A 136,224-nucleotide genomic window follows, 5' to 3' on the forward strand; every position below is an offset into this window, starting at 1 on the left:
ATGGAACTAGAGACTCATCCGGAGTGAAGTAAGTCAGAAAGAGAAAGACAAATACCATATGATATCACTTATATCTGGAATCTAATACACAGTACAAATGTCATAGTGGCAAATGAAGAAACCTCAGGAGAAAGGAAAAAGCTTTGTCTCTTAGGACATTTAATTACTTTTTTCTTTCTTTTTTTTGCTTTTTGAACAAAGAGTTCTAAGTCTTCATTCTGCATGTGGCCCCAGATGATGTAGACAGCCTTGAGTAAGTGTGCCAGTCCTGCCAGGGAGCATCCTCACCATGAGAAAGGAAGATTCGAATGTGGAATGATGAAGGCAGAGCCCACTTTAAACGCCTGAGACCTAGGAAGTTGTTCCATGTTTAGAAGTCCCTTGCTTGGTTTAATGCTGTATCTTGAAATTCTGGTTAAGCTTTGAACAAAGAGTTCCACCTTTCATTTCGCACTGGACTCTGCCAATTATACAGACGATCCTGGGTTATGGTAAAGTAAGCCTCTGTGGGTTCCACTGGAGTCAGATATACCAATATGAACATCTGTTTCTAATAATACAACTATCTATACAGATATATGAGTTATTAGTTAATGTATAGTTTTACATATACAAATACGCAAACACATATATTTATCCTAGCTCTGGCCACTGAAAGAGCCTAGAAGCAAAGACACCTCAATAGCTCAAACACACCTCCATCCAGATCCAGGAACAAGGGCCAGCTGGACACCTGGCTGACCCCAGGGCTGAGATGGGGAAGACACAGGTGAGCATGGACTCTCTTACTGGATCAGGACGTAAGGAAATCCTCAAAGCAAAAGAAGGAGCCCATGAAAGGACACAGGAACCAGCTTAAAGACGTCCCCACTACCCAAAGCGAAGACCACTTGAGCACCACCGAATACAATAAGAATCCATGAGGCCACAAAATAATAGAAAAACAGCCAAATAAATGAGAAAGGATGGCTCTTCCCGACAGTAGACTTGTGGGAGGGGGGAGGAACTAGAAGATTATCCTTTTGTGGTCATCACAGCAAAGATTGGTTTGGGCAAGAATTATCAACCCAGGTTCACGTGAAGGGAGAGTCTGATGAGGAGCAGGATATTTTCAAAGCCTCAGTGTTTCCCACAGATTGTTTATTTGATTCAAGGGGGAAAACGGTAGGTATTCAGGGGAAAAGTGGAACAATACCTGGGGTAGGTGATCAAGATCATTACCAATGAATTCGCAATAGCCCAGACATGGAAACAACCTAAGCGTCTGCCGAGGACGTGGATAGGAATGGATAGAAGATGTGGTTCATACATACAATGGAATACTACTCAGCCGTTAAAGAGGAAATAATGCCATTCATAGCAGCATGGAGTGACCTAGAAATTATCATACTAAGTGAAGTAGGACAGCCAGAGAAAGACAAACACCATGTGATAGCGCTGACATGTGGAATCTAAAATATGGCACAAATGAACCTACCTACAAAACAGAAACAGACTCACAGACAGAGAACAGACTTTGGTTGCCAAGGGGGAGGAGTGGTGGGGGAGGGATAGATTTGGAGTTTGAGATTAGCGGATGCAAACTATTATATACAGGATGGATAAACAACAAAATCCTGCTGCAGAGCAGAGGGAAGCATGCTCCCTATCCTATGATGAACCATAATGGAAAAGAATATGAAAAAGAATATATATATATACACACATTATAAACTAAACACACATGTACATATGGAAATCATTATCAGTGAGAGGCAGATAGGCATCAGGTAACCTTACCTGTGACTCCTGTAAGAGACACATATTACTCAGGAACTATCCCAGCCAGGGACCTAAAACCCGAATCTACTCAGGAGGAAACCTGAGGCAAATCCAAATCAAGAAACAGTCGATACAACAACTGGGCTATCGTCTTCAAAACTGTCAACACCGTGAAAGACAAAGTTGGAGGAACTGTGCTAAGAAAACCAACGTCCAACGACAGGTAACTGCACATGTGTCCCTGACCTAGGTCCTGTCCTGGAAGGACGTTATTTGGACAAGTGGGCTAAATTGATGCAATCTACTCTCAGATGATTTAGAAAATTAGAAAAGACATGCAATTATAGAGAGAATGAGCAAGAAAAAAACGACAAAGAAAATATGACCAAATATTTGTCAAAAGGTCGAATCTGGGTATAAAGGGTACACGGGATTTCTCTGTACTATCTTCACAGCTTTTCTGTAAGTTTGAAATTTTTTCAAAATAAAAAGTGAAAAGAGCAGATACCCATGAATAAATATGCTAAAATACGGGTAATGCCTTCAACAGAATTACGAGCATCAAGAAACCCTAAATAGTGAAGGAATAAACCGGACTCACGAATTGAAAAACTTAATACTGCGAAGATGTCAGTTCTGCCCAAAGTAATCTATAGAATCAGTGCAATCTAAGCAAAAATCCCAGTGAAATATTAATGGCATTTGAAAAGCTTAATTGAGAATCCCATGGAAATGCAATGGACCAAGACCAGCCAAGACAACCTTGGAGAAGGACAATGGGAGACCATGTGCTCTATCGGATCAACTCTTTTTTATCTTTTTTTTTTTTTTTTTTTTAATGCCTGCACCCACGGCATATGGAGGTTCCCCGGCTAGGGGTCCAATCGGAGCTGTAGCCACCAGCCTACACCACAGCCACAGTCACTCGGGATCCGAGCCGCATCTGCGACCTACACCACTCATGGCAATGCTAGATCCTTAACCCACTGAGCGAGGCCAGGATTGAACCCCTGTCTTCATGGATCCTAGTTGGTTCATTTCTCCTGAGTCACAACGGGAACTCCCTCAACTTTCCTTTAAAGCTACACTAATTGAGGAGATATTGGTACAAGTTTCGACAAGTCAGTGGGACATAAGAGTCTAGAAACAGACCTTCTAGTTTTACGACAAAACAGCACCGGAGAAAGAGGGGAGGCACCATCTCCCAATAAGTGATTCCCGAGCAATTAGACGGCGGAGGAGGTGACGACAGACCCCCCCCCCCCAAATCTCTTACCATTCACGAACATCAATGCCAGATGGAGCGTAGGCAAATGTAAAGGGCAAAATAACCAAACTTCTAGAAGATGACTTGCGCTAGCTCTTAAGCGCTTGTCTCCGCCCCAAGCCCATCCTTCCGTTCTCCACTGAGTGATTCCGGGGCTGAGGTTCCAGGGTCTCCTTGGCCCCTGGCCTTCCCACGAGGCTCTGCAGTAGCGGCTGAGAGAGGAGACTGAGAGTGTCCAGGAACGGAGAAGAGGCTTCCTCCTTCCCGCCCTGCGCGCTGATCTGCAAGCATCTCTCCAGCGGCAGCCCTTCACCCGGACAGCGTTTGGTTCCAGGCACCAGCCTCCCTGAGCGCACCTGGAGCCCATCTCATCGCCCCGCCCACGAGCCATCAACGTCAAGATCATAGCATCCTCTCTTCAGCTGGGGGCTGAGCTCTAGGTTCTGAGAACCCCACTGCCGCCCCACTGGCCCCTGGCCTTCCAGGCAGGCGCTGTTTTCCAAAGCGATTATCTCTGTTCACCTAACGTTTCTTTTTGGAGTTCTGAAACCTCGGAACCCGGTTCTTCTTATTAAATTCCCTCTGTTAAACTACATAGTGTGAGTTCTTTTCTCCCAACGCAGCAGAGACATACAACAGACAGCATGTTCTTAAGACCTCAGGGTAGGGAGAGATTTCCTAAGCAGGACAGAACAGTGCTAACCAGAAAGGAAAAACCTGGGAGTTCCTGTCGTGGCTCAGTGGCTAACAAATCCGACTAGGAACCATGAGGTTGCAGGTTCGATCCCTGGCCTCGCTCAGTGGGTTAAGGAGCCAGCATTGCCGAGAGCTGTGGTGTAGGTTGCAGATGCGGCTCAGATCCCACGTTGCTGTGGCTGTGGTGTAGGCCAGCGGCTACAGGTGTGATCAGACCCCTAACCTGGGAACCTCCATATGCCACAGAGGAGGCCCTAGAAAAGACAAAAAGACAAAAACCAAAAAAAGGGAAAACTTGGTAAGTTAATTACTTTGAAGATATCCAAAGATCTCTTTTAAAGGATTAAAAGACAAGTGACAAACGAGGAAATGTCTGTGCTATGCATTTCACCTCCCCCAAAATAAGGCCTTGTATCTACATATAAAGACATAAAGAACGCCTACAAATCAAGGCAGAAAACCCAATGAACAAATTACTTTAAATATATACAATGTTTATTTGCTAATTATACCTCAATAAAACTGAAAAAAAATGAGCAGAGATTTCAAAATGTACTTCACAAAAGATGATATCCAAACGTCCAATAAATATATAAAAAGACACTAAACTTCATTTCTCACAAATGGAATGCAAGTTAAAATCAAGATATCACTACACAGCATTTAAAAAGCTGAAATTAAAAAAACTGACAGTGTTGGAGTTCCCTTGTGGCTCAGCAGTAATGAGGCCGACTAGTGTCCATGAGGATGCAGGTTCCATCCCTGGTCTGTCTCAGCGGGTTAAGGATCCAGCGTTGCTATGGCTGTGGTGTAGGCCGGCAGCTACAGCTCCAATTTGACCCCTAGCCTGGGCACTTCCATATGCCACAAGTGCCCCCCTAAAAAGCAAAAAATAAAAATTAATAAAAGTGAAAAGACTGACAATGGCAAGGGCTGGTAAGGATATACACCAAAAAGACCCTTGCATGCTGTGGGTAGGAGTGTGGCTTAGAACAAATCAGTTTGGAAAACTGTTTAGCATTAGCTACCAAAATTGAATGCATGCCTATCACCCAGCAATTTAACTCCTATTTACATAGCCAACTGAAATGCAGACTCTGTCACCGAAAGACGCATGCAAGAATGCTCACAGAAGCATTTTTCATAATAGCCAAAACTCAGAAATGAGTTTCCACTGTGGTGCAGTGGGTCAAAACACAAACGTCCAAAAGACTGGAAAATAAATTGTGGTTTATTCATATAATAAAATACTGCATAGAAAAGAGAATCAGCTACCACCAGTGCAACGATAAGGGTGAATCTTAAGAATTTAATCTTGAATCTTTAAGAAAAACATTCACCAAAGAGCGCATACAGTATGATTTTGTGTTTTAAAAAACAGGCAGGACCAAACTGTAGTGGGTAGGGATGCAGGCTTAGATGGTTAAACTATAAAGAAAAGCAGAAGTCATTATCATATACATCAGGAAAGTGGTGACTTCTGATGTGGGAAAGATGATACCGGAATCCAGGTTCTTGTTCATGCAGTTGGAAGAGTGAACTCCGAGAACACGCAGGCAGCAAGCGAGCAAAGTCTTTATTACAGGAAAGCAAATAGCTCCCAGGGTTGCTGGGAGCGGGGAGAAGAGCCCCCGATCTCTATTGTCCTATAGGGGTTTTTAATCCCTTAAAGATGGGGGGGTGGGTACCAGAAAGATGTGGTCTTCTCCCATTGGTCTTGCTCAGTTACCTATATCAGTCCTTATCCAATAGGGGTCTTAGGGCTGGAAATGTCCCGTAAATCTCATGGCTTCTTTGCCCTTTCCCTCCTGTAGACTGAGTCACAGGGGATTCGAGATTGATTAACGTCCATCTGGGCGTGGGTACACGCCCTACAGCAAACAAGGCCCGTGGGGATGTTACTCCCTGGAGCCCTTGAGCCGCAAATGCCAATCAATGGCCACATCAAAGACTGCAGGGAAGCGCAGGCTCCTACACTGGCTCCCCGAGTTATTCTTCTGCCTGACTTCTAGGAGGTAAAGGGTGTGACGAATAATGGGGATGAAGAGGTCTTTCGGGTGCTGGCAAGGTGCTACTTTTATCTCATTTATGTGTTTTTGATCAATTATAAAACCATACTTTATTTTATGTGCACTTTTCTTTATGTAGGTTGTACTCACAAAAAGACAAAAATGTAGATAAGGCACATTTCCTAGGATCATTGTAAGGCTGATGTGAACTAGGCTGTACAGAAGGCTTTGCAAAGTGCCTGGCATATAATAAGTATTTAGCAGATGCTGCTGTGTTATCTGGTGTAGTGCGATTGTGAGACAAAAGAAACTGTGAACCTGGGCTGGGAGAAAACGAAACCCCAACAAGAAGCTCCTAGAGCCTAAAATGGTTTCTAACATAGGCTAACGGCTGTAGGTAGAAGATAGGTAAGTTTTAAGTGTTTTGTTATTGTTGGTTTTTTTTGTTTGGTTTTTGTTTTTTTGCTTTTTAGGGCCTCACATGCAGCATGTGGAGGTTTCCAGGCTAAGGGTCAAATCGAAGCTACAGCTGCCAGCCTACCCCACAGCCACAGCAACACCAGATCCGAGCGGCATCTGTGACCTACACCACAGCTCATGGCAATGCCAGATCCTTAGCCCACTGAGCAAGGCCAGGGATCAAACCAGCATCCTCAGGAATCTTGGCCGGGTTCATTTGTTAAATGCTGAGCCACAAAGAAACTCCTTAAGTGTGTTTGCTACAAATAAATGCCAGGAATTGAGGGATGGTCCCTCCAACAGAGCCTGACTTATGAGTGTCTCCCAATAATTATTAGGAATATGGATGGATGGATGGATGGATGGATGGATGGATGGATGGATGGATAAGCAAGTGGATGGATGGATGGGTGAGGGGATGGATGTGTAAGCAGATAGATGCGTGGATGGATGGATGGGTGGGTCGGTGGATGGATGTTTGGATGGGCGGGTGGATGGATGTTTGGATGGGCAGATGGATGGATGAGCAAGTGGATGGACGGATGGGTGAGGGGATGGATGCGTGGATAGATGGATGGGTGGGTCGGTGGATGGATGGATGGATGGGTCGGTGGATGGATGCTTGGATGGGCAGATGGATGGATGAGCAAGTGGATGGACAGATGGGTGAGGGGATGGATGCGTAAGCAGATGGATGCGTGATGGATGGATGGTGAATGGAAGCACACGTGCATGGGTGGATGGGTGGATGGGTGGATGGATGGGTGGGTGGTTAAATTGAAGCAGGAGTTAAGATGATGCAAATCTGGCAGCTCCAGGAGTGTAAGGCTTCCTCCACACAGCTCTCTTTGCTCAGAGCTTAACGTACATCATATACAAGAAGGCTGCAGGCTTTGTGATAACAGGGAAGTGGGTGGCCATTTTTGCAGAACTTTTCATGGACCGTCCTGGCTATTTACCAGCCAGGGAAAGGCTTACATCAAGCAGGATCTATAACGCCTACCAGCAAGGAGGCAATTTATTTTACCCACAAATTAAGCATTCAGCCAGGGCTCTCAATCTAGGCGGAAGGCAGAGTATGAGAGTCATTTTTCCAGACAGTCACCCACACAGCGCAGAGGCTAAGCTCATGCATCTCCAATTCACTGGGCTAAGAATATGTTTTCCTAAGACAATCGAAAATGACAACAGGGCATCCGGAGTGGAGACCACTGAAGCCACAATTTCCAGACCACTCCTGTGTGTAATTGCAGTCTTCAAAGTTGTGTCCATCGCAGGGAAAAGAAACATCATTACATTCAGAAAGCAGGCACTAGGCTCCTGTCTGGGCCTCCGAACGGCAGACCAAGGCTGTCACCTCTGAGGCGTATGCGACGGTCCCAAGGCAGAGAGCTTGCACGATGCGTTCTTTCTTATTCCTGTTATGAAGCAGAATGTGCCTGCTCTAAACTCTGAACGTCTCCACACACACAGCCTCCTGCTCAACCCCATGGTGACACAATTCACAGCTGGATCTCTTGCCTTCCAGTCTTTTCTCCTTACACGCCCACACATTTTTTTAGTGTAAAACATGTTATCGAACTATGTGCATACGCTATAAGAACCAAAGTATTTGGTCTTTGTCCCAGGATCCTAGCACAGAGGTCCGAAAACCCTTGGAACTTGCTGAGTAAAAGGAGTATCTTTTTTACTCATAAAGAGCCCCCTTTGATCACACCTGAGTTTATGCTAATAAGGTGATACAGGTGGGACCCCAGAATAACCTCAGCTCAGGGCTAGTCACCAGAAAGACTGGTTACAGGGTTGAAACTTTCTGCTCCATCCACCAAGCTAGGGGAAAGGGGAAGGAGGCCTGGAGATTAAACTCCACAAACCTCTTGAACATTTTGATGAGTTCCTAGGAGGCCGACCACCTGGAAGGGCCGGGGGAGGGGTGCACACCTTCCCTCACGCCTCATCCCTGCATCTCTTCCATCTTACTCTTCTGAGTGGTACCCTTTACAGTAAACCTGTAACTGTGAATAACATGCTTGCCTCAGCTGTCTGAGCCATTCTAGCAAAGTCTAGAAACTGAAGGGAGGGGGCTGGGAATCCCTGATCTGCAGCCAGTCAGCCAGGGGACCAGTGGCAACCTGGGTCTGGCATCCGACGTGGGGGCAGCCCTGTGGAACTGAGCCCTTGAACTGGTGGCATCTGACAGTAACGCCAGGTGGGTGGTGTCAGAATCGCACTGAATGGTTGATACGCAGCTGATGTCGGGAAGCAGCCCAGAATACGTTGCTAGGCCACCAGCTCTCTGTTCTCAGTGCTGCACTCTGCTGCATTCTTTTGGGGGGTCACATAGGAAAGCAGACACTCTAACCAGACCCCCCCTGCTCCCTGTACCTCTCCAGCCTGTGCTCGCCCCAGCAGACACGTGCTTTTAACTACGGCACCTGCCCCTCTCTTCAGAGGTCCCTGGCTTCTGGAACAATGGTGCCTAAAAGCACAAGACCTAGGAGGGCCTGCAGGATTAAGAGAGCCCAATTCTCCCCTCCAGTGGGTACCATTTATACTCCAGAGCTCCCTCAAAGAGATCCAGCAAGTGCCGGGCCTTTGAGGAAATTGCTCCCTGACTCCGTGTATTGTTTTGTTTTGTTTGGTCTTTTGTCTTTTTAGGGCCATTCTCTCCCCGTATGGAGGTTCTCAGGCTGAGGGTAGAACTGGAGCTGTAGCTGCCAGCCTGCACCACAGCTCACAGCAATGCTGGATCCTTAACCACTGAGCGAGGCTAGGGATCGAACCCGCATCCTCATGGATCCTAGTCAGATTCGTTAACCACTAGCCATGATGGGAGCTCCCTGACTGCGTGTTTTTCCTTCCCTGGCTCGTGCCCCCACCCTCCTTTACAGGGTTGTCCTGGGAACATATCCCTAATAAATCCCACGTGGGCAAAGCCTTGTTGCAGGGTGTGTCTGGGGGAGATGAGTCACCACACATAGTATTCACCCTAGAGGATGCGCATGAATCCACCAAACCAGTCTCCTGTTCGGGGGTTTTTGCGCGATTTCTGATTTTTCCGGTCCCAGACCATACTGCTCACATATTTGCACACTAGTCCTACGCTAGAGTCTTTAATCACCACCCCCCACCACCACCCACCTAGCTACTCTTAGCCATTAGTCAAGTCAGTTGTCTGGCCTCCTGCCTGCCGTCAGAGGTTAAAAATAAGACTGCGAGGAACCCACTACCTCTGTTAGCTACAGAGAAGATAAATGACTCAGCAAGCTTGTTTATTTTTCCTGGAGTTAAGTTAGGATCAAAGAGCTCAACCCCCATGACTTCCCGAACGGCCCTGCTCTCAGATTCCTAAGAAATCAATGGTTATTATTACACATCCCCCCCCCCCAGAGGCTGGGTCCCGTATTTTCAGATCAATGACTCAGAAAGAGTCTTTTGTCTGAGAAATAACATGGACTCACATCCCAAAGTCTAGCCTCTTCCCTACTCCCTGGATGCTCCCCCATAAAAAAGAGAAGCTTTTGATGACAGAGTCTTCATTTATGGATGCTACTGTGAAATGCTCTAGGAATTTCTGCTAAGGGAAGCTTCCAAGTGGCTTGACTATTTCTTTTTTTTTTTTTTTTTTTTGTCTTTTTGCTATTTCTTTGGGCCGCTCCCGCGGCATATGGAGGTTCCCAGGCTAGGGGTCGAATCGGAGCCGCAGCCACTGGCCTACGCCAGAGCCACGGCAACGCGGGATCCGAGCCGCGTCTGCAACCTACACCACAGCTCACGGCAACGCCGGATCGTTAACCCACTGAGCAAGGGCAGGGGCCGAACCCGCAACCTCATGGTTCCTAGTCGGATTCGTTAACCACTGCGCCACGACGGGAACTCCGGCTTGACTATTTCTTTTTGCAGTGAGCAGCTAGGACACAAGGAATTCTATATGGACCCCTTTGGTCCAGGAAACCTCTAAAAATAAGCTAAACGGTCTTCCTCTCTGGGGAAACTGCCAGGGTAGAAACTTCCTCTACGCAGTTCTCTTGACACAGAACCTAAGGCAGAAAGCATTCGATGGCTTCTCTGTCCTCTCCTCGTGCCTGTGAGGTTGATCTATCCGTGGCTGAAGGGCCCCACGCATCCCTGGCTGTGGATTTCCGCTCACGGGACAGCTCCAAATGACATTTCAGGGTGACACATCTCCAACACGTTCAATACACCTGCTGGTAGCCCCACCCCATCCTCAAAGCTTCCAGGGCGATCAATAAAGCCAGTCCCCTTAAAACACACGCCCCGTGTAACAAAGAGGCGTGGTGCCTGCGAGCTCACAGACTCTGGGAGGACACTGAGGACACGATCACGTTGTCACAGGCTGGGTTCAGGCACAGCCGGCTCCTCGGTGTGTTTCCTTCACATCCCAGACACACCTTACCTGTGGTTTTTTTTTTTCATCCGGGATGACAAACTCAAAACAGGTTGACTCACCTGGACCTCTCACAGTCTCCTGCAGACCTGCCCTCTTCCCATGTGGAAAAAAACCCCCAAAACAAAAAACTCAATTCGTCCTTGAGATGCACGGCCTCTGATTGGAGGAATACCTATGGGGGCCAAACCATCCACGAACAGCAGAATGAAATCCTTTTCAGGAAAGCATCTCAGCCCTGATGCCTGGAGCCAAAGACAAACTCAGGGCTAAGGGCACAGGTGCTGAAATCTTGGAGGTGGGAGGGGCCAGACCGTGAAGGGGGTGAAATAACAGCGTTTCAGAGTTAAGGTGGTTTACCCCAAATGGACCCACTGGTGGCAAAGCCGGCGGTAGGAGCCAGCTCTCCTAACTCCTGGCCTGAGGTTCTCTGCACCAAAATGTGTTGCTAATGGTATTAGAAATAAGAACACAGGAGAGAACAGGAGGTCATGTCAAGGCCCCTATCACCTGCCCCTCACCCTTTAAATAATGATAGTTGCCATTATCATTATAGAATGTTGTCACTTTTCCCACTCGTGACGATAAAGGCCCTGCAGGAGGAGCAGCTGTACCACGTCCTCAGCAGCTCCAGCATCCTGGGTGCCTGCCCAGGCTCCCCCTCTGGGCCAAGAACATGGAGCACTGCCCCCAGATGATGTTCAGAACCCAGAGCCTTCCCCTCCTAAAACCCGCACATCCCAGCTGGCCCCTGGCAAAGCCTCTGCGTCCAACACCGTCTCTGTCCCGACCTGGTGGATTTCTGCGCACTCAATAAAACGACACCAGAAAAGGACTCTTTGAGTCTCAAGTTTCCACAGTGGGATAAGGGAGACACCTGTTGAGATGCTCTTATCCAGAAAAAATAGAGCTTACATTTTTGCAGTAAGACTGATGGGTCTTAGGAGTTCCCTTCATGGCTCAGCGGTTGATGAATCCATGCGGATTCGGATTTGATCCCTGGCCTCCCTCAGTGGACTAAGGATCCAGTATTGCCATGAGCTGTGGTGTAGGTCGCAGACATGGCTTGGATCCTGAGTTGCTGTGGCTGTGGTGTAGGCTGGCAGCTGTAGCTCTGATTCCACCCCTAGCAGGGGAACTTCCATGTGCTGCGGGTTCGGCCCTAAAATTAAAAAAAAAAAAAAAAAAAAAAAAAAAAAAAAGAAGAAGAAGAAGAAAAAAAGAAAAAAAATTGATTTTAAAAAAGAGGTTGATTGGAGTTTGTGCTGTGGTGCAGCTGTTTAAGGACCCAGCTTTGTCTCTGCAGGGGCTCTGGTCCCTGCCAAGGCATGGGTTCAATCCCCAGCCTGGTACAGTGGGTTAAGGATCTGGCATTGCCACCTGCGCAGCACATATCACAGGTGCAGCTTGAATTCCATCTCTGACCCAGGAACTTCGTTATGCCATGGGAGTAGGGGGGAAAGAAGAGGTTGATTAGATTTTATTTCATTTGCATGGGGGTGGGAAAGAAATAGAAATAGATGAAACCTCCATCTATAACGCTATTAATGGGGTCCAAACCACAGAAAGTGTCAGCTTAATGGAAAACAATCATTTTCAATCACTCTGTACTGGCTCCAAAAGCAAGAAGACACTAAAACTGACCTTTTATGCAACTGACATTGATGTGAGAAAAGGGCCAGATGACCCCAGAACAGGGAAACCTGCTCCTGGACGCTCAGCTTGGTCTCAGGCTATCTTTAGGAGCTGCTTTCCAGAGAGCCCAGAAGCGAAGGTACAGTCAAAGCACCAGCCCGGGCTCCGGGGCGCTGGATGCCTGGGCCACCCCACCGGGTACCCACGTGCTGCCCTGCCAGCCTGGGGCTTGGACGGGTTGACCCAGAGTCCCTCTCTCAGTGCCAGTCTTTCACTCCTAATAGGATGGAGCGTTGTGGGTTGATTGGCTTGAGTGGATAATCAGAAGGGAATAGAGAGGAAAAATGAATCACCTGGAAGTACGTGAATTAAAAGATACTCTTCCTCATCTCACAAGAAACACATCACATCTTAGGCTGCTCTCTCGTCTTGGAGATGCACCACCAGCCCTCCAGCTCCCCGGGGTCCCCAAGGCCAGGCTGTGGCAGCCTCTCCTCTCTTCTCCCCACCAGCCACCAGAGGACAAGAATGTTGGAACCAGGGACAGGGGAGCTTTTTCTGAGCCAATGACTCCTGTCACAGAACACAGCTCACCACTGGCTGTCGGGGGATGACCTGAGGTCACCTCCACTGGACCAAATCGGTCCGCGTTAGGGGACCACATCCTGCCACCCACAGCCACCCACTATCTAGCTGAGTGCCACCACACTGGGCGCCACCCACCCCAAAGCAATTGCCCAGTCACTTCAATTTCACGCTACCACTTTAGATTTCTGGAAGAGAGGGTGACTGGGTTTTTATCCTACCATAAGCAGCCAAGCCTTACGAGAAAGCACGTAGGAAGAAAACGGGAAGTCGAGTCTTTGAAAGATTTTACTATTTTTAATGACACATGTACTAGAAGCCCTTGCTCTCGTTGTAAAAGATGCAAATACAGAAGTTTACGGGGTAAAACGTAAATTCCCCCCTCAACGTTCCACCCACAGAAACGTCACGTCCCAAACTCACTGTGATCAGCAGCGGAATACATACCCTTCTAGTCTTTTTCTGCGCATTGGCCCCTAATAGACATCATTTGTATATTTTTATAAATTATATGTCTGTATATTATGTACAAATTATATTGTACAATTTATATATAATTTTATGTAATAATCATGTAGATTTATATGTAAATATTATATGTAATTTTTATGAGACATAAATGATACCATACTCGCAATAATAGATATTAGAGATATTCTAAATCTGTACATGTTTATCTAGTTAATTTTAATTATTGCAGTTTTCCATAGTGTGAGCATATTATAATTTTTAAACCAATTCCATATGGATGACTATTTGTCTCATATATTTTTATAATCATATATACATGCACATATATGAGTATATTATATAGATCATCTCTTAATATAAGACGTTACTGTCATAACCAAATATATTCTTATTATAAATAACATTCTATAAAGTTATTTATACATTATAAATACTTTATATGCATTAGGTCTCAGGACTTTATACAAATGTATTCTTATTATAAATAACTTTCTATAAAGTTATTTATACATTATAAATACTTTATATGCATTAGGTCTCAGGACAGATTTCTAGAAGCTGAATCAATGAATTGGAAGAGACTAATTTTTTTTTTTTTGTCTTTTTTTTTGCTATTTCTTTGGGCCGCTCCCGTGGCATATGGAGGTTCCCAGGCTAGGGGTCTAATCGGAGCTGCAGCTGCTGGCCTATGCCAGAGCCACAGCAACTCAGGATCCGAGCCGCATCTGCAACCTACACCACAGCTCATGGCAACACCAGATCCTTAACCCACTGAGCAAGGGCAGGGACCGAACCCGCAATCTCATGATTCCTAGTCAGATTCGTTAACCACTGCGCCACGATGGGAACTCCCGGAAGAGACTAAATTTTTTAAAACAAATGTCTTTGTGCTTAATTATTTAGCTACCAATCAGAAAATATACATTTCTGTTGATCACAGTCTATGCTCAAAAAAAAAAAAAAATCACCAAGGAACCAAGGAAATTTACAGAGGACATTCTGGAGTATCTGTTACCAACTATGCCAAGAGTTTGGGGATGAGTTTTCTGAAGCATCTCATTCAATCTCATGAAACAAAGTTGACTATAGGAGTCCCAAGAGCCAAAAGTAAATTCTTCAAATACACCAGGATAACAACTGAAGCCAAAGAGAATTATTTCTGTATTAGCCCCACAGCAGAGGCAGGAGCTTCCTGTGGCCACTTACACAAAAGACAGAGACCAAAGATTTAGGCTTTGGAGTTAGACACGGATTTGAACCTGTCTCTACAACTCGAAGCTTGTTGTCTCATGACACCTCAGCCTCTGTTCCCTTCTTACCGTTCCTATCTCATCTCCTGTCCTTGCTGCATCCTCCCGCTGCCCACATCCCGGCTCTCCCGAACGGCCATCGTCCTGCCTTTGCCACTAGACTAATTCTCCCAAAGTCCAGTTTTGTTTGTTTGTTTGTTTTGTCTTTTTAGGGCTGAACCCACGGCATATGGAGGTTCCCAGGCTAGGGGTCGAATCAGAGCTGTAGCTGCCGGTCTACACCACAGCCACAGCAACGTGGGATGAGCCGCCTCTGCGACCTTTACCACAGCTCACGGCAACCGGATCCCCAACCCACTGAGCAAGGCCAGGGATCGAACCCAAGTCCTCATGGATGCTAGTTGGGTTCATTAACCACTGAGCCACAAAGGGAACTCCCCAAATTCCAGTTTACCCCCCTCCCTTGGAAGCGCTTCCAGGGCCTGAAAGAATTCCTCTTCCAACTGCAACACACGCGCCCCCCACAGCCCTGGGAAAGGAGAAAAAGAGAAACAGCATAAACTAACAAAAACATGTGCTGTAAAACTATTGAGAACTGCGATTTCAAAAAAATGCCGAAAGGCGCTAAATTGTAGGGACAGCCCGGGGCTCTTCCCCGTGCTGGGAGGTGGCCTTTGTTCTGGAGGCGCTGGCTCAGTGGGGGAGGGAGTGGGGGGTATAGACGGAGGGCAGGTGATGGGTGAGCCCTGTACAGATGAACTGGGATCGAAGATATAAATCCAATAATTTCCTCCCACCCCAACCCCTGCCCCTGAACACGCGAGGTGTCCTCAGAGGTTTAGACTTATGCAATCCGAGAGCTGGAAAAAGTTAGCTTTGGTTATTCTAGTTCAAGGTCCTCAATCTTGGCTGCATGTCAGAATCACCGGGAAGCTTTTAAAAATACATCTCACTGGGGGGGTGGGCCGAGTAGGGCGATGGGACATGGGGACCCATTAAAACAGAGGCTCTGCAGGGCAGGCCCAGATCACAGCACCTTCTCAAGTCCGCAAGGAGCTTCTGAGATGCCATGTGGAAAAGAAGGGGTTCAATCCAACTCGCTTGTATCAGCACTTAGACGTGAGGTTAGATGTTCACATGTTAGACTCTTGCATCTCCTTCCACTTCTGGGGGTACGGGCCACTTCTCAGCACCGAGGTGCCCGTCCCCCCTCCCACAGAAACTGCTGTTCAGGTGGAAAGCAGGTATTCGGTAACTGTTCTCCGGGCGGTCCCATGAGATCAGGACGCCACATCAGGAACAAAAAGCATTTCTGAACAAGTGCAGGCTGAACACATCATCCACTACAGAGAGAGAAGGGCATCTCCAAGCCAGAAAAACTCCCATCTCAGAAGACGCCTCCCAGTTTCTTCTCCTTTTGGAAACTCACTGATGCTTCTCTGATCAAGATAGATCCAGAAAAAAAAAAAAAAAAAAACCAAAGACATTGGCTGCCTGGCCACCTGGTATCCATGGTTACCTGCTTGGATGTCCCCCTCCAGCCATGACAATCTCTATGATCCATGGAAAAGTATTTAACCTCTCAAGTTATTCAACTTCTGAGCCGAAGTTGCCTCATATACATTGTTGAAAGATAAACACGGGTACATTAAATTTCCTTTTTTTGGGGGGGGGGTCTTTTTTAGGGCCACACCCATGGCATACAGAGGTTCCCAGGCTAGGGGTTGAATCGTAGTTGTAGCTGCTGGCCTACACACACAGCCACAGCAACACAGGATCTGAGCCACATCTGCGACCTACACCACAGCTCATGGCAACGCCAGATCCTTAACCCACTGGGCAAGGCCAGGGATGGAACCTGTGTCCTCATGGATACGAGTTAGCTTCATTTCCCCTGAGCCAAGATGGGAACTCTCACATTAAATTTCTTAAGAGTCTACTTGAGAAAAATGGACTCAAACCAGGCAGCAGCAATCTAGCAGATAAAGAGGAGCTCCTGGGAGCTGTACAAAATGAAAACCTTCTACAGCCAGGAGGGCGCAGGAACAAGGAAGTTATCTAGGTGAAAGGAGACTTGGTTACTAACAAGGTTACTTCCTGTAGGGGAAGCAGGGGTCGACCAGGCAGACGGGGCCTCGTTCGTGCAAAGAAGTTGACTCCTGACTGCCTGGTGTGAGATTCCACTTCTGGGAGAGCCAAAACCTTAGGCAAGTCTGGGTTTGGTGATGAAGGGCTTAGCATAGGTGACTCCATTTTGGGCTTGTTGCCTTGTTTTTAACAATATGAGATGCAGGTGTGGAGAATCCTAAAATTAGCTCATAATGTTGTGGGGGGAATTCACTGCAATATTCCAAGTCTAAACATCTATAGCCCTTAGTGTGCATTCAAATATTACTTCTGGGAGTCCCTGGCGTGGCTCAGCAGTAACGAACCTGACTGGTATCCATGAGGATGTGTGTTCGATCCCTTCCCTCAGTCAGTGGGTTAAGGCCCTGGCACTGCCGTGAGTTGTGGTGTAGGTCACAGATGCGGCTGCAATCCTGCATGGCTGTGGCTGTGGTGTAGGCCAGCAGCCGCAGCTCTGATTCGACCCCTATCCTGGGAAGTTCCATATACCGTGGGTGCGGCCCTAAAATATATATATATATATATATATATATATATATAAATTATACACAACACTTCTGTTCCTTCTTCAGGACCACGTCTTCATAAATTCTCTGGTAAGAAAATCTAGTTAAACTCTTGCCTGGTCCTGATGCCCAGAACTTTCCAACATCAAAACTGGCCACCGAAGACCTGGGCAACTCTCCCATCAGAACTAAAAAGTGTTCGAGAGTTCCCGCTGTGGCTCAGCAGGTGAAGAACCCGACTAGTCTCCATGAGGATGCAGGTTTGATCCTCACTCAGTGGGTTAAAGAGCCGGCATTGCTGTGGCTGTGGTGTAGGCCAGCAGCTGCAGCTCTGATTCACCCCCTAACCTGGGACCTTCCATATGCCCGTAGTCCTAAGAATAAAAAAAGGGTTCAAGAGTTCCCTGGTGGCTCAGCAGGCTAAGGATCTGGCGTTGTCACTGCAGCAGCTTGGGCTGCAGCTGTGGTGCCAGCCTGATCCCTGGCTGGGAACGTCCATGCGCAGCAAGTGTGGTGCCTCCCCCCCCAAAAAAAAGACTGCAAAGGGTTCAGGGGTTCAGTAAGGACGGGTCTGGAAGGTAACACATCACAGCAGCGCAGGGAGAAGGGAGACGCTCTTTCTCCTCCTGGAGGGAGAGCTGAACTCTTGAACCAGCTGGATGGTTTTCCTGTGCTGGGCCTTCCCCTGGACCGGCCACGGCAGTGGGCGGATGGCTGTCCCGGGCTGTTTCCTGCGGGCTGTTTTCACAAACCTTCGTTTGACAGCGCTGATTGTTGAGTCCGCCTCCTCTTCCCCCACAGGAAGAGGGCTTTGTCCGGCGGGTCCATCGGCGGGTCCATCGGGTGAGAGGCAGAGCCTTCCCATGTTCACGCAAGGTTTGGCCCCTCCAAAGAAAACAGCTAGTGCCTCATTTCCACTTAGCGGGGGAGGTTTTCTCCCTGAGAGACAGGAAATTTCCCTCGACACAAAGACCAGCTCCACGGAGACACGCACAGATGTTGACACACCAAGAGGTAAGACCCCTCTTTGGACAGCTTGCGTCTTTTTTTTTTTTTTTTTGGTCTTTTTAGGGCCGCACCTGCCGCATATGGAGGTTCCCAGGCTAGGGGTCTAATTGGAGCTACAGCCGCCAGCCTACACCACAGCCATAGCCATGCAGGATCCGATTCGTGTCTGCAACCTACACCACAGCTCATGGCAACGCCGGATCCTTAACCCACTGAGCGAGGCCAGGGATCGAACCTGCAACCTCATGGTTCCCAGTCGGATTTGTTTCCACGGCGTCACGACGGGACCTCCATAGACAGCTTGTTTCTACTTCCAGCGAATGAACACGCAGGACGGTGGCCTTTGCTTCATCTGCACAGAGACCTCAGCCCCCAGCCTTCCTCTGTCTTGGGATGGATTGTGTTTCAGAACCTAGTTGTTCTCCCCCCACCCCACGCCGGGACCGGTGACCCTGCTCGTGGCTGGGTTCTGTGTCCTCCTTGGCATCTCCGCAGTTTCCTGCCCTGTTCTAGAGCCACAGAGAAGGGCTCAGTGTTCCTCTAATGCAACCGCACCGCGGGCTTTGAGATGAAAGGCTTGTGTCCCTGGCTTTAATCTGAATGGAAGCGCCTCCGGCCCTTTCTGCCGGCAGCACTGCCCGAGGCCTGTCCTGCAAGTCCTGTGGCAAATTCACCCTTTAAACCGGAGACTCTGAGGCTTGGGTCCAGCGGGGGTGACAGGCAGCACCAAAAAGCAACCCCAAGAGCACGGGGGCTGGGGGTGAGCAGGAGGCTGAGGGGCCCCTGCAGCCTGTTTGAGAAGGGCCAAGAGGCTTGGCCTCCAAGAGAGGAAGGATTGTCCTCTTAGCCGCTGGCACCAGTGGGTGGTAGCTGCATCTGGCAGCTTAGAGCAGTGTTTGCCTTGATGCCACACGGAGCTTCCGACACAGCCTGGGGCATTGTTTTCTCTCCCATCCTTTCCAGACAAGTAACTCTAACCGCAAAAGGAGCTGGATCAGGAGTCCGGTTGGTGTAGTCCCAGCCGCTGTCACCTCTGAAGTCACGTGCCCTCTCTGAGCCGCAGATGCCTTATTTGTAAAGTGTCAGAGTTGAATGAGAGGAGCTGGAAGACCCCAGCTCACCTCCCCCCCTCCCCCGCCAAGGCCTCTGAGACGCAAAAGCTCCTATTATGTTTATAGTTCTCTTTGATAGGAACTAAGGTGCTTCTCACCCACCTGCCATCAAATCTCCCCCCAGCATTTATCATGGGCTTGGACCATAAAAGGAACTTCGCCAACTGTGAGGGGATGAATGAAGGAGCCTGACGGAACCCAGCTCTTCTCACGCCTGCAGTAGCTCCGTCTCTGAGCGAGGAGGCCCCCCCATAATAGCACAGTGCACCTCTGTCCTTATCGGCCCCGGCCAGCGTCTCGAGCTCATCCTCGGTGTGCTGTGGATTTTAAAGACCAAGAATTACTTGTCTAAGACCACGTAATTCTATTGGCCATGCAGAACACACATCCAAAAAAAAAAAAAAAAAAAAAAAAAAAAGAAAGAAAAGAAAAGAAAAACCCTCAAGACATTTTTCTAAGATTAATGTGAGTTTGAGTCAAAATCAGAACAAAGCAGAAACAACAATGGTCAGCCCTTGTCCCTTTTCCTGCAGTCTGAGGCTAGAACAAAAAGGCTTGATTTGAATTTAAAAACGGCCACGAACGACGGAAATTTAGAGGATGACCTTCGCTTAGGCTTCCTACTGAATCAGTAAACAAATAAAACACAAAACACAGGCCATAAAGACAGAGTTAGAAAGTGGATACTGTTTCCAGTTGCCTAGTTTCTCAGAGTCATGCTTCCTGAGTTTTGTTTTCAGGGAAGGGCAGGCAGGATGAGAAACTCACCACATCGAAGGAGCCCAAGTCGCCAGCTTTTCTTTCATGCATGCTGGAGAAATAAAGCACAAGTCAAGAGAGGTCCCATCATTCAAGGGTCTATCGACCACCATGTAAAACAATTCCTGGGAGTTCCCTTCATGGCTCAGTGGTTAACGAATCCGACAAGGAACCACGAGGTTGCGGGTTCGAGCCCTGGCCTTGCTCAGTGGGTTAAGGATCTGGCATTGCCGTGAGCTGTGGTGTAGGTCGCAGACATGGCTTGGATCCTGTGTTGCTGTGGCTGTGGTATATAGGCCAGCGGCTACAGCTCCAATTAGACCCCTAGTCTGGGAACCTCCATATGCTGCAGGTGCAGCCCTAAAAAGACAAAAAGCCAAAAATAATAATAATAAAATAAAATGAAATGAAAAAACTTTAGTAGATGCAAACTATTTCATGTAAAGTGAATAAGCAGTGAGGTCCTGTTGTACAGCATAGGGAACTACAGCCAATCTCTTGTGATAGAACAGGATGGAAGACAGGATGAGAAAAAAATGTGTCTGTATATATATGACTGGGTCACTTTGCGGTACAACAGAAGCTGATGCAACATTGTAAATCAACTATTCCTTATTTTTAAAAAATAAATGTAGCATGTCTAAAAAAATAAATATAAAATGAAATAGGTATCTAGAGTTCCCGCTGTGGCACAGTGGAAACGAATCCGACTAGGAACCATGAGGTTGAGGGTTCAATCCCTGGCCTCACTCAGTGGGTTAGGGATCTGGCATTGCTGTGAGCTGTGGTGCAGGTCGAAGACGCGGCTCAGATCTGGCGTGGCTATGGCTGTGGTGTAGGCCAGCAGCTATAACTCCGACTCCACCCCTAGCCTAGGAACCGCCATATGCTGTGGGTGAGGCCCTAAAAAGACAAAAGACTAAAATAATAAAATAAAATGGAAGAGGTATCAAATCAGAGGGAAAAAAAACTTCTCCAAATGTAATCTGCTTGCCACAGAACTAACTTTTTTTTTTTTTTTTTATTGTCTTTTTGTCTGTGAGATATGGAGGTTCCCAGGCTAGGGGTGGACTCAGAGCTGCAGCCGCCAGCCTACACCACAGCCACAGTAAGGCCAGATCCGAGCCATGTCAGCAATCCACACCACAGCTCACAGCAACACTGATCCTTAACCCACTGAACAAGGCCAGGGATCAAACCTGAGTCCTCATGGATACCAGTCAGATTTGTGACCACTGAGCCACAACAGGAACTCCAAAACTAACTTACTCTTATGTCAGAAAGCCCAGAGTCTTGACGGGGCTGAGGCATCTCTGACCCAGAGTCCCTGCTGAGCACAGCTTTTTTGGGGTACGGCACCTACACTCTCAGACCTGGTCTGAACTGGAATGTGGTTAGAGTCTTTCTAACACACAGTGCGCAGAACAGATAAAGAAGTTGTGGTACATAAATACAGTGAAATACTACTCAGCCATAAAAAATGAAATAATGCCATTTACAGCAGCATACATGGACTTAAAGATGCTCATACTAAGAGAAGTTAAATCAGAGAAAGACAAATACCCAGTGATATCACTTATATGTGGAATCTTTGAAATGATGCAAACGAACTTATTTACAAAACAGAAACAACTCACAGACACAGAGAACAAACTTATGGTTACCGAAGTGAAAAGGGGGGAATAAATTAGGAATTTGGGACTGATAGATAGAAAATGAAGAACGAGGACATTGTACAGCACAAGGAACTCAACATTTCGTAATAACCCACATGGTAAAAGCATCTGAAAATGACTGTATATGCATATGTGTGTGTAGGTATAACTGAACCACTTTGTGTACACCTGAAATTAACACAACCTTGTGCATCAACTATACTTCACTTAGAAACAATAATAGGAGTTCCCGCTGTGATACGGTGGGTTAAAGCCCAGCTTGCCTCTGTGGCGATGCCCATTCAATCCCTGGCCCAGCGCAGTGGGTTTAGGATCTGGCACTGCCATGGCTGTGGTGGAGGTCCCTGCTGCTGCTTGAATTCAATCCCTGGCCCGGGAACTTCCATATCCGTGGGTACGGCCAAAATATATAATAATAATGATAATAATAAAAACACCCTGAGCAAGCAGATCTCTCCAGAAAGTCACTGCCTCTTGACCAGACTCGCAGAGGTCCAGCTTCCATGAAGAACTGAGGGTCTGACCGCCACTAAATGCCCTTGACTCTCACCCCCTGTGTGCGGGCTTTCTTATCCTGGGAAGTGCTGCGCTCTCATGCACTTCATTTGGCACCTGGGGCCCAGAAAGCCCCCAACAGCAGAGCTGAGGCCACGTGGTCCCCTCGATGGCTGAGGAAACAGAGCTAAGGCAGTTGACTCCAAAGCCCTGGAGTTAGAAAAGGACGGATCACAATTGCCTTACACCCCCTCTTCCACTCTGTCGGAGGAGGTGCAAAGTGAACTAGAATAAAAGAATGGGCCCGCTAAGAAAGTGTCCTGGGCCCCCAGGGAGAAGCCCAGGGGAATGTCTGCCCCTGCTATGGCTCAGATGAGGGATCAGAGCGACCGCAACCAGAGGCCAGCCTGAGCAGACAGCCATGTCCTTGTCCCTTTCAGGGGGAAGGGGGGCTTTTCTGAAGCTGTCACAGCGCCTTGACTTCTCCTTCCTTGTCTCTCTCCATACCTGTCATTCCTCCAACTTCACCCCCGAGACATGCAGGGATTTAATAACAAAGTAAAGAGTGGCGAGCAGGGTTCCTGCTCATCTCGGAGCTGGACCAAGGATGCTGAATGTGTGGTCCTGGGACCAGCTGCCGCTCCCTTTCCAACTGTGGCGATGCGGTTTGTAAAGGGATCTGTTTCCTTCTTTAATGGGGCAGTTTGAACCCCTTGCCTTCTCTACACGGGCACCTCGGCTGTCCTGGAACCCTCAGGACCTGGGCATCCCCGCAAATCGATTAGATCACTGGCTCAGAAATGGTGCTGCCAAGTCTTGAAACTTTTCTGCTTCTAATACTTGGAACAAGCACTTGCACGTAACACACCTTCCACAGACACTTGTCAGGATGGGGGTGGGATAAGCCCCTTCCAAGCGCACAGAAAAGCCTCAGGTTCTAGTGAATGGATCCTCTAGACTGCACAGTAACTGAATCTGCTGTTAAAAAATTTTTTTCAAGAGGGAAGGTTAAGTTGGGAGTCTGGAATTAACAGACACACTACTGTATATCAAATAGAGAAACAGCAGGGACCTACTATAGAGCACAGGGAACTATAGTCAATATCTTGTAATAACCTGTAATGGAAAAGAACCTGAAACCTCATATATATATATGAGTATATATGTGTGTGTGTATTTTTCAGATTTATATATATGTATGCAGAACTGTACATTTTGCTGTACACCTGAAACTAACACAACACTGTAAATCAACTATTTTTCAATTGAAAAAAAGGGGGGGGACTGTTTTCCGGGCATTAGAGTGAGACTGTTTTCATCCTGCAGGCTCCACGCACACACTCCAGAGAGATCTTCCACAGCAGTTAAGGCACAGCCGGAACCCCTGAGTGGGGATGCTGCTGACCTGGCCACTGAGGTGACCAATCCGCCCCAGGTGGGCATGTCAAGGGCTACACAGTCTAGGTCGTGGAAGGCAGGTCATTCACAGACATCAAAGAACCCGAGGCAGGTAAGAAACGTCAGGACTCCTCTGCGAAGGAGCATCCGTGACTCCACCGTGATGTCAATAAACGATTGAATAAGGAAACGAAAGGGGAGAAGTGAGTCCCCTTACGGAAGAATTACAAACAGTAATTGTCAAAGGAAGGAGAGGTACAGAAAATTACCCTTAGACCCCACAGTAATAACACCCGCAAGGAAGATGCACATGAATGCTAACGCCCAAAGCTGAAACTTCCAGAAGAAACAGCATGTTTGTATAGCCTCAAAGTATCTCCCCCGAAATCTGGATCAATGACTGAGCTAGTTTTAAGACTCATCCGCAGATTCTTTAACACACGCCTCCCTTCTGAGAGGGAACCAATGGGCTTCCCCTGAATGTGAGCTGGACCGTGATTCATTTCCAAAAAAATCAGACACAGAAAGGGAAAAATACCAACTTGACGGTGTGAAAAAAATTAAATTAAATTAAATTAAAAAGATAAAACAGAAACAAAATAAAAACAAGTAGCTCCGTTCCATCCCCTAACCGTCAAATTCAGATTTTCCCTGGATATAGTTAATGAAAGAGAAAAGTTAACATGGCTAAAATTTAATCTGTCTGGCAGCTGGCACATCATTTTAATTTTTTTTTCTTTTTAGGGCCACAGGTGCAGCGCATGGAAATTCCCAAGCTAGGAGTTGAATTGGAGCTGCTGTTGCCGGCCTATGCCACAGCTCACAGCAACGCCAGATCCTTAACCCACTGAGCGAGACCAGGGATTGAACCTGCACCCTCATGGATACTACTGGTGGGGTTCATTTCTGCTGAGCCACAATGGGAACTCCTACAAATAATATTTTTTTTAAGTTGTGTTTTTAAAAGATAACGCAGAAACAAAATAAAAACGAGAAGTAGCTCCATTCTATGACCTAACCATCAAATTCAGGTTGTCCCTAGATATAGTCAGTGAAAGAGAAAAGCTGACATGGCTAAAAGCTAATCTGGATGTTACATAATCGTGTGTGTGGGTAAAAAAATCAATCCAAAAAGTAAGATCAGCGAAATGGATTTTTATGTAACAAAGTGCTGATATGGTTTCAGATTGGGCACTGCAACGAAACTTCAAGAAGCTGCATTGTGTCCATTAGAATCAAAGAAGAACACAGCAATTACCTGAAAAAGCTATTAACATGCCGCCTCCCATTTTCAACGACATTGCTTTTTTCTTTTTCTTTTTTTTTTTTTTGGCTTTTGTCCTTTTCCAGGGCTGCAGTCGCAGCATACGGAGGTTCCCAGGCCAGGCATCTAATCGGAGCTGTAGCCGTCAGCCTACACCACAGCCACAGCAACTCAGGATCCAAGCTACATCCCCTTCAACCTACACCACAGCTCACGGCAACGCTGGATCCTTAACCCACTGAGCAAGGCCAGGGATTGAACCCGCCACCTCATGGTTCCTAGTTGGATTCGTTAACCACTGAGCCACGACGGGAACTCCATTCAACTACATTTTTGTGTGAAGCTGGATTTTCTTTACAGATATCAATCCAAGAGACACATCACTATAGGCTGCATACAGAATCAGATATGAGAATCTGCCATTAAAGATTTAGAAAAAAATATAAATGCCATTTTCTCCCCACATAGTTTCTATTTTGGAAATTATTTTGCATAAAATAGGTTATTTATAACATGTAAAGAGCTTATTGTTATTTTTAAATAAGTTATTGAAACATGGGTTTTTTAATTTTGCAGTTTCCATTTCAACTACATTAAACATGGACAGATATAACCCACTTAAACAAGGGCTCTCTGGTGTCTTTAATAATTTCTAAGCGTGTAAAGGAGTCTTACAACTGCACAGTTGGAGACCTGTTGCAGGACCATATTGCATTACCTGTTCTAAATTCACAACATTCCAACAATAGCTGAGTTCCAGGCTTAACAGAAAGATAAGCGTGGGAAGGAAACTCCTGGGGGTGTGTATGCAGCGCCTGGGTTGATCATTAAAAGAGGCTTCCCTTTCTTGGGTGCCCGGGTGGCGTTTCCACTCTGGGGGCAGTCGCTGCAGTGATTGCTTTTGGGGTGGGGGAGGCTTTGTTTGCAAAGCCAGGAAAAGACGCTTGCAAATGTGAGCTAACGTCTCAGGCTACTTTAGAAAAGGCGCAGGTGGAAGCTGAGGCTCTGGAAATCTGTTTGCCTAAAACTGTCTGCGCCAGTGAACTCCTGAGAAAGCTCTCATGGACTCCAGGAATGGGGTACCCCAAAAGACAGGCTCAAGGCCCTGGGCTTTTTTGTTGTTGTTGTTTTGTCTTTTTGGTGGGGGCCGCACCTGTGGCATATGGAAGTTCCCAGGCTAGGGGTTGAATCAGAGCTGCAGCTGCCGGCCTACACCACAGCTCTTGGCAACATCGGATCCTTAACCCACTGAGTGGGCCAGGGTTTGAACCCGCATCCTCCCGGATATTAGTCGGGTTCATTTCCACTGCGCCACAAGGGAAACTCCAAGGCCCTGTTTGAAGATGTGTGAAGGGAAAAGGCAGTCTCTTAAGGACAGGACGTTGGGTCTCAGAGGTTCTGTGAGCATCCCAAAGCACGACCCCTTAAAGAAATCTTATTTTCTGAACGCATTTTTGGATGCAGACAGACTTCTCCACAACCCTGGGGACACAAAAGCTAATTAGCACATAACTCAGTCCCCTTCCTGTGGTCGGCTGTACCTCCAGCAGGGCCCGGCTCAGCTGTGCGGCTTTTAGGCTGTGTGATTTGGCAGCCCGCCGCCTGGGGCTGACCCCCCCCCCTTGATGGCTGAGCGAATCAGGCAGGCTCCTGAAGCTCCCCCAGCTCAGACCCACACCTGTAAAGCGGTGCTGACAGCATCAACGCTGCATTTCAAGACCCAGCACAGGTTATTAGATTAATAACTACCACTTCCAAGCTTACTGTGTACCGAGAACAGTCAAGCACGCTTCATTTATGAGTTAATTCTCACAAAAAGCCTGAAAGTCACTGCGGTATTGCTCCAGCTGAAGTTGATAATTCACCTGCTAGGACCCAACTCCACCCAACGACCGGTGCCGCGTCTTTAGTCTTTAAAGGGTTGCAATGTTTTGCGGTAAAGATTCAATAAAAGCCTTTGTCCAGGGACCTAGCAGAGGACCCGCGTCTCACCTCCCGCTCTGGATGAGTTTCCAGTTTATGTTCTAGGATAATTTGGGCACCAGGCAAATTTGTTGCAAATATCCCTTAGCCTGTTGCTTTTCTTTGGCTCATGGTCAAGGTTTTCAATGACCTTGAACATAAAAGATGTCCATTGTGGAATCTCAGTATTGCCTTTGTAGTTTCTTTCATGGCTTTTAAGCCTGGTCTGTGTCCCACCACAAACTAGAGATTCACCAACATTTTCTTCTCCTTTGTTAATAGCTTGATTTTTCGTTAAACACTTCGATGGTGTAATGCTTGATCTGATTAGCGTTTTCATCCCCAGCAGCTGGCCACTTCTCCCAGCACAGCTGATTAAGTCATTGCACGTTAAGAAAGTCTCAACCGTGCTGGTGGAAAAGTGGAAAGTGAGACAAGGGCAGCGCAAGATGAGAATCAGTCTGGCTGAAGGCTCCTCTGGCCGCCTGGGGCCGGCAGGTGGGAGCCCCTGGCGTGAAGCATGCAGCACAGCTCTGCCCTCAAGCCACCAGCTCTGTGGACTCAGAAGTCACTTTGCTGCAGCAAATCCTACCTCGGCACCTGTGCCCACGCCCCGCCCCCACTCGCCACCCTCTCTCGCCGACACAGTGCTGGCTGCTGCCTCTTCAAAGTGCACATCTTGAGAGGAAGATAGCCATCGTGGATTCTGGATATTACCCGGGGTGGGGGGGTGGTTCCAGAATCCGGGCCAGGGCTCCTACCTTCCCCCGATGGGCCGCTGTGAACTTCCCTGGCCTTCTGACCACCAACTGGCCACACAGGGAGCAAGGCAGGGGTGGGGGCTTGCGACGTGCCCTAGCAGGCGAGCAGCTTCGCAGGAAAAGGTTTTTGACAGTTAAAACCAAGGACCTAGAGTCCCAGGCACTTGGATTTGAATCTCTGCAATTCACCTGCCAGGTTCCTTACCTCTGGTGAGTCTCCAGTTTTCTGTGGTTGACGGTAACAGACGCGACCTCAGGGGCCTCGGAGGATCTCTAAGAGCCAAGCCGAGGGCCTCAGCACTGCAGCCAGGCTCTTGATAGAATGCCTTTATCTGCTTCAGGTGAATTCCTGACCTGGTTCTCCGGGTACAAAGAGCCACAGGGTCTGGCCCACACCTGGGACCTCGGTAAGGACATCCTTCTGGCACTCGCCTGCAAGCCCTCTGCCCCCTTCACCCCCTCCCCGCTGTGTTCACCTGGTGACTCATTCCCTAATATTTATTCAGGAACAGTGGCCCCTGACCACCCCACTGTCACACAGGTGAATCTCAGCTTTTGCCCCAAAGCCACAGCACTGTCATGGAGTCCCCTCTCCCAGCAGGCCCAGGACTTCAAAGTAGGTACCATCCTGTTAGGGCCAGCCTTGCGATTTCCTTGGTAGATTAATCCGAAGACTGGCCCCAAGGTGGGGACAAGGACCCATGTCGTCTGTGAAGGCCACCCCTCTAAGCCCTGCCTGCCCCTGATGCATACTGAGCGCTCTGCCCCCTTCCTCGGATGACAGGTGACAACTGCGAAAGTCACGTCACAGTGAAAGTGCCAAACAGCAGAGTCCTGCTCTCTTCACAAGGTAGGGCTGGAAAGCCTGAGGGAGGAGAAAGACTAGTTTGGGAGTGAGAGCTGTTTCTGGAGTGGAGCTGTGGGGCTGTGGTCACAAAGCCGGCAAGAGCCCGCAGGTGACAAAGGCCACGGTTGGTGGGGATGCCCATCCCTGCCTCGTAACCACACTCGGCCCTCACCCTGCCCTGTGCCCACCTGAGGACATGCCCTCATCGCAGAGATGAAGATGCTGAAGCCAAACAACGAGCTCAAGTCGGGGAGGACTGGTCCTAGAAGCTGCACTGAGTTTCTTCCCAGCAGGACCTCGGAGGGGCTGGGAGGGTGCGGGCAGCAAGGTGGGAACCCGAAAGGGACACGAGAATCTAAGGGGAAACGCCGGCCTGTGCGTCTGCCAGGGCCCTGACACCACCTGCAGCTGAAGGGGTTGCAAGACGGTCCTGAGGGAATACAGCTTGATGGGATTCTGAATACCCATCAGGATGCATTTGTCAAAACCTACAGAACCACAAGAGTGAGCCCCAGGGGAAACCGCAGGCTCGAGGCCATGATAATGCGTCCATATTGGCTCCTCAATTGCAACACTTGCACCATAAATGCAAGATGTGGGAGTCCCCGTCGTGGCTCAGCAGGTTAAGAACCTGACTAATATCCACGAGGTTATGGGTTTGCTCCCTGGCCTATGTGGGTTAAGGATCCAGTGTTGCTGTGAGCTGTGGTGTCAAGTCGCAGACACAGCTCGGATCCTGCGTGCCTGTGGCTGTGGTGTAGGCCAGCAGCTGCAATTCCAATTCAACCCCTGGCCTGGGAACTTCCATATGCCACAGGTGTGGCCCTAAAAACAAAAAAATGAGGTAAAAAATAAAATAAATGCAAGACAATAATAGGAGAGACAGGCTTCTAAACCTAAGACTGCTCGAAAACAGTCTATTCCTTTGGAGTTCCCACTGTGGCTCAACGGGTTAAGAACCCAACATAGTGTTTGTGAGGATTCGGGTTCAATTCCCCGGCCTCGCTCAATGGGTTTAGGATCCAGTGTTGCCGTGAGCTGTGGTGTAGGTTGTAGACTGAGCTCGGATCTGGTCTTGCTGTGGCTGTGGTGTAGGCCGGCAGCTGCAGCTCTGATTGCACCCCTAGCCTGGGAACCTCCATATGCCATAGATGCGGCCATGGGGTGGGGGGGCAGAGTCTTCCTGCTTTGCAAATACAGCCACTGGGCAATTTAAAGCATGTTTGTTTAAAGGAAGACGATTGGTAGAAAGTTGGTGCATTGACCCAAGTGAAATTAAACTCCCCCCCCCGCCGACTCAAAAAAAGAGCCCAAGATGCATTCATCTGTATTTCAACCAGGAATTTTATTGTTCTGGCAACTGCAAAATATACAAATTTCCAATAGGCATCCCCTGTTTGAAAGCTGGCACAGCTTCATCCCAGGTAATTAATTCAGACAAATTTATACAGAACACACAGAGTCGGAAGTCACATGTAAAAGGCCCCCAAGCCAACCCACAACGAAACCCCATCTATACAGCTTTCCGTTTTCAGGATCCCTTATACATATTAAATAAATAAATAGCATATCTGCTATCAAAATAATAAAAAAATAAACTTCAAGTATTAGAAATGAAAACGTCCTTGGCGTGGTTCAGTCTTTCTTTTCCCCCGAAAGGAAGGTCTTGGCGCGCAGTCTCAGGACAGAGGAAGGAAGGCGGTGAGCCCGCCCAAAACAAACAGGCAAAGGTAACATCGGTCCCAGCATTTGACGAGGGTCACGGGAGTGAGAGTCAATGGCCAGCACAGCAGAGGCCCCACGACCGACCGCGGCTCAGACACCCCCCGCCGGTCTACACCGCCCTCCTCCCAAGCCCCGTCCTGGCTCCAGTCTGCAGCCTTCTGCTCTCTCCGCGTCTCCCCTCCCCATCGAGGTCCCTGCCAACCAAACCAGGGTCAGACCAGGCCTCCTCCGTGTGGGCACGGATGCGGGCCGTCAGAGGCGAGGGTGAACCCACCTTCATTCGGCCCCCACTTGGATCAGCCTCAAGAGCCAAAGTTCAGAGTCGGTGCCAATGGCCAGAGGAGGAGCCAGAAAGTGGGACAAATGACGAGAATATGACAAGAGCTCTCCTCAAGAGCTGCGGGCCCCTCCGTCTGAAAATACATCCAACACACACATAGACACACACACACACGCAGTGCCTAACCAGACAGCGGGAAAGGGGGAGAGTGACCCGAGTCTTGCCCAGGGATGGACAGACAGGTGTCACCTGGGCAGATGGCCAATGAAGGATGAAGAGAAGCGGGGATTTGAGCGGTTTGGTGGGAAACCCAGAAGCCTGGTTACAGGACGTATGCCTCGCACCCGCGTTTCCCCCTGAATCCCAAACACAGACACGTGCGTTTCCTAAAAGCTCCTTTCAAACAAAACAAAAACAAAAACGGCTCCTCTCCGCCCCCAGCTCCAGCTGTCTAAACGTCCCCCTCCACCCCCAAGGACTGTTCACAAGCTAAGAGGCGGAGGGACGTGGGGCCCCAAAGGAGAAGGCAGGAAGAAGAGGTGACCTTTGGCACCGCTTTTAGAGATCCTGAAAAAGGGTCACTTGGACAACGTCTGCTGCTGAGTCCAAATCGTTTCTCCTGGGCCAACAGGGGAAAACCAGCAGGAAGAAACTACAGGTGTTTAGAACCACAAGTCCACAAGCTCTGCTTGAACCCCTCTTCCCCAAACGCCACAGGGGCCACAAAGGCAAGCAAGCACATTCTCTTCTCTAGAGTCCTCCAAGGAGCCCAGCCCCACGCAGGACATACAGCAGGTGCCCGTCGCAGATGGAGAGACCAGAGGACAGTCTCTTGGAGGAAGTGGCCGTCAGCAAGGCCTGGCTCCAGCCACTGTCACTGGGAGGTGATGCAGGGACGCCCTGAAGCAGGAGACCAGAGCCTCGAGACCCCACGCCACCGGCCGGGTCAGCCTTGCAATGACTCTAACACGTGCTCTCTGGGCGTTGTAGGAGGGGGTCTCTCTGAGGTCCCCAACGACTCCCACATCCTTCCAGGGCACCAGCCCCAAGGGCACAGACCCAAACATCTAAGTTCCGGAAGCAGGTGTGACTCTGCGGCGGCGGGCTCTGCCCTAAGAAAGTGCGGGGCGGAGCCGTGTGCCAGGAGACCGAGATCCAGGCGGGGGCCTCCCCTGGGAGGGAGGGCCTGTGCCATTTCCGCAAAGCATTTCCTCCCGCCTCCACAGCCAGAATGTCCCACATCTTCCGCGTCAGGACACGGACCTGGAAAGGTGGGTGACACCGGCTGCTCGACTGACCGCAGGTCCAGCTCCCAGCTCCTCTCTCCAACTCGGGGACCAGCTTCTTCCGGAACCCGGGCAACCTCCAGGCTGAGATGCACCAAAAGCCTCTTGAAAGCTTTCATCGTCCCTCAACCTTCTGCAGCTGGGATCTAGGCCCCCTGCAAGGTTAGGACTCGGGGGCCACTTCCACCTCCCCAGCGGGGAACGAACAGAAACGAGATGAACAAGCCAGCACCCAGCACCGAAGCGCCCACAATCCGCCTCCGCCGCGCATCGTCCGTCCGAGGGGCGGGGACACAGCCGGAAGCGCGGGGAGCACAGCGGGGGCGGGCGGTGCCCGACGCTGCCTGGCGGGTGCGGGCGCAGCAGCGCCTCCTCCGCGCTGCCCGGGGAGAAGTCTTCGGGATCGAAGTCTTCGGGATCGCTGGCCTCGGGCAGGCGCAAGGGCTCGAGCAAAGCTGCAGGAGTGGAAGGCACAGCGGCGGGGCTGCGTCAGTGCGTCCTGGAGGCGTCCGCGCTGCTGGGGGAGCCTTTCACGTTCTGCTTTCGGGAGAGAAGAGGGGGAAGCCGGTTACCACTCCTGCGGACTGGGCTTCCAAAGCAAAGAGAAAGCCATGCAATCGAGACGCGTCCCACCCCCAACAACAACCATCATCACCAAATACAGAGGCCCAGGAACGTGCTGGAGGGCTAAGCCCTGCTCACACAGGAGGAGGGCCTGGAGGGGCCCTGCCATTGGCCTGTGGGGGGTGGGGAGGGGAAGGTGGGCAGCTCCTGTGGGTCAGAGCTGTTCTGACCCTCTGGCTCATGGCCCTCTAGAGCCCAGGCTGCCCCCCCCCCCCCCACCGCCAGGCTGCTCCCCTAACTCTCACTGGCCCCGCAGGCAGAGGACTCGTGGCCAGGTAGCCGCTGGAGAAGCGTCAGAATTCTCCTCCCAGCCTCATCCACACACAGCTGAACCACTCCCCTGTGGACCGGGATTCTAGGAACACAGCTCTGATGCCTAACTCAGGTGGGCAGGCTGGACATGGCAGAGAGGGCAGGCGTCAGTAACAGGCCCACCCGGGTCTAACAAGAGCCGTCCTACCCTAGGAGCTTGCTGGTATCCGAAGCCCCTTTAACAAAGGGTTTCTCAGTCAGTCGGGGACAGAGGACGGCTGCAGCCGAGGTCTCCTTACCTACCCTCTTTAATCCACCCGGCTGCAAAGGGAAGGACAATTTTTAAAAGTGTCCTCTTGCATCTTGAGTGTCTCCACCAAGACTGTCTCAAAGGGGCAGCAGAGAGAAGGAAGCGCAGCCATCACCGCCAGCCAGTCCCTCCTGCACAGACTGGAGCGGAACTGCGGGGCTGGCTGCAGTGAAACCGCTGCCCAATCTAGGCCTGCTCTCCGCGGGCCTTGAGAGCCCAAGGGACTGAGCCTCTGACCACCACGCGTCAGACAACCCCTGGGAGCAGGCGTCTCCTGGGGAGGGTGCCCAGCCTGCTCGCCAGCAAGGACCCTGTCACCCTTTGGGATCAAGAGACAGAGGGGCTGGCCTGTCCCTGCACAGCTGCTGGCTCCCACCCACCCTGGGTCATCTCACACCAAGGCTGGCCGCGCGCCCACAAATGATGACAATGCAATGATGACACGGGGGACCACAGGCACAGGCCACGTCAGACCCTTCACTCAGGGTGCCCCGTGCGCAGGACACATGGAGACAGTGGTGCTGCTCTAATAAAACACACAGCTGCCGGGGCACGAGGTGTATGAAGCACAGACTTCACAATGGCCAGTCTTCACGAGGCCCGGGACGCCAGGACCCGGACAGACGTGGAGGGGACTGGGGGGGTGGGGTGGAGTGGGGCATGCACAGAGAGCCATTTACCTTTCCAAGGTTAGTAGGGAGAAAACTTTGAGAAAATATGACAGACAGTTCGTCTTTCAAGCATAGTGGGGGAGGGGAGGAAGAAACATGTTGGGAAAGAAAAACAGAAGACAGCATCTTTAGTAGTAGTCTCTTTTTAGCATGCACTGGAAATCTAAAAAATCAAGGCGGCCTCGTGAGTGTCAGATGGTCCGCCGGCCCCGAGCCTAGTGCAGTCCCCTGGGGCGTGGCCGGCAAGGCGGGCGCTGCATCCATCCCACCTGTTTGACCCGAGACCTGGACCACCAGCATGCTTGGGCTGCAATCCTAAGAGCCCAGGGGCACCCCACGCCCCAGTCAGTCCCTTGGCCTAGACCCAAGAGCCAGATGTGGCCGCCAAGGCACAGGGCACCCTGTCTCCCAGGGGAACTGCTATCGTCCACTCGACGCTGACCACGTGCCAGGTGTTCTGCCAAGTGCTATGTGTATATTGTCATCATCAAAACACCTCAACGCTGGGTCCAGAGTGCAGTGCAGGTGTGATGGGTCCAGAGAAGACATTTTTGCAGACCTGGAGGAATTCTGGCCAAAGGTACTATTGCAGCCATAGAGATGGGCAGGTTCAACCTTGGAAGGTGGGGGATGTGCCCAAGCCCCCCCCACCGGCCCTGGCAGAAAGTTTGCTTTCCTGGCAACATGGGCGGTGGCTCAAAAGGAACACGCACAGATGCAGAACCGGAAGCTTCCAAACCCAAAGGCTAGTGCACGGAAGGGGAACTCGATCCTGGGTCGTCCCGCAGGAAACGCCTCGCTTGCAGGGCGTGGGGTGGGGGTAAAAGACGTGGGTCTGCTACTCTTAAAGACTGAGCGTGACAGGCAGGTGGCCATTAAAATAAACACACCGCAGCCACAGGAAGCAGCTGCAGGGGAGGCTGCGGCAACAAGAAGGGGACTCAGACGTTTTCAGAGGCGGCAAATGTCAGGTACCAGGGACAGGGAGGCGAACGGGCCCCTGGTTGTTCTGGAAACAGCCCAGGGAAAGCAGCTGACCCTCGGGACGGGGAGAGCCGCTCAAGGGCTGGTTGTGCCTTGGAGCAGCTGGGCGACCATGGGCGAGAGTCGCCTTCAACTGGGAAACGGACACAGGAAGTGCCCTGAGACCTCCTGGGGTTAGTCTAAGGACCAAAGACTTGGGACACATATAGGCACGTTCTCCATGAGCTGTCAAGTGACGAAATGCATTTTTCGACACGTGGTCCAAGCACGATGCCCAACTACTCCAATTTGCCACGAGTCTGCGGGCATCGATCCAGGCAATCCGACCAGCCAAAGGGCAGACAGTGGGGGGCGGGGGGGTGACAAGGGGTTGGGGGTGACAGTTCACAGTGGCTGTTACTAAAACTCTGTGATATAAAGGCCTTGGCTGCTTCTGCGGCCAGAGACCAGGGAGCAGAGGCAAGGCCAAGTCATCTGGCAGCTGCTAACCCTGAACCAGGAACGTCCTGCAGAGCAAAAGCCGCGCCCAACCTTGAACATGACCGTGAAGGCCAAGCAGGTTCCGAGGCAAGACAGTGGTTCCCAAGTACCTTGAGGGGGGTCCCGGCCAGGACAGGAGGGCTCAGACCCTCCACCACACTATGGGCAAACTTCCCTTTTAAAATAAAAGGGCACAGACCTTAACCCTGAGCCAAAATCTGACCTTACGTGGGAAAAGGTTGACCCCCAGACGTCCAGCCACTGACCACAGCAAATACTAACAGTAACCCCGGGCCCCACGAGGGAGCGAGGACAAGGGAGCACAGCCTCAAGGCAGGAGGACACCCCCCAAACCCCCTCGACTGCCTGCATCCTTTCCTGAAAGCTCAAGAATCCCAGGTCCCTCCTCCAGCTTTCACAGCAACTGTCAAGCATCCTCAACACTCTCAACGGCCAAGAAGCCAGAGTGGCCGGCGACGGCAGAGGCACCCAGAGCACAAGGGTCCCGAGAAATACTTACAAGCAGGCCTTCCCTAGCAAAGGCTGCAGAGAGAAAAGGCAGGAGAGAGTCAGTCCAGGGACGGGGTGAGGCCCCGGGCATCCGCAAGCAGGCAGCCTCCACCGGGCGAAGCCCTGGGCCCTCCCAGCCCCGCCAGCCAGCGGCTTCCAGCCGCGCCCAGGAGCCGGGTCTGGAACCCTGGGTCTGGAACCCTGGCCGGCCAGCATCCCGTGTCCCCGTCCCCTGAGGGCAGCACGGCCCCGCACACCACCCAAGCCCAGCCCCGGCCGGTCCCCAGGGCAAAGGTGAGCTACATGTCCAACTGTGACCCCGCCATTTACACCCGCACAGACTGTCCCCTGAAGCCACGCTTCAGTTCTCAGTGTTCATGAAACACAGCTCTGACTTTAGACCTGAAAGGCGCGTCAATGAGACAGCGCCCAGTCTACCTCCCTTGTTGTATTTATTTTTTAAATTTTTACGGCCACACCTGCGGCACGTGGAAGTTGCCAGGCTAGGATTCGAAGCGGAGCTGCGGCTGCTGGCCCACATCACAGCCACAGCAACACTGGATCCCTACCTTGCTGAGCAAGGCCAGGGACCAAACCCACATCCTCACGGATACCAGTCAGGGTCCTAACCCGCTAAGCCACAACAGGAACTCCTACCCCCCTCATTTTAAAAACTTAGGAGACTGAAGGCCAGGGAGGTGACCGAGCCTGACAGGAAGGTCCCACAGCCGGCGCTGGGGTGGACACCGTTGCATCAGAGGCTCCTAGCAATAGGCGCTGCTCCCCCATTCCACAGCTGAGAAAACTGAGGCCTGGAGAGGGCTGCGTGGCACTCCCTGCCCCCACCCCCAGCACACTTCCAGACAACACGAGGTTTAAATGAGTTTCAGGGGAAATGCTGGAAGGCTCTGTGGCTTTGAGCGCTCAGCTCATTAACAAACCCAACGGGAACTTTAGCCCGTGATTTCTGTGCGTGAGGCCAGACGTGATGGGTGGAGGTGGGGGAGACCCCTGGGTGGACCCCAAATTGGTGCCCAGAGATTTCTACAGTTCCTCATGCTGGCAAAGATTTTCAGGAGTTGTTGAGGAAAATAGTGGTTTTCCGAAAGCCCATCTTAGTACCCAACAGCCAGTATCCTTCAGCCTTCCATCATCTCAGCAAACGAAATAATCTAAGAATGAAATCTAAGTGGTTTTTCACTTGGGGGGTTTTACTACGTTATAGAAGTGAGTGGCTAATTCCAGGTCCTCTGGCCCGGATTCGAGCCCAGCCACGTGGGCTCCAGACACGCTCCAAGGGCCCCAACCGACAAGGGCACCTGACGACAGCGTTTCTCTGATGGAGAGTGAGGGCGAGGGAGGAATTAAAGACAAATACTCAGCAAGGGGACAGAAGAGGCGTCCCCAGGCCACAGAGAAGCCAGCAGCCCAGAGCTGAACGGAGACTCCTGAACTAGGGGTGTCCTTGAACTTAGGAGAAACTACTCACGCATTGTGACTGGGTCAGAGCCACTTGAATGATTCCCCACTCGGCCTGGGTGTGACCAGAGAAAGCCACCGCCTCAGAAGGGGCGTGTGCACACACAGCCATGGTCTCAAGGACGGATCCAGGGGTCCCACACTGAGAGGTGTCCGTGTCCTCTACCCCAACACCGCTGCCCCTCGAGGCACACCCTCCCCACCCTGATACGAGTCTCAGGAAGGAAAAGGGGGTGACGCACTTGTCCGGGCAGCTGCGTGGGCGCCTCCGGGGGTAGGCAGTTGGGCAGGGCAGCGGAGGTAGAAGCCACATGCTCCTCAAAGCTGTTGATGCGAGGCTTTTTGGTGGGCTCGGGGCTGGCTAGTGGGGTGACACTATTGCGTCGCATGAGCGGGTTAGGTCCCTTCTTTGCATCCTAAGCGAGACAAAGACAAAAGAGAGAAGGCGACAGTTACAAGGAGGGGAAGTAAATAAGCCAAAAAAAAAAAAAAAAAAAATCCAAAACCAAATGAATCCCGTTTCTCTGCTTCTGGATCTTGCTGAGACCGCAAGAGCAACCACGGTGAACGGCCCCGGGGCTGCTGGCTCGTCGTGGGTCTCCCAGTCGGCAAGAACGAGGGATGCGCTCTCCTCCCAAGCCCCCTTCCCGATCATTCCAAGACACCCACTCGGACAAACGCAACATCTGCAAAGCAGGCAGGGGAAGGAGGGCAGGACGGTGCTGCCCAGACAGTGATGCAGTCACAGCAGAGAAGACGTTGCAGGAAAGACCCTTGCAGCCAGCCTCCGAGATTGCAGGGCGGGGGGGCGGGGACAACTGGATGGGAGGCTCAGGCACCTCCTGGGGGTGGCAGGAGGGGTCGGGGAGAAGGTGTCGGTGCTGGACGCCCTCCCGCTGACCAGAGCTCCCGCTCCAAGTGACTACGACCAGAACAGGACAGGAAACGAAGCCTCAACAGGAGCCAGCAGACAGAAGACGCGGGAAACCACCAGCCAGAGCCAAACACTAGCCTTCAGATCAAGGGGCAACTCCACTGGAGTGGGGACCCCTGCAGTCCCCGGGGCCTGTCACTCTGTAGATTGGGGCCCAGGAACCCAAGTTGGGGGTCTGTCTCCATGAAGCCCCCGCCCTGCTCTGCACCGTGAAGTGTTCAGGGGCCCTCACAGCCCAGTTTGGGCCCAAACCCAACTACCGCGGTGCTGGGGGGTCCGGCGGGGAGGCTGTGGTTCCTGGAGGGAAAGCAATGCACACCCCGCTGCCCCGTGCAGAAGGGCGCCGTGAGAGCCAAGGGGAGCCGGCTGCCTGTGTTTCAGTCACCCGGCCAGGGAGGCTGGGGTTTTCATGCCAAAACCCGCTGGGGACAGGGATGCCACACTTGTAAAAGAAACGGTCAGACTAACGCGGGCAAAGCACTGGAGTTGACAGTCGGTACAAATACAAACTTTCTTTCCCAACATACGCCTGAGCAGAAATCTGTGCTGCCCGTGGGAGATGCGGCCAGGCAGGCCACCGAGTCCCAGACCGCCCGGGCGGGCTCAGATGCAGCCAGGGACCGGGGTCTCCGGAAAAAACGGTCCATCTGCCACCACCCCCATCTCTGATTCCCAACCCGCAGCCCCGCTCCCTTCTCCACTTCTAGCACCTCCGTGGTGACTCGGGTCCTAAGTGCAGGCAGATGACGGCGGATTTGTGGGTTCCGTGCCACCCGTGACTCTGGAACTTGAAATTGTTTAGCTGCCACCGAGAAAAAGGCAGCGATGACTGTGCTACAGTTACGTTTAAAAGAGCAGAATGTCTCCCCACTCAATGCTCACTTCTCAAGTCAAGTGGAAACGGGGGAAGGAGTGTGGGAAGGAAGAAAAGGAAGACGATGCCAGGAAGCCGCCAAACAGGCACACAGATGGCGAGGAAGGGAGGGACAGTCACGAGGGCCACAATTCCAAACGAGTTGGTGACAATCCGCCGACAGACACAGTCAGCCCTTACAAGCAACACGGCTGAGGGGGCCTCCCAAGTGTTGGTGCCCCCTGGTGCCACCACTCAGCGGCAACCCCCAGATGCAGGCAGCGAGCTCACACTCACCTCTGACCTCTCCCGGTGTGTGCTCACCGACTCCACATTCAGGTAGATGGATTCTACGCGGCAACCTGGTGGGGCAGGGGAGGGGGAAGAGGGTGGCATCATATCAGAGGGGACCCGCACTCGCAGCCCCACCCCCACCCCAGCCAGGGTACAGGTCTCAGAGGGCTGTGTCCCCACACTCACCATATGCGACGGGCGTCAGCTTCAGGACGGCGTGAAGGGGGCACTTCAGGTATGGCATCTCTTCTGAAAAGGAGAGAAGGGCCCACAATGAGAGGAGAGCCTTGAGGACAGACCTTGCCAGGCCCCAGTGAGAGCTCCTGCCATGTGGGGCCCTGCAGAGACCTGTCTGGGCAGGGTGTTAACTCCCGTATGCCTGGCACAGGTCCTCCGGCTCGAGGCAGGTGGCCCTACCAAAGACACCTAAAGAGCAGCATCGAAGCAAACCCAAACCCTCCCATAATGCACTGGAGTCAAAATTCATTTCCCACACAATTTAGGTGTGTTGGGATCCAGCTGAACCTCGAGCAGACCACACACTTAAGTTCTAAAAGTACGGACAGAGTTTTCTGGGCTGAGAAGGTGTGCTGCCCCCCCCACCCCCCAAGGCCCCTGAGAGGTGGGGGTACAAGGCCTCAAGAGGCTGGTTCTTGAGACTGTTAAATCTACCCAGTGTCAAACTGCCCTTGAGCAGGGCGGGGGAGGCCCTGCAGCCTTTGGAACGCTTGGCAGGCAGTGTGGATCCTCCAAGTCCAAGGCCAGTTTCCCTCCCTGCTTTCGGGGGCGGTGACGGGCTCCCGACAACCCCCCTCCCCCTCCCGCACCTGCGCTCTTGTCCAGGAAGTAGGCCAGGAGGCAGCGCAGCACAGCCTGGTGGCAGATAACCAGCACGTTCTCCTGCCGCTCCAGCTCCATGATCACCGGCTCCAAGCGCTGGACCAGGTCCTGGTAGGACTGTAAGGCAGAGGGAAGGGGCGCCATGCTGCTGCAGAAACTGGGCATCCAGGGCCACCACCCCCATCCCAAACCCCATCAGAAACCCCGACTGATCCGCTATGAACCCTGGTCGGTGTGTGGATGCCACACCCCTTCTGGGCCCTGGGAGAAGCCACCGCAACTGCCCTCTCACTGCTCCTTTCCGATCCTCGACCGTCACCAGGGAAGCAGGCAACGGAGCCCTGATCAAGATACACAGAGTGAAAGGCCCCGGGGTGTGTGATTCCACTGACGTGAAAGGTCCAGAACAGGTGTAGTGGGGGTGGGGAAGGGGAAGGGCCCCCCCAGGACAAAGAGAAGGCAACGTGCAGCCGCAGCACCTGTCCGCGCATGCGCAATTCTGCAACACTGGTCCGCGCAGGCGCAGTTCTATAACAATGCAACAACCTGAATCCAGGGGTCAACCGCATCTAGAACTGTCCACTCAGAAATTACAGAATGGATGTTACCTTCTGAGGGGTCCAAAGGGGCCAAAGTGTAAAAGAAAAAAATAACGGAGAGTATGTGAGACAGCGCCCCTGCTGCGTTCGGGGCTCAGCCTTTGGATATGAATCTGCTGATGAGCCGGTGCCAGCAGGAATAAATGCTGCTTCCTGGCAAAAAGGCCTCAGGGTTCTGCCTCCCTGTACCAGCACCTGTGCAACTCCAGAGACTGAAGGTAGACTCGAGGTTGCGGGGGGAGAGGGGAACGGGACACTGGAAGTGACCGCTAAACGGTCTTTCTTGTAGAGCCCTGGAGTATTTTAGAATTAGTGGTGAAGGCTGAAGAATACTGTGGATGTACCAAGAGCCACTGAGCTGCGTCGTTTAAACTGGCTACAATGATGACTCACTTGATGAGAATTTTATCTCAATAAAAGGAAACTGGAAAAGAAAGGGAAAGCCTCTGGCTTTTATGACAGGACCCTCTGTCACTAACCAGGTCCCAGGGGTGGCAGAGACCAGGGACAGCATGCTGGGCTTTGAGGAACTGACGTGTGACAAACCGCAGGCCTGTGAGTGCCGCAGACAGAAAGGACCCCCTCTAGGTGTCCCCAGGCCAACCTTGGCCCCCAGAGCACCGCGTGCACCTGGACTCCATCCAAGGCCCAGGCAGCTGCTCCCGCAGCCCTAGCAGGGCGCGCGGGGCGGGGTGGGGGGACTTTCTGGCCCAGGGTGCCCTCCACCACCATCGGGGCCTCAGTACCAGTGACCTGCTGACGTGTCTGCCAGGTTGCCTGGAGTCAAGGGAGCCCACATGCAGAGTGAATCACCACCTAAGACTGTTTTTCTTTCCCCAGTCGTTACATACGTCATTAGCCAAACACAGCTCTGCCTGCCTGCCTCTCGTAGGAAAATACACCGTGTGTCCCCTGAGCTGTTTACAGGGATTAACTCGGGAAGACCGGATTCAAAGGCAGGAGTGCCAGGACGAGCATCGGGACAGAGGTGGAGGGTAGACGCAGGGGCCCTTCCCCGCTGGAGTCCCCAGGGCCCCAGCAGCCCCCGTGCCCCAGCCGGACACGGGGTTTCGGGTCCACCCCGGCCCCTCCCCCATAGCACGCCTGCTGGCCCGCTGGAGTGCGCACGCGCGCGGGGCCCGAGGGGCGGGCACGCACCTCCCCGGTGGGATAGCGGTAGTAGTACTTGTCCTGCTCCCGCAGCGCGTACTCCTCGGGGTACGTGTCTCTGATCTCCTCGTAGGTCATCTCCTCACAGACGCCCTGCCAGGAACACCCAGCGTCACTTGGGTGATGGCGCGGGCCGCGGGTGGAGGGCTCCCGGGCGTCCGGCAGATCCCGGCAGAGGCCCCCTTGCCCTCCGGGCCCCGCCGCCCCGGCGCCAGACCCCGACCTACCGCGTCGATCTCGTTGAGCGCCTTCCACTGCTCGTAGGGCAGCTGCAGGGCCTCGGCCGTCTGGATGGTGCTCTTCAGCTGGCTGGTCCACACCTTGAGGTCCTTCAGGTTCTGCTCCTCCACGAACTTGCTCAGGGCGCTGGCAAACTGGGAGGGGGCGGGCCGAGGGGCACACGCGGGAGTCAGGCTCTGCCCCCCGAACTGGGCCCCGCGCGCTCTGCCAGCCGCCTGTGCTGCCGGTGCACACGCACCCTCCCTGAGCCTGCGCTCACACACACGCACACATTCATACACACACATACCTACATGCACAGAGGGACACACAGACTCAGACGCACACACAGACATACATACACACACACACATATATACACATACACCGAGGGACACACGCAAGGACACACAGCCCCACCCCTCGGCTCCCCGCCCGACCCCGCTCCCCTCCTACCTTCCTGCCCCTGCTGGACAGGCCCGAGTCCCCTCCGATCTTGCCCTGGAGGTTGTGCTCGCTCTCGCCGTGCCGGCACAGGTAGATGGTGCGCGGCTGCACGTGGATGTTCATCAGGTAGTACACGATGCGGCTCTGGATGTGGTCCTGCACCCTGTTCACCAGGAACCGCCGGCCCACGTCGATCACCTTGATCAGGGACAGGTCCCTGCACGGGAAGGCGACCAGCCTGTCAGAGCCCCGCCGACCGCACGCACTGACCGCCCCACCCCGCCGCGGAGACACAGCCCCCCCGCTGACCCGCGGCATCAGCGCGCAGGGGCTCTGAGGGTGCACGACCCAGGCGGAAGGAGTGCTGGAGAGGCGGGCTGGCCTCTCGGCGACGGGAGAGAAACAAGAGAAGGAAACGAAAAGAAAGGAGACCTCAGAGGGCAGCAGCAGGATGGGGCTCAGATATCCACCTTCCACACCTGTACACCGTGTCTCGAGTAGTTACAACACACCCGAATCAAGCATTTTCTTAAAAAAAAGGTACTTTAAAAGAGGGTTTATAAAGGCATCAGGAGCTTAATGGTTCATGAGAACATCAAGAAAACATGCAAAGCCCTTCAGTAGGTGGTTGAGACAGTGACCTCCTAGGAATTAATTACCTGTCACATTTGTCAGGGTCGAGGGGCTGGTAGCTGGCTTCGTAGCAATTAATTCTCTTCATGAAATCGTCCATAGCTTCTGCTGAGTTGCAGTCTTTGTAATCCGGGCTGGAGAGCTTCACTTCCTGTAACACCACAAAGAGGCAGCTGATGAATCACGCTGGAAGGCTTTCTGCTTAGCATGAAGCAGGATTTGGGGCTTTTGCAAACGAGGAAAAGCAGGGACAGGAGCAGGATGCCAATGACCCTACCCAGCATCGCAGGAGGAAAAAGAGCGAGAGAAGCCTGGGCGTGGAGTCAGGACCCCCACAATTCCCCACGAGGGCACCCACAGTGGACAGGCTCACTGATGGGGACGAGGATTCTAATGACCCCTCTGATGGGCCCTGACTCCGGATCCATCCAGTAGCCAGATCACCAGCGGACAACCAGCCCTCCGTTCAACTGAGTTGCCCGTGAGCATCCGCAGCGCTGCCCCCACCAAGAGGACGTTGCCGGGAAGCAAAGGAGCCCCTAGAGGTGCCCTGGGCGCCTGGCAGAATTCCTCCTCTAATGCCCACAGTCGGGGGCGGCACACGCTTGTAACTGGTCCCCGAATGATGCTTCCCAGCCTGGACCACATGCCCAGTCCTGTCCAAGGCTTGCTCTCTGGGGACGGAGGACAGGTGCCCCTGGCCTGCCATCCCCTCACCTATATAATAGGCCTAAGCCACCTGGCAGGTTTCAGGGAAACCCAGAATTTTTGAATGCATGGACTCTTTGGGCCCTCAGCAGTGACCAGGGCCATGAAAGAGAGGCAGGCGCTCTGCAAAACTCCCAAGTCCAGTGGGGAGGAAGTTTTTCACAGATGCATGGCTTCAGCTGGGGAAGTTGCGAGAGTCCTGGGTCCAGGAGGCTGGGAGGGATGGCCGCATGGCAAAGGGAATTTGCTGAGTCCCGCGGAATTCAACGCTCCCAAATGGTCAGAATGGTTGACCATGGATATTTTAGCACGATTTGAAACAAACTCTGAGTTCACGGGGCCCTTTCTCCAGCACGGCCTGCCCCATAAAAAGCACAACAGAAAGGCGTAATAATGACAAAGATGCCTTGGGGCTTCATCGGAGTAAGATTTCTGAACACGGAGGGCTGAGGCAAAGGGCTCCGTGAGGTCACAGAGAAGGACACAAGTCGTGAGCTCCTGGCCAAGCGAGTGTCAACCGCTCATCGGGGGAGAACTATTCTGCAGCTGCGCTTTGCTTCACGCCCAAGTGGACATGGTAGAACCAAACCAAAGAAACAGAGCAAACGCTTTGTGGAGAGCACGGCAAGGGCCGTCTCCTCATCCTTTGAGCCTCTTGCTTTGGAGCCGCCGAAACCAATCTGGACTGATTTTCTACCATTTCAATAGCCCTTCCTGAAACATGAACTCATTTCTGAGAAATGCCTGCAAAGAGTCCCACTTCCTTGGAGAAAAGGCCTAATCCCAGAAGCTAATGAACCCCTCTGCACGCCTGCAGTGGCCAAGCTCTAGCGTTCCCTGTAAAGTGTCAGATCTGACTTTTTTCTTTTTCTTTTTTTAAGGCTGCACGTGTGGCATATGGAAGTTCCCAGGCTAGGGGTCTACGCCACAGCCACAGCCACTCCAGATCCAAGCCTCATCTGTGACCCACACCACAGCTCATGGCAACATTGGATGCTTAACCCACGGAGCGAAGCCAGGGATCGAACCCACATCCTCATGGATGCTAGTCAGGTTCTTAACCCACTGAGCCGTGACGGGAACTCCCAGACCTGATTTTCTTTATAAGTAACATCTTACCCTGATGTATTTAAGTTGCGAAGAAAATTATCTACAATATGAGAAGGTGACTTGTGGTAAAGTCTTCACAATAACCATTTGTCTATGATCTATTGCCAGCAAGTGAAATTTAAGAATTAATTGAGGAGTTCCCATCGTGGTGCAGTGGCAACGAATCCGACGAGGAGCAGTGAGGTTGCGGGTTCGATCCCTGGCCTCACTCAGTGGGTTGAGGATCCGGTGTTGCCAAGAGCTATAGTGTAGGTCACAGACGCAGCTTGGATCCCGTGTTGCTGTGGCTGTGGTGTAGATCAGCAGCAATAGCTCTGATTAGACCCCTAGCCTGGGAACCTCCATATGCCACAGGTGCGGCCCTAAAAGGACAAAAGACCAAAAAAAAAAAAAAAAAAGAATTAATCGAATTAAGCTGCCGGTTACCCCCAATTTACCTGGGCAGCCTCTCCCTGACGGGGGCGAGTGGAACAGGAAGATGGCGCTACCGCCCCCCACACTTCCCAATCCTGGGAATTCTGCCTTCTGTCTGCTGAGTCCCAGGGGCTTTTGTCATTCTGCAACCATTCTCATCTACCAGGGACCTTAACAGCAAGAGATGGCCTCCTGCCTCCTTTCCCGTCGGGACCGGCGAGCTGCCTTCTGCCCCAAGCAGCCCCCCACCCCCCAGCTGCCAAACTGCCATCCACAGAAACTGTCCAAGGTCCCCCAATTTCTCTCTCATATCCCCAAAAGACTGCTTTCAGCTGACTGTCTGAAAGGAGCTTGATAAAGGCAGTCCAGGTCAGAGGAGGTGCTTCGAAGTTAAACAGCACCCTGCACTTCTAACCTCCCGGAGTCCCTCTCAGACAAAGCCACCAAGCAGCTGGGAGGGCCAGCGTATTCTCAGGGTCCAGGCACTTCTCCGGGACGACCTGGTCCCTCACTTCTCTCAGGTTGCCACACCAGCGGGGGCTCTTACCATGATGTTTGAGGCCACGACTGTAGGGTCATCGCACACAGACTCAATGAAAAACACCTGGGAGGAGGCAAGTCAGAAACGTTAGGAAACACGAAATCCAGGCCAACGCAAAGGGCCAACCTTGGGATCACGTGATGTCACCACCATGGGGGAGCCGGAAGGACCCCACTTATCAATCCCCAAATACAGGTAGAAGAACAAGTCCCACTCAGTCCCAAGTCCTTGGCCCTCCCCAAAAGAGGGAACACCCCTGTCCCCAAGCACGGCGCACAGGGGCTCCAGATCCAGGCATCAGCCGACCCTGTGGGGTTCCCTTGCTGCTGAGTTGCTCCGGGCAGGACAAGAAGCCAGCTCACCTTGAAATCATTTTCTTTGGCAAAATGAAGGATCATGTGTCTCCTCTCTCTAGTAGTGTTGGTGGCATCAAAAACCTGGCAGGGAGAAAGAGGGGCAGTGAAGAGAGCCCAGTTTGACTTCACGGGTGTTTACCAAACCCCCAAAGGTCAGGCCTGTCACGTTCTGGGGCTCCACGAGAGACGGCACCCCCCAGCGTCCCCCACTGCCTCCCACACCCAGGGACCCAAGCGGGGTGGGAACGGTCCTTAAAGCAATTGAGAAGCAGCATATGCCAGGGAGGGGGCACGAGGAAGGGACACTGGTCCCCAGCCTGTCCCCGAGGGCGGTGCCCACCGCCTTCCTCCTGGGTCCCCAGGCTGCCCCTGCCACCTGCTTCCCTCGGCACTTGGGCCAGAGACACCTGCCCCCGTTTGAGGTGTCCCCACATGGCTGTGTCTACACTCCTGCTCTCCAGGGTACCATCGCACTATGGGGATCCCGACGGGGCGTCTTATTCCCCAGACTTACCGCAATTTGGCCCCCTTCCTTCGTGAGGTAACTTTTCACGTCTCTCAGGGCAGCCAGCGCACACTGCCTGCGACACAGAAAGAGCACGGGTGCCTCAGAGCCAGTCCATCCAAGGGGAAAGCCAGACACCCCCAGCTTGCCCCAGCAAGTGGGGTGACCAGGATCCCACTGCCAAACTGTGCAGGGGGCCAGGACCACCGGATCCGGGCTCCCAACCAGAGCCCTGCCCACGGCCACGGCCCTGGGGAGCTGGTCTCCTGGGGGCTGCACACTGAGCCCCCCACCCTGGGAGCTTTCAGAGCACGACGCCCAGGTCCCGTCCAGGCAGGGCTGGCATCGGGGTGGTGCCGAGCTCCCGCGGGATTCTAAAGTGCAGCCCCCACACATGGGGTCCCTTGGGCTTAAAAAAACTCCTTTTCAAACACAAACAGACGACTTTTCCAGCAAAACAATTTTGCTCGTTCTGAATGAGCTGTTACTGGTGGTCTGCATTGCATCAGCGGAATCAGACCATCTGGGAGCAGAGGAAGGCAGGGGGGCTCCAAGGCGCAGAGGCCAGGGCTGCTATATGGGGGGGTGGGTAGTGCCTCCCTCACAACCAGGGGCCACGGAGCAAAGCGACACAGCCCCCTGCCCACCCGCACCTCCCGCCCCGCAGCCCGGGCCTCACTTGCGGACTCTCATGGCCTCCTCGTTGTCTGGCCGGAAGAAATTGTAGGAGCTGTACTGCTTGACGGCCTCCCGCCGGTATTCCCCGACGTTGAACACTGGACGGAAAAGAAAGGGCCCTTAGCCTGCCATGCTGGCCACCAGGCGGGGGCCCCTCGCGGCCAGGAACACTCATTCCAAAAAAGGAAACCAAGCCAGCACAGGACTTGCACAAGATTCCAGGAAGCCCTGGAAACCAGACCGCTCCACGTCCAGAACCATCACCGGCCTGGAAGGCAGCCCTGCTCCCCCAGACCCAGCACTGCTCACAGCGGCCGGCTGCTCTGGGCCGCCTCCTAGGGCCCAGCCTGCAGACCAGGGAGAGCTGGAGGCTGAGCCCCAGAGCAGGTGGCAGCCATACGTCTAGGGAAAATCGGGGCGACGACTCCTGCCCACAGGGCTGGGAGCGAGTGACGCTCACACGCATGGCCGGGTCCACAGCAGCCACTCTGCCGTCCAGCGGCCCGAGCCGAGGGGGGGCGCTGGGTGCCAAGTGGGGGCTTCGTGTAAGAAGCACCGCACGAGCCCCAGCGGGACAGCAAGTGTGAAAAATCCATCACTAGGGGTCGGATCGGGAGGGTGCTCAGGGCTTCCTCCCCGTAGCTGGGGAGGCCGGACGAAGCTTCGCAGAAATGTCGCCCAGCACAGACTGTCATCTTGTGACAGTCAGCGAGGGAATTTCCCAGCCAAGGGCTGCTGCGGAAAATTAAAGGAAAAGATCCGCCCAGACTGCGGTGATCAGAGAAGGCTTCCTGGAGGAGGTGAGGGCTGTGGGGGGCAGGATGCGGGGCAGTGGGGATCAGAGCAGCGGGGGAGAAGACACTGGGTGCAAAGGGAAAGGGCAACCTTTTTTTGGGGGGGGGGGCTGTCTTGGCCACGGGATGGCAGCCTCAGGGGGCCAGTCCTGGCCTGGGGCCGCGGCTCACCTTTCGTGGGGACGCCGATCCAGTTGAGGTAGCGGGTCAGCTTCTTGGAGATGTAGGTCTTGCCGCGGGCAGGGAGGCCCACCATGACGATCACCGTGGGCGAGTTGGCGAGCTTCGGCCCACAGGCTGCGGAGAGCAACACAGACGGGGCGGGGATGAAGCACCAGCGGGGGGGCGTCCTTCGTTCCCACCTCGAAGCCCCCGAATTTTACAATCCCGCAGGTCGGGGCCCTGCTGGCCCAAACCCTCGCTCCCACAGCTCTGAGGTCCCAGCGGCAGGGACCTCCTATCCCCGCATTCCCAGCCTGACAGCCGAGGGCCCCAAGCCCAGCCGGGGACTGGCCAGGACGCCCAGAGTGGAAAGCACCCAGGGGAAGACGGAAGGGACCCCTGGCACCAGCAGGGGCGAGGCCATCCGTAGGAGAGGCCCTTTCCAAGTGCAACATAAGCTGTAACTCGAGGTGGCAGGTTGGAGCTGCCCGGGCACAGACAGAGGCCGACTGTCAATTTCTGAGCCTCCGCATAGGAGATCTGCGTGGCCTTCCTACAAAAAGTCATCTTTAAAAGGCAAGTTTAGGAGTTCCCGTCATGGCTCAGTGGTTAACGAATCCGACTAGGAACCATGAGGTGGCGGGTTCGATCCCTGGCCTTGCTCAGTGGGTGGAGGATCCAGCGTGGCTGTGGCTGTGGCTGTGGTGTAGGTTGCCAGCTACAGCTCCAATTAGACCCCTAGCCTGGGAACCTCCATATGCCACGGGAGTGGCCCTAGAAAAGGCAAAAATAAAAATAAAAAAAATAAAAAAGGCAAGTTCAACAAGAGTTTATCAAATGGAGCGGGTGCAGGGGCCTAGAAGGACGACCCCCATAAACCTAGACTCTCCCGCCCACCTCTGCCCCTTGGAAGTTCTGACTGATGCCAAGTCACAGGGGCCCCAGGCAGGGCCAGGGAAACCCACAGGACTGCCTGTGAAGCCCCTCCTGGCTTCGCTGCTGGACCACTGTCCCAAGTTCCTTGGCACCTCGACAAGATAAAACAGTGGGAAGGGAGGCTTGCACTGGATTTCAGGAAGGCAGCCCAAAGAACCCCATTCTGGACATTTCAGGGGCAGCGTCTCGCCCCTGAGACTCTCGGGCACCCTGGTGACAAGAGTGCTCAGGAGCCCGGGGCCACCACCTGCTTGCTCCCCACCAGCCCCGCAGCCCCCTCCCCCTGCTCTGGCCACAGTACAGGCAAAGCCCCTCAGCTGCACCTCAAAACCGAGGTTCTCCGTGTAAGTGGGAGAGGCCCGGACAGGAGGGAGGAGGAGTGGCCACCAGGCCGCTGACTGCACAGGCCCAAGGAGATGCCTCCTCTTAAGGTGGAAGCCCCAACACGGCCCCATGTTGGCCCTGATGACCAAACAGAGGTCACATGTCCAAACACCAGCCATGCAGTCACAGGGTCTGCCCCTGGACCCGCAGGCGGGGGCTGTGGAAGATGCAAACGTGCGGGGGCTGTTTCGTCTTCGGTGCTCCTGGACCATCTCCAGGCAGCCTGAGGACCAGGAGCAAGGCCATCGGAGGGCCAGGAAACACTGGGCTGGGACGGCTCAGCTGCTGTGGCCGGGAACAAACAAGTTCCTAGAGAAGAGAGGCCTTTTCCTGCCCACACGGGCACAACAGGGGACAAAGAAGCAGCGGGGAGCTTTCCTGAGTCCCCAGGGGGCAAGCAGAGAAGGCTGGCAGCCTCCACGTAAACCCGTGGGGACAGAAGACACACCCACAGTAAGCCATGTGGCAGCGGCAGGTGACACACGAGAAAGTGAAAGTGTCCTCCCTTGTGCCTGGAAACAGCACTCATTCTGCTACTGCGTCCCCAAGCCGCCAGCTCTCCCCTGGTCTCATGTGATGTCCTCACTAGGCCCCTGCTCCGGGAGCAGCCAGACCCGCACAGAGATGGACACACACACACACACTCTCAGCTGTGCACAGGCGCGGAATGCTTTGGTTGGCCTCGTGCCAAGGAAGTGGAGACAGAGGCTGACGGATTCATCAAATGGAGGATTATGTCCATGCCCACTAATCACAGGGGCACATCTCCTCTGGTAGTAGACAGTTGGAGAGGGAAAAAAAAAGCAAACCCATTAAGATACAGCAGGGCAAGCATCTTAAGCCAAAAACGCAAACTCCATCTCAAACGCAAATAAACCATCACGTCCTCGTCTGACAAAGAAGTCATCCCCCCTCTTCCTCGGGCTTCTTTTTTTTTTTTTTTTTTTTTGTCTTTTCTTGAGCCACTCCCAGGGCATATGGAGGTTCCCAAGCTACGGGTCGAATCAGAGCTGTAGCCGCCGGCCTACACCAGAGCCGCAGCAACACAGCATCCAAGCCCGAGTCTGCGACCTACACCACAGCTCACAGCAACGCCGGATCTTTTAACCCACTGAGCAAGGCCAGGGATCAAACCTACAACCTCATGGTTCCTAGTTGGACTCACTAACCACTGAGCCACGACGGGAACTCCTTCCTTGGGCTTCTTGCATGAGGTTCAAGGAGCTGCCAGAGGGACTGTCAAACGTGCCTGCCGGGGCCCCTCCGCCTGCGGTCCCCAAGGGAGCAAAGAAGCCACAAAACTTTGTAGTGAACCCCTCGGGTCTTACCCCCCCCCCCCGCCCCTTAAACTCACAGCCCATGGCAAGTACCTTCGTGGTCCTCCAGTCACCTGCTCCTGCCTGGGTTCCCCTCCGACCCTCAGCTTCCTCTTCTCTGCAGCCCCTCCGCCCCCTCTCATCTGTCACACCTTCCTCCCTGGAACTCTGCCTCTTCCTCCTCCTCCCCAGCAGCACAGGGATCAGAGAAGACAGGTACGGAGTTTACCGCAAGGTTTTCCAAAAAGTACTTGTGGGGCAGGGGACGCACAGAAGTCGGAGGGTGAGGAAGCCGACATCCGCGTGCAGCCCGGGGACAGAGGCTGCACGGGCGGTTCGCGGTCCAGCCCTGCTGCCTGACTGAGCTGCCAACCTCTCCGGCTGTTGGAACCCACTGCCTCAAGCAGGCAGCACAGACTCCCAGCCAGCGGTACTGAGGGACTCCAAACGCAGGCTCTGCAAGTAAAATAAACCCAAGGAAGACACTCTGCTGATGCTCCCTGATCTGCGCCCCCAAGCTTTGTACCCGCAGGCGCTCTGAAATGCTAACCTCAAAAAGATGCCACGTGACGCACACTCTTCTCTTCTGAGTAGCTAAGTTATGCTCCAGCGAGTTTGGGGTGGGGGTGGGGGCGGATGGAAAATAGTGCCGGTGTAACCGCGGGTGTGGGCGGGGTCGGTGCCCAAGACGGCCCTGCCGCGTCTGCAGTAACCATGGCGACCTGCCCCCCCCCCCCAGAAAGGGCAAACCACACGCGGCTCAGAAAGCCTTGCTGTGACTCTGCGGTGACAGCATCCGTGAAGGGCTCTCTGGGAAACAAGGTCCACGTGCTTGGCCCTGGGAGAATGGACGGCAGGAAGGGACAGCGGACGCTTGGCTGTGGCCCGCTGGACACAAAGCCTCCTCTCCTGGGATCACATCAGCCCAAGAGTCCGATCCATCCGCGATAAGAAGCCACATTCACACAAGCTCCTCGCGGTGGGGAGGGGTTGCTGGGGTCTGCGGGCGGGAGAACCCGGGCCCCGCAAAGCCTCTTTCAAAAGTGCTTCTGTTCTATGTGGTGCAGGCCACCTGCATCCACTACTTCCCAGCACGTTTTAACTCTGCCTAATCTCTACCCAGCGAACCGCCCTCTCAACACAGCCGCAGTCTCTGCCAGCCGCTGAAGGACCGGCGTTCAGCGCATCAGTTGGCAGTACAATAGCACGTGGCTGAGAGGGTCTAGAACCACAGAGTTCAAAGCCGGGCCCCAGTACTTCCTCCGGCCTTGGATGAGTTACCTGACCTCTGGCGTCTCCTTTGCCCCTTTCGGTGAAATGCAAGGATGCTTCATCATCATTCCTGGGCTCAGCCTCAGGGTAATATGCATGAGATGCCGGCCTTTGTGGCCTCCCACAGTAAGTCCCACTGCACAAGTGACAGTGGACAGGCCTGGGCCTCTCTAAGGTCCTTCACTCCCGAAATCCTCAAGCACTTCTTCCTCAGTTAGCAGTTCTCAACCTAAGGAGCTTCTGAAAAATTCTGCCCGGGCCCCACCTGCAGCGCCTCCAACTTGGTGTGGGTACCAGCCTGGCTTTTTCCCCAAAGTCTCCTCTAGATGACGCTACTGTGCAGCCGGGGCTGACAATCACTGCTGTAAATTATAGCAGCCACCCAAGGATGAGGTCGCCGTTTCTCTGGAACCCCCATCTTCCCTCTTAAGTCAGGGGAAAACCGTCCCGCAGGGGTGAGCCCCTGCTGAGACGAAACCTTTCTATCAGCAGACAGGACATAATACCTTCGCAGAAGAGGAAACTGGCTTGAGTGGAGAAGTGCTAAGTTGGGACCTGCACACAGATCTCTCAGCTTTCTGGGAGGATCAAGAGAAGGCATCGCCAGCTCCTGCCAGGCCGTAATTCACTTCCTTGTGCATTCAGCTGATTCACTCACCGGGGAAGCATCCTGTGTTACCGTCTGCACTTGAAAGAAGCCACCGGTTTTGGAAGCAGCATTTACCGCCACCAAGCCTTAGCAATGGGGCACCCAACTGATGTGCTTCAGAAGCAGAAATACCCCCAAACGAATCAAGCTGGGGCGCTCTGTGGCTGTTTTACTGTTCTTTGGAGAGAACACCCACGTTTTAGTTAACACATCCCCAAGCTGCCTGCTGCAGACCCCAACTAGGACACCACGGAGAAAGATGCTGCCAGGGTCAGCGGGGGAGGGGGGATCCATCCAGCATTTGCGATGCCATTAAAGGGGGGAGGGGCAGGGAATCAGGAAAGACGTCAAGAAGAAATACCTTCTTTTTTCGCTCTTGGATGAGACAAATGGGACTCTATAAACCGAGAAAGACAGCACTACTAAAAATAAGGGCGTGCAAGCAATAAATATCCAGGGTGCAGATATTTTTATAAGACAAAAGTGTAACCCCAGAACCACACACAGGGATTCCAAGAGTAGGCGGGGACAAGAACTTAATCCATCAGCTTTAGCAAACCCCCTCTCCCCAGCTCTGAATTGTTCTGACAGGGATTTTTAGGCAAATCTCTCATCTGCGTGTGAGACGTGCAGACTGATGGGAGCTAATGGATGGGTCTCTAAAGCCTGGAGGAAGTGTGGCTGCACGCTGGGGTCGCAGGATCACGCTCTGAGCCAAGGCAAGCCCGTCGCAGTGCCCTCCAGCCAGACCTCCCAGTCCCCACCCCACCACGAACCCCAGGGGACAGCTCAGGGGGTGTGTGCGCGTCTATACTCACATACGTATAAATACAGGCATTTAGTGAACCAACTTACATTCGCTTGACCCATTACGGTTTACAAAGCACTCCATAAATATCTTTTATTCAAAAGTCAGGGCTCTTTCTGCATCTTGCCGTCTCCCTCAAATTTAGGGTGCTCCGTTCCCCACCCCCAGTAGGTTTTATAGAAATGTGGTCAGCCCCAGACCATGGCTTAGCAAGCTATTTAAGAGCATAACTGAAAGGGCTGGAGAACAAGACACAGACCTGCAAGGCCCCCAGCCCTTAGCGACACTGCACTGAAGCCTCGTTCTCCTCCAGGCCCCTGCAGCCGGCTGGACCTGAGGGATCAAGCTGACTGAGGAGCAGCCCCCAGCCTGGGGAGCCCCTTGCCTTGTCCTCATCCCTGGGCCGATGGAGAAGCACCCCAGGGTCGCCTCTCCCCACCTGCTGGGCCAGGTCTGGGATGGGGAGGTGACTCACACCTGGGCAGAGCCTGGAGCAAGAGCTGTCACGGTAGCCTTGGTGACCAGCCCCTGAGAAATGTGGCAGCAGAGGAGGCCAGCAGGCCACCTAGCGCCCAGGGGCCGAAGATGCCTAGAAGCCACCGGGAGGGTTTGCACCTGAGATCCGATGTTTCCCTCTCCCGCAACCTGACCTGACCTCGAGCAAAACACTCACCACGGTCTCAGCCTGGTCTCAGCCCGTCCACCTGTTGGGCTCCTGGGCGGGGTCCCCGGAGGAGTGATGTGGCCATCAAACCACTGGAACCACCCTTTCAAGAGGTGGCTCTCTCCCTGGCTGGGGACGGGCCCCAAGGTAAACCTTCCCAAAGCATTTATGGGCCATGACAGGCAGGGTGGGGAGGTGAACCGCAGCAAAGCCTGAGTTCAGTGCGTGTCGGTGCCCTCGTGGGAAAGGCTGCCAACTGTGCAGTCGCCGATTGCAGACCCTCCCCAAAAACTGCACAAAGGCTTGGTTCCAGACAGCTCCCTTGCCGCCCCCAGGACAGGAGCTAGAGGCAGGAGCGGCGGGTAGAGAGAAAGAGAGAGAAGACAGAGGTGTAAAGGAACTAGAGAGAGGAGATGAGACAGGAAGAGAGAAAAACAGAAGATGGGAATATACAGAGAAACAGGAGGATGCAGTGAGGGGCGTGGAAATACAGAGCCGGGGAGAGGTTAGAGAACTATATAGGGAGGGGAGAGGCGACAGCGAAAGACGACGGATGGAGGGACCGGGAGAGAGGAGGGGAGGAGGCGATGGACAGAGAAAGGGGGTTGAGACCCGAGGAGGGGCGGCCCGGGCCGGGGGACCAGCCGGCACCCCTTCCCGCGCGTCCGCGAAGCCCAGGCTCTCCGCGGCGCCCCGGGCGCGCTCGCCGTTTCTGGGTCCCCCTGCGCTCCCGGCGCGAGCCGAGCCGAGCCGAGCCCCGCGGAGACGGCCGCAGGGCCACAGCGCCCCCGACGCCGGCCCGGGGAGGCGCAGCGCCCGCGGTCCCCGCCCCACGGCGAGGCCGGCGGGGAGGAGCGGGGGGCGCCCGGGCCGGCGCGGGGACGGCGTGGAGGGCGGCGCCCGGCGGGCCCGAGCGCGCCGGCGGAGGGGAGCCGGCACAAAAGCGCCCGGCCGGCGCCCGCCACACAATGGCCCGGCTCTCCCCGCGGCGCGCCCTCCCCGGCAGCGGGGCCCCGCGCGCGTCTGCACTCACATCTAGGCAGCGAGGGGCGGTGGTCGACCGGGATCCAGATCTTCTGCACCCGGCTCTGAGTCAGTTCCAAGGGCATCTTCCCAGCCGAGACTCGGCGGCCCTCCGCCCCTTCTGAAGAATTCAGACTTGGGGAGGAGAGCGGCCGGTCGACCCCCGAAACAAAGGGGGGAGAAGGTGCGTGCGCGAGAGCGCGGCTTTTTGGAAACGTGCTTTGTGCTAAATCACTAACGCTCGCCCGGGGCGTGAGGCTCCACCAGCGCTGCGAGAGGGGCGGGGGGCTGGGGCTGGACCCGCAACTCCCGCAGGGCCGGGCTCGTCCACTCGGGAAGCCCCGGGATGCTCGGAGCGCAGTGACAGCCGCGATCCCCGTGCGCTGACTCGAGTGCGCCGCAGTCCCCACCCGCACGCCTCCTCTCCGGCTCCTCTGAGATGCCTCGCGCTCCGCCCTGGCTTTTAAGAATTCGGGCCGGCAGCGACGCACACGTCAACCCCGGGGCGGGGACGCATTCCTCGGGTTCCAGCCCCCTTTCACGTGGGAGGAGGGTGGCCTAGCCTGGAGGCAGCCTGCTGGCGCCCCCTGCAGGCCGGTGACAGCGGTGCGCCGGGCCACGGAGGTCCCTCAGATAACGCCCCAAATCAGTCTCCTCCTATTATCCCCTAAAAACAACCTGCACGGCTTCCCAGAATAATCACTTGGGCTGTGCTGGGAGGAAAGAAAAAGCTCTGTCCAGGCCAGTGTGCGGGGCCCTGCAGCCGAATCCCCAGGGACGCGGGTTAAAATGCATCCTACTGACTCGGCCTCTCTGGGAAAGGGACCCCAATACTCTGCATTTTTAACACGCGGTCCATGTCAGGCACAGTCAAGGTGAAGGCCCGGGTTAAAGGCTGAAGAGAGGTTAGGAGGGCCTGGGGGGGGGGTGACTCTGCCACCCTAGAAGGAAGCCAGAGGGAGGATGTTGACAGCCTCTGTGGGGTCGGTCACTCCCTGGCGGAGCTGCTCCCTAATAATACCTGTGAGTCACATCCACCACGGAGATGGGGGCGGGAAAGATCCGGACCGAGCCCGGACCGAAATGGAACGCAGCACCTTGATTTTCACGGTCAACATGTGCAATATTTCCGATATACCTTTATTTCCCCGAGTAGAAGAGTAAATAAAATTAGATCCTATTGCGACCTGCAATTCATTACCTGCCCGCAAGCCCCGGAGTAATTATTGGGAGGCGGCGTCTTGATTGTGCAAGCCCCTAAAATTCGTGGCATTTAACCTGCACAGCCCCTATTGCACCTCCTCCGCGCCCGTTTGTGGTGTCTGTGTCCCTTCTGCCTCCCCGGTCCTCGCAGATTTGCATCAGTCAGCTCGCGACTTGTGACCGTCGTGTAGTCAGGCCAGTGGCCGCCCCGTGAAGACCTGGGGTGCCTTGTGCGGGGTCTGCAGCATTACAGGGATGTGACTCTGGCACGCGATGCCTCAGCCCGAGCGCGGCCCTGCCCCGCAGAGGTGCATCCCTCGCGCTGGGGCTGCGCTGTGATTGGAAGGAGGCGGCGCTCGCTGAAACCCACCCCGCCGCCGCGGAACAGTCTGCGCAGAGGCTACCACACGTCGCTCACGTACCGCATGGCTCGGCTGGGACGGCGCCCGCTCCCTGGCGGCGGGCAAGCTGCTCCCGCCCGCCCCGCCCCGCCGGGCCTCCCCCTTCCCCGCACCCCAGCCCGCCCGGAGGCGGGAGCGCCCGGCCGGTGGCCCGAAGCACCCCCAGCTCCAGTCCAGGCACCCCTCCTCCCCCAGCCCGCCCAGGGTCGCAGAGCGCCCAGCGCTGCCCACCGGGTGGGGACCCCTCCCCCCTCCCCCCTCCCCGAGCCGGGACCTCCACTCTGGGGACCCCACCCGGCCCAGTGGCCTCACTTTCCGCGCACCCCAGCCCACCCAGGGATTCAGAGAGCCCAGTGTCTCCCCCACCGGGACGGGACGCTTGACCCTCTGCCCCCGCGCCCCGATTCCCACGCCGGGCACCCTGCCCGCCCGAGCATCCCCCACTTTCGACGCACCCCAGGGCGAGGAGCGAGCGTCGCCCACCGAAAGGGTGCCCTTGACCCCCTCCCCCCGCCCCTCCCCCGCCCTAGGCCCACCCCCACCCCCGCCTCCCTCTCCCCGGAGTCCCAGCTCTCCCTCCCACAGCTTTGCTGACTGTCTGGTTTTGGCGCTCCGGCAGCTGTTCAGAAACCTGAGTGCATTGCATTTGGACTTGTTTTTCTGCAGCGGGAGCAAATGCCGGCGATGACATCCTATAACGCCCCAGGGAGTCCCACTCCACTCTTGAAATAAGAGTGGGCTGACCCAAAGGGGGAAAGAGCAGCGAGCCAGCGGTCGCCCTGCCTGCTGCCCCCAGCTCTCTGGGGTCGGGGAAGGGGCTGCTGCACCCCGCAAGCTCGAACACCTTGGCTCTCGGCGGAACCCAGTGTGCCCGCCTGCCTGCGACTTTCCTACTCATTCTTTTCTGCACCCTGAGTGGCAGGGCAAGAGGACAGGGTGGCATTCTTCCAACCCTCCAACCTCGCAAACAAGTGTGGGTTTCAGCTCGGGGGAGAGCAGTCCATACCGCGAAGGCACACCTTTCATCTCCTGATGGCACCTGACCAGGGCCCAGCTCTGAAGCAGTTGGCCGTCCTGGGGCTTCCAACTAAGCATTCGCACTCCACACCCAGCCCTGGCGCCTGCCCAGCCTGGGTGTCAATAACACCTCAGGGCTTCAGCCATCCCCTCTGCAGAGCAGAGGCCAAGTTCCCTGGACCTCCTCCTGCACCTGATGGGCCAGCAAACACGAGTTGCACCCCCTCCCCCCTCAGATATCCAAGTGCAAACAAACTGGGAGGGAGTGTGGGACAAGGATGAATTCACACTTTTAAAACAGAACTTCCCATTGTGGCACAGCAGAAACAAATCCGACTAGAATCCATGAGGATGCGAGTTCGATCCCTTGCCTCGCTCAGTGGGTTGAGGATCCGGGGTTGCCAGGAGCTGTGGTGTAAGTCACAGACTCAGCTGGGAGCTGGCGTTGCTATGGCTGTGGTATCGGCTGGCAGCTGCAGCTCTGATTTGACCCCTAGCCTGGGAACTTCCATATGCCACGGGTGTGGCCCTAAAAAAGCCTGGGGGCAGGGCAGCCAGAAGTGGTGCTGCCCTTGGGACCCTGAAGTGCATACGCTGGGGTTTCCTTGTAGAAGATAAAATTGCTTCACTGCAAAGTCCTTTACAAACAACCCAACTGCATCTGAACTCCAGGAGTGCACTGGTTCAGAGCTGACCCGTTTAGACACCCACTTCTTTCCCTAGTTCTGTTAACGACTCCATCGGGGTATCCAACTACCTCTGGGGCTTTGACCAGCTCCCCAATCTGGCGAGCAGGCACGCCGTCCTTCAGAAAAGGCAGCAGAGAATGTCAAAGTTCCTCTACCATAAGGATGAGAACAGCTCCAGGGACTAGAGGGGGGGGTCGATTCTATGACCCATGGTCCTGGGCATTATCAAGGCTGGAAGGGCTCTTCCAGAGGATCCAGTCATCCTCTAAATGGGTAAAGGGAAGTTTAGAGATTAGAGGGGTACGAACGAGGCCAAAGGTCAAGGAACACAACCAGTTAGGAACCTTTCCCCCTACTTGACACGGACAGCTGATGGCTCCCTGGGGACCTAGGATGGGCACAGCCAGACCCCGGCTGGGGTGCTGAGTGGAGTCCCGGGGAGGGAAGAGCCCCCTCTACTCAGACCGTCTCACCCAGAGCAGCTGAGCAGATGGCAGGAGCCGGCAGGGAAGCCTTCTCTCCCGGCAGTGCCTGGTGGAGGTGCCTAGCGGTCGAGGAGAATTCGCTGGCTAGGTTTAGACGCAGAAGGGGCCGTGGGAGCGGGTTTTCGACCCAGCCGCCCTCTTCGCAGTTCCCTCTGCGGGCCAAGGTCATGGAGCCCTGCTCTTCTGTACCTACAGCAAAAGGCAACCCCAATTCCATGGTCCCGAGCCAGTGAGGCCGATTTCAGCATCGGGACCAGGCTGCAACCGCCCCCTTCGCCCCAGAGAGAGGAGCCAGAACAAGCCACGGCAGGCTTCGGGCAATCAGAGTTGCTAATTAGACTCAAAGTGTCGTCACTCGCGCCGGTGAACCATCCCGTGTCTGAGTGAAGAGAGACACCAAAGAAAAGATGGAAAGAAGCCCTTAGCTCCCAAAGACAGGGGAGAGGGCGGCCTTTTCCTTCTTTTTAATGAAATGCTTGTCATGCAGCCACGAGGGGGAACAGAGACAGAGATGGCCGCACGGTGCCACACTGGCGGGTTGAAAACCCCGTTCGGAACCCGCACACGGAGGTTTATGGCAGCTGTATTCATAATCGCTAAGAGGTGGGAGCAGCCAAGACATCCTTCAGCAAGTGATGGATAAATAAACTGAGATGCCTGCAGACCATGGGATCTTATTCAGGGTTCAAAAGAAACGAGCCGTCCAGCCATGATAAAGACACAGGGGAACATTAACTAAGGTGACCAAGTGAAAGGTGCCAAGCCGAAGAGGCCCCAGAGTGTACGATTCCAACTCTGTGATGTTCTGGAAAAGACACAACTAGAGGGAAAAGATGAACGGTCCCCAGGGGTTAGGGAGCAAGGGGGGTGAACAGGTGGAGCAAAGAGGATGTTTGGGGCAGAGCTGCTCCGTACGACATTATAAGGATGGTTACGTGACCTCATGCACCTGTCCAAACCTGCTGAACATACGCCACCCACAGGGACTCCTAAATGACAGACAACCATGGACTCTGGGTGATGACGACGGGTCAGTGCAGGTTCATTCTCAGTAAAAAGGTACCATCTGGCGAGGGATGTGGATGATGGGGGCGGCTGTGCCAGGGGGGGCGGGGCGTATGAGCATGCTGTACCTTCTGCTCAATTTTGCTGTGAATCTACGAGTGCTCTAAAAAAAAATAAAAAATAAATTTTGGAAAATCACTATTTTTCTTCAAATACTATATACATTGTTCTCCAAATAAGGGGACTGACCCATCTCATTATGAGGGTTATAAGGACAGCTGTATGCAGCCCCATCCTGATAGTGGGGGAACCGTGGCAACTGAAGCCCTACTGAGCCTTCCCGCACGTTTCCATCTCCCTCTGCTCCGTCCTTGTCACTCCGCTTCCTGTCAGCCTTTCCTTTTTCAAGGGCACACCCCCGACCTCGGGACCACACTCTTAAATCCACCCCTTGGTTCTCACATCAGCATCCCACCTGCTCTGAGACTATTTTACACCCCCTGTCAACCTCACCAATATCAACACATAGGTTCCTTGTGTGTAAACGTATTATTTTAGGACCTCGAAATATTTGTGCTTTAAAAAAAAAAAAAATCAGATATCCTGTGGGCTAGTGAACAGGCGTGAACCCACAGCAGTTTCCTGGTTGTGATATTTGACGACAGTCATGTCAGATGTCACCACTAGAGGAAGCTGGGTGAAAGGTTCCTGGGACTCTGTATGCTATTTTGTAAGTTCTTGTATTTCAAAACGAAAAGTTTTTTTTCAAAAACTCCAAAAATTGAAAATCAGCGCTAGCTCCGTTTGCTTAAATTTGAGACGAAACACAAGGGAGAAAAAGGAAAGCACAGATGGGACAGATCCAGGCATTGAGGGAGAAGGGAACGGGGTAGAAAGGCAGCCAGGAACTCTTCAGTGATTTGCATGTGTTCCTAACACCTCTGCTTCTTGCAAATGATACACATATACAAACGGAATTTGCACGAATCCTGCACCTGTGGGCAAAGAGAATCAAGCTCAAGCTGTGTTTTACGCTGGGGGGCGGAGGATGCTATTTCTGGGCTTTGCGTAAATCTTCTTTAATGGGTGTGTAGTCTTGGTCACCAATTTGCATGCACGACGCAGAATGAAGAGGAGACACACGCAGAGTTCAGCAGAGGACGGCAGACAGCCACGCTGAGCCTGTGTTTCCTGGAGGGACAGGAGGCTCAGGGGTGAGCCGTTCACCATCCATCCTCTTCTGGTACATTTATTAGATGCTCACGGGCAGTCGCTTGCGCATCAGACGCTGCAGGGAACAGGTCGCACCTGGAATCCCAACAATCTGGAGTCCAGCCAAGGAGAGGAGCCGGTGATCACGCAGCTGTCATCCCGGTGCTCTGAGCTCCGGCTCACACTGAGTGTGAGAGAGAAAGCGCTCCCACAGACCAGAGGCGGACAGGGACCCACGTTAGAACAAACATATGGAACAAGAAGAGAGGTGTCAGGTCAGGTGCCATTAAGCGGGATGCAGGCTCAGGGCAAGTCCATGCTGGGACTGGAAGCAAAGTCGGCCTGTAATTGGGGCAGATCAACTAGGAATTTCACATCCATCTCATTGTTCTTTGTCTCTGCCAAGGCCAAGAGCACACAGGAAAGCAAAGCCAGCATCTCTCATCTCTTCCTACAACCAACAAGAAGTCACGGCAAGCCAGCTGTCCTGGGGCCCTAAAGTCAAGTGAGATGTGGTCCTTGTCAGAAGTATGAAATCATTTTTGAGTTTCGTCATGTCCCTACCACAAACACACACACACACACACACACACACACACAAACACACCCCTACGTTTTTCCCTTAGAGCTGATAAAGCCGAGGCTCGGAAATATGAAATTACTTCCCTGTGATCACATAGCTAATAAGCCAAGGAATACCCAACAAGACCCCCGACTAGGCTGGTCTTCTTTCTGGTGGCTCCCAATTCCATTACTTGGGCCCCCTTCCCAACAACAAGGCCAACAACCAAATTCTGGATCCACGTGGTTTTGACGACAAGGTCCAAATTACTTAGTATTTGGTGAGCAGGTGCACATAAGGGCCATCTTCGACTGCTACACAAATGAATAAACTAAAAACTTCCAAAGGAACCTACAAGGTAAAGTGCTACCTAGAGATGAAGATGGGGAGCCAGCCCCCCAAAGTCCCAGCCCTCCTGCTGCGGCTGTCACACCTGGACAGCCCTCCTTTCTGATGCAGAAAAGGCACGTGGTCGCTGCCACAGCAGAGCCAATGGAAGGAGAAATAACGGCTTTTATGATCTGTAACTGTATCAGCATTAAGGAAATGGAGGAGACCTTGGGCTTTCTGTGCACTTCTGAAAGGTTTTAAGATGCCCAAATTTATTAGTAAAAACATGTAGTAAAAAAAAAGTCCTCTGTCTCTGATACAGATCAAATTCTCTGATAGACCTCACATTTCTATGGTTAATAATACATCTTGGGAAGTTCCCATTGTGGTGCAGCAGAAGCAAATCCAACTAGTAACCATGAGGTTGTGGGTTCGATCCCTGGCCTCGCTCAGTGGGTTAAGGATCCGGCATTGCCATGAGCTGTGGTGTAGGTCGTAGACACGGCTCGGATCCCACGTTGCTGTGGCTGTGGTGTAGGCCAGCAGCTGCAGCTCCGATTAGACCCCTAGTCTGGGAACCTCCATATGCCATGGGTGTGGCCCTAAAAAGCAAACAAACAAACGAAAAAATGTCTTGGAGTTCCTGTTGTGGCTCAGTGGGTTAAGAACCCGACACAGCGTCCCTGAGGACTCAGGTTGGATCCCTGGCCTCACTCAGTGGGCTAAGGGCCCAGCAGTGCCACAAGCTTCGGTGTCGGTTGCAGACATGGCTCGGATCTGGTGTTGCTGTGGCTGTGGTATAGACATGCAGCTGCGGCTCTGATTCAAACCCTAGCCCGGGAACTTCTGAATGCGGCAGGTGCAGCCCTAAAAAAATAGTAATAAAAAAGTAATAATACATATTGACGGCCTCAGCCCCGTTGTGGACAGCACAACATCGCCGAGACTCCAGGACAGGGCTTCCCATAGAAGCTACAACCACGGCTTAATGTCTCCCAGTCATGACAAGAAGCGGGAGAAACTAACAGCAGGATCATGCTCTGGTTACCCCTCCGAGACCCCAAGTGCTCTGCCTCCGACACGCTGTGCTGTGACACGCTGTTGAGATGGCCTGCGTTCCGGTTTTTAGCCTACATCTTCAGTCGCCCTTCCAGGTATCTGGAGTAAGAGGCGACCAAGCCGAGGACACATGAGCGAAGGCGCTGGCGCCGGATGTGGGTTCAGGGAAGAGCCAGGCAGGGGGAGAGGGCTAGAGAATGGCGGGGCACTGGTCAGGCCACATCTCGTGGCTCCTGATCCCAGCAAGGCACCAAGAGGCACCCAGAAGGACGAGCAAGGGGCCGGGAGGGACCTTGGTGTTCACGGCTGTTTGTATCACAAGGGCCAGAAACAGCCCGGTGGGTGGCAGGTGTCCGGCCACACAGGTTGACAGAACGCACGTTTGTTTAAAGACCAGCCTCTGGTTACTGGATGAAGAACGGGTTATATAACCCGCAGACGACGGTCCTGGGACCCTGCAGTGACAGTGACATTCAGAATCTCTGGCTGAGGTTGCTAAGGCAGGGGCGGGGAGGAGAGCTCAAGAGACAGGCCCCTGCATGGCAGGAGTTTCAAAGGACTTGGCTCCCCTTTTCCCTTCCACTCTTCCCCCGAAGCGCATTCAGCCTGCAAAACCACAAGGGCAGTGCAAGCCAGAAACCTTTATTCTGGAAAATTCCTCTCCAAGGTTTGAAAACAAGAGGCATGGGTGGGGCAGAGCAAGAGCCAGGTGCTGGAATCCATCACTCTTCATTCTTTCATTGATTTATTTTGTCCTTTCAGGGCCGCACCCGCGGCACAGGGACGTTCCCGGGCCGGGGGGCGAATGGGAGCTGCAGCTCCCAGCTACACCACAGCCACAGCAACACGGGATCCGAGCCACATCTGCACCTACGCTGCAGCCTCGGCAACGCCGGATCCTTAAGCTGCTCAGCGAGGCCAGGGATCAAACCCACATCCTCACAGATGCTGTGTTGGGTCCTTAACCCTCTGAGCCACAACAGGAACTCTGAGGACCCCATTACTGGACATTGGGACCTGTAACCACAGTATACAAGGAGGTAAGGGACTGTCAGATCCTGGAATAAGGACCAATTAATGGGAAATTTGCTGAGAAACTCATGCATCAGTTTCTCTGCCCCACCAGGCACAGAATCCTTCCTTCACAGACAACGCGTCCCTGAGCAGATCTGAACGTTCTATTCCGACCAGCAGCTGATCTCCTAGAAACGTACCAGGAGGGCAGTCTAGTTTCAACACCATTCTCTTACTGGTCTGGTTTGGGACTTATTCTCCCTGGGCTGGACCATCTCTGACTGCACTGCTAAAATCCAGCTTCTCTCTCTCTGCTCTCTTTTAGGGCCTGCACCTCTGGCATATGGAAGTTCCCAGGCTAGGGGTCGAATCGGAGCTGCCAGCTATGCCACAGCCCCAGCAACTCGGGATCCAAGCCACGTCTACAACTTAACACCACAGCTCACGGCAACAGATCCTTAACCCACTGAGCGAGGCCCGGGATTGAACCCAAGTCCTCATGGATGCTAGTGAGGTTTGTAACCTGCTGAGCCACAACGGGAACGCCTAAAATACAACTTCTAAAGTAGGTGGAGGGTTTTCTGAGAACATCAGTAAATAACTGAGGCTAAGTTAGACAATTCTGGAATTCTTACGTTTGATAGCTGAGATTGTTTCTTCATCGCTAAGAAAGCTATTGCTCAGCCATTAGTCATGGGACAAAGAGGCCAGACGGATGCCAGGGACAGTGAGGACACCCTCTAAAGACCTGAGCAGCCCCTGGCCCTCACTGCCCCAGGGCAAGCTCATGACAGCACAGCTACCGGTTACGAGGCAGGAGGAGGGACGGCCAGCGCCGCCCTGGTACAGAAGGCTGGACCTTGAATCTGCACGCAGACACTCAGCACTGCTCTCTGGGGTCAATGGACACATCCCACCTGGCCTTCCTCTGCCACCCATCCCCCAAACACCAATAACCTCTTTTTTGGTTGTTGTTCTTTTTACAGCGGCACCTGTGGAATATGGACGTTCACAGGCTAGGGATCAAATCAGAGCTGCATCTGCGACCTACACCACAGCTCACAGCAACGCTGGATCCTTAACCCACTAAGCAAGGCCAGGGATTGAACCCGCATCCTCATAGACACTAGTTGGATTCCTAACCCACTGAGCCGCAATGCAAACCCCAGGAACCTCTTCATGTGAAAAGACAGCGGATATAGCAGAATTTTCCCAAGAGCCAAAAGCCCAAGCGCTCATCGACAGATGAAGGATAAACAAAATGAGGTAGAGCCGCACAGTGGAACGTTACTCAGCCATGAAAAGGGCGAGAGGTCCTGACACACACGGCGACGTGGATAAACCTGAAAACAGGGCCACTGTGCACTGAACTGTGTGACCCTGAAACCCCGCATTGAGGCCCTGACCCCAGGACCTCAGACTCTGGCTACATTTGGACACAGGGGCTTTAAAGGAGGAATTAGTTAAATGAGGCCATTAGAGTGACCCCCCCCCCAACACACACACACACAGAGCAAAGAGCCAAAGTCAAAACAACCCAGGTTCCCTGCCCAGGCCCCTGGCAGGACAGAAAGTGACAAGTGGCCCACCCTCTGCCACGCGCGGCGGGGGCGACGTGCCAGGAGCCACCACGGTGGAGAGAGTGGGGCACGGGCCGTGTTGCAAACCTGCCTGGCCCCGCGGTGCGATTGCCCCATCAGGGCTGGCATCCTTGCCCCGGCTCTGTTCCCCTTGTACTTCCTCCTTCTCTGGGTGGAAAACATTCTAAAAATAGATCAAGATCGGGGCCAGAAAGTTTAAAGGCAGGTTTTGGAAAACAACACTGACGACATGGTGGAGCGCCCCCCGCAGCCAGGCCGGGCTATGGCACAGGCTCCGTCCCCGGGCGCGGTGGTTCCTTGCTGGGTGGCGCCCTGGAAGGGATGGGAAGAGACTCGTGAGGTCAGCGACAGAGCTAGACGGGCAATAAGGAGCAAGAGGAGATAAAATGACAACCCCGGACAAACCCGGGGGAGCAGACTTGCATCGTGAGCAGAAACCAGATTGTGGCCGGAGGCAGGGGGCAGCTGCGGGACAGACTGGGGACGAGGGCCTGCCCCGGGGAGCCCCACCCATCTCACCGGGCAGGACCCGTCCCTGGTGTGGAATGACCCAGCCAGCTCAGGGGTCCTTTTTTGCTGGGAGGCCTTCGAGTCTAGAACTGGGACCCTCCGTGACCCCGGGTCCTGCTGCTGACGCAGCACCTCGTTCCCCGTTGAAGCCGCCTGGGGGTGGCCGAGAGGCTGGGAGCCGCAGACTGGGTGTGACACTCCTTGACCAGCCCCCTGGAATGCGACAGCCCCCGGGGCGACCCAGCTGACTGCTCCTTCTTTCAAGGCACGTGCTGGGGCCATGGGGGACCTCAGTGGTGGCCCTGCTCAGCCAGAGACTCTAGCTTGGAATCCAGAGGAAAACAGAGTAAGACACCGGCCCAGCACTGCCTCAGATTATCAAAACCTCAGGGGTCCCCAGGGGCGCTCACCCCCACTAGGAAATAGTTCTGTTTCAAACTTCTAATTTTTGAATCCGTGAATACGACTTTTACCTATCTTTCCTATGGCAACTTTAGAGGCTTCTGGCTCCGGTCTCCCTGTGAGAGAACTTGCTCCCTGGCTGTGAGGAGTGCAGGTAAAGGCATCTCCAGCAGCAGCATGCTGGGGTCCATGGTGGCCTCCAAGCCCAGGCCCTTTTCAGCAGCTCCTGGGCCATGGCTGCACCCAGCAGGGCACCAGAGCCTGGCTGGTTCTGCCCCCAATGGACCAGCTTTGCACCTGAGCTCCCCCCACCCCGGGGCCAGGGAGACCTCTGAGATGCCCTACATCTTCCCACGGCACCCCCACCCCCCACCCACCCAGCTTCCTTCCCACTCGGTCACCGCGTCAGGCCTGCAACCCGCTTCCTTTATCTTTCACGAGCAACGGGCCCCCAGTCAACCTCTTGCAGGTCCAGCTCCATCCTACTGGCCGCTTCTCAGAGGACCCAACCAACACACCTGCCTTTAAAAATAAAACAGCTTGAGGAGTTCCCGTGGTGGCACAGTGGGTTAAGAATCTGATGGCAGCAGCTCAGGTCGCTGCAGAGGCGCAGGTTCAATCCCCAGCCTGGGGCAGTGGGTGTCAAGGATCTGGGGTTGCTGCAGCTTCAGGCTGGGTTCAATCCCTGGCCCGGGAACTTCCATATGGCACGGGTGCAGCCATAAAAAAATAAATTAAATAAACGAGCTCAAGACCATGCGAGTGTTAGGGCAGAACTTAGGGTACAAAGCGAGAGGGCGCCTGACGCCTGGCTGGCTCAGCACTCAGATAAATGACCAGCAGGCGCTCTGAGGGGTTTGGCCAACTACAGCATTAGATGGATTTAGTCTCAGCTATTTAGCAGTTCATGGGTACCCGGTATTGATCACTGTGTAAGGGTGGGAACCACAAGAAACCGTGAGGCTGGCATGTGAGTGCATGAGAAAATATGTCCAAAAAGACACAGGGGAGTTCCTGTTGAAGCCCAGCAGTAACGAACCCAACTAGCATCCCTGAGGACGTGGGTTCGATCCCTCGCCTCACTCCGTAGGTTAAGGATCTGGCGTTGCTGTGGCTCTGGTGTAGACTGGCAGCTGCAGCTCCGATTCAACCCCTAGCCAGGAACTTCCATGTACTGAAAAAGAAAAGAAAAAAACACAAGTACACAGGGGCCTGCTTTAAGGGGTTCCCCTGGCCGGATCAGGTATGAATTGAGCAACAAAATTATAACCCAGAGGAAAATGAGAATCCCCGGACCCATTCACATGTAATAAAATGAATAAGTGAATGAGTGAATGAGTGCAAGAGATGAGAAAGCGTCTCCTTACTCAGAATTCCTACAAATAAAGAAGGAATGATGGAACCTCTAAGGCACATGAGAATCACCACAGTAGTAATTATTTCAGACCAGAGTCACTGGGTAGCTCTAAGTTTGACAAGAAACGGGATAGCTGCAAAGCCTCAGAGTATCTGTCCCCAAGTACTTATTAGTCCCAAAGGAGGAAGAGTAACCTCACCACAGAGGAAGCTGGCAGATGCCATCCCGCACAAGGGAGCAACACGGGAAGGGGACATGTGTGTGTCCAGATGTGATGCTTCAAGAATGCAGCCCTCCTCCCTGGGACACCTGCCCAAAAAGCAGAGCCCTGACCCAAACATCAAGAAGCAACAAACAAACCCAAGTGGAGGGTTAGTCTGAGAAAGCGACGGCCTGAGTCCCGAGGAGATCTTTGCACACCTGTGTTCAAAACAGCATCATTCATGGTAGCCAAGAGGTGGAAGCCACCCAAACATCCATCCTCAGGCTAGTGGATGAACAGAGTGTGTTCCGTCCACCCCGAGGAATATTATTCAGCCTTTAAAAAGGAAGGAAGGTGTTCCTGTTGGGGCTCAGTGGTAACAAACCCGGCCGGCATTCATGAGGATGCGGGTTCAATCCTTAGCCTCGCTCAGTGGGTTAAGGATCCAGCGTTGCCACGATCTGTGGTATAGGTTGCAGACATGCCAGGGATCTGGTGTGGCTGTGGCTGTGGCTGTGGTGTCGGCCGGCAGCTGTAGCTTTGATTCAACCCCTAGCCTGGGCACTTCCATATGCCACAGGCGCAGTCCTAAAAAGAAGAAAAATAAAATTAAAAAGGAAGTTCTGACACCTGCTACAATGGGGATCATAACGTGAGGACGTTATGTTGAGTGAAACAAGCCAGTTACCAAAAACAAACAAACAAAAATTCTGTATGATTCCATTTACGTGGTGTTCCTAGGGTGGGTAGGGTGGATGGATGGATGGATGGAGAGAGAGAGAGGGAGAGAGAGAGAGAGAAGCAGAGAAGGAGTGAGGGAAAGAGGGAAGGAAAAGAGAGAGAAAGAATCAGAAAGCTAATAGGGTAAATGTCAACATTTGCAAAATCCGGGGGGAAGGCTGAACGCTTTGCACTAAGTTTTTGCAACTTCCGTGTAAGTCTGAAATTATTTCAAAACAAAAAATTAAAACGCGAAAACATCTCAGTTCACGGATGTGCCCAAAATGGTAGGAGTTCTACCCATTCCGCTCAAGAGGCTCTTCCTCGGGGTTGGAAGTTGTAAACCTCTGATACAAATCAAGGCATCAGTACTATTTCGAAACCCAATGCCGAAAGAGAATGTAAAGGGGCAATTAAATGTAATTGACTGTTCATTTGCCGACAAGAAAACACCTGCCACATGGGAAACGGGGCAGGGGTGGAGAAGCAGCCTAGAAGGGTGGCCTAACTTCTCTCCTCACTTACTATATTTTAAATGGTGCAACATAAGCCATGTCATAGCCATCACCCTCTATGAAACAGTGTAATCTAAGCTTTGTTCTATGTATTACACGATTTAAACAGTACAAAGTTGGGGACACCAAGGAGTTCCCTGGTGGCTCAGCAGGGAAAGGGGGGTGCATGGATACTGGGGGAACGCTAGCAGTCTCTGCCGCCTCACCCTTTGCCAAACGCACAACTTTTCAACAAACACCCCTCGAGAGACAGAGCCTTTTATTATACAGAAAGTGGGAACAATACTAAGCTTTGCACTCAGACAAGACCAGTGATTCAATCTGCAACCCTCACCTGTAAAATGCCACTTTTTTTCTCTTTTTTTTCCCTCTCTCTTTTCTTAGAGCCGCCCCTGTGGCATATGGAGGTTCCCAGGCTAGAGGTCAAGTTGGAGCTGCAGCTGCCGGCCTGCACCACAGTCACAGCCACGCCAGACCCAAGTCACATCTGCGACCTCTGCTGCCGCGCACAGCAACGCTGGATCCTTAACCCCCTGAGCGAGGCCAGGGATCGAAGCTGCATCCTCATGGATGCTATGTTGGGTTCTTAACCTGCTGAGCCACAACAGGAACTCCTAAAAACACAGTTCTTGAACTCACCTGTCAAAAATTCATGTTCCTCTTCCAAAAACAAATCAAATGCCGTGTTAGCCATAAGCTGCAGAAAGCTGAAGACTTACTTCCACTGCCATGGCCGTTGTCTGCCTCCCAGCCCCTTCCATGTTTCTCCCCACTGACTGCACCTCCTGGGACAGGTGGGGGAGGCAGGAATCCCCAGTTGCAGGTAAGCTGCCGCCCATCCCATCTGCAGCCTAGTCTGCCCTTCTCACGGTCCCTGACCCTAAGTGAACACGGGGGCTGAAGGGACAGCACGTCAGGCACTCAGCAAAGGTGCCCCACTCGAGGTGGGGGGCCTGGGATTGGCTGCTTGTGATCTCTGGCTGCTCCCAGAGGCTGTCTTGTCCAGGGGGATCCATGAGCCCCTTCTCGTCTGCCTTCTGGAGCCGGGAGCAGGGGCAGGGGCAGGGTTCTCTTTCCTAAAACTTTGGTCTTTAGGAAACTGGCCCCAGCCACGGTGTCCTGGCCTGGGCTGCCCCAGATTGCTGCCTCCAGAGCTGGAAGGACACCCGGGGGGTGGGCGGGGAATAGAGGTGTGTGGGGAGAGCCCCGCCCGTGCCAAAGGAGGGGGGCAGAGCACCGGCTCCAAGGGTGTCCCTGGGGTGCACAAATCAAGCAGGAAGCACCCCCACAGCCACGCAGCCAATGCAGAGGACCCCACCTGATGACCCACCCCCACCGCAGGGCATCAGAAACTCAGCACCATGTCACAGATTCGGACGAAACTACAATTCAGAAAGTGACATGCACCCTATGTTCACTGCAGCATGAGTCACAAGAGCCAAGACATGGAAACAATCTAAATGTCCACCATAGACAAATGGATTAAGAACATGTGATACAAATACACAATGGAATACTACTCAGCCATAAAAAAGAACACAATAATGCCATTGGCAACAACATGGATGCAACCAGAGATTCTCACACTCAGTCAGAGAGAGAAGGACAAATACCGTATGGTATCACTTACATGTGGAATCTAAAATATGGCACAAATGAACCTATCTACAGAACAGAAACAGACTCAAGGGCATACAGAACGGACTTGTGGTTGACAAGGGGGAGGGGGAGGGAGAGGGATGGACTGGGGTTGGGGTTAGTAGATGCAAACTGTTCCATTTAGAAGGGATGGCCAGTGAGGTCCTGCTGTAGAGCACAGGTTCTTGGGATAGAACCTGCTGGAAGATACTATAAGAGAGGGAATATATGCCTATGTATGACGGGGTCCCTTTGCTGTACGGCAGAAAGCGGCACACATTGTGAATCAACTATACTTTAATAATAAAAAACGGGGGAAAAAGATAAAACAGAAGGAATTCATCACTGAGAAATAAGAAGGAAAAAGATAAAAACCACAGACACAGCAGTCACGGGACCCGGATGGTGTCACTGCCAAGGCGAGCGTGTTCTTTGACCAATGCCATGAGCCACGCATAAGGTGCACTGCTGATAGCAGAACACGGCAAAAAGGAAATTACATATAAAAGTAATGCTGATGGAACACGGGGAACAGACCTGGGGAAGGGGGTGTGGGAGGGGTCAGTTGGAAATTTGGGATTGGCAGGTGCAAACTTGCATCTACAGAATAAATAAGAAGATCCTACTGTAGAGCACAGAGAACTACCCTCAATATCCTGTGATAAACTACAATGAAAAGAATATGAAAAAGAATATATATATGTATGTATAACTGAATCACTGCTATACGGCAGAAATTAACACAACACTGTAAATCAACTATACTCGAACAAAAAAATTTTTTTAACTAATGCTGGTGTAGTTCCCGTCATGGCTCAGTGGTAACGAACCTTATGAGTGTCCACGAGGGTGTGGGTTTGATCCCTCGCCTCGCTCAGTGGGTTAAGGATCCGGCGTTGCCGTGAGCTGTGGTGTAGGTTGCAGACACAGCTCAGATCTGGGGTGGCTGTGGCTGTGGCTGTGGTGTAGGCTGGCAGCAACAGCTCTGATTTGACCCCTAGCCTGGAAACTTCCATGTGCCACACCTGCAGCCCTAAAAAAAAAAAAAAAAACAAACTAATGCTGGTGGAATCTCAATTCTCTAGAAAACATTAGGTGTTTCTATACATCAGAAATGATGGATCTCGGCGGTTGAATTATAGGTGATTTTCACTGTCACTTTGTGTGTAAGCCTTCCTACATTTTAAAAGATTGTCTAATAACCAGAACACAATACCATAAGAGCTATTCGATAATCAGAGTAGTAATCATTATTAAAACAGCTACCATTTATCCCAAGCCCTGAGTCTGGGCTAAGCCCTGGGCTCAAGCTTTACGTATATTTTCTCAACAACTCACTCAGGTAAGTAATGATGTCACTAGTTTTCAGAGAAGGAAAGCCACACAAGTGGGGCTTGAATCCAGCTGCCTGACGGCTAAGCTGGAAGTCCACGCCCTTAACCACTCTGCCCACGGGGCCCCGAAACGAAACCCTTTTGAAGGAAATAGACACATGTGTGTGGATCTGAACAGTGGGCCAAAAAAAGGGGGGCGGAGGGGACTGGACCGGGGTGGGGGTCTGCCAGGGAACCTCGGGCAGGAGGGGCAGCCAGAAGCCGCTGTGTCAACCAGAGGAAGAGGCCCTACCTAAGCTTCAGCTCCCTGGGGAGCTGCCTCCCTGGCCCCTTCTCCCTATTTGCTGGCCCTGAACTTCTGGAGAAAAATCTAAAGGCTCTCCTGTCTCCTCCGACCTCTGATGCAAATGTGGGTTATTAAGTCAGCAAAAACAACGGGAGGCAGCAGACAGCTGGCAAATTAGCAAGTATGTATGAGCTGTCTTCGGATTCTTTTTTTTTTTTTTTTTAGCCCACACTGAGGGCTGGAGAAAAGGAAGAAGAAGGAGAAGAAATCCCTTCGCAGTGGGTCAGCCGGGGACAGAGCAAGGTCACGTCTGCATAGGGTCGTCCCCATGCTCCCTGCAATGCGTCACACCTGCCAACACACCACATACACGGAAAGGCGCCTTCTTCCAAAGTTCTCCGTCAGGGAGAGGTCCCTGTGCCAGTTCAGCCCGTCCCACGTGAGACAGAGCACAGGACACTCAGCCCCGCATCACAGCGGGACACCGGGACCCTGAAGACATGGCCCAATTTGAACAACTTTGCCTACAACGAAGAGCTGACACGCAGCAGGCTGTAATCACTCATTCATGACTCGAAACTGGGTATCGCACGTGCATTTCGGAGTCATGCAAAGGCCACGGCCCCCGCAGCTGGGGCCCCTCCAACGGCATCCACATAGCACGCCCCTGCAGGAGCAGCCCAGCCTGCGATGCTCCGAGAGCTAAAGCCAGTCCTTTCCACAATTCTCCCAAAGCAGCAGGAGATCAAATGAGGATGGGGCCTCGTGGCGATGAGAGACGCAAGGCAACCCCAGCAGGAAGCCCGCCCCCCCGCCAGGCACGACCTGGTCACCTGAGGGTTTCACCCACGGGAGCCTGACATAAGGCAAGGCTTGGCCCCCTGGCTGTTTCAATCAGGTGTTTTTATGTCCTGAGTTTTGGGACAGAAATATCCAGGCTGATAGGCTGGATAATCGGGGGCGGGGGAAGAGTGAACTTGGGAAACTGATCACTTCACCTGAACCACGTTACTGATCCCTGGTTCTCTGCGTCAGGGACCCGCAAGAACATTCTCAAAACGTCGATGTGTAAACCTCACACTAGCCCCATTCGATCAGAACTGCTGCCTGGGGTTTCGGCTTTGCAGGTTTTTAAAAAGCCTCTCGAGTGAGCCCCGCATTAGCCAAATAAAGATGCTAACTTGCACCGCGGGGAGCTGCAGGCTGCCCCGAGGGGGTGGGATCTGAGTACAGGTTCTTCTACCGAGATCAGACGCGAAGAGTACGCGCTTGGGAAGCAAGGGGCACACAAAATCGCCGTGGGGTTTGTTGGTGTTTTGCAGATTCGAGAGCAAACCACGGGGAGAAAGTGAGCCTCTCAGAGCTGGCGTTTCTGCTGCTCCTGCAGCCTGTTTCTCGGGGCTTATGACCAGCCACTGAGCCGCCCTGAAACCCAGTCGGGTGTGTTTTGTTTGCTTTTGAGACCTGGGTTGACCTTCTGAAAGAAGGCGGGATAGAGTCTCAGGATACTAAACTACTGGGTAGTTCCCAGGAAAAAATCCCCTCCTGCCTGTCACCCCAGGCTGAAAAAGTCCCCCGAGAAGCCATTTATCCACACAGTCGGTTCTCCCAACAGAGAAGAGGCGACCCACTGGGATTCATGCCACCCCCACCCCCCACCCCGTGAGAGCAGCAGGTGTGGCTCAAGAATTTAAGCCTTAACCTAAGCAACTTAAGCTGAACTTAAGGACTAAGTCACCCAGGGATGGGCCTGGGTGCACGTGTGTGTGTGTGTGTGTGTGTGTGTGTGTGTGTTTACATGTGTACGTGTGTACACAGGGATCTGCTGCTGGACCCTGCAAGGCTTGGCCACATACACTTTCTGGGGTCACCAGGGTGGTGCCATGGGGACAGACAGACACCCCGGCTGACCTGCCGTGGAGCGAGGGGGGTCCCCAGGGCACGGCAATGGTGTTGCACTGCCTGGCGGAGACTCGGCCCCTCTGCCCTCCTGACTGCGGCCCCAGACCCTGGACAGACCATAAACTTCACCCACTTGGGCATCAGCCAGCTGAGACAGGGAGGGCCTGGGGCCAGCTCGCTGCCTCCTCCCCTGGCTCCCACTGCCCCTTGAACCCAGGCTCCACGTCTTCAGCCTGGCAGGAGCCAAGGGAAGGACAGGGATCTGGGGGTGCGGTCGGTGCGGCATCACCCATCCCAGCCACCAGGCAGAAGTGCGCTGCTCTGCCAGGCCCGCTGCCCTGGGGAGCCAAGCAGAGGGTGGAAGGCATGGGGCTTGTGACCAGGGAGGCTCTGCTTCCCCCCGAGGTGGTGTCAGGACTGAAGGGCACCCCACATGTGAGCTGGGCTCCTGTAGGGCTCCCTGTCCTTGCCCTCCCGCTGCAGGGATAGAGGTGCAGCCTCATGCTTCCCAGAGGCACAGGTGGGATAGAGCCGGAGCTGCAGGGAGCAGAGCCCCGAGGGCCGAAGCCAGGCTCCAAGGCTCAAACTCTTATCTTTTTCTTTGTTTCCTCCTGGTGAAATGGACATAACCTAAAACTGACCAACTGAACCACTTCTAAGCATGAGGCCAGGGGCCCTGAGCACATCCACAGGCTGGACAACCATCGCCATCCTCCTCCAGAAATTTCCCTCTTCCCAAATGAAGCTCTCACCCCCTCAACAGTAAGTACCCCCCCCCCCAGCCCCGGGTGACCCATTCTACTCCCTGACTCAGAATTCCAGATTCTATCAGTAGAATCATACATTTGCCCTTTTGTGGCTGCATTCTTTCCTGCGCATGTTGTCTTCAGGGTTCATGCATGTGTCAGAGGCCCTCCTTTTTCAAGGCTGCATAATATACCCCACTGCACGGATGTCTCCATTCATCCGCCGACGGGCACCTGGGCTGCTGACCCCTGGCGGCTGCTGTGAACAGCACTGCCACGAGCATGGCTGTACAAACACGTGTCAGGCCTCTGCTTTCACTTCTAAACTCTTCTTGAAAAGCGTCAGGATCAGCCTTCCTATGACACGATTAAGATACGTCTTAGTTTTAGGAACACATCCAACAAATTGCTATTTTCCAGAGAATGAATAGACCCAGTAGAACATCTCAATTTGTTTGTTTGTTTGTTTTTTACTCTTTAGGGCCGCACCCTCGGCATATGGAGGTTCCCAGGCTAGAGGGCGAATCGGAACTGTAGCTGCCGGCCTCACCACAGTAAGTTGGTGCAGCCCCTGTGGAAAACAGCAAGGAGGTGCCTCAGAAAACTGAACAATGAACTACCATAGGATCCAGCCATCCCACCCCGGGCCTCTATCCAGACACAACTGTAAGTCAAAAAAGGCAGAACCATGCACCCCTATGCTCACAGGAGCACTATTCACAATTGTCAAGACATGGAAACAACCTAAATGTCCATCCCCAGAGGAGGGGATCAAGAAGATGTGGGGCAGAGACACAATGGAATATCACTCAGCCATAAAAAGAACGAAATAATGCCATTCGCAGCAGCACGGCTGGACCGAGAGATTATCCTACCAGGTGAAGTAGGTAAGTCAGAGAAAGACAAATGCCATATGATACCACTTCAATGTGGAATCTGAAATAGGACACAGGTGAACTTATCTACGAAACGGAAACAGACTCACAGACATGGAGAACAGACTTGTGGTTGCCAAGGGGGCAGGGCTGGGGGCGGGGACCAGGAGTTGGCACAGGGAACTATACTCACCATCCTACGATAACCCATAAAGGGAAAGAGTATGAAAAAAGAAAGCATATTTTTCAAAAAGGAAGGCAGTCAAAATTCAAATTGTATACATACATGATCAACTCTTTTGGAAAAAATAAAATTCGACAGAAATTCTCGGAAGCGGTGACAGCAGCCACCTCTGGGGGGGGGGGGCGCCTTTCTTTCTTTGACCTTTCCTGCCCTTTCTACAGCAAAAGCCTGGACAACTGCTGCCCTCAGACAAAAACTGTGTCTATCCCTCGGCACACATGCCGGTGGACACGGAATCCACACCGACTTAGCGTATGCATCGTTGACTCATTCACTCCATCATTCAAAACGGCTAATTCCAGACATTTCTAAACGCCGGTTACTTTGAACGGCTGAGTGCCGAGAGTCCAATCATTTCCACGAGGTCGTATCTGTCACTTAGATGGGTGTCACTCTGCACCTGCTAATGGACGCTTCCGGTCTGGAGCAAGACGGGGTGTCCCTCAGGAGGGCTCAGCAGCCACCTCACACTCACCAAACGGGAAGGAGCACCAGGTTTCAGCCACTACCATGCCCCGGGCCGCCAGCAGCCTCGGCTGAGTCTGGCTCACATCTCTGTGCCAACCCCCCGCCCCATCCCTCCTGTATCCACCTTTGCCAGGCCCCCTAATGGCGATATCCCAGAGCAGAGAAGAAGGAGCAGGAAAATTCCTCCTGCTGGGGGGCCCCCTCCCCACACCCCATGCTTTCAGCACCAAAGGGAACAAACAGCTGATAAACGATCAGAAAGCTTCCAGCAAAGAGTGAGGGATTTCTCCAAACAGCTCAAACGCAACACAGCGCCCCACAAGTTCAAGCTTGCGCCTGTGCCACCTTCATCTGCTGCTCCTCCGTGAGGGGAACCAGGCTGCCTGGGTTCAGATTCACCACCTGCCAGCTCTGTGACCTTGGAGCAAGAACTTCACCTCTCTGCGCCCAGTTTCTTGGCTGGTAAAAGGGGAGAGAACAGAGCCCAGGGAGCATTAGCTACTTTTATTCTCAGCTCCCTTTTACTGAACATAACAAGGCATCGTGTTAAGCACATCACGGCAAGAACGTTAAAGACAAGATCGCTCATCTTTGGAACTACTCGACCAGGTAGGAACGATTCTATCCTGGAGATAAGCAGTCAGTCCCCGAGAGATTAAATAACTTGTCCTCAGACCGGAGTGGTGGGAAGCCCTTCACAGGGGCACCCGGGGGAGCAAGGAGGAAGCTGGAAAGAGAACATCCCCCATGCCAGTTTGTTTCAAAGGCGGTGCCAGTGACCCAATCCTGCCTTTGCAGAAGCAGAAGGGTGCCCCACTGGAGCCCCAGGGTGTGCGCTCCAACACTTCCCCACCTGCCCCGCAGGGCTGGAATTGCACCAAAAGCAATAAATCCCTTTATCTAGCAAACAAATTCAAGGCAAAGATGCCCACTCCCTGCCCCCAGGAGAAATAGCACTCGACTGCATTCCAGAGCACTCTGCAAAGGTCCCCAGGGAGGGAGATGCTCCCCCACTAACAGTTCCTGCCCACTCCCCCCACCCCCCAGTTCCTTGCCCTGAGAGGTCACCGCCTCCTGGCGAGGCCCCCCTTCTAAGATCTAGCACAGCTACCCTGGATGCTCCACGTCTCTCTTGCCTGTTTCATTTTCCCCCGAGCATGTACCCCCGTCTAGAGCGCTGTGTTTTATTAACCTGTTTACGGTCTCGCCGCCCCCACAAGGGCAGAGAGGTATCTTTGTGCCACTAGTGAATGGCCACTACCTAGAGCCAGGCCTGGCACAGAGTGGATGGCGGGCGATGGCTGTGCCAGTTGGCGTGTGCCCGGAGGTTCAGAGACCCAAGGCAAGGAGACCTAGCCACGGGGCTCTGCCTACCACCCAGCACCACTGATGTTAGACTCCCCACGTCCCCGGGATGAGCTACCAAGGCTGCATCCAAATCAGGTGCGAGCCTCACCTGCACCTCAGCCCCTCCCCATACCAGCATCTTCATGCCAGCCCCCACCTCACACGATCACCAAGTGCCCAAAGCCCTCTGCCCAGACTCCACCTCCCAGCAATTGTCCACATTTCCCAAACCATCCCCACCCTAACCCCGCACCCCACACGTCCCATTAACTGGGTTTTATTGAATTCTTTTGTGTGTAAGGGGGGGGGAGATAAATGTGATGCGAGGAATTCATACTAAGGTGTGAATGACTGCATTGGAGTCCCCAGGTCGTGTCTGAATTTCCATCCACTGGGAGATAGAGCAAAGGAGTCAAGCCCTCCCTACCAGAGCTGATTGTAGAGCTGGGACATCTGCCGGTAAGAAGCCACCACAGAACAAGGAAGTGCTAGAGTGGCTCTGTGCAGGCGGGGGTCACAGGCCCCCAGAAGCCACCCCAACCCCGCAGTCCCAGTAGAGCACACGCCCGCCTGCTTCCCGGAGCCTGGCCACACCCCCTCCTGGTTTCATGCCTGGTTTCTTCCCAGATCAGATAGCTCCGTATGTCACATGTACTCTGACATCAGGTGAGGGTTTTTTTTGGAAGGGGGTTTCTTTCATTTTCTTTTTAGATACGGAAATTCCCTGGCTAGGGGTCAAACTGGAGCTGCAGCTGCCACAGATACAGCAACGTGGGATCTGAGCCATGCCTGTGACCTAAGTGGCAACTGGCGGCAACAGCGGATCCTTAACCCACCGAGCGAGGCCAGGGATCGAACCCGCATCCTCACAGAGACAGGGCTGGGTTCTTAACCCACTGAGCCATGACAGAACTCCCTCAGGTGAGGTTTTGTTTGAAGGGGTGGTTCTGAGGCTCTGAGACATTTACAAACTGCGACCTAGTCCAAGCCACCGATTTCACAGCACAGTGAGTGGAGAGGGAGGTGGCTGGCCTGAGACACAGGTTAACGGAGCTAGAGTCCAGGCTTCCTGACCCCAAATCCCTTTTGAAGTCAACATGTCATTGAGATGTAACACAGGTCAAGCATGCACTGTCCCATAAAGCTCCGAGTGACTGCAGCCAGTGCAAGAACCAGGTCGCTTACTGGGACCCCAGGAGCCCCGCTGTCACCACCCCTCGACTTATAACAACATGGCTTGGTCTCTGGTTGGAGTGTTTCATCAGGGGGGAGTGCATTTCTGTTCCCCCGGGTCTGGCTTTGTCCACTCAGCACTGCCCCCGAGGTTCTTCCACGAGGCCTCTCGCAGCCCTGGTCCCTTCGGCATCCTTGCTGCCTCGCCCCGCTTCCCTCCCCGCGCCGCCGGGATGGGTTCCGCTGAGGGGCCGGAGCCAGGAGCGCTGCCGGGGAGGTGCCAGCCCGTCTAGAACGCATGAACCATTGCTGCGGGTCTACCCAGAGAAGTGGAATCGCCAGATCACGGTTCAGGCAATACTGCCAAACACTTTTCCCACAGGACGGGATCAATTTTCACTTCCACGAGAGAGTTATCACTCCAGAGTCCCCAGGACTTGGTCTCTTGGTCTCTTTCATTTTAGCCACTCTGGCTGAGAAGGGACATACAGGTGACCCTTGAACAGTACGGGTTTGATCATGGAACCACTTAAATGCGGATTTTTTTTTGGGGGGGGCCACACCTGAGGCATATGGAGGTTCCCAGGCTAGGGGTTGAATCAGAGCTGCAGCAGCTGCCCTGCACCACAGCCACAGCCACGCCAGATCTGAGCCACATCTGCGACCTACACCACAGCTCATAGCAACGCCGGATCCTTGACCCACGGAGCGAGGCCAGGGATCGAACCCAGGGATCGAACCCACATCCTTGTGGATACTAACTAGTCCAGATCGTTAACCGCTGAGCCACGAAAGGAACTCCCAGATTTTTTTTTTCAATAGAGTACTTGTATTTTCATTTTCCAGATGCTTAAATGAAGTAGGTGTGGGGGAAGTTTGTGTTTGATGAGAGGTCACAATAGGCGGAAGGCAAAGAACAAGGGTTTGAGTCCTGATTTGTTCCAGGTATCAGCTTCCTGCCCTTGGCTGTGTCATTTATCAGTTCCTCTGGGTTGGGGCGGCGGGGGGGGGGGTGTTTGTTTTTTTGGGTTTTTTTTTTGTTTTTGTCTTTTTGCCATATCTTGGGCCGCTCCTGCGGCATATGGAGATTCCCAGGCTAGGGGTCCAATCAGAGCTGTAGCCGCCAGAGCCACAGCAACGCTGGATCCGAGCCGCGTCTGTGACCTACACCACAGCTCACGGCAACGCCGGATCATTAACCCGCTGAGCAAGGGCAGGGATCGAACCCTCAACCTCATGGTTCCTAGTCGGATTCGCCAACCACTGCGCCACGACGGGAACTCCTTTTTTGGGTTTTAAGGCCACACCTGAGGCTTATGGAATTTTCCAGACTAGGGGTTGAATCGGAGCTACAGCTGCCGGCCTACACCAGAGCTCACGTCACGGCAACTCGGAATCTGAGCCACACCTGTGGCCTATATCGAAGCTCCTGGCAATGCCAGATCCCTGACCTACGGAGCGAGGCCAGGGATCAAACCCACGACCTCATGGATGCTGGTTGCATTCATTTCCACTGTGCCACAGTGGGAACTCAATTCTTCTGTTTTGGGGGCAGAGAGAGGCAGGACTTGGATTTTTGACTGTGTGCGTTGGCGGGGGGAGCTGTTGGCACCCCAACCCCACATTGTGCGAGGGCCTGACTCTGGCTTTAATTTGACTCTGTAGATGACTGAGCAGGTGCAGTGGCTGGGTGTTGTTTCCGGGCCATTCGGACGCCTTCTTTGCTGGCGCCCTGAGCTGTTCAGCTGGGTCTCCGCCTTCAGCCCTTTTTGGTTGCTTGGTTTTTCTGTCTCCTCATCCACGGTGACTTCGTGGATCTGTACACACAGGAACACCAGGTCTTGGGGACGGGCTCTGGAGCCAGACTTCCTGGGTCACGTTCCAGCCCCCGTGAGTGAGGAGGTGGCCGTCACTCGGGGTCCCCCCCGCCCCTCCCCAGCTACGTCATCTGGAAAACGGGGGTGAGGACCTGGGACCTCCCTCCGTGAACCCGAACGAGCGAGTGTGTGCGAACCCCCCGGGGGGATGCCGTCATGAGTGCTGGTGAGTTGTGATGTTTACCCGGACACCTGGCAGTCTGTCCCAGAAAGTGCCCAGAACTGCAGAGAGGAGGGCAGAGGGCACGGAGCGAGACTGAGAAGACCTTTCACCACCTGTTGGTAACTTGGCACCACCTCACCTCGGCCTCCTGCTCTTCCACCAAAAAAGGAGCTGTCCCTTGTCATGGGAACCAGAAAAGAGGTGACACGGGGTTTGAGGGGAGACACGGGGCCCACGCATCTCAACGAAAACAAACCCCAGGCCCCACGTCCAGGCATCGCCCGCAAAGGCTGCAGAATTAGACCTCGGAGCCCAGGACGGAGGAGGCCCCACACCCGCCCTTCCTCCCGCCACACGAGAGGCGCACTCTCCTGGGCTGGCCCTGTGGTCCCCTCGGTCCTGACAGCTGGGCTCCATCCCGGCCTCCTTGACCGGGGGCCGCTGGCAGGTCCAGGCTGCCGGGCTGGGAGGTCAGCCAGGGCTGGGGCCACCCCCGCGCCTCGGAACCTGAGCCGCACACAGGGCTGGCCCGCCTGGACGGCCGGCTACTGGGGCTGCCAGGACTTCTAAGAAGCCCCACGCTGGCTGGTTGGGGACAGGAGGTGACTCGGCCAGCTGGGCAGACATCAGGGAGGCCCGGGCTTCTGGTAAACAGGCCTGGGACAGTGAAATGATGTAAACAGCAGGTCTGCGTCCGGGACAGTCCCCGGGCTCGGCTCCCTAATGGCACAGACACGGACGCCGAGGCTCAGAGAGCTTAGAGGACAAGATGGGGGCTTCAGAGGGGGCCCGTCCGCTGATCCCCGACCCTCCTCTGACCGTAACGTGATACTCTGGGTCCCTGCCACACCCTGGGCTGATGAGTCACCAAAACCTATTTTACGGAACAAGTAATAAGTGTTCTGTCCCATCCTCCTGTGTGCAGTCCGGTGCAAGCCCTCAGACTTCACACCTGGACCCCAGGGCACCGCTTCCCGGCTCCCTGCTCCAGTCTGCAATCTACATACCGCTCGCTCACACTCATCCCCTAAAACCAGACTTGAGCCCTGCTCCTTCCCTGCTCAGGAACTATCACTGGCTCCCTACTTCCCCAAGACCACGTCCAACCCCGTCTTCACTGCAGGGCCTCGGCAGCAGGCTCCCGGCAGCCTTTCTCCCCTTCCGCCCCCTCCACTCGGGCCTCCCTTCTGCTTCTTCCCCCCAAGACGTCCCCCCAACACCACCACCACCACCCACCTGTCTCTGCTTTTCCACAGGGCGCTGCTCCTCCTCCGGAAATCCCTCTCCTCCTCTGACCAGGCCCTACTGTGCCCTGCGGCTATCAGCATCCTGCCCTCGCTGTGCCCGGAGGCTTTTATTTCTTGCACCGCATCAAACACCGGTGTTCTTGTACTGCATCAAACACCTTTCTCACGTGCGTGGATCTGTGCTGTGCATGTGTGTTCAGAGCTGGAACATTCTCTCCGTATCCAACACAGCAGGCAGCACGGTCCCCACAGAACGTGGGTGCTGCAAACATACACTGATTGACTCGACACCCAAAAGACACCAACAACACGCATGGGCTTCTTTTTCCTGCCCTTGGGTGAGTCATTTATCAATGCCTCTGTTTTGTTGGTGATGATTTTTGGGGGGTTTGTTTTTTGTTGGGTTTTTTGGGTTTGGTTTTGTTTTTTTTTTGTTTTGTTTTTTCGGGCCATACCCGAGGCACATGGAAGTCCCCAGGCTAAGGGTGGAATCAGAGCTGCCGAGCTACACCACAGCCACAGCAACACAGGATTCAAGCTGCATCTTCGACCTACGCCACAGCTCCTGACAACACCAGATCCTTAACCCACTGATCGGGGCCAGGGATCAAACCCACATCCTCATGGATGCTAGGTGGGTTCTTAACCCGCTGAGCCACAACGGGAGCTCCCGCAGAGGCTTTTTGTTTATTTATTTATTTTTGTCTTTTTTTTTTGCCATTTCTTGGACCACTCCTGCGGCATATGGAGGTTCCCAGGCTAGGGGTCTAATCAGAGCTGTAGCTACCGGCCTACGCCAGAGCCGCAGCAATGCCAGATCGTCAACCCACTGAGCAAGGGCGGGGATCGAACCCACAACCTCATGGTTCCTAGTCGGATTCTTTAACCACTGTGCCACGACGGGAACTCCGCAGAGGCTTTTTGACTCGCTTGCTCTCCGGTTTAGGTAGGCCCTGGTAACGCAGAGATTACAGAATCCCACCTCCACCTTCCAGGGGCTGCTGGCAGAGCAGAGATGAACGCAGCGACTGTTACAGGAGTGTGTAAGGGCCGGGGGGAGGAGCGAAAATATCACCCAGTTCTGCCCCGGCAATCCGGGAAGGCTGCATGGAGGAAGCGGTGCGAGCGGAGATTGAAGGGGTCAGTTGAGGGCCTCAGAGAACGTCCCAGGCTGGAGGAACACGGTCTAAGGGTCCAGGGGAGGCCCGAATAATGCAGCGGGTGGCGGCTGGGGGGGTGCCGTGAGGCTTAGTGCCACTGAAAGGGTCCAGAAGACACAGGCTCATCACCGAGAGGCCACCCCTGGGGAGACACAGGCGGACGTGCCCAGCGCTCCTGATGGTGGCCCATCGGCTGCTCCTTTTCCCCCGCGGCGCCCGGCCCTGGGAAGCCGGTGACTCCCTCTGGTCCTCAGGGCCCAGGTCTCTAGGTCGCGCACTGTCACATCCTGAGGACCCATCACCTGCCAGGTGCCCCTGGGCCTCAGAAGCCTGCGCCTTCGGCTCTAACGCAAGGCCAGGAAGCCGGGCCTCTCGTGTCTCCCGACGCACTCACCACAGGGTCCCCCAGGGGCTGAGAATTAGTGTTTGAGCCGCGGGGTTGCTGAGCAGTGACCAGAGGCATCCACAGGCCATTTGGGTGTTTACCTGGAGAATGGCCTTGCCCTTGGATGAGCAGGTACAGGGCTGGACGTCCACCCTCGCAGGCCCGGGGCCAACCCTTCTCCTCCGGAACGTGTCAAACCCGGTCTGGTCGTGACGCTGGAGGCTGCAGGGAAAGCCTGAGCAATTCTGTTCGCCAAGAGATGCTTCTGGTGCTGTGCGTTCCCCGCCCCCAGGGCTTCACGAGGCTGGTGCGGAGCGAGCATCCCACAGGCAAGCCCCTGGGTACACGGGTCAGCTGTCACCCTCGTAAGCACGAGCCTCGTAAGCGGGCTTTCTGGGACCGGAGCGGGAGGGAGTGGGGAGGGGGTTCTAATGGCGAGACACGGGTGTGAGGGCTGGAGACGACGGAGCCAGTTCTCCTCCCAAACCTCCAAGCTCCCCAGGTTCCAGACCCAAGGTCGCAGGCTCTGGGGCCCACTACTGGGGAAATCTTTAAAGCCAGCAGGCCAGACCCGATCCAGACCCTGGCCCCGAAGAGACTGGAAGAAAACCCTCCCCGAGGGGCACAGCGGCCTTGGAGGTGCACGGTTACACTAAGTGCTAACTGGTCTAAACACTACTTAGAAGACAGATCACGCTGGATAAAAAGAACAAGGCCAAGAATGAGAACTGCAGGTTAAATATGAAGACTGGATTCTTAAACATAAGAGGAGGGGAGACACGCAGCCTGCAAACGCTGCGCAACAGGAAAGGGAGTCGCCGCACCACTAGCAAAGCACGTTTCGGAGCAAACCGTATCGGCAGCGGCCCAGAGGAACGCTTCGTAAGGATCAAAGGGGCCGATCCGGCAGGAGGACCTAGCAATTACTGAGCCTAAGTTGTCAGGATTCTCCGCATTAAGCCTCGAATGTACTGACCACTGTCCTTTCGGCGCCAAAGGTATTGAGGCGAAACTCCCACGTCCACCCACCTTCCTGCTGGTGGCCACTCTCTGCCCTTTATTTTGTGAGAGAGTCACCCTCAGGCCTCGGCCTCAACACCCCCCGCCCACGTGACCGTCTGTGCACAGGACCCCCCAGCAGCGCAGTGACCTGACCCCATCAGGGCACCCCACAAAGCCTGGGAGGTGCATGTGTGCTTCTCCGTCTCCCTCAAGGCCAAGGTCCCCCTGGCTCCCTCTGAATCCTGCACTCTGAGGGCGGGACACGGCATGGACACTTTCTGATGAATGACCAAGAGCTTCGGTCCTCAGAAACTCAAGCCTCTTGGCCCTCACCAGCTCCCAGACAGAGGCAGTTTGCACTCGAACAGAAGGGACAGCAAGCATGAGTGAGAACAGCCCGCCCTGCCCGAGTGCTGCAGAGCACTGTCACCTCAGAGGGGGCACTTGACCACTCAGGCCTCAGTTTCCTCATCGCTGAAGTGGTGAAAAGAATACTAGGCCCGGAGTTCCCAATGTGGCTCAGTGGTAATGAACCCGACTAGTATCCATGAGGATGCAGGTTCGGTTCCTGGCCTTGCTCAGTGGGTTAAGGATCCAGCATTGCCATGACCTGTGGTGTAGGTCTCAGATGTGGCTTGGATCTGGCGTGGCGGTGGTGTAGGCTGTCGGCGACAGCTCCAGTTAGACCCCTAGCCTGGAAACTTTCATATGCTGCCAGTTCTGCCCTAAAAAGGAGAAAAAAAAAAAAAAAGGAATCCTGGCCCTGTGTTCCTGCTGTGGCACAGCGGGTTAATGATCCAGCTTGTCTCTGTGGCCACCGCCGTTCAACTCCTGGCCTGACACAGTGGATTAAGGGACAGGGTTCCAGTATGGCTGCAGCTGTAGCATAAGTCACAGATGAGGCTCAGATTCAGCCCCTGGCCAGGGAGCTTCCATGTGCCATGGGTGCAGCAAAAAAGAAAAGAAGAAAAAAATCCTGGGCCCGGGGAGCTGTCTTTTTTTAAGCAGCGGTGTTGCAATGTGCTCTGTAAACGCTAGTGAATGTCAGAAGCAGTGGGCACCGTGTCACCTGTCTAGGAGTGTGGCAAGTCACCACGCCGGCTTGAAGGAAGGGCCCCTGTGTACCCACCACCCCTCCTCCCGATACACCCAGCACCTTCCCTCCCCGGGAAGAGGGCCCTCAGGGCATCTGCACCAAGAAGCAAAGCAAAGTCACACGCCCAGGACAGACACGTCCCTGATGGGAAGGGATGCTGGGACTTCCCGCAGCACGGGGGTGGGGGAGGGGAAGGCTGGGACATTCGGGGAGGGGGCTCCAGGACATCTGCTCCTGCCCCCCCAGGACCTCGCTGGCTTTCAAATTCCCCTTTATGACTAAGACACCAAATGGAGTACTCGGGGCAAAACGGGGGGAAAAACCCCATGTCACTCCCTCTGAGTCAGCCCCTCAACCGCACCATCGGAGGCTCTGGCCAGGACCTACGGGACATGAATTTGCATTTTGGCAACACCGCCAGGGAGTCCCGTGCACTCGGAGTTTGCGAGCGCCCGGCTCTCCCAGCTGAGTCATCAGTTCTCGGAGCAGCCGGCTCCCGACTTTTCTGATCAGAAACCGCTACCTCCCAGGAAGACGTGTCTTCGGCTGTAAATTCTGTGCGCTGTGCAGCCGCACTGGGGTATCATGACCTCACATGGAAATGAGCGATGAAAAAGGATGGGTCAACGCTCCATAGAAAGAGGCGTCATCTTTGGGGGCTGAGGAAGGACACGGGTGCACCTGCCTTTCTCAAGCGCGGGATCAAGGGAGGGCAACTCTCAGGGCAGAGCCTGGGGGTCTCGCTTAATTTTCCCACGGGGACTTTTTGTGGCTCAAAGCCTCTAGTTCGTTTATTTTTTATTTTCAAATTTTATTTATTTTTGTCTTTTTGTCTTTTCTAGGGCCGAACCCACGGCATATAGAGGTTCCCAGGCTAGGGGTCTAACGCCACAGCCACAGCAACATGGGATCCGAGCTGCATCTGCGACCTACGCCACAGCTCACGGCAACGCCAGATCCTTCACCCACTGAGCGAGGCCAGGGATCGAACCCGCCACCTCTTGGTTCATTTGTTAGAGGAACAGGAAGGGAAACTTCAATGGGAGTGGAGGAGGGTGGGAGGAAGCTGGCAGACAAGGTTCTCTTTTGATGCAAAAGCAATCCGCCCTCTGACTTCAGACCCACAAACAACCCAAGAAGTCGCTGACGATCAGATGAGAATCAAACTACAGAGGTTTTGTCATGGCTTCTGGGCCCGCCGCCTCCCATCTGGGGTGGGTGTCTATTTCCGGAGCTCCGGCGGACAGTAAACAGGGTCTCCTCCTTAGAGAACTGCGGGTGGGCCCCCAGGGCACGTCCCCCATCCCCCGCCACTTCAAAATAACCACAAACACAAGTCCAGGAAGTTCAGTGCCAAAAAGACTCCCAAAATGTTAGTAATTTAAGGTTCATGCAAATAGGGGATAGGAAAAGTCAAGTCTTTCCAGAGAGGAAGCCACCCACACCACCGTATTTCAACCTTCTCTGCAAACAGACCCAGGACCTCAAAGGCGCTGGGGAAGCTTTAAGGAAACGCGAACGCACATCTACAAAGCAAAAACCTTATAAAAACATGAAATTGAGAGTCAGGCTGGGGCCAGTCCTCCCTGGGGTCTCTGGTCTTTGTGGGCAATTTTGTGGCACTTTCCCACGGGGGCATGTGCATTTAAGGACGCCAACATTTTAGGAGGGTTTGCTCCCTGCTCCTCTCCCACACCTACCCTCACCAGCCAGCAGAGGCAAGTTTGCACGCACGCACGCACGCACGCGCACACCCACACCCCCCCACACACACCCACAGGCACCCCTCCCCCGGTGGCCAGAAGAACAGACACAAAGGCCTAAGATTAAAATCAAAACCACCGGTCTATTCTGCAGCTACTGAGGATGCCTGAGTCCTACCAGCTCCCTAACCTCCAAGTCAGGAGACTTACTAGAAGGAGCGTGGCCCCCCACAGACCGCTTCCAGAGCCCAGAAAACTGTTCAGGGCAGACACTGCTTCAGGCAAATTCCTCTGGGAGAAGAGGGCTCAGTTTGTTATTTTCTGGCTGGATCTTTGACTAAAAACTGTAACCAGGTCCCCTGGAGATCCAAGAAAAACAAGACATGGCCTCTTTATACACACTTCATATCTTTACCTCCTTCCCAAAGATACTAAAATAGGACACACTGAACAATTTAAAGGCAGCAGAGGAGTTCCCGTCGTGGCTCAGTGGTTAACGAATGAATCCAACGAGGAGCCATGAGGTTGCAGGTTCAAGCCCTGGCCTTGCTCAATGGGCGAAGGATCTGGCGTTGCCGTGAGCTGTGGTGTAGGTCGCAGATGCGGCTCGGCTCCCGTGTTGCTGTGACTGTGGTGTAGGCTGGGAGCTATAGCTCTGATTTGACCCCTAGTCTGGGAACCTCCATATGCCGTGGGTGCGGCCCTAGAAAAGACAAAAAGACGATAAATAAATAAATAAATAAAGGCAGCAGAGACAAACATCAACTCAAGTGCTCGTGTCTTTTCAGAAAGCAGGAACCGAGTTCCCGTCGTGGCTCAGCAGTAACAAAGCCAATGAGGATCCATGAGGATGTGGGTTTGATCCCTGGCCTTGCTCAGCGGGTTAAGGATCCAGCGTTGCCATGAGTTGTGGTGTAGGCTGAAGACATGGCTCAGACCCGGCACTGCTGTGGCTGTGGTGTCGGTCTCACCTGAAGCTCTGATTCGACCCCTAGCCTGAGAACTTCTACATGCTACAGGTGGGGCCCTAGAAAAAAAAAAGAAAAAGAAAAGAAAAAGGAAAGAAAGCAAGCATGAAATCAAGAATCCACAAAGTGGACCTGGGACCTCGGGGGGGGGGGGGCCTACCTCCTCTACGCATCTTCTCCACAGGCTCAAAGTCTGAACCATGAGGCACTGAGGGCCACAGAGTGAAGCCTCCCAGCCCAGCAGGTGCCTCCCCCTGAGTTTTAGGGTGCAGCCTGGCAGGCTGGTGTGCACTCAGGTCAGAGTCACTCGCTCCCCCAGCCCCCAGCTCCTCCCTGGTTGCTCCCACTAACAGCCAGGTCTAAGCACATGGAGTAGATAAGAGAGTGGCAGATGTGACAAAAGTAACAGGGATGGAGTGGGCACAGGTAGTCGTAGAGGTCCTGATGTGGAACTTATTAAGGGACTTTGGGACATCACTGTAAGTTAATAAATTGCTCAAAAAAGCCCTCCGCACAAGGCAGGCTTGCTTGACTAGTGGAGGCGCGAGAACGGCCTCAGGTCGTGGGTGGGGGATGGGCTGAGGCCTGGATTCAGACTCAGACCAAGGGCGGGAGTTTGAGGACCATCCTTCTGCTGATCTGCATACACACCTTACAGAGACCAAGGAGGAGCTGCTACTCCCAGAAAGGAAGAGGCGGGCCTTTCCGACCCCCAGGCCCCTTGAAGGATAAAGCTGTAGCCCACCAGATCCTCAGGGCAGAGCTTCCGTGCCTGCCCGCTGGCATCTCTCACAAGCGTCCTACCCTAATAATCTATTTCTTGCCCATCACTTCGTCTCTCGCTGAATCCTTCTGCGAGGGGACAGGAGGGACCTGAACTCAGTGAGTCCAGACACGGGGTGAGCGATTCTAATTTAAAACTGTGGGTTTGGAGTTCCCGGCGAGGTGCAGTGGTTAACGAATCCGACTAGGAACCATGAGGTTGCGGGTTCGGTCCCTGCCCTTGCTCAGTGGGTCAAGGTTCCGGCGTTGCCGTGAGCTGTGATGTAGGTCACAGATGCGGCTCGGATCCCGCGTTGCTGTGGCTCTGGCGTAGGCTGGTGGCTACAGCTCCGATTCGACCCCTAGCCTGGGAACCTCCATATGCCGCGGGAGCGGCCCAAGAAATGGCAAAAAGAAAAAAAAAAAAAAAAAAAAAAAACAACAAAAAACAAAACTGTGGGTTTAAGTCCCAATCTGTGTCCTGGCTGGGTTCAGACGTCTGTGCTGTCAGTTTCAAAAGGGGCAGGAAGCAGGAACAACGGTGGGGGCAGTTGGATACTGTGATCGCCTGTGTTGGACTCAAAGTGAAGACTGTTTTAACAAGTGTGGCGGGACAATGGATCAGAGGTGTGCCCCTGCTGGAAAAGCGGACTTGCTGATGAGCTGGTGAGCCACCTTCTTCTCAGGGAGCCCTGGCATCCTTGTCCAGCCCAGGACAACCTCCCCCTTCGTCCGAGGTAGAGAGTAGGTGACACAGTTAGCAGGGCCTGATGAGTCTTCTAGTTCAGGGCACCCTATCAGAGCAGAAGCTCTGTGGCACTGACATTACCCCCACTCTGCTAAGACGGATGCATCACGAAAAGGCAAAGGCTAGGGGAGCCTGGCAGATCAGGGCCTGCATCTTGGCTCCACCATTTTTCTTCTGATATGGAAACGCCTCGCTGTACCAGATTCCTGGAGAAAACTCCAACAACGTTCTTTCGTGCCCCTTCTCTGTAATTGACCTGAAATTCCCCTCTCGTAAACATCTCTGTTCTGTCCCTCTGCCCCTCAGGCAGTACGAGCCCAGTGCAATCTCTTGTTCACCTGAGAGCCCTTCACATATTTCTATCTGGGCTCAGGTGAGCCTGGGGCCTGTCCTGAGTAGGCTAAACACCCCAGTTCTTCAACCCCTCCTCACATGACGTGGTTTCCAGACCCTCCACTAGCTGAGTCACTCTCTGAAGGTTAACTCCATACCCCCTTAAGGAAGGGCCAGGCATGACCAGGATCCCGGTTCATTCTAGGCCCTGGAGGAGGGAAGGGAAGTTTCGCAGCTCGGCACCTGGGGAACCTAGGGGCCGGGAGAGCTTTCATGCAAGAGGTGCCGGCAGTTTCCGGGGTTCACTGAGCGCCCCCCCACCCACCCTCGGGATGCGTTTCCCCAGGGCGGCTGTGCGGGCTGTTTACATACTGTTAAAGGGAACATCACGTCCAGCACCAGCGGGTCTGGTACCTCTCTGCCAGGCAGGAAAAAACAACGCCAGGCACTTGCACTGTTTACCTCCGCTAGATAAAAACACAGCATGCGCTAACGCAGCCTCCCACTCTTTCGCCTGCCTCCCGGCTCCCCCTCCCTTTCAGCGGCGCGCATGCCGCCCCGCCCTGGATTCGGCGAGCCACCTGCCGGCCTATTTCCTCGGGCGGTTTGACAACCCACGGCCGCTCCCAGGCCTTCTCGGAAAAACCCCCTGGCCGGAAAGGGAAACCAGGCCGCGGGGAGGGGAAACGCGAAGCCAGCCCTGGGCGCCCGCCGGCAGCGCGGGATGCACGCCGCGCCCACGTGCAGCACCCGCGCCGCGGGGCAGGCTGGGGTGGCGCCACGTGAACGCGGCGTGCAGCGCGGTGGGGCGGGGCGGGGCGCGCGCTGACCAGCCCGTGCGCCGCGCCTGCAGCCAATCCGCGCGCCGGCCCGCCCGCCCGGCCCCGCCCCTGCCAGGCCCCGCCCTCCCTGGGCCGCCGCCGCCGCGTGTCCCGGAGTGACCTCTCCCCGGAGGCCCGGCGCAGCTGAACTCGCGCCGGACAGCAGCCCCCGGCGGGCGAGGCGGTGGCTGGCGGCTGGGGCAGGGCGGCGAGCACCTGCAGGCTCCTCCCGGGCCTCCCCGCCGGGAGACGCCGCAGAGACCCGCCCTCCGCCTGGCCCTCCTTATCCCACGACCCCGGCCACCTCCATCCCCAGAGTCAGGGGCCGGGAGGTGTGTCCTGGGCGGCGGAATAGCCGCCCCAAAATATGCCTCTTGGCATAAGGGTTATTTTGAGCTGGTTATTTTTGCGAAACTGCGGACCCGGGAGAAGCTTCGAAAACAGAGAGGCTACCCTTTTGTAAGGGAAATTTACATTAGAAAGGGAGCCTGTTCCTCACCTTAGAGACTTGGCTGTAGGGCGGGGTCGACACCACACTTTGTTAATGACACCTTTCCTCTGCCACCTCCTAGTGAATTGCTTTCCTCCCCTGGGAAGGCCCCAGACCCCTTCCCTGTGCTTAGCTCAGGAGGGTGTATAAGCCTCAGCTGCCCGGCAGCCTTTTCACGTCCCCAGATAGGGATCTTTGTGGGTTTAAGACCTAGAAGGGGAGAGGGAAAATCATCTTTCCTCTCCTTTCGGTTTGTACGAGGGAAACGTTGACATCCAGTCCACATAGGCTTTTATTCCTCCGTCTTCACTGCCCTCTGCCACCTTCTGCTTTGAGATTACCTAGGATATTACCATAACTCTTAAATAATTAAAACTAAATATTTTAAATTATGTTATACATATTTTAAATATTTACAACTAAACATTTTATAGTCGTTATAAATATTTTAAAATTATACACCAGGAGTTCCTGAAAACTAATCTAGGTTTGCTATTTCATTATTCACTCCTCTTCCTTGTATCTTATAACGGTAATTCTTTATTTCCTCTGGGCTTCCTGCTATTCTGTCAGATAACCTCCCTCATCCATGGTCCCCCTTCACTCCCAGGCCCCCACCCTGCCCGAGGCTCCAGGGTGGTAACTTTTCTGAATCTTTGCCCTCCTAAAGGTATCCATTTTACTCTCGTTTCACTGGCAGATTATATACTAAGTACAGGATTCCAAGGGGAAAATATTTCTTCATTTTCTCCTAATGTCTGCTTTTGCCGAGAGCTCAGCTGCAACACTGAGACCCCCTCACCCGTGTAGTTGACTCACTAAAAGCCACCGGTTCAGCTCAGTTCAGCTAAATCTACGTCTGCTGGGCAGTCCACCAATCTTTCTTTTTTCTTTCTTCCAACCATCCAAGTTTCAGACGCCAGGCGCTCTAGCTCAGTGCTCCAAGGACATCAGTGGGTAAACACATCACCTGTGGATCTTGGGGAACTGGGGTTCTGTTCTAGTCACGCCAGGGTGAGGCGTGGTCTGCATCTCTAACAAGCCCCCCGGTCAGGGCCATGGGGACCACGCCCTGAAGCAAGGCTGCAGCTGCCGCCTCTTCATGACACTTTGACCTCAGCTGTGATCATTCATCAGCCCTACACGTCTGACTCTGTGTCCTGTGTCCGCTGCGCACTCTGTGTCTTGATGGTTCATACATGTTACACTTGCGGTTTCTCTTCTGATGCTGGTTTTCCTCACATATTTTTTTTTCTTTTCCTTTCTCCTCCTTTTTAGGTGCTGCCTGTGGCTTATCTGCTCCTGTGACTGGGGATGAGGACAAGCCTGCTGCTCAGAGGGGCTGGCAGGCATGGGGGTTCTACACCTCGTGCCCCAAATGTTTACCTTCAAAAACCCTCCTTGTTATTTGCAAAGGCGTATACAGGCGTTGTGAAACGACTGGCAAATACAGAAAGAACATAAAGTATTTGCTAATTTTGTTTTCTCCGGACCCCCAGCTATGCAGATGTTTTTTTTTAAGGCCCCAGAAGACGTGAGATCAGCCCCCGGTTGTGCACTGGATTTATGATCGACGCACTGCCATCGCTCGTGGGGAACCAGACAGTCATCCCGAGGGACTTTGTTTTCTAAATTAATCATACCAGGAAAAAGGAGATTCAAGATTTTTTTTTTTTAAATTCCCAGAAACACCATAAATATAGCACGGGGGGAAGGAAAGGAATAGCTCTCCGGCCCTGGACAGGAAGGAGAGAGGGAAGGGTGGATTTATGATTTTTATTTGTCTTTTGAGGGCCACACCTGCAGCATAATGGAGGTTCCCAGGCTAGGGGGTGAATGGGAGCTGCAGGTGCCAGCCTACAGCACAGCCACGGCAACACAGGATCCTTTACCCGCTGAACGAGGCCAGGGATCGAATGTGTATCTTCGTGGATACTAGTCAGGTTCTTAACCCACTGAGCCACAAAGGGCACTCCCAGAGGAGCCACTTTATAACTGACTTTGAGGAGAGCAGATTCTGCCATTTCTGTTGCGGATCAAAGAACACGGTGGACGTTGATTACAAGGAAGTTCAGTGAGTCACAGAAAAGGTCTCTTGAAACCTAGGCCTCCTTCTGGCCAGTTCTGCTGTCATTGAAGCATCTGGTGTCTCCTCTGTCGCAGGAGGCCAGCGAGGCCTGTCCTGTCCGTTTGTCCCACAGACCCTGCAGTGGTTCTCGAACCTTCAGGAGGAGGTGTCCCCTTGGTGGCTTGGGAGTAACGAACCCGACTAGGATCCATGAGGATGAGGGTTGGATCCCTGTCCTCACTCAGGGGGTTATGGACCCAGCATTGCCGTGAGCTGTGGTGTAAACTGCAGATGTGGGCTTGGGAACTTCCGTGGGCTCTGGGTACGGCCCTGAACAGACAAAATAATAACAGTTGAAATGAAAAAAATGAAAAAGAAGCATTTGCCTTGTTAGAAGGTGAGCCGTGAAGGAGCGAGGCAATGGAGACCAAACCTCGAGGCGACACCCCAAAAGAAGGCATCAGAGCTGATTTAGAGCCATCGGAGTCAGCAACACCCGAGACCTCGAGGCTGGGAGCTCCCAAGCCGGGCAGCTGCAACGCCCAGTGACTCTGGAAAAGTTGCCAACCTTCCAGGCTTCTGTTCCTTCCTCGGCAGTCAGGCTCCCCACAGTATACCTTCCCTGCTGTCGCTGTAAGGGATGGGAGGAGAGTCTAATGCAGTGTAAAACTGTAGTCAAGAATACAGACATTGGGAGTTCCCATCGTGGCGCAGTGGAAACAAATCCAACTAGGAACCATGAGGTTGCGGGTTCAATCCCTGGCCTCGCTCAGTGGGTCAAAGATCCAGTTTTGACGTGAGCTGTGGTATAGTTTGCAGAAGTGGCTCAGATCTTGTGTGGCTGTGGCTGTTGCGTAGGCCAGCAGCAACAGCTCCAATTAGACCCCTAGCCTGGGAACCTCCATAGGCTGCAGGTACAGCCCTAAAAAGACAAAATAATAATAATAATAATAAAGACATTGAATCCAGAGGAAACCACGACTCTCACAAAGATACATGCACCCCTATGTTCATTGCAGCACTATGAATAGTAGCCAAGACGTGGAAACAACCTAAATGTCCATTGGCAGAGGAGTGGATCAAGAAGATGTGATTCAGACACACAATGGAATATTACTCAGCCACAAAAAAGAATGAAATAATGGCATCTGTAGCGACATGGATGGACCGAGAAAGTATCATACTAAGTGAGAAAAGTCAGACAATGAGAGGCAAACATGATACCACTTATATGTGGAATCTTAAAGGATACAAATGAACTTATCTGCAGAACAGAAACAGACTCACACAGTCTCTGAAAAACTTATGGGAACCACAGGGGACAGATGGGGGGAGAGAGGGGTCAACTGGGGGGCTGGGATGGAAATGTTCTAAAATTAGGTTGTGGTGGTGGGCATCCAACTGCAAATATAATAAATTTCATTGAATTAAAAAATAAATAAATTGAAAAGGAAGCCTTCCTACACTGTTGGTAGGAATACAAGTTGGTGCAGCCGCTGTGGAAAACAGCAAGGAGATTCCTCAGAAAACTACATATAGAACTACCATAGGATCCAGCAATCCCACTCCGGGGCAGCTATCCTCACAAAACCATAATTCAAAAAGATAATGCACCCCTGTGTTCACGGCAGCACCCATCACAATCGCCAAGACGTGGAAACAACCTAAACGTCCATCAACAGACAAGTGGATTAAGAATATGTGGTACATATGGAATACTACTCAGTCATGAAAAAAATGAAATAATGCCATTTGCAGAAACAGATGGACCTAGAGATTATCATACGAAGTCAGCCAGGCAGAGAAAGACAAAAACCATATGATATCCCATATGTGGATCTAAAATATGACACAAATAAACCTACCTACCAAACAGAATTAGACTCACAGACAAAAAGAACAGACATGTGGTTGCCAAGGCGGAGGGGGTGGAGGAGGGGTGGATTGGGAGTTTGGGATTAGCAGGTGCAAAGTATTATATATACGATGGATAAGCAATGTGGTCCTCCTTACAGCTCAGGGAACTACATTCGATATCCCAAGATAAATCATAGTGGAAAAGAGTATATTAAAAATGTGTATGTACAACTGAATCACTTTCTGGCAGGAATTAACACAACATTGTAAAGGAACTACAATAAAAAAAGAAAGCAACCAATCCAACAGCCTGAGAGATGAGAGGATCGCGGGAATCGCAGAGAGACCCGCTGGGAGTGATGATTCAGGTAACTCTTCATTTTATGAGCAAAAGAACGAAGCCCCAGAGAGGGGGGGTGACATCAGAGGACAGATAGAGACATCACAGGACTGGAGCCCAGGTCCCTCCCGCCCGCCCAGCACGCTCGCCCAAGTTCCCTGAGGTCTCCCGGGGCAGCCCCCAGATCAGGGACCTTGTCCCCACGGCCCCGCAGCTGGTCCCCAGGGAAGAAGGACAGGGGTGTACTGGGCAGGCAGGAGTCCAGATGGAGCCTGGAGCCAGGTTCCTCCTGGTCACTGTCACCTCGACAAGGACTGTGAAGGCTGCATCTTCCTGCTCACCCAGAAAGAGGAGACTAAGCCTCGTTTCTCAAAGGCTGACAAACCAGCTGTCACAGACACAATGAGTTCTTTTTGGGTTTTGGTCCTGCTCTCCTGAACTATTATTCACCTATTTATTTACCTTTATTTATTTTACTGTTTAGGGCCACACTTGTGGCAGACAGAAGTTCCCAGGCTAGGGGTGGAATCTGAGCTGTCGGTCTACACCACAGCCACAGCAACACAGGATCCAACCCATGTCTGTGACCTACACCACAGCTCATGGCAATGCTGGATCCTAACCCAGTGAGCAAGGCCAGGGATCAAACCCACAACCTCATGGATGCTAGTCAGGTTCTTAACCCGCTGAGCCATGACGGGAATTCCCTCACCCATTCAAAACCATGCAGTTCAGTGTTTCTTAGTATATTCAGACTTGTGCAAACATGATTCTAGAACTTTCCACCCCCCGGGAAGAACCCTCTGGCTGTCTCAGCCCCCCTTCCCCCTCCTCTAACCTCTAGGCAACCTCGAATCCACTTTGTCTCCATAGATTTGCCTTTTCCAGACAGGAAGTAATGGTGATATCACACAATCTTTTGCGAACAACTCGACTCAGTGTATTTTTCAAGGCTCATCTGGGCTGTGGCCTGTTTCATTTCTTTTTATTGCCGAAGGGAAGTTCGCTGTGTGGATACACCACATTCTTCATTATCGCATCCGTCCGCTGACACTGGGTGGCTGCACCTTTAGGGGATTGTGAGTAGTTCTGCTCTGAGAACACGCGAGTATCTTTTCATTTTTCCGGGGCGCATTCCTAGGAGTGGAACTGCCGGGTCCTAGGGGTGGTGAAGCCTTTGTGTAAAAAGTGCCCGAAGGAGTTCCCACTGTGGCTCAGCAAGTTAAGAACCCAACACATACTCATGAGGATGCGGGTTCAATCACTGGCCTTGCTCAGTGGGTTTAAGGATCTGGCGTTGCTGTGAGCTGGGGTGTAGGTCACAGACACGGCGTGGATCCTGTGTTGCTGTGGCTGTGGTGTAGGCCAGCTGCTGTAGCTCCAATTAGACCCCTAACCTGGAAACTTCCATATGCTGCAGGTGCAGCCCTAAAAAGCAAAAAAAAAAAAAAAAAATTCAAATATATATATATATAATAATATAAAAAATAAATAAAGTGCCTGAGGAGCTCCTGCTGTGGTGCAAAGGGATCCACTGTGTCTTAGGAGCCCTGGGAGGTGGGTTCGATCTCTGGCCCGGCACAGTGGGTTAAGGATGTGGCGTTGCCACAGCTACGGCAAAGGTTGCAACTACCAGAGCCTGGGTTGATCCCTGGCCCAGGAGCTCCCTATGCCACGGGGTGGAGGAAAAAGAAAGTGCCTTTGCCTACAGCCCTGGAGGTGGGGGAGGGCGGCCAAGGAGGGTGGCAGGGAGGGGTGAGGGCTCTTGGCTGGGGGGCAGGTGGGGTGCCCCCGAGGTTTGGTGGGAGTCGCTGCGGGAAGCTGGGGGGCAGGGGGATATTCCGGGCAGGGGAACCACATCTGCAAAGGCCCCACCGTGAGGCCAGAAGGAAGGAGCAAGAGGAACCAGCGTCAGGGGTTGGCGATGAGGCTGGAGAGGTGACCACACGCCTCTCACTTTGGTTTTAACTTCTTATTTTGACATAATTTTCAATTTACAGAAAAACTGCAAGTTGCACAAGGAATGTCCATGTATTCTCCACCCAGATCTGCGAATTGTTAACACCTGGCCACATCTGCTTTGTCCGTCCAGGGGTATCATTGCTATTTAATGACTATTTAATACTAATATTTTAGATATACTAAATACCATATATAGTATTTTTTTAAATTTTTAAATATTCATACTTGTCCCCCCCTGAACCCCGAGGGTAAAATCTGCCCCACTTCTTAACACTGCTACGGGTATTACCCAAAAGCAAAGATGACGGCCTGCATGCATAACCCAGGAGAACCATCAAAGCAGGAAATTAACTCACATACGGTACAGGCTCCAAATGAACTCGGCGGATGGGCCCGGTCACGTCTACAACCCCAGGCAGGACCACACACCACATTCGCAACCGTGTCTCTAATCGGGTCCCTCTAAGAACTCAATACGCAAAAGTACCCACTCCTTGAAATGGACCCTCCAAGTTAATTTCATTTCTCTGTTAAAACTCAAAAATAACTGATAATAATACAACTGACAACATAACTGTTAAAACTTAAATATAACTGAATTTAGAATTTTTAAACCGACCTTATGTTCTAGGTTTTGGGGGTGTTTTTGTTTTTGTTTTTCTTTAGGGCTGAACCTGCAGCATACGGAAGTTCCCGGTCCAGGAGTCAAATCAGAGCTGCAGCTACTGCCACAGTCACAGCCACGCATTATCAGAGCCACGTCTGCGACCTACACCGAAGCTCATGGCAACGCCAGATCCTCAAGCCACTGAGTGAGGCCAGGGATCAAACCTGCATCCTCATGGATACTAGCTGGGTTCATAACCCACTGAGCCACAGCGGGAGCACCTATGTCCTGTTTGATGGAGGGTGACATTGGGTCCTGGGTTAGCATCCTCTTCCTGCCTCGCATCCACTTCATTTAGAAAATAAGACAAAAAAAAAAAAAAAAAAAAATGGAGTTCCCGTCGTGGCGCAGTGGTTAACGAATCCGACTAGGAACCATGAGGTTGCGGGTTCAGTCCCTGCCCTTGCTCAGTGGGTTAACTATCCGGCGTTGCCGTGAGCTGTGGTGTAGGTGGCAGACGCGGCTGGGATCGCGCGTTGCTGTGGCTCTGGCGTAGGCCGGTGGCTACAGCTCTGATTCGACCCCTAGCCTGGGAACCTCCATATGCCGCGGGAGCGGCCCAAGAAATAGCAACAACAACAAAAAAAAAAGACAAAAAAAAAAAAAAAAAAAAAAAAAAAGAAAATAAGCCCTCCTGCAGGCACTCAGGGCAGTCCAACTGCCCCCAAATGATTTTATAAACCACGGAGCTTGGGAGCGGCTGATCTTAGAGCTTGGGAGCCGCTGATCTTTTTTTTAACAAGTAGGAAGGAAAATTCCTCTTGGTGCTTTTACGATTTGGGGACATCCGTGTAGAGAACCGGGTTAATCCTAACCCTTGGTTCATCTCACGCTTTCACCACTGATCCCTGAATGGCTTCCTTCTGTGTTTCTTTGTTTGTTTAAATGATTAATAATAGACAACCAGGAATCCATCAGCCCATCGACATCTGAAGTACCGACTGATCAGGTCTGTCTGTCTCTGCCTCCTCGCACAGAGAAGTCAACCATTCTCCTGACTCATAAAGGAAATACTATTTTATTCCTTAAAAGCCTATTGTTTCCTTTTTGTTGTTTCAATTTTATTTTTTTAAAGTATCTGACTGTATCCAATGTTTGGAGGTTGGCTTGTTTGTTCAGGGCCACACCTGCAGCATATGGAGGCTCCCAGGCTAGGGGTGGATCGGAGCTGTCTGCTGCTGACCTACACCACAGCTCACAGCAGCGCCAGATCCTTAACCCACTGAGAGGGGCCAGGAATTGAACCTGCATCCTCATGGATGCTAGTCAGATTGTTTCCACGGAGCCACGACAGGAATTCCAAGATTTTTTTTTTTTTTTAAATAATCATGGACAACCCGGGGGGCAGCTCTCTTCAGCGCATAGCTCATCCAGATTGCCGGAGAGACTATTCCACGAGGCGACTATACCAAGAGTGAACGCACGCTTCTCCTGTGCCTGTGCTTTGGGTTGTTTCAAGGAATTCCAGGCAGATTTTTAAGGAATGCCATCTGCACAGGCATTTCTCCCAGTGACACACCCAGGAGTGACACCAGGTTACAGGGTGTTGCCTTTCAACTTGTCAGGACCATTCGAAACTCCCAGGCACTGGTACCCATTGCCACGCCCCCTTGTGATCCACGTCTCCCCAGCACTTGATACCGTCTTGGGACCTCACGACGTCCGCCAGCAAAGAAGGCTTCAAACGGAACCTTCCTTCTGCCGTGATCGCCGCCTGCATTTTCCTGAGCAGTGAAGAGGCAACATTTCCTTTCTCTTTTCCTGCTGCCTGATGTTCAAAAGGTTTTTACCAGCCATTACTTCTCTCTAACAAGCGCCAGAGGCAGAAAGCCAGCCGCAGACACACACCGGCCCGTCCCCTTGCTGGGCACAGCTGGTGTCCAGGAGTGTGGATGATGTGTTTACCGTCAGGTGTGTATTATTTATTGGGAAGCGTCCAAAAATGAATTTGTCAAAGTTTCATAAGGTTAAGAAGCCCACTTCCTCTCAAGCAGGCGTGGCCACGTGACCTTTGGCCGCACGCAAGTGACTTACATGAGAGCGTCTCTGTCATCCAGGATGCGCCCCCAACATGACTGCAGCTGGAAGTGGGTTCCGGGTTTTTCCCCCCACTGACATCTGGGAAGTGATGTAATAACAGCCACCATGAGTCATGGTGAAGTGGATGCTGGCTGACACATTTTCATTAAAAAGGGATGACGTCTGAGTTTTGGATGTGCAGATTCGGATTCCTTTGCTGTTCTTACAGCAAGTGGATGATAAAATGCTTACTCGGATTTTCTAGTAAGTCTGTTGGCAGAATCATTTTGAAACATATCTTCTGTACTTTCAAGCCTGTATCCCAGGGCCATAAATTTTTTTTTCTTTTCCTTTTTAGGGCCACAGGTGCAGCCAGTGGAGATTCCCAGGCTAGGGGTTGAATGGGAGCTGCAGCTGCCGGCCTGTGTCACAGCCACGGCCACGCAGGATCCGAGCCTTGTCTGCGACCTACACCATAGCTCACAGCAACACCGGATGGACTAGCATCCAAGAGGATGTGGGCCAGGGATCGAACCCACGTCCTCTCGGATACTAGTCGGGTTCCTAACTTGCTGAGCCACGACGGGAACTCCCCCATGGCCATCAAATTAACTTGGATTCTATTTGTTGTTAACACATGAATGAGGTTTTCAAACCTATTTCTCTGAAGTGAGGCCACCTAGCTGTCGCCAAGCCTGGGGCATGACAGTTGGCTGGAGGGTGACCCAAGGCCCAGTTTGCCTAGGGCGAGGAGGTGGCTCAGGACTGTCAATGCTAAGCCGGGGAAGACCCATCGACGCCGGGCGTGCTGGTCACCCTGCTGGGATGCTGGCTTGGTGGCTGGTGGTGGGCTGCGCGTGTCCAGGGAGGCTCCCCAGGGTGGGCTTTTCCTTCTGCACCCACAGCGGGGCCTCCACGGCCTCAGGAAACTGAGGAGCTGAGAGACACTTCATTGATGCTTCAGGTCTACTGACCCGGAAACGCTGGCTGCGTGGAAATCCTACCTACTGCTTCCCTTCCAGCATGGACACTCTTGTGCCTGGGGCCACACGGAAGCCACGAGTCCCCTGTGTGGGTCAAGCCTGATTAGACCTGGAAGCCAGTTTCTTCTTACAAGAAGCATCTATCTGGCAACTGGCCCAGAGCCTGACAGATCTTTGCAGAGGCCACCTGCCAAGTCCCAGGGCTTTGGACCCCTCTCGTTGTCACTCAGCACGACAGAGCCCCCAGGCCCTCCGTGACCTGTCCCGCGCCGGTGGTGGGGCTATTAAAGAGCCAGTCGGTGTCCTCGGCATCGTCACAGCTCAGCCAGGGCGCAGGTCCGGAGCTACCCCAACTGTCTCTCTCGGTCTCTCTCTGTGTCTGCCTCTGTCTCTCTGTCTCAGTCTGTGTCTCTCTGTCTCTCTCTGTGTATCATTCTGTCTCTATGTGTGTGTCTCAGTCTCTCTGTCTCTGTCTCTCTCTCACCCGCATCTGGTCCATCCACAGAGCCCGCGGTCTATACATTCAGACCAACCACCCCAGCCCCCTGCATGGTGCCCCCGGACCCCACCGCTCACAGGGCCACCTGCACACACTCCCTTGGCCCCTGCAGTCTCGTCCTGGCCATGTGCTGTACAGAGGGTTTTATAAAATAAAGCGAACTCATGCCTCGCCTCTGCCAAACCCTCCCACCTCATCTCGAGGCCTTCCGGCAGCCTCAAGGACCCCCACAACCCCCACTTCCTTTTTTTTTATTATTTTTTGCTTTTTAGGGCTGCACCTGCAGCACATGGAGGTTCCCAGGCTAGGGGTCAAATCAGAGCTATAGCTCCCAGCCTACACCACAGCCACAGCACCACGGGATCCGAGCCACATCTGGGACCTACACCCCAGCTCACGGCAACACCAGAGCTTTAAACCCCCTGAGCAAGGCCAGGGATCGAACCTGCATCCTTATGGACACCAGTCGCGTTCTTTTTCCCGGCGCCACGATGAGAACTCCGACCCCCGTTCTGAACCACGGTCCACACTCGCTCCCGGCCAGCCCCCCGGCCTCCACACTCAGCCCCTGTGGCCGCAGGTCACTCGCCACCCGCCACCGGACACGCTGAAGACACAGCACGGTCCGCCTCCAGTCCCTTCAGTCTCGGCCCAGAGGACCTCTCAGTGACAACCCTGCCATCCTACTTGAAGCAGCCCTGCCCCTTCTTTGCTGTGTTACCTTCCTCCTGGCACTGGCACCACTGGTCCCCACTGGACACGCACTGCACCTGCTCCCGTCTGCCTGTCTCCCCGTCAGAATGGACGCCCACGAGGGCAGGCGTCTGTTTCCTTCCCGTCTGCATCCTCAGCACGGGCCCCACCCCTGCCCCACTCGGCGCCGAACAGACATTTGCCACGAGGTTGCAGGGCTTGTGGAGGCAACAGAAGTCACATCGGGGGCGGGGGGGGGGTGTCGGCAGAGGCAGCGGGGCCGGCCCCCAAGGTCTCGCCGTCTCTTCTCAAGTTCCTTAGCCGTAACCCACCCTTTCCTACATTCCCCAAAGGCTTATTTTATGATGTCCCCAGAGAAAGTGGCCCTGCACATGGCTGTGGTGGGGGGCCCCCCTCCTTTTAGGCACATGCGCGGCTTCCTCCCACAGTGCCTGGCTCAGAAACCACCCCCACACTGCACCTGCACCGCCCAGACGTGCCCCAGACCCTCAGTCACACCCAGAAGCTGAGCCGCCAGGGAGCCTGGGAGGTGCAGGTGAGGCCTGCCTGGCCTCGGAGTTACAAGAACAGCGTTTTCAGGAGTGTGGCTCCCTCCGCACTCATGGTTTTGAAATGGGTGTATTGCAACCTGCCCAGAGTCTTTTTTTTTTTTTGGTCTTTTTGCCATTTCTTGGGCTGCTCCCATGGCATAGGGAGGTTCCCAGGCTAGGGGACTAATCGGAGCTGTAGAAGCCGGCCAGCGCCAGAGCCACAGCAACGCGGGATCCGAGCCGCATCTGCGACCTACACCACAGCTCACGGCAACGCTGGATCCTTAACCCACTGAGCAAGGCCAGGGATCAAACCCACAACCTCATGGTTCCTAGTCGGATTCGCTAACCACTGTGCCACGACAGGAACTCCCAGAATCTCTTTCAATGAAACGGAACAGACGGGACACGTCCGGCTGCCCTCGGTCCTCAGGATGGGCATCGTTTCATGAACCGTTCTGTCCGGGCATCAACCCAGAACCATTAAGTCAGAATTTCTGTTGCATCAGACTTTTTTCAAAGCTCCCCAGTCAACCCGAATGTGCGGCCAGAAGTAAGAAGCGGTGCCCCGGTACCTTCCGTTCCCGGCCAGCATCCAGCCATCCCAGCCCAGCCGGCATGGGGCCAAGGGGTCACAGGAGCAGTGACAAGGGCATCAAAATGCATCTTTCTGCGCTCAGGACCTTCCTCCTCCCTTCCTGCTTCAAAGCCCGTCCTCCCCCCGGGCACATCACTAGCCTCTGGGTGACACGAAGCCGCCTCAGGGGAGGCCTGCCTGAAGCCACCACTGGGGTGCAGTAGGCCAAGCTGACGGTCACACCACCAAAGAAGTCACTCCAGGCATCGCCTGCCTGGTCCCTGAGCCGGACACCCCGCTCAGTCCCTGGTCACCAATGCAGCCAGGAGCTGGACACGCCGTTCAAGGCCAATGGGATTCGGGGGCGGCCTCCCTGGGTCCCCTCTTACTGTTGTCCCTCCACCAGCCAAGTCACCAGCAGGAAATTTCAGAACTGTTCCCTGGAAGGTGTGACACCACGAGCAACTTTTGTGTTCGCCTCTGCAGTTTTCCGCATTTTCCATTTTCCAAGCTGCTTGCAATTGAACGTACACGGAAAACACTAGGGTTTGTTTCTGTTCCCTTTTTGTTTTCTTTTTTGGCCGCCCCACAGCCCAGGCCAGCCATCAGATCTGAGCCATGGCTGTGACCCACCCAGATCCTTTATCCCCCTGGGCTGAGTCCCGGCGCTGCAGAGACGCTACCAATCCCGTTGTACCACAGCGGGAACTCCCATCTTTTTTTTTTTTTTTTTTCTTTTTAGGGCCACACCCGCAGCACAGGGAGGTTCCCAGGCTAGGAGTGGATTCAGAGCCACAGCTCACGGCAATGCTGGATCCTTAACCCACTGAGCGAGGCCAGGGACTGAACCCTCGTCCTCATGGATACTCGTCGGCTTCTTAACCTGCTGAGCCACAATGGGAACTCCCGGTTTTTTTTAATGATTCAATGTAGCTTTATTTTTTAAATTTCTTTTAGAGTGGTCTTTTTGTCTCTTCGTTTTTTAAGTTTGATTGACGTATGGTTGATGTACATCGTCGTGCTCATTTTTGCAGGCCTTCCATTTTTGAAATCCGTGAATTACGCCGCTCCCCTTGGCCACCCGTGAAAGTGGACGGCACGGTCACTCTGCTGAAGTTGCACACGGGAGGCCCTGCCACGGAGGATGCCTGCAGACTCTGGGGCGACGCGCAAAGAGGGCGCGGCCGTGAGCTCCCTGCAGGACACACACCCAGGATGACGATGACCTGACATCACGGGCAGGGCCCAACCGTGGTACCCACAGAAGGGAACCGTGTGTTTTCATGGAAGCTGGGCTCTAACACTGACCTCCTTCTGGCCCAAATTTCAGTCCTAAGGGGACAGCTGGGGGGGACATAAAGACCCCAGATCACAGGCCCAGGATGCCTTCACTACCACTCGCCTGGAGCTGCTCGGGGACAAGGCAGGGTGCCCGGGACAGTCAGCCAAGGAGCTCAGGAGGGGAGGCCCGGGCACCTGTGGGACCAGTGTCCCCGCAGCTGGGACCCAAGCATCTCTGGGCCGGAGCTGGAGGGAATGTCAGCTCACCCTCTTCGTTTCCAGACGGGTAAACTGAGGCCAGTGCTGTCCAGGCAGCCTTGAGACCCAGCCCGTTGTCGTGGGCACAGAGGATCTGCCGCCACCTGCCTGGTCTCCGGGCACCCGGCCAGCGCTGTCCCCTCCAGGCACACATCTGAGCCCTGGTGAGAGCGTGTCCCCACCCTCCTCAGATGCTTCCCACGTCACTCCTGCCACCCGTGGTACCCGCCTGAGCGCTCGGAGTGGTCCTGACAAGGGCGCACCAACACCTAGCGAGCAGCATCTGCATGTGCCGACAGGCTCCTGCAGGAGGAGTGGTCGCATCTCCGCGGTGGTCGCCTGGGGCCTTTGCACCCAGTGCACATGTTACAGAAGGCCCGGGGCTCTCCTCACACACCTCAGACCTCAAGCCCTGCCAGCAGCGGGTGGGTGGGGGCTCCCACTGCTTCCCCCACTGCCTATCCCCTCACCCCACCCTTCCTGGGTTTCTCCCTGGACTTTGTTTTTTGTCTTTTCAGGGCAGCACCTGCAGCCCATGGAGGTTCCCAAGCTAGGGGTCTAATTGAAACCGCAGCTGCCGGCCCCCACCACAGCCACAGCCACGCCGGATCCTTAACTCACTGAGTGAGGCCAGGGATCACGGATACTAGTCAGGCTCCTTACCACTAAGCCACAGTGGGAACTCCCTCTCCTGGGACCCCGTGATGTCTTTCCAGTGTTCATTTTAGCCAGCTCTCATCTAAATACGGCCCCTGGGAAGGAAGGGGAGGCACAGCTGTCCTGCCTCCCGCAGGGCCCTGGTGCTGCCTCCCACACCTCCAGGCATCAGCTGCCAATAAGGAGGAAATGGGCAGGCCACCCACGGCGCTGGGACGGAGGTGGGGACCCTGCCGGGAGAGTCCTGTGAAGTTAAAGGAGATGCACATTCTTTTCGCCGCAGGGGGTGGAAGGGGGGAGATGCTTGAAGGCTTCGCCCCCACATCCCCTGGGCACCCCCCACATCCCCTGGGCACGGGTATTCTCAGCTCTACAAGAGGAAGCGCCCTGCCTGCAGGGCCCCCAGGTCCACCCAACGCCCCCCCAACCCCCGTGTGCTCACAGCACAGCTACCACTGCTGTGGCTTAGAACCTGATATTGCCCCCAAAGCAATGACTTGGTCTTGTCTGTACCTTAAATGACCTGTGGCAGGATGACATGCTCCCCCAGTGACCAGGGACCTGACCCTCTTGCTCTGGCTCAGCAACTACCCACTGCAGAGGGCAGTGGAGTTTGGGACAAACGAACCAAGCACAAGGATTTATGAAGCATCTGCCACCACCTGCCCGACAGAAAGATGAGACACGGATCCAGTCCCAAATCAGGACAAATGGACATCCAGGAAGATTCCAAGGGCAAGACAAGTGAGCTCCTGCGGGAGCCCCATCTGCCTAGACTGGATGGAACACAGAGCAGAGAAGCCTTGAACTTGAGCGGGGCCTGAGGAATGGCCGGAAGCAGGCGTGTGTTCCACGTGCATGCGAATGTACAGAGAGGGCCAGCAGGCACCTGGCACGTGAGGCTGGGCCCTGGGGGAAGAGGGAGCGGGAGGGAAGCACAGGTGTGAGAGCACAGGGCCAGCCCCCCTGCGTGGCCGCTATGGGACCCTAAGGACACCGGCCACGGCAGAGGACGCACGTTAAGGAATCACGGGAAACTGTTAGCCTGGGAAGCCGCTGTCAGCAGGGGGCTCTCAGGATTCCCAGAAGAGGGGCAACCTGGACACCGGATCCTGATGGAATCGGGCTGGCTGGGCCTGGTTGGCAGGGTGCCAGGCCCCGAGAGGAGAGGGTGCCCCAGATCACAGCCTGCCTGTGGGGCCCACGGTGCCCGCACAGCACAGGAACTGGGGGAGGGACAGAAGGACCAGGGCCAGCCGGCCTCCTGCAGAGTGCTTCCAGCGTCTGCTCTCTGCACCCCTGCTGGGGACACAGGAAGGAGAGGTCCCAGCATGCGTTCAAAAATGCTAACCTCACTTCGAGGGTGTCCCCGCTGCCATGGGCGCCTGCCGGAGCCCCCAAGGTGCGGCCTCCCTGCCATGTGGGACTTGTTTTGGCCTCCGTGCCTGGTTGGGGACAGGGCAGCTCCCCATGCAGCTGTGGCCTGACGTCTGGCTGGCCTGTCATCTCCACAACACCCAAATGGACTTATGAACCCAGCACCTGACAGCTGGGCCACCGGACAGAGGGGAACAGCGACTGTCCCCACGGAGGCCCATCCTTCTGCCTGCATCTCTTGGCCTCGGAAGTGCCCGGCATCTAGTCTGCCTCGCTGCTCACGGCACCAGCAGGCTCACTGCACTGCAGGGTCTCAGCCTGAGACTCAGCATCCCCGCCCCATCCCGCCCCCTCATCACGGATGTTCCTGCAAAGACAGAGCCTTGGTCCAGCTCTGCGCAGCGCACAAGCAGACAGCTGTACACGGGACATCTCTCGGCCTCACTGTCTCCACCATCCCAGAGGCAATGACAGCCCCGGGGACACTGTGAGGATAAAGGGTCACAGCAAAGCACTGAGCACAGCACTTGGGAGGGGGTCCCGACTGGGAGCTGGTTCCTCACTGCTCTGTCATCGTAACCTTGGGCCCCCGCCCATCCCCTCTGCAGGCTGGATGTGTGGGACTGCGGACCCTGCCATCTGAAGACACATTTTTCAGCTTCTCCACTTGAAAGAGGCCTCGAGAATGTGGCCAAGGCCCCAGGCTCTGAACAGAGCAGCCCCAGCTCCCTGAAAAATCACCGCCTAGCCTGCCCTGAAAGTCCTCCAGACAGAAAAGTGCCCGGCTTTCCAGAGGTGACCAGCCCGTCCGTGACCTCCCCCGGGTCCCACCGACGTTTCCCCGCCCCCCCTTTGTTCTCACGACACGGCCTCACGTTCCACTTCTTACTCAAGCCCATCTCAAGACGCCAGTGACTCAGCCAAGGGTCCGACTCTGTTCCCCAGCCCAGCACCACCACCTGGCACCACCCAGGAGAGAGGCCAGTGCCCATGTGAGCACAGACACGGTGCTCGCGTCTCATCCCCACGGAGAAGGGCACTGCCCAGCATCCCAGCCCCAGCGTCACCCCACTCAGGTCACATGGGCTGAGCTGGGGAGGTGTAACTGCAGGGAGGGAACGGCAGAGTCTCTCGTTCACCCAAACCCTGGGGTGTGCCTGGCCCAGAGCAGGTGCTCGACCTCGAGAATGAACGAATGAATGAATGAAGACAAGAATGAATGAGTGAATGATGTGCCATCACTGAACTCTGCCCTAATGAAATTCAGCTCCATCGATCGAGCCCCTCCCACAGGCGAGGCGCAGCACAGGTACCAAACATCGGCTGGTGATCAGCTTGTCCCTGCAGATCCACCGTCCACTAAGGGCCAGTCCACCCAGCTCTGGTCCCAGCGGGCGGCCCTGCACGCACACCCCAGGCTCCCTGGCCCTCTTCTGCCCGTGCCCTGGGGTCAGAGGTCTCTGCAGGGCCACAAGCCACCTGCGGCCTCTAGGGAGGGTCAGCCCAGATCAGACCACCGGCTCCAGTGACAGCTCGGTCCTCAAGCCTTGAAGCCCAGGGTGATGCCGCCCAGCTTTTGCAACGTCCCTGTGGTTTTCCTCTCTCCTGCCCGCACCTTGGTAACAGACCCTCAGCAAACTCTTCTCAACTTGCCCAACAGGAGCCGCCTATTTCCTGCCAGGCGCTGACCGAGCTGATCCCCAAGACATGGAAACAGCCCGGGAAGGGATGCCGCAGCCCCTTAACCTTCTAGTCGTTAGCTGCAAGGGATCCTTCTCCATCTGGCTTCTCTTCGTGTGGGGAGAGAGAAGCAAAGCCTTTTCATTTCCCATCTTTTTTCCTTTTTTTTTTTTGGCTGCACCAGTAGCATGTGAAAGTTCCCGGTCTGGGGACCAAACCTGCGCCACGGCAGCGACCCACGTCCCTGCAGTGACAATGCCGGACCCTTGACCCACTGCACCACAAAAGAGCTCCTTAAATTACTTTTTTGAATGGTTAATATATTCGGATGATTCAAAAAAATTTTTGAAAGTATAAAAGAGTGTGGGTGTGCGCATGTGTGTGTATTTAAGTCTCCAGCTATGGGACAGTTTCAGGGATGGGGCGCCATGTCCCCCTCCACCTCCAGGCAGCTCCAAAGGACCCCTCATCACCGTATTGAACAAACCGGGTCTCAGCCTAACGCCCACTTGCTGTGTGTACTTCTGTACAGGGTGCCACAACTCAGTGCAGGGCGGAAGTTCTGCCTGGGGCTGGAAGCCCTCCAGAGCCCCCTGCCCTGGCTCACACCAAAGCTTCCAGAAAACCCAACAATGCCCATTTCTCACACCCTGGACCCTTCAGGAAGTACCATTCATGGAACGGAGGGGCAGGGTTTATTTACCTCTCCAGGCAGCAGTGTTCAGATCAGAAAAAAAAAAAAAAAAAAATCAAAGCTTAACCCGCTCAGCTGCTGGCAGACGTTTTGTCCCGAGTGGTGTGACGTCTCTGTCACAGAGAGAACCCTCCATACCTCAAGGTTTGATGAGCGCCCAGGCGCTTCAGCCTGGCTCCTGCAAGAGGCACCCCAGCGCCCTGGCACGTAAACCAGAGACGTTGCCTCCAGGGACCACAAGGACGGAGCAGATAAACGGCGATTCATACTGCAGCTGAATGAGGTCAGGTGGGGATTTGGGAGACGTCCAGCGACGAGGCGGCTCCGTTACGTGAGGGATAATGGAGCCATTCAGGACGGTGACTTTGGGACCAGACGTCATCAGCTGACCGAGGACCCGACAGAAGCCGTCACCCTCTCTCTGGCCCTCCCCACAGGGACTGCTCCTCTGTCCCTTCACAACCAGGGCCTCCTAGTGACCCCTTAGCAACCTCCGTTTCTGGGACAGAGACCAAGAGGGAAATAGGTTCACCTGAGGATGGATCTGGACAGAAGAGGAACGAAGAGGTGGCCAGAACGGTGGGCTGGAGGCAGCCGGAGAAGCCACGCAGCCAGTCGCCGGTACCCAGCCGCCCCGTCTGCGCCGGTCACCTGTACTCAGCCGGGGGTGGGGAAGCCTTGGGTCCCAGTGACAATGGGTCCCCCTAGCCCACGCCCCTTCCAACACACACAGAAAAAGCCAGAGGAGTCAATCAGACGGCTCGGATTGGAATGTAAAAAGAATCCCCTCCATCCTGGGCTCCGACTTGAGGGTGACCGGGTCCCCCACCAGCTCTGCAACGCCCTGGGCGCAGCAGGGCCTCCCTCACCCTGCCCGGAAAATGGGGCCATGGGAGCATCCATCCGTCTGGGGCTTCTCCGGGTGCAGGGGAGCCGGGCCTGCGGGGGGCCAGGTGGGGCCCTCCGCGCGGCGGTGGGCACCGGGAGGAAGGTCTTGCCTTGCAGGCCCGCCCACTTCACGTCGCCTGCTGCCCTGCGCAGTCTCACCCGCCCGCACAGAGCGGTCCTCGTTGTGCGGATGAAGAAACTCAGGCTCTTGTGGTTAAATGATTTCCCGAGAGTCAGAAGGTAGAAAAGGGCGGGGGCAGGACTCGCGCTCTCATCAGCGCGCAGGCCGGCGTCGCCCCGACCCCACCCCGCGCCCTCCAGTCCCTCCCGGAGACTCGGACCACCAGCCGAGCCGGGACCCACGCTGCGAACCCCCTCCCCGCCCACATCGCCAGTCCTCGGGCAGAACGCGATTCCACCTGATTCTCAGAACTTGCTGCAGCGCGAGCCGGGCGCCTTCCCAGGACCGCGACCCGCGCCCGCGCTCCGCGCACCGCCCACCGCAGCCCGCGCTGCGCACCGGCTCGCGCACGTGGGACCCGCCGCCGAGCGGCCCGAGGGGGTGATGCCGGGTCATAGGGGCGACGCGGAAGGAGAGGGGCCGTGCGGCGCGGCCGGGGACCCCGCGGCGCCCGGGCTCGGCGTCCTCCCGCCCGCGCCCGGCTCCGGCCCCGGCGCAGCCCCGCGCGCGGCGCGGGCACCTGGCCCGCAGGTCTCCCGGCCCCCGCCCGGGCTCGCTCCGCGGGGACGCCGCCTACCTTTCCGGAAGGGCATCGCGGAGGGGCGCTCCCAGCGGGGCCGGCCCTGCACACCGAGGCCGGGCGACGTCCGAGTGCCAGTCCCGCGGCTCGGGGACGTCTGCGGGTGCCGGGTGCTGGGCGAGGGAGGGGGAAAGGGACATATTTGGGCAAAGGCCGGCGCGTCACCGGCGGAGGGAGGAACCGCGGCGAAGCGGGAAGCGCGGCCCCGGGGCGGGCCTCGCGGAAACCGCTTAACCCCTGCGCTCCCGGCCAGCCCGCGCGCTCGCAGCCTCCCCGAGGTGGCGAGACCCCGGCGGGCACCGAGTGGCCCTGCCTCTCCAGACGCCGGGAAGCCGAAAGGAAGCGCCTTATTAGGGAGAAAGCCAGCTCTCTCCGACGCCCTCGGGCGGTTCGGGGACTTCATCCCTGGAAGAATTGGGGGAAGTTTATCCCATTTTAATCTTTTTGTCCTCTGGCACACCAGACTGTCCAAATGGCGTCTTGACTTGAATTGAAATTAAATGAGGGCTGGAGGGAGAACCACGCACACAGCTCACTACATATGTCCAAAGATAACGATGCTAGTAGGACTTGAGAAACTACAGCCCAGAGAAACAGGGAAGGGGGTCACCCCTACATCACTGTTCATTTTGCCTACCAGCACCTGAGAAAATGGTTTATCATTTGGTGGGTTCCGATATCTGGAAGGCAGGTCACCCTTCTAACTGGGTAAGAGTTAATTCCTTTGAAAAGTGCTATTTCATGTTGCAGTGGGAAGCAATGATTTTAGGACAATCTCCTGATCTAACATTTAAAAGTATCCATGCAAATAGCAATTGGCCCACTTTCTGGATAGTGGCGCGGGGGGGGGGGGGGGGGACCCATCCAGTCAGAGCCAGTGGTTTGGGTTTTTTCATCTTTTCTTCATCAGAGTCAGTTTCTTAGCGTGCTATCTTTGATGGTTAATAGTCCCACCTGCCCCCACCCTCTTTTGAAGGCAGAAGGAAGTAGCCATGGGGGTCTGATAGCATCTTGGCAGCTGGCTTGGGATCGTGGCCCTGGGGGAGCCTCCTGGAAAGACACGGTTGTGGGGACACAGCCGGAGATCCGGATGGTGAGCCCCCATGCGTGTGGGCGTCCATCTGCCTGAGAGCAGCAGGAAGCCAGGGACTGGGGGAGGTGTCCTGGATCGAATGCTGGGAGCGATGGTCAGCTCGCTCTGCCCTCCTCCCTGCCACACCCATGTGCCCAGTGCACGCACACTTTACTCCATGGACTGAGCTGGCACGGAGGCCAGATAAGGGGCACTGGACTGCTGTGAGTGACGCTGGAGCCTGAGGACCTGCACTTTGAGATGGCCAGGCCTTTCGTCCTCCCCGTTGGCACCTTTACTGCCCTGTGGACTCCTATGGCTGATTGGGATACAGTGAGAACCACATGTTTGCTCTCCTGGCACGTGGCTCCTAAGACCTTGGCCATCTCTGGAAGGATCTCTATGCTAATGAGATGACCAGTAAGCTGGGGGCCCTAGAAAGATTCAGGATGGGCAGCCGGTGGCCAGAAAGACCAAGCATGATTAAAGGGTTGGAAGTTTTTACCCCACTGCCAACCTCCTCCAGCCCCCCCAAGAGAGGAGAGGGGCTGGAGATGAAGTTCAATCACCAAAGGCTAATGATTTGATCAATCACAGCTACAAAATGAAGTCTCCCTAAAAACCCCACCGGGACGGGGCTGAGAGAGCTCCCGGGTTGACAGATACATGGAGGTGCCGGAGGGGGGAGCACCCAGAGAGGGTAGAGAGGTGCCGAGTGCCTCTCCCTCTCACTCCCCCCCCCCCATTCTCCCCATCCTCTCCCCGGGGCTGCTCCTGACTCGCCTCCTCGATAATAAACTGCTAACAGCGAGTGGAGTACTGTTCTGAGGTCTGTGAGCCGTTCTACCAAGTAACTGAAGCCGAAAGGAGGGGGTTGGAGGGAACCCAGACTTTGTAGCCAAATTGGACAGAAAAGGGGACCCTGGGAAGTGCCTGCAATGAGCACTTGAGGGGGGGCTGAGCCCCTAAACCTTGGGGTGTGGGCTCGAGCCAGAAAGTTTGAGAACTGAGCTGGAGGGCAGGACACCCAGCAGCTGTCCAGAGCTGGAGAGGTGGCTGTGGCTAACCCACCCTCGTGGGGGCACACGGCTGTAAGTCAAAGCGGTCGAGACTCAGGCCGCCTGATCTTTGCGCTTTTGAGTCTAACCCTGTGGGGAAAGGACACAGGACCCCTTAGTCTGGGTCTCCATCCCACTTTCAGAGAGCCGCCCTCTCAGGTTTGTGTGCTGCTTGGTAAATGATCCCGAAAACATTTGTTCTCTTCACCGCCATTCAGAGTCAGCCGGCAAGGACGGAAGTGAATATTGAATAAAGAGGGCTTCTGCTCGGCCCTTGCAGAAGGGGCGAAACAGCCCAGGCAAGTTCACAAGCAATAAGCATTCATGGCCAAGGACTGGCTGAACCAGGCTCATCGCGCCAGCACTGGCTCGGGAGCCAGGCCGGGGCAGGGTGGGGGCAGGAGGGAGGGATTTGGCACTCTGGTTTTCAGAAGTGGAGGAAGATTGGAAACAATTTTAAGTTGAGAATTTAGGAGTTTCCATCGTGGCTCAGTGGAAATGAATCTGACTAGTATCCATGAGGACGCAGGTTCAATCCCTGACCTCGCTCAGTGGGTTCAGGACCCGGTGTTGCTGTGAGCTGTGGTGTAGGTTGCAGATGCGGCTCAGATCCAAGTTGCTGTGGCTGTGCCTTAGGCCGGTGGCTTCAGCTCCGATTCGACCCCTAGCCTGGGAACCTCCATGTGCCACAGGTGTGGCCCTAGAAGGCAAGAAAGCAAGAAAGGAATTTATTCCCAGGCCCTGTCAACAATATAGCACGAGTCATAAACCAAGTCGTTTCATCAGTATTCGCCGAATGTCGGTGGGTCTGCTGACAGTTCTATGCACCATCTAGTGGACTATTGATTGAGTGCTGCTCTTCTCCTGAGAAGCTCTGGATGCATCACAGCGGTGTTTGGGAAACCTCGCCTAATTGCCAGAACCACGAGGAAATGCCAGGGGTTGCCTGGCCAGGCTCAAGGCCTCCTCCAGGCCCCGGTTTACCATCAGCATAGCATGGTCGCCATCAGCAGCATAATCTGGTCACCTCATGTCCTGAGGCCAGAGGTCCTCTTGCAGGCGGGAGAGGAAGCTGGAGCGCTGGTTACACCGATGGTGGAGCCTCAGCCCTAATCTCCGATCAAGGCCAGCCATGGTTGGGGGCACACGGTGCCCGGGTGGTAGGGATGTTGCTGGTTCTCCTGCTTCCAGACGATACTTGGAGGATCGGAGAGGAAAGTGAAACTCAGCTGAGAGGTGTAGGCCCCAGGGAGCCAAGGCAGAATCGGGGCTCCGCTTTCCCAGGACATGAGCCACCTTTCTCCTGGCATTGCTGCCCTCTGCGCCACTCCCTGCCCAGGCTTTGGGGGCAGGAAGTGCCCAGGGCCACAGCCTCTGGTGCTCTTGCTGCAGGAAGAGAAGGGCCGCCTCCCAGATTTCTCTTTTTGCTTTTTAGGGCTGCACCCGCAGCATATGGAAGTTCCTCGGCTAGGGGTCGAACTAGAGCTGCCGGTCTACACCCCAGGCACAGCAACGCGGGATCAGAGTCCTGTCTGTGACCTACACCACAGCTCACGGCCACGCCGGATCCTCAACCCACTGAGCGAGGCCAGGGATCAAGCCCGCATCCTCATGGACGCTAGTCTGATTCGTTTCCACTGCGCCACCGTAGGAACTCCCTTGAGGGACTGCATTTTCAAGCCCTGTCTCACTCATCCTAGCATGTAAGCCTTTGTCCCCAGTGAAGGGTTTCCAGGCCAAAGAAGGAGGCTGGGAACTTTTGATGGGATCAGGAACAATGGTTGCGGGGGTGGTATTTGCGAAGGAGGAAGGAAGAGGAGGGTGCCCGGGGAGGGACCGGCAGGGCCCCTAAAGAACTTGGCAGCTGGGCCCCCATGGCACTGCCTGGTTGCCCTGCCCCCCCCACTGCCATGTCCCTGGGGATGGTTTAAGCTTCCCAGCTCCCGGGTGTGGGCCAAAAGACACTTAAAATAAGGGCATCCTTCAAAATAGCAAGCCAGTACCTCTTCAAAAACGTCAAGATTACAAAAGCCATAGACCGCTCCGGATCAAAGTGGGTTCAAAAGACGTGACGCTGAGTGGGGCATGTGATCCGACACCGTGTCCTGGACCCGAGAGGGAAACTTTGAGCAGGGCCGTGCCAGTGTTTGTTTCCAGATTTTGGTAGCTGTGCTGGGTTTACGGAACGGGGAATTGGAGTGAAGGGTCCATGGGAACTCTGTACTGTTTACAGCGTTGCTGTAAATCTAACTGAATTCAAAATGAAAAGGTTTTCAGACCTAAAAAAGTAATTCGAGATGCCGGCAAGGTCACTAGATGAGAAAACCTCCAACCTGACTTGGCGGCATAGGCAGCTGCTCATTCCCCTTAGTGACGGAAGCGCCCACCTGCCAGGTGGCCCGAGCATCACCAGTGACCTAAATACCGTCTGCTTACTTGAGGTCAGAGCTCTCGCAGTGGGACCGGGCTCTACTCGGAGACTCCCAAGGCTGAACTCAAGGCATCCAGGCTCATCAGGAGCCTCTGCAGGGACCCTGCGTCTCAGCCCTTTCCCCGGGGCAGAATTCAGTTCCCGTGGCTGTGGACACACGGCCCCCGGTTTCCCACGGGCTGTCCCACTCTCAGCTCCCACAGGCCCCTGCCTTCTTGCCACATGGTCCCTCCACCGTCAGGCCAGCCGGGCAGGAGCGGGAAAAACCTCTCTGCCTTAAGGGATGCAGGCCCACCCACCCCACCTCCCACTTTAAGGTCAGCGGACCCGGGTCGTAATCACATCTGCAAATTCCCTTCTTGGCGGTACCTAGAGCCCTGTTTGCTGGACTCACTGGGGAGATGTGTCACCAGGAATCTCGGGGGCATCCTGCCCCCTCAGACAGTCATTGCTTTTCTTTCTTGTTTTTGAATGGCTGCCCCTGCGGCCTGTGGCCTTTCTCTGGCCAGGGACTAAATCCGAGCTGCCACTGTGGCAACGCCAAGTCCTTCAGCCTCCTGTGCCGTCCAGGGATTGAACCTGCCTCTGCAGCAACCTGAGCCGCTGCAGTCAGATTCTTTTTTTTTTTTTTTTTTTTTTTTTTTTAAGATTTTCTCCTTTTTCCCCCTTTCTTTCTTTTTCTTTTTTTTCTTTTTTTGGCCACATTCACAGTGTGCAGAAGTTTTCAGGTCAGGGGCTGAACCCGCCCCACAGTAGTGACGCCTCAGGATCCTTAACCCACTGCACCACAAGGGAACTTCCTGCAGTTGGAGTCTTAACCCGCTGTGCCACAGCGGGAACTCTGAGAGTCCTTGCTTAAACCAAGCCTGTGGATATGGGTGGGCAGCAGCTTCCTGGATGGGGCTGGGCTCCCTGAGGGAGGGTGCTGGCTCCCCAGGGCCCCCAGGTCAGCCTGACCTGCTTGGCCAGGGCCGATTCTCAGCAAGGGCCTCCTTCCCCTCCAGCAGTCCTCCTGTTTCAGCTCCTGACTGCGCGAGGGAACGGAGCCAGTCACCTCTCTCCTCCTTCCAGCCGGGGTTCTGAAAGCAGGATTTCGTCTCTAGGGGCCAGATCCTTTGCAAGACCTGGATCAGTGCCCCCAGGGAAGGAGAGCTCCTGTGTGGCCCTAGTTCAGCTGTCTCTGTACCTTGATGAGCACTGAGCTGTCACAGCGGCAGTCCCTGGGAACGTGTGCCCTGGCTCCGTGGGGACAGTCACCCCTTTCTTCAGAAGGAAAGCATAGCTGACATGAGGTCAGGGGTTGGCCTTGAAGAGCTGTTCTCAGAAACGCACTCTAGCCTCTGAAGCCCAGGGACGGGCTGTGTTGAGGCCCCAGTGACTGAAACATCAGAGTCCTGAACAGCTGCGAGTGTAGCCAGCCCGACCTAGGCGGCCACTCCCGGGTCAGTACAACCAGGCTCTTTTAAGGGTACAAAGGGCTCGCGTGTGTGTTTTCCCTGCGCCCTGATATGTTTTTGATCCAAGCAGAGGCCAGCCTTCAGCCGTCCTGGGGACGACAAAGCTGGCCCCGCGGGGCAGTGGCCTGCCTGGTGGCCGGGCCAGACGAGGACAGAGCAGAGCCCCGATCAGCCTCCGGACCCAGCCCCCTTCTGGGGGCTGTGCTCTCTCCCGCGGTCACTGTCACGGTCCTCTGAGGGCGAGGCTAGCCGGGAACCCAGGCTAATAACCTATTTATGGCTGAGGAGCCAGGCTGCCTCTTTCCCAGAAATCAGGCTAAGCTGCTCGGCCGAGGGGTGGCTTTCCAGCCCCATCACGGTCCGAGAATATGTCGCTGCCTTCCGAAGGCGAGAATGAAGAGTCACGGGGAGTTCAAATTAGCCCCATGATCGCTTCTGGAGAAAAAGGGTACATCTTCCCAGTGGGATTTCACTTTGCCTGGAATGAGGACACTCCAGAGGCAAAGCAACCAGTGGACGAGGCGGGCGTGGGGCGGGTGGGGGACACGTGACCGAGACTAGCACTGGCTCTGGTTCTGCCACTGGGCCCACTTCCTCCTTCCTCTGCCTCGGTTTCCCCATTGCAACCACAGAGGACACGAGCTGTGGGCTGAAAGGAAGGAGGGAATGACGGCTTAAAGGAAAAGATACATCAAAATTCTACTGTTGGACATTTTACTGTAATTGAAGGTGGCTTTTAGTCTTCTTTTTACAGCTGCACCTGCAACATATGGAAGTTCCCAGGCTGGGGTCAAATTGGAGCTACAGCTGCTGGCTTATGCCACAGCCACAGCAACGCCAGACCCTTAACTCACTGGGATCGAACCTGCATCCTCATGGATACCAGTTGGGTTCTTAACCTGCTGAGCCACAAGGGAACTCCTGAAGGTGGCATATATATATATTATATATATATATAATTTGAATTATTTGTAGTTAATATTCAATTTATTCAAATTCAACATTTTAGGTCTTTGTTAAGCTTTCAGGTTTCACCTAAAACTGTTGTGCTGCTTATAACGCTATTTTATAAAATGTGGTAAAATTTCAGTCCCTGTTAACGGAAAGTCTGATGTCTGGTCCCATTTAGAAATGTAGTTATTTAAACTGCCTTAACATGGGAGTTCCCGTCGTGGCGCAGTGGTTAGCGAATCCGACTAGGAACCATGAGGTTGCGGGTTCAGTCCCTGCCCTTGCTCAGTGGGTTAACGATCCGGCGTTGCCGTGAGCTGTGGTGTAGGTCGCAGACGCGGCTCGGATCCTGCGTTGCTGTGGCTCTGGTGTAGGCCGGTGGCTACAGCTCCGATTGGACCCCTAGCCTGGGAACCTCCATATGCCGCAGGAGCGGCCCAAAGAAATAGCAAAAAGACAAATAAATAAATAAATAAATAAAATAAACTGCCTTAACAATTGATACCTGCATATATGAAATTAACTCTGGAATACACAGTTTGCTCACAAGCACTTTCTTAACCCATTGAGTACAGGGAATCTTAAGTTCACTTAAATGTTTCTATACTGCTTGCAACTGTGACAAAGTATTGCCCCTGTTAGCTCAAACCACAGGTCTACACCTGTTGCTCCATTACATCGTTTAAACTGGAAACACATGGTTCCCCCATTCGATGCTCAAATTTGCCACTTTCTTAAATACTTTCTTAAAATATTGCCATCTCTCTTAAAATATCAAATAGATGCAGATCACCCAACTTAACCCCAAATTTTCAAAAGTTTGAGTTTCATTTGCCTCACATTCATCTGCTTACCTAGAAACCTTTTTCAGGATTAAAAAAACTTAATAAACAGTTGTCGTCAGCAGCCAGTCAAAGTCATGTTCCAAGGGACAATTTCCCTAAAGACCAGAAAGACCCCCAACTAGGAGAGCAAAAAAAAAAAAAAAAACCCCAAAAAGACCAGAAAGACCCCCAACTAGGAGAGCAAAAAAAAAAAAAAAACCCCAAAAAGACCAGAAAGACCCCCAACTAGGAGAGCAAAAAAAAAAAAAAAAAAACCCCCAAAAACCCCAAAAAATACCAAAAATACATAACATAATAATGGTTTCCAGGCCTTCTGAACTGTGGGTAATATTATTTTTGCAAAAAATGTTTGAAATGAAAGCTAAACTATAGATCTGCTGCTGGGAAGTTTCTGGATGGGACTTGAGAAGGGCTTTTAAGCTCTTCCTAGGCCTTTGCTGCCTTCTTCAAGACAGCTTCAAGAATTAGCCGGGGAATTAATTTTTAAACAGTGTCAAGTGCCAGAGGCATCCAGGACCATGACTAGGGCCTTGGCGGAGCTTCCTGGTGCACGGGGTTGTGTAGAGGGAAGGACGGGCCTGCGGGCAGCGGATGGTCACAGAACAAGCAAGCCGCAGACTCAGCGCCATGGGGCCCGGGCATCTTGGCTCTAAAGGGCCGTTTTCTGGAAGAATGCTGAGGTTACTCAGGGTGAAAGGCCAAGTGTGCAAGTCACAGGACCAGATGCCAATCTGCTGCAGGGACCCCTGTACACAGCCAGGACCCAGCCCGCTCCCATTCCTTTTCCCGCCAGTCATCTCCTCGTCTCAGGGTGAACCAGCGCCCCCCACCCCATGCCCCCACAGGTGGGGACACAAATGATGGCAGCGGCGGCGGTGGCTCCCGGGGCCCCATCCCCCGTCTCGGAGGTCCTGGAGAACCACGGTTCCGAGCTAAGGGAGAGCGGTTCCCAAGGGAGGAGCTGCTGTCGCAGGAGCAGGGGTGAGCTCGTCCCCCGGCACCTTACCGACCCGGCCGGGTTGCTGGGAAGGGCCTGGCATCAGGAGGCCCGGAATCTGGTGCCAACCGCGGCCACCGGCACACTGGCTGACCTCGGACGGGCCCCTTCCTCTCTCTGCGCCTCAGTTACCCCAATGCTAAAGTGACTACAAGACCCAGAAGGGGGCTTCTCGGCCCTGACGCTACAGTTCTCCCAGTTAGGGGCCAAGAGGCAGATGCGGGCGCTCGGCAGAGGGAGCAAGACCACTGGGCAGCGTGATGGAGGCGCAGGCAGATTCCACGGCTGACACCCGGCAGGAAACTGGGCTTAAAGGGAAGGACACGGGTCGGGGGATGCTGCGGGCAGATGCAAAACACAGAAGTGGGAGTAGGCTTTACCCCAACCACCCAGGCTGGCAGAGCCCGGAAGTGCCCTGGCCGGGTCCCTTGCCCCTCCAGCCCCTCCTTCCTGAATCCCTCTTCTGGCTCCGATGACTCTGTACTTCTCATTACTGACGTCTCTCCCTCAAGACAGGAGCTCCGAGCCTGCCTGGCAGAGAGTAGGTCCCCAATGAGCACTTCCTGCACGGACGCAGGATGGATGCTAAAAGCCCAGGCCATGACATTGACCTCTGTACCTTCGGCTCCAAGAGCCCGGCCCACCGCAGCTGCACAGCAGAAGTTACGAGAACGAGTCCGAGGATGAGGAGGCTACGGGTTTCCAGCTGAGTGTGGACTCTTGTCCGGGCGGCTTGGACTCCAGATACACCTCGTCCTCTTTGTGTCTTGCACAACACACAGCGTGCCGACGGTGCTCAGCAAACGTTTGCTAAAATGCAGTTAAGTGCGCAGTACTTCCCACGCTCTGAATTAAATTTATTTCTTTATTATTTATTTATTTTATTCTTTATTGTCTTTATTTTTTCCAAGTTTGGGCGCCCAGACGTGGCAAACGTCATGGCAATTCATCCAAACATGCACATACGTATACACACACACACACACACACACACACACACACACTTACGTTTATAGTCTCAGTTCCTCATTAAACCTTGCAGCTCAGGCTCCGTTTCAAAAGAGGTAAAATGGTAAGAAGATAAAAATGAATTCAACTTAAAAAAAAATAACCCTGGAGCCACTCATCTTCAGAGACCTCGTCCTGCCTCAGTCAGGGATGTTGTGGCCCCTAAGTCACGGGACCCTCAGTCTACTGGAATCAAGAAAGGGCTTCTCTGTCCGGTGCAAATGTCCTGAGGCGAGTGCCCCCCGGCTGGTGAGGAGGCCACGGCTTTATTCGGCTCTATTCTGCTGACCATGGCGAGAGGGCCTGTGGCCCACCGTCCAGCCACGGCTGCCTCTCCAGGCACCAGGGCCACGTGGCTCAGGCTTGAAGGGGGATGGAGGGTGACACCAGCTCGTCCTTCACTCTTAGCTTGAAAGCAAGGGCGCTCCCTGCAAGGCCTCGGGGTTGCTACTTTCATCTCCTGAGGCAGACTTAGGGCTCGGCTGCTGGAAGCAGAGGATGTGTTTCCTGGCACAGGGCAGCTGGGAAGGGAGGGCTGGGGTCGGCCTGTGACCGCGGTGCTCTGTCCGGAGTGGGGTGTTCGGAGGCCTTTCAGTTCTGTTTGACAGCAGCTGGGAGAATTATTCTCTGTGGGATATTCAGGCTTCCTCTTGGCCTGGTCTTTAAAACTCACTCAAAGCAGTGCTCTAGACAAGCACCAATCTTGGACGAAGGATTTTAAAACATTTTGCTAAAGTGAACTGTTTCAGGGAGTTCCCGTCGTGGCATAGCAGAAATGAATCTGACCAGGAACTATGAGGGGGCGGGTTCGATCCCTGGCCTCGCTCAGCGGGTTAAGGATCCGGTGTTGCCGTGAGCTGGGGTGTAGGCCGCAGATGTGGCTTGGATCTGGCGTTGCTGTGGCTGTGGTGTAGGCAGAGCAGCTGTGGCTCTGATTGGACCCCTAGCGTGACAACTTCCAATATGCTGTGGGTGTGGCCCTAAAAAAGCAAAAGAAAAAAAATGGAAGTGAACCGTTTCAGATGCCCGGGATTAGCTCTGAGCTCCAAGTTCACAGTTGATGCGTCGTCTCGCAATCAAGTCCAGGGTTGGTGTGGCTGCCTGCCCGAGGATGCCTAGGGGCCCGTTTCAGGCTGTGGGACTGAGAACTGAAAACAGCTTAGGACGTGGAACCAGGCTTTTGTCTGGCTGGGTAGGAGGCGTCAACCCACCTTTCAAGGAAGATGGAAGGAACTCTGAAGTCTGGTATAGACGAGAGCGTCCGTGACTCCAGCAGCGGCTTCATGCTTTAGGACTTTTTTCCTTTTTCAGTCACACCCACGGCCGTGGAAGTTCGGGAGCCACAGCAGTGACGATGCTGGGTCCTTAACCAGCTAAGCCGTCAGGAAACTCTGGGATTTAAGGTGGCTCATGAGCGAGGAAAAGGAAAAATAATCTCTTTTCTCTAAGTGCTAAATATGTGTTTCACGCCAATTATACCTTTATCTGCTTCCTAGCGTTACTGTCCACATATTTCAGGACCATAGTTGTGCCCATGTTTTTTTCAAGGTGATTTTGAGAGAGCTGATCAACATATATGTTAGATGCGTATTCGTGCCTAACAGAATGGCACGCATTTCCCACGTACGTTTTCAGTGGCTGACTGGTGTGAAAATGTATGCTTTCCCTGAGCGTGTTTTTCGACCCGCCCCAGTAGATAAATAAATTACGCAAGTGGCTGAAACAATTCCTCTCTGTAGATAAGCAGAGAGATGGCGTCTCAACACTGGAAAAAAAGCCATTTAAACCACCTTCCCCTCTTGCCTGACATTTGCAGGTTGACTTGTTTCAGAAAGAGGTTCAGCATCGCACTCCAGCCTCCTCGTCACTCAGCCCTGGGAAGATGAACAGCCCAAAGAAGTTCACCAAGGGCCATCAGATAGCGCGGTGGTGACACCACCCCGCTGGCAATGTTCCTTTAGTCTTTGGGAACAAGCTGGGGCCTGTTCACAGGACTGTCATCAGTAGGCGGTGACTCGCTCTTCAGAACACGGGGTGTGTGGGTGACGGGGGGGGGGACCTCAGAGGACACGCCAGGAGGAAGGTTTATTTTTGGCAGAAAAGAATGCACGTGTCTGATCGCTTGGAGGGAAACGTGTTGCCTTTATTCCTGCAGAGTCGCTGTCATACAAACGAGCACAACCGGCGAGGTGGAGCCAACGTGGAAGCCGCACAGCGGTCAGCGGTACACCTTTCAGCTTTAAAGCAACACCGACGGCCAAGGGGATTCGTTCATGCGGCGTCCAAGCCACTGGCCATTGTGAGGTCCACAGAGTCAGAGAGTCTTTACGAAAGTGGAATGGTTGGGCTTTATTCCCTCCTACGTGGCTGGAAGCTCTCAGGCGAAGGCCGGCCCAGGCCAGGCCCTGCCCTGCGTCCAGCAGGTGTCACTCTGCGAGAGGAGTCCCTCTGGGGCGGGGGTGAGAACGACCAGGTCAGGCAGGAGCGAAGCAGCAGCAGCAGGTGCCTCCCTGCCCGGCGCTCGCCCCCCGCCCCCCAGCCCCTGCAGGCTCAGGGAAGGAGGATGACTGCGTGTCCCGGACAGGTGCACAGCAATGTCACTCGGGGGCTGTGACACCTGAGCCAGGAAGGCTAGAGAGACAAGCGTGAGGAAGACCCAGAGAGGAGCCGGCTCTTTGCAGACAGGAAGCTCCCCTGAGCGGGAGTGTGGGGAGCGACTGACCACAGTGAGTCAGGACCGTGAGTCTGCACGAAGGTGGCGACTCACAGGACCAGGGAGAGGGGAGGTGACAACAGAAGCCAGAAAATCCCCCTCCTGTCCCAGCCGCCTTCAGACCTCCTATGGAGCACCCCGCTCTTATCTTAGAGAACGCCCGGCTTCCCTTTTGTTTTCTCGGACCAAGGCCAGGCTTGACTGCTGTAAGAACCTCTAACTGCTTGGTGCTCAGAAAACACCGGGTAGGAAGGAGCAGGGGAGACTGCACCAGAGGGCAAGGGCGCCCAGAGACGGGTGACGTGGGATGCGGGGCTCCTGGCCTGGTGGCGGGGGCTCAGCCACAGAGCCACGCCTCAGAGGGCAGGGGAGCACCACGGCCCTCGAGCCCCCACAGCCACCCAGCAGCCTGCATTTCATTGAAAGAAGTCCGTTTTGGGGTTCTTCCGCCCTCTCTGGTTCCTGCACCCGTAGATCACTGTTTTTCTTTTTCTTTTTCCGGCTGCACCTGCAGCACATGGAAGTTCCCGGGCTGAGGGGTCAAATCTGAGCCACAGCTGTGACCTACGCCACAGCTGCAGCAATGCCAGATCCTTAACCCACTGAGCAAGGCTGGGGATCGAACCGGCATCCTCATGAACACTGTGTCAGGTTCTTCACCAACCTACTGGGCCGTGGTGGCAACTCCATACATCGCCTTTTAAGAGGATGGATTATCAGGACATTTAGAAAATCATTTAACCAGCACAGTAACTTTCAGAGCTGCATTTAAGCAACTGCTTCCTATACACACTGAGAGGAAATAAGACAGCCGCCCTGACTGTGGAAGGTCGCTGGCTGCCTCTCTAAGGCCCACTCACCCTCTTTTTCTCAGAAAGAGAACTTCTAAGGTTTAGCAGGACACGAAGCTGTCTGAAAAAAGGCTATGTCCCCATGCATATGACCAAGTTCCAGCAAAGAACTGGACTGGGTGATTAAAGAACAGCTGGCAGCTTCCTCCATAAACTCTTCTCCCCTCCCCTCCTTCTTGCAGGTGGAAAGCAGATGTGATGGCTGGAACTTAAGCAGCCTTTGCAGACCATGAAGCGGAAGGCACGTGCTAAGGACAGCAGAGCAATTAGATAGGCAGCACCTGGCCACCTGGGGCTGTTATCTTGGAACTTTTCTGTGAAAGACAAACACATTCTCTTATTTAAGCTACCGTAGGGGTTGAATAATGCTCCCCAATTTATGTCCTTTCCATAAGCTCAGAATGTGGCCCTCTTTGAAGTCGTGTCTTTGCAGCTGCAGTTAGTCAGGGGAGGCCACATGGAATAGGGTGACCCTAGATGCAAGGTGACTGCTGCCTCACTGGTGGTGAGACTCGGAGACAGAGCCGTGTGATGGAGATGAGGGTGACATGTCCTTTTTTTTTTAATTTTTTTTTATTTTTTGTCTTTTGTCTTTTGTTGTTGCTGTTGTTGCTATTTCTTGGGCCGCTCCCTCGGCATATGGAGGTTCCCAGGCTAGGGGTTGAATTGGAGCTGTAGCCACCGGCCTACGCCAGAGCCACAGCAACTCGGGATCCGAGCCGCGTCTGCAACCTACACCACAGCTCACGACAACGCCAGATCGTTAACCCACTGAGCAAGGGCAGGGATCGAACCCGCAACCTCATGGTTCCTAGTCGGATTCGTTAACCACTGAGCCACGACGGGAACTCCGGGTGACATGTCCAAAGGCCTGAAAGTGCCCAGGATGGCCGGCAACCCCAGAGACAGGAAGGGGCCAGGGAGGGGTCCTCCCATGGTCTTCAGAGGGGGCCCAGCCCTGCCAACACCGCGATTTCGGACCGGTAGCTTCCAGAACTATGAGAGAGTCATTTTCTGTTGCTTTCAGTCCCCTCTCCCCGCCGCGCCCCCAGTCTGTGATAATTTGTTAGGGCAGCCCCAGGACGCTGTGCTGCTCCCGTGTGGCCTGTCTTGGTTGCAGGAGGCCTAGCCTCGCCCTCTGTACGAACCCTGCAGAACCACTGCTTTTTCCGCTGGACGCTACCCTCACTCCTCACTCAGGAACGGGAAATGCTGCTGGCAAATGGCTCGTGACGTCCACTGATTTCTAGGCAATTAAAGTTTTATCACCAGCCCCCCTCTTAAGTCTCCCCAGACCCCTCCCTGCACCTCCCACCGCGACTCAGCGGGGCTCTCTGTGCGTCTTTCTGCATAACTGATAAAAAATGCCACGCAGCTCTTTGTATCCATGGGTCCCCTACCTGCGGATTCAACCTGCTGTGCATCAAAAATAGGAGAAAGGGAGTTCCCGTCGTGGCGCAGTGGTTAACAAATCCGACTGGGAACCATGAGGTTGCGGGTTCGGTCCCTGCCCTTCGGTCAGTGGGTTAACGATCCGGCGTTGACGTGAGCTGTGGTGTAGGTTGCAGATGTGGCTCAGATCCCGCGTTGCTGTGGCTCTGGCGTAGGCTGGCAGCTACAGCTCCGATTGGACCCCTAGCCTGGGAACCTCCATATGCCGCGAGAGCGGCCCAAGAAATAGCAAAAAGACAAAAAAAAAAAAAAAAAATAGGAGAAAGAAGTGTTGCCGGGAATTTCCACAAAGCCAAACTTGAATTTGCCCAGCGCTGGCAACTACTTGACACAGCACTTGCGTTATTGGATATTGAACACGCTGGAGATGATTGAAAGCATATGGGGATGTGCGTAGGTTCCATGCAAATACTAAGCCATTTACATCGGGACTCAAGGGTCTGCAAATTTCATATCCCCGGTGGGGAGGGTGGTGACCTGGAGCCAGTCCCCCTCGGATAATGAGAGGTGACCCACGGCTAAGGAGGGCAGAGCAGAAAAGCTGACTGGTTAAGCCAACCACTCAGAGGAGTTCCCATCGTGGCGCAGTGGAAACAAATCTGACTAGGAACCATGAGGTTGTGGGTTTGATCCCTGGCCTCACTCAGTGGCTGAAGGAGCCAGCGTTACCATGAGCTGTGGTGTAGGTTGCAGACGTGGCTCAGATCCTGTGTGGCTGTGGCTGTGGTGTAGGCTGGCAGCTGTAGCTCTGATTCGACCCCTAGCCTGGGAACCTCCATATGCCCTGAGTGCAGCCTTAAAAAGTCAAAAAAGAAAAAGAAAAAAGGCGACCACTCAGAGCTCACCCTAATCCCCACTCCTCTCCAACCCTCTGACCCATCCGTTCAGGGCTGGGAACCTCCAGGCCATCCCAGGAATCCATGCAGCGTGCTGGCTGGCAGGTGCCCAGGCCCATGGAAAGCAGCTGGGTAAGAAGGGCTTCCACCCACAGTTCAGATACACGGCTGCCCTAACTCTGGAAAGAAAACAGTCACAAGCAGTGTTTGAGTTGGGAAATGGCCACGTACCAGGTGCTGTCAGTGCCACCTGCGATATTCCTGCTCTTGGCTTCCTTGCACCATGGAGCAAGTGCCAACCTGACGAGCAGGTGCAGCCCTTGGCGCCAGTCTGATCTGTCACTGCCCCCGGCTGCAGCAACAGTGACCCGCAAGGGTGCGCAGCAAGTCTTTTTCCAACACCGGACGACTCCACGCACCTCTGTTTTCACAAGCATCAACGCCCCGATGCGTCACTGCCACACTTCAAGTGTTCCCCCAGGTACAGAAGCCTTTTTTTTTTTTTTTTTTTTTTTGGTCTTTTTAGGGCCGCACTGGCGTCATGTGGAGGTTCCCAGGCCAGCGGTCAAATCAGAGCTGCAGCTGCCAGCCTACACCACAGTCACAGCCACGCCAGATCTGAGCCGTGTCGGCGACTGACACCACAGCTCACAGCAACACCAGATCCTTAACTCCCTGAGCGAGGCCAGGGATCGAACCCGCAACCTCATGGTTCCTAGTCAGATTCATTTCCACTGGGTCATGACGGGAACTCCAGAAGCCTACTGATGGCAGAGGTGAGAACAGAGACTGCAAAAAAAAAAAAAAAAAAAAAAAAAAACACATCGAAAGTTTCCCTTGAGTTCATTGATACGTGTTATTAATTCCCTTAAAAATCACAAACCTTTGCTGACTGATAAAAAATGTTAAAGGTTGAGAATTGTAGCGACAATACTGCGTACTATCTGATCTGTCTTTAAATAGGACGTCCTTTTGTCTCTGAAAACACTGAGGCGGTTTCTTCATGCACCGTGTTGAGAAATGTCACGACCCGGCCTTTTCCATCTAGAAACTTGGGTCTTTAAAGCCTGGGGAATTCATCTGTAGCACGTCGTATTGTCGCTCCATCGTTTACTGTTCTGTTCTTTCTGAAACTCCAATGAATCAAACGCGTATTAAAATGTGATTTTGATATGTTTTCTTCCTCTCTCTTTTTTTTTAGTTTTCTCCTCTTTCCTCGTCCCTGCTTCTTTACCTCTTTGAGGACAGCAATGAGTTTCCTTTGTTTTACTATCGCAGCTACTTCCTGAGCAGCTCCTGTGTACAGACAGTTACCTGAGTGCTGGAAACGCGCGTGGGAAAGATCAACTCGGAACTGCTCAATGACGTGGTGTAACTGACCAGGGGTAGAACGATCCAATGGCAGGTAAAAGCCCGTGGAAGAACTTGGGCGGGGGGAGAGACTTAAGCACACACACGAAACAATGTTTTTAAACGAGGCAATTGTCATTAACTGTCGGGAGACGCACAAGTTATATCAGAAAATGATCACAGTTTACCCCCCAGCCCCTAAGTGACTCACGCTCGCGTATTCGTAAGTCAGCAGTGACCGCTGCTTTGACAGACTTTGGATATAAAATGAGAGAAGACCTGGGATGAAGGCTGGGGACACGGGAGGGAGGAGGAGAGCTGCTTCCTCCTCTTGCACAGCAGAGGGTCAGCAGAGCACTGTCTGAAAATAACGTCGAGAAACAGCATTTTCAGCAAATGAGTTAGAACCAGGGAAATAAATGCCCGTGAAAAGACAGCGATAAGAGCTGAGTGATTTCCTTTGGGGAACAGGACCGGCAGACGGGGGCTGGTCTAAGCGGCTGTAAGTCCTTGAGCACCGATGATTTTTAATGATGTGCATATATTGACAAAAATTAAAAACCAACCGTAGGAATAACAAACAGCCCTGAATTTACTCTCCAACCCAAATTTTGGTAGTAATTCTATTCAGAGTGACTCAGTGCAGTTGGTCCTTTGTAAGTGACCCAGATCCACCCCGTCTCTAAGGCGGTTTACTCACTTGCTATCCGTTTTATTTTATTTGTCTTTTTAGGGCCACACCTGTGGCATATGGAGGTTCCCAGGCTAGGGGTCCAATCGGAGCTACAGCTGCTGGTCTACACCACAGCCACAGCAACGCCAGATTCGAGCCTCATCTGTGACCTATGCTACAGCTTATGGCAACGCTGGATCCTTAACCCACGGAGCAAGCAAGGCCAGGCATTGAACCCGCGTCCAATTGGATACAAGTAGGATTCTTAACCCGCTGAGCCACAACGGGAACTCCACTTACTTCTGAAGTGAAACTGCATCATGATTTTATTTCTTAGTTCTTGACTCTGACCCTAAGAACAAAATTGCAAGAAACTGCAAAGAGTGTCTTTGCTACTTCAGGATTTTTTGCCAAATTATCAGGCTTCGATTTCACTTGTTCCTTCTGTTTTCTGAGATAAATCAGTAATGAAATTCCTTAGCAATTTGTCAACTCATTTCCCCCCCATCACGAGCTCTGGCTTCAGTGAGACACAGACACTTCCAGGCTCCCAACCCACGTGCTCCCAGCCTGCCCACGGGGACAGTGCCTGGCTTAGCAGAACTGTGAGGACTTCACGTGTTCACACTTACGCAGCAGGAGAAAAGGGCAGGAAGCAGATAATAGGAGAGCTTTAATGAGATATTTTTAATACCATGTGAGAGTGCAGAGGAGGAAAAAAAGGTGGTTGCTAAAGAAAAAGACCCAGCTGTTACCAAAGCCGGAAGTTGCTGGTGTCCTGAAACATTTTAAAATATTTGCAAATCTGTAACTTTTACGGGGACAATAATGTAACACTATCTTTCCCTGTTGTCATAGTTGTATGAACTCAAGGCATTCTAGGTGTGAAATAATCGCTCTTTAAAAAAAAGTTTGTAGTTATTTTCTCTAAGTTTTAAATGACTTTTTAAAAGGGAAATCTATTTTGTGAATGTCTGGCTGATACCCAAACAAAGGAGACTTACCAAACAGCGTTTCACGGTATAGGGTCTATGTGTTGCTCTTCATTCAGTAAATAATATCTGTGGCTTAACAACTGAGTACTGAGTGTAAGGAATCTAATTCTAGAACGGCTCACTTTCCCATATTGTCAATGTATGTGTATTTACATAAAACGTCATTTTAAAATTCATTATTCTTCAAAAGATCTAGACGTCATTAGACTCTCTTGCCTTAAAAAAGCAAAACAACCACAGGCAGCTCCATAATTTAGATCCATCTAGACTCAAGCTTCTGGTCCAGGACTCGAGCACTTCTGTGTCTTATTGCTTTAGATCAGAGGCCAGCACACAAGAGAGAAAAGGAGATAGACCGATCCAGAAACACATCAACTCACGCAAGCTCCAGAAAGAGGCACCATGAAGGAAGGGGAGGGAATTATCAAAGCAAGTTTCCATGGAAATTTCCAGGACAGGGATTCAAAGGGCATGAACTGCCAGACGGAGAGTCTGTCTCAAATGCCCAGCAGAGGGTGGAGGGGGCGCATCACGACACACAGTCACAGCACTTGACAACGGTGGCTCCAAAACAGAAGAAAACATGTCATAGAAGATGATACCGATTCCCTCAACAGAAAGAGAGGAAGAGAACAGTGCAGCAACGCCTTCAGAATCCTGAGGGAAAATGGAATTTAACCAAGAAGTCCATACTAAGTCTGAGCATCAATTAAGTGTGATGATAGAATTCAGACTGTTCAGAGGCAAACCTTCAGAAAACACACCTTCCAAGTCTCTTTTCTCAGAAACCTACTAGAAGAGAAGCTCCACCAAAAACAGGAGATGTTCCTGCTGTGTCTCAGTGGCAACAAATCTGACCCGCATCCATGAGGACACAGGTTCGATCCCTGGCCTCGTTCAGTGGGTCAAGGATCCGGTGTTGCCCTGAGCTGGGGTATAGGTTGAAATGCATCTTGGATCCTGCGTTGCTGTGGCTGTGGTGTAGACCGGCAGCTGCAGCTCCAATTCGAGCCCTAGCCTGGGAACCTCCAAATGCTGCAGGTGTAGCCCTAAAAAGACCAAAAAAAAGGAGGAAATCAGGGAACTGAGGACAAAGGATCTAACGTGGAGGAGACAGAGCTTTCATAATCCATTGACTTCCTAGAAAATGGAAGAGTCCTGCCTTCAAACACTTAACTCTGTTCATTCTTTCAAGTTTGTTATAAACAACATTAAAAACAAATCCGTATTCGTATTTTTAGGACATTCCATATAATTTCTCAGCAGAACCAATTGTATGTGGTGATGCATTTTCATTATTACACAACTTTTCCTGGAATTAACTGAGTCAAGTTTTCCTTGGAACTGCATCAGCTCCCTTGGAGCCTTGGAACTGCGTTCCCCCCTTGGAGCCCTGCTCCGTGTGGACTGAGACCTCCAGGCCTCTGCAGGTCACGGCTACCGGACCAAGATTCCCGTCCGTGGCCTTGGGCATGACTCCCCCCGCAGGCCGGGTCTCCCATCCCTGAGCCAGTGTCCTCGTCTCCGATTTACTCCCTGTGCGGCAGCAGCATGAAGCGCGAGCGGGAAGTAAGGCGACTGCGTTCAGACAGTCCCCCTCGACGCCTGCTCAGAAGGGGACAGAGGAGGGGACGCAGCCTCAGGAGGCCGTATTTGGTTTTGATGGTTTTGTTTCATTTTTAGGGCCGCACCTGCGGCATATGGAGGTTCCCAGGCTAGGGGTTGAATGGGAGGTACAGCTGCCAGCCTACACCACAGCTCACGGCAACGCCGGATCCTTCACCCACTGAGCGAGGCCAGGGATCGAACCCACGGCCTCATGGTTCCTAGTCGATTCATTTCTGCTGCGCCACACAGGAACTCCATAGAGGCTGTGTTTGGAAACAAGGAGGCAGAGACCAGAAGCAACCAGCTGAAAGAGTGACAGGAGCTGCCGCAGGTGGCAGGGAGCAGAGGCCTGTGGCTTCCCCTGCAAGGCCCGTGGGCTCATTTATGTCACTTGAGCAGCTGCCCAGGGCAAGACTGCTGCTGGGAGAAGAGCGGGAAGGGCAAGCTCTCTGGGGGACAGAACGCGGGCAAATCCCTGCCTGAGCTCCTGCTGCCGGAACAGGAGGCGAGCGTTAGAGGGGAGAAGCAGGGCCTGGGCAGAAGGTGTCCCCAGCTTCCTCGCTTACAGAGTCTAGACGTGGCTGCAGAGAAGGGTCGAGAGACTACCATTCGGGTCACCTGAATAGCTGGGCACCATGTGGCAGCTCAGAGGAGGGTGAGATTAGAGCAGGGAGTCCAGCCGGAGGCCACGGTCTGTTACCAGCAAGAAAGGATGCAGGTCTGAGGTCAAGGCGCTCCCCCCGGTTAACACGAAAGGCAGAAAAGGAATAACATCAAAGGGTCTAGAGGAGTTTCCATCGTGGCTCAGCAGAAGGAATCTGACTAGCATCCATGAGGACGCAGGTTTGATCCCTGGCCTCGCTCAGTGGGTTTAGGATCTGGCATTGCCGTGAGCTGTGGTGTAGGTCCCAGACACTGCTTGGATCCTGCATCGCTGTGGCTGTGGTGTAGGCTGGCAGCTGCAGCTCCAATTAGACCCCTAGCCTGGGGCCCTCCATATGCCTCAGGTGCAGCCCTAAAAGGGCAAAAAAAAAAAAAAAAAGGGAGGGGGGGTCTTGATTAGCTATCAGGCGGATACAAGGAAGGGAGGAGCCTCGGAAGGTACCAAATCAGAGGACTTGGCAGGTTCGAAGGGGGAAAGCTGAGACGCCGGGGACGTGTTTGGGATGAGAAGTGTCATCTAACTGGCAGCTGGGTACAGATCTGAAGTTCTGTAACGAGGACTGGCTGAGACAGGATGTGTCTTGGCCACAGCAGACAGAAAGCAGGGGAGTAGAGAAAACTCCTAGGAAGAGGGTGAAGGTCAGAGATAAAGGGCAGCAGTGCCAGGAGGAGGGGTCACGGGCCTCAAGAAGGGCGGGGTTAGCTGTGGCAGATGCCATCGACGTCAAGGAAGAGCACGGGATTGAGCCCAGGAGGTTGGGCACAGTGACTTTCCACAGAGCATCGGAGGAGGAAGCCAGCGGGGAGGAGGGTCGACCCTGCAGTCATTGCAACCCCGTTCCCTGGGTGTGGGTTGAACCGAAGGGCTGAACAGACTAAGAGGAGGCAGGAGAGGGGGCGGCTCTCGGAGAGCCCGGCCCGGAAGGAAGAACAGGAGGGCCCATGGGGAATAGCCGAGTGGGTTAACATTCCAGGGGTGGACGTTTCCCCCAAGGAAGACAGAGACGGGAGAAAAGCCATCAGTACAGCGAGTCTGAGAACACGGGAGAGACGAAACTAAACAGCCCTGCCCTGCAATCCAGCAATCCCACTCCCCACTCACCCAATGAATGGACACACTTATATCCACAAAAAAAAACCCACGCCTGTGCATAAATGTTCATAGCAGCTTTATTCATAGTCACCAAAACCCAGAAGTGGCCAAGCTGCCCCTCAGTAGGGAAACGGATAAAGAAACGGTTGCCTCCAGATAACAGGATAAAAAACGAGCTGTCCAGCCACAAAGGGGTACAGACGACTTGAAAATGCACGATGCTAAGTGAAGGAGGCCAGACTGAAAAGGCTGCATAATGTATGATTGCACTACGTGATCCAGAAAAGGCAAAACGGCAGAGACAGTAAACAGCAGGGGCTGCCAGGCACAGGGTGAATACGGGTGGCACAGGGCGGCTTTTAGGGCAGAGGGCAGTGAAACCGTTCTGAAGGGTAGTCTCATGTGACTACACAACATTAAGCCTTTGCCAAAGCCCGTAAAACTTCACTGCCAAAGAAGAAGCCTTGATGTACATAGGTTTTGAAAAACTCATTTAGAATGTTGCTGGATCCCAGGATGACACGTAGAATGCGGCAAATACATTGAAATGCTTCACAAACACATAAAACAGGATCCCTGAGGGCTGGGGTGGGGGATGAAGAGTCAAGCTAAGTAGCTCCGGAAAGGACTGGGGTCCACTGGGTGGATTGACAACCCCCAAAGGGCTCGTCGGGACCCTGGGACTGAGCAATGAAGCGGGTGCTGCAGTGGGAAGTTACCGTCAAGCGGGTGGGGGAGGCGAGAAAGATCGGAGCAGAGTTGGGGACATCAGCAGGACCTGGGCTTACCTTACTATACAGATGGGTCCCTTTCTACACACATGCATTTCCTTGCTCCATCAGCTGAGGCAGCCTGGACCCAATGACACGCCAACAGCAACGAGCATACCTGCCACCCAGATCTGGGTTTCTAATACCATCCTCCGGTACAAGGAGCCATGCCTGGCTCCTTGGAGAAGCGGCTGATTCTGGGCGGGGGCGGGAAAGACAGGGTGAGCCTGGGGCATCTTGTGGTTCCCGAGAGTAAGGAAGTGTGATAACACCACACCATGATGGGATGTTGAAAGCTAAAGGGATACGTGGGCCAAGGGCAGAAGCTTCCAATAGCCAGAGCTGGAGCAAGGCGAGCAACAGCACAAAATGAGACTGGATGGTAATGCAAAGCGTAAGATAAAGAGCCACGTGTTCAAACTGGTATAAATGGCTGAATCCGTAAACATGTGGGGGAAGAACTGAATTTCCAACAATTTCTGTGGCTCCTCCACCCTAAGGAGGTGGAACACAGCTCCTCCTCCTCAAGTGTGGGCTGTGCACAGCGACTCTCCTCCAAAGAGCAGAGTGTGGACAGGGAGACGAAGGCGTCACCTCCCAGGGGAGAGGCCTGGCCAACCCGACCTCTGCCAGGCCATCGGGTCAAGGTCAACAGTAACCAGCTGTGCTCTGCGTGCGCATGCTTGATGCGAGGTGGCGGGAACACACTCCACTTCTGCGGTTCTGCTCGCCCGGAAAGTCCACCCCCGTCCAACCATGGGAAAGACAGCCGACCTTTCCCGGCTGAGGGATGATGACAAAACACTGAGCGGTGCTCGAAACCGTCATGGTCATCCCCCAACAAGGCAAGTCTGAGAAACAGTCAACCAAGAGGAGCCTGAGAAGACAAGACTCACTCAATGGGAAGCAGGACCCCAACTGGACTCCTAAGGCAGAAGAAGGACTTCAGCTCTCACCTAGAGAGCGCGGAATGGAGCACAATGTATGTGAATAACGTATATTCTAAAGGTTTGAATCATGCGGCCGCATTGGTTCATCAGCCGTGGCAGAGGCACCAAGCGAATGGAGGATCAGGAAGAGGGGAGCTGGCAGTGGATGCGAGACTCTGCACTACCGTCACAGCCGTCTATACATCTGTAATAAAAGTTGCTTTTAAAAATAGGGGAGAGGA

General features: G+C 53.9%; 1 protein-coding gene across 15 annotated transcripts; it reads right to left on the reverse strand.

The window, feature by feature from the left end:
* Positions 1-29,782: 29,782 nt before the first annotated feature.
* On the reverse strand, positions 29,783-112,303 carry PFKFB3 (6-phosphofructo-2-kinase/fructose-2,6-biphosphatase 3). 15 transcript variants are annotated; one of them, XM_084980553.1, is made up of 17 exons: positions 112,228-112,303; positions 48,324-48,449; positions 47,360-47,456; positions 46,690-46,756; positions 46,182-46,256; positions 45,826-45,882; positions 43,073-43,197; positions 42,423-42,630; positions 41,975-42,121; positions 41,736-41,840; positions 39,966-40,095; positions 39,325-39,387; positions 39,142-39,206; positions 37,300-37,473; positions 35,589-35,611; positions 33,614-33,666; positions 29,783-32,284 (listed from the first exon to the last, which is right to left on the reverse strand). In XM_084980553.1, exons 1-16 carry the CDS (start codon positions 112,241-112,243, stop codon positions 33,624-33,626), a joined length of 1,521 nt encoding a protein of 506 aa, XP_084836679.1. In that variant the 5' UTR covers positions 112,244-112,303; the 3' UTR covers positions 29,783-32,284; positions 33,614-33,623. The 15 variants fall into 15 exon arrangements, with proteins under 15 accessions (XP_084836679.1, XP_084836680.1, XP_084836683.1 ...); XM_084980554.1 differs by having other exon boundaries at positions 29,783-32,287; XM_084980557.1 differs by lacking the exon at positions 112,228-112,303 and adding an exon at positions 56,568-56,906.
* Positions 112,304-136,224: the final 23,921 nt, after the last annotated feature.

This window comes from Sus scrofa, chromosome 10 (genome assembly GCF_054392235.1).
Source record: "Sus scrofa isolate SSC_HxYL_T2T_F1_AM1 chromosome 10, Sscrofa_HxYL_maternal_Yorkshire_Landrace_v2.0, whole genome shotgun sequence".
Taxonomy (NCBI): Eukaryota; Metazoa; Chordata; class Mammalia; order Artiodactyla; family Suidae; genus Sus; species Sus scrofa.

Excerpts from the sequence above, each read along its gene's own strand:
- PFKFB3 (XM_084980550.1), bottom strand. The coding sequence starts at position 55,452 with ATGCCCTTGGAACTGACTCAGAGCCGGGTGCAGAAGATCTGGATCCCG. Across the intron at positions 42,631-43,072 it reads GACCCTGACAAATGTGACAG|GGACCTGTCCCTGATCAAGG; the intron begins GTAATTAATTCC and ends CTTCCCGTGCAG. Across the intron at positions 37,474-39,141 it reads CACACCGGGAGAGGTCAGAG|GATGCAAAGAAGGGACCTAA; the intron begins GTGAGTGTGAGC and ends TGTCTCGCTTAG.